At 43.3% G+C, this 137,383-nt stretch overlaps 2 protein-coding genes across 8 annotated transcripts; both read left to right on the plus strand.

The window, feature by feature from the left end:
- Window positions 1-16,786: 16,786 nt before the first annotated feature.
- Window positions 16,787-83,898, plus strand: LOC112061733 (ATP-dependent translocase ABCB1-like). Of its 7 annotated transcripts, XM_065583278.1 has the most exons (29): window positions 16,787-16,985; window positions 28,966-29,072; window positions 30,563-30,650; window positions 30,741-30,789; window positions 31,663-31,816; window positions 32,941-33,019; window positions 33,215-33,406; window positions 34,491-34,659; window positions 35,395-35,519; window positions 44,406-44,587; window positions 46,513-46,622; window positions 48,149-48,259; window positions 50,724-50,849; window positions 51,358-51,561; window positions 52,416-52,586; window positions 55,651-55,812; window positions 56,654-56,893; window positions 58,284-58,430; window positions 59,569-59,673; window positions 60,336-60,413; window positions 61,745-61,828; window positions 64,652-64,855; window positions 72,124-72,224; window positions 74,185-74,325; window positions 74,832-74,988; window positions 77,220-77,417; window positions 78,300-78,506; window positions 79,476-79,622; window positions 81,055-83,898. In XM_065583278.1, the coding sequence occupies exons 2-29, from the start codon at window positions 29,024-29,026 to the stop codon at window positions 81,250-81,252; spliced, it is 3,978 nt and encodes a 1,325-aa protein (XP_065439350.1). In that variant the 5' UTR covers window positions 16,787-16,985; window positions 28,966-29,023; the 3' UTR covers window positions 81,253-83,898. The 7 variants fall into 7 exon arrangements, 5 of the variants coding, with proteins under 5 accessions (XP_065439350.1, XP_065439346.1, XP_065439347.1 ...); XM_065583274.1 differs by lacking the exons at window positions 16,787-16,985; window positions 28,966-29,072; window positions 30,563-30,650; ... (3 more) ...; window positions 33,215-33,406; window positions 34,491-34,659 and having other exon boundaries at window positions 34,710-35,519; window positions 44,406-44,583; window positions 46,509-46,622; XM_065583275.1 differs by lacking the exons at window positions 16,787-16,985; window positions 28,966-29,072; window positions 30,563-30,650; ... (5 more) ...; window positions 79,476-79,622; window positions 81,055-83,898 and having other exon boundaries at window positions 34,710-35,519; window positions 44,406-44,583; window positions 46,509-46,622; window positions 78,395-78,506.
- Window positions 83,898-86,576, plus strand: LOC135981318 (myb/SANT-like DNA-binding domain-containing protein 2). The gene is made up of 2 exons (XM_065583281.1): window positions 83,898-84,835; window positions 85,956-86,576. Exons 1-2 carry the CDS (start codon window positions 84,286-84,288, stop codon window positions 86,468-86,470), a joined length of 1,065 nt encoding a protein of 354 aa, XP_065439353.1. The 5' UTR covers window positions 83,898-84,285; the 3' UTR covers window positions 86,471-86,576.
- Window positions 86,577-137,383: the final 50,807 nt, after the last annotated feature.

The following is a 137,383-nucleotide window of genomic DNA, read 5'->3' on the forward strand; positions in this document are numbered from 1 at the left end:
TCTTCTGAAGCACTGTTCAAAATTTGAAGATCTATTCCTTTTTGCTGAGGTTCTTAATTTTTCAAAAATTATTCAGTCTCTGCAGGAGGTCCTTAGCAGTGCATTTTCTGAAGTGGAAGTCTTGCACCATTTATATCCTAAAACAAAAACAAAAACATATCACTTTCAACTGACCGACTGTAGTGAGGCGGATTGGCCGCCCACAGACCCGGAGGGGGAGGGGCCGCTCACTGAACCCTGGTGGGCAGAGCCACGCAATGCTCAACCCTCCAGCTGGAAGTCAGTGGGCGGGACAGGAAATACAAAAGTCGGGCCGGAAAACTCAATTGGGGCCCACCTGCCGGAGGCGCCAGTGGCTTCCTGCAAGCTCCCGAGCTGGGAGGCTGCCACAGACCCTGAGGAATCTGAGGAGTGGCCAGGGCCATTTAGAGACTCAAACACGGAGGAGCTGCAAGCCCTGACAGAGGCCCTCTTCCCCGACAACATGGACAACCCTCTACAGAGCCAGGTACGCCTTGAGGGAGAGTTAAGAAGTGGCCCAGAGGTAGCCAACCCCTGTCTGGCTGCAACACTGTCAGCAAGTGAGTCAGTGTGGTGCACTCAGGATCCCCGCTGACCCATTGGCAGACTGCTCTGGCACTGCTAGGGCCCTGCTGGAAAGCAGGGGATTGGATGGGCCTGCGTCCCCCCTGCCACCCTAATCCATGGGTGGCAGTCTCCCCCTCTCTTAGGGAAGAAGCCTGCACTTGTTGGCCCTCTGCTACAGTTAGGAGGCTCCACTGTTTTGCTGCACAGCCTGAGTGCAGGCCTGAGCCAGAGACTCTTTGCTGCCCCGCCCTCACCAGGGACTAGGGTGACCAGACGTCCCGATTTTATCGGGACTGTCCCGATATTTGCTTCTTTGTCCCGCGTCCCGACCAATGTTTGGTTGGGACACTGGACAAAAAAGAAATTTTGCCCTCCGCTCTGGCGCTCGCACCCCCCCACCCTGGCTCCGCCCCCTTCTTCCCCCATTGGCTCCCTCCCCAAATCCCCGCCCTGGCCCCGCCTCTTCCCCAACCACGCAACATTCCTCCTCCCTCCCAGGCTTGCAGCATGGCGGCGCAAGTCTGGAGGGAGAGGGTGACGGCGGTGCCTGGATTTTGGAGCTGATGAGTCAGCTCCAGCACCCGGACACTGGGCGGGCGGGCAAAGGGGAGCTGGCAAGGGAGCCTGCCGCGCCAGAGGGCTTCTGCCCGGGCTCCTGCACCCGGGGCCGGGAGCACAGCCTGGAGGCTGCTCCAGCCCTGCAGCCCGCGGGGCAGCACAGTGGGTCCGGTCGGGAGCAGCGCGGAGCGGACAGGGGCCAGGTGGGCGGTGCGGGGGTGTGGGCCGAATCCCTGCTGCTGGCAGGGAGCCCCGCGCCTCTCCCTCCCGCTCGCGGCTGCGGCTCCTTCCCGGGACGTGCCCCCGGCCTGCCCCGCGCACATGTGGCACGCGTCCAGCTGCTCCTTCCCAGTGGGAGGGAGACTAGGCATGGGGGACGTGCGCTGCATGTGGGCGGGGCAGCAGGAGGCCTGTCCCACCGGGAAGAAGACACAGCCACGAGCGGGAGGGAGTGGCGCGCGGCTCCCTGGCAGCAGCGAGGATTCGGCCCCTGCCGCCCACCCGGCTCCTGCCCGCTCTGCACTGCCCCCGCTCGGACCCACCGCACCCTGCATATGCCCGTGGCGGGCCGGGTGGCGGGAGGCTCCGCGGGGAGGGCAGCGTGCTGGGCCGGGGCCTGCTGATGCCCCAGGCCTCTTTAAAACTCTTTTTTTTTTTTTTTGCTCCGCCCCCCCCTTTTTTTTAGCTCCGCCCCATCCTTTTTTTTGCTCCGTCCCCGTCCCGATATTTTATACTGCTAATGTGGTCACCCTACCAGGGACTGGGCTCTGTAATTTTGTTTGTCTTTCGGCCTTGATCACAGACCCGTGCTCTCATCTCCCGTCGCCCTGCAGATTCCCCACGCCAGGCGACCTCCCAGGCATTTGTCCTCCAAAGAGAATAACACAGCCAGTAAGTACCCATAAGGATTACCAAATAGTGAACTTATTTTTACATTTCCTTTGTGTTTCTTAGGTATGTTTGAGTTAAATTTACCACTCCTGTATTTGAACAGTATGAAAGCCTCTGATGAAAGGTGTTCTGTAAATGCCAAGTACTATTATTTTTAGCCTCTTATTCTGCCATTCCCCTACCTAGATTAAATATTAGACATTGACTGAAAGTCAATGCCCGTGGACATCCTCACAGAAAATAGAAATCCATTCCATTTTTGCCACTTTCGGCAAGGCAGCAATTTGATTCAGTGGCATGATTGTGAGATTCATGGTGCACAGAAGGACATCTTAAACACGCTTGGATTTTATACTGGGATCCCCCTGGATGAAAGGGTCTTGAAGCTAGTGTAACCAGATAACAAGTGTGAAAAATTGGAACACTTTTTTCTCTGGGGTGGGGATATAGGTGCTGTGATGGACGGCTAGAAGTGGTTAAGTATCCTGCAAAATAAATAACCCTCAAAAGACATGTGGGGAGATAATGTTTGTGTTTTTGAGTATCAGGGGGTAGCCGTGTTAGTCTGTATCTACAAAAACAACAAGGAGTCTGGTGGCATCTTAAAGACTAACAGATTTATTTGGGCATAAGCTTTCGTGAGTAAAAACCTCACTTCTTCGGATGCATAGAGTGAAAGTTACAAATGCAGGCATTATATACTGACACATGGAGAGCAGGGAGTTACTTCGCAAGTGGAGAACCAGTGTTGACAGGGCCAATTCAATCAGGGTGGATGTAGTCCACTCCCAATAATAGATGAGGAGGTGTCAATTCCAGGAGAGGAAAAGCTGCTTCTGTAATGAGCCAGCCACTCCCAGTCCCTATTCAAGCCCAGATTAATGGTGTTGAATTTGCAAATGAATTTTAGTTCTGCTGTTTCTCTTTGAAGTCTGTTTCTGAAGTTGTTTTGTTCAATGATAGTGACTTTTAAATCTGTAATAGAATGACCAGGGAGATTGAAGTGTTCACTTACTGGCTTATGTATGTTACCATTCCTGATGTCCGATTTGTGTCCATTTATTCTTTTGCGGAGGGACTGTCCGGTTTGGCCAATGTACATGGCAGAGGGGCATTGCTGGCACATGATGGCATATATAACATTAGTGGATGTGCAGGTGAATGAGCCCTTGATGGTGTGGCTGATGTGGTTGGGTCCTCTGATGCTGTTGCCAGAGTAGATATGGGGACAGAGTAGGCAACGAGGTTTGCTACAGGGATAGGTTCCTGGGTTGGTGTTTCTGTGGTGTGGTGTGTAGTTGCTGGTGAGTATTTGCTTCAGGTTGGGGGGTTGTCTGTAAGCGAGGACTGGCTTACAGACAACCCCAAGGTCTGTGAGAGTGAGGGATCATTTTCCAGGATAGGTTGTAGATCGTGGATAATGCGCTGGAGAGGTTTTAGCTGGGGGCTGTATGTGATGGCCAGTGGTGTTCTGTTATTGTCCTTGTTGGGCCTGTCCTGTAGTAGGTGATTTCTGGGTACCCGTCTTGCTCTGTCAATCTGTTTCTTCACTTCCCCAGGTGGGTATTGTAGTTTTACGAATGCTTGATAAAGATCTTGTAAGTGTTTATCTCTGTCTGAGGGGTTGGAGCAAATTCGGTTGTATCTTAGGGCTTGGCTGTAGACAATGGATCGTGAGATGTGTCTTGGATGGAAGCTGGAGGCATGTAGGTACGTATAGCGGTCAGTAGGTTTCCGGTATAGGGTGGTGTTTATGTGACCATCACTTATTTGTACTGTAGTGTCCAGGAAGTGGATCTCTTGTGTGGACTGGTCCAGGCTGAGGTTGATGGTGGGGTGAAAATTGTTGAAGTCCAGGTGGAATTCTTCAAGGGCCTCCTTTCCGTGGGTCCATATGATGAAGATGTCATCAATGTAGCGCAAGTAGAGGAGGGGCACTAGGGGACGAGAGCTGAGGAAGCGTTGTTCTAAGTCAGCCATAAAAATGTTGGCATACTGTGGGGCCATGCGGGTACCCATAGCAGTGCCACTGACTTGAAGGTATAAGTTGTCCCCAAATCTGAAGTGGTTGTGGGTGAGGACAAAGTCACAAAGCTCAGCCACCAGGCTTGCTGTGGCCTTATCAGGGAATCTGTTCCTGACAGCTTGTAGTCCATCCTCATGTGGAATATTGGTATAAAGTGATTCTACATCCATGGTGGCCAGGATGGTGTTTTCAGGAAGAACATCAATGCATTGTAGTTTCCTCAGGAAGTCAGTGGTGTCTCGAAGATAGCTGGGAGTGCTGGTAGCTGGTCTGAGGAGAGAGTCCAAATAGCCAGATAATCCTGCTGTCAGAGTGCCAATGCCTGAGATGATGGGGCGTCCAGGGTTTCCGGGTTTATGGATCTTGGGTAGCAGATAGAATACCCCTGGTCGGGGTTCTGGGGGTGTGTCCATGTAGATTTGTTCCCGTACTGTAGCTGGGAGTTTCTTGAGCAGATGGTGTAGTTTCTTTTGGTATTCCTCAGTGGGATCAGAGGATAGTGGCCTGTAGAATGTGGTCTTGGAGAGTTGCCTGGCAGCCTCCTGTTCATAATCTGACCTGTTCATTATGACTACAGCACCTCCTTTGTCAGCCCCTTTGATGATAATGTCAGAGTTGTTTCTGAGGCTGTGGATGGCATTGCGTTCTGTATGGCTGAGGTTATGGGACAAGTGATGTTGTTTGTCCACAATTTCAGCCTGTGCACGTCTGCGGAAACACTCTATGTAGAGGTCCAGTCTGTCATTTCGACCGTCAGGAGGAGTCCACGCAGAGTTCTTCTTCTTGTAGTGTTGGTAGGAGGGTTCCTGTGGGTCAGTGCACTGTTCAGTGGTGCGTTGAAAATATTCCTTGAGTCGGAGACGACGAAAGTAGGCTTCCAGATCACCGCAGAACTGTATCATGTTCGTGGGGATGGTGGGACAGAAAGAGAGTCCCCGAGAGAGGACAGACTCTTCTGCTGGGCTAAGTGTGTGGTGGAAAGATTGACAATGTTGTTAGATGAGTTGAGGGTACCATTGTTATAGCCCCCAGTGGCAGGTATTAGTTTAGATAGCTTACTGTCCTTTTTCCTCTGTAGAGAAGTGAAGTGTGCATTGTAAATGGCTTGTCTCATTTTTGTAAAGTCCAGCCACGTGGAAGTTTGAGTGGAAGGTTGGTATTGTATGAGAGTCTCCAGTTCTGAGAGCTCATTCTTGATCTTCTCCTGTCTCCTGTCTGCTGTTTCTCTTTGAAGTCTGTTTCTGAAGTTGTTTTGTTCAATGATAGTGACTTTTAAATCTGTAATAGAATGACCAGGGAGATTGAAGTGTTCACTTACTGGCTTATGTATGTTACCATTCCTGATGTCCGATTTGTGTCCATATGTGTTTTTGAGTGTTTACATACGTATGAGTAGGGTTGACAATGTAATCAACAGTCCCTGTCTATGCTGTATTCTGATAATTCAGAGGTCAAAAGAACATCCTATCATTTAAATGAATTGTAAACATGGGATATCTTGGTATTCATCTCTCTTTGACATGTACTGTGAATGGAGGAGGAACAAGCAAATGGCCTTATGTTAATTTGTATAGCTAATTACCAGTGATGGACCGCCTTCAAAGTCATTCTAATTACCTTTTGTTCCCTGAGGAACTCCAACTTGTCAAAAGACATGAAATTGTATAAAAGATCTTTGGGTCTTGATTCTGTCATTTCAGATCTACTTGGACTTCATCAGGAGGATTTTGAGTCGCAAGACCTAGATCCCAGTTATGCTGGTATGCCCTGAATATGATATTTGGACATCGGACTATAACCTATGAACTATTTCTGAAAGAACTCTTTGCAACTACAAAGCTCACCATCTCTGCTATGAATCTGCACCTCAATGAATTGAATTCATGCCTGTATGTATATTGATCTTTTAACCATACTTTCTCTTTCATTTTTTAATAAATTTTAGTTTAGTTAATAAGAATTGGCTGTGTTGGGGCCTTGAGGTGCTACATCCAGACTATAAATGTCATAATAAATGTTTCAGAGTAGCAGCCGTGTTAGTCTGTATCTGCAAAAAGAACAGGAGTACTTGTGGCACCTTAGAGACTAACAAATTTATTATAGCATAAGCTTTCGTGGGCTACAGCCCACTTCTTCGGATGCATATAGAATGGAACAAATATTGAGGAGATATATATACACACACAGAGAGAGCATGAACAGGTGGGAGTTGTCTTACCAACTCTGAGAGGCCAATTGAGTAAGTGAAAAAAAACTTTTGAAGTGATAATCAAGATAACCCAGTACAGACAGTTTGATAAGAAGTGTGAGAATACTTACAAGGGGAGATAAATTCAATGTTTGTAATGGCTCAGCCATTCCCAGTCCTTATTCAAACCTAAGTTGATTGTATCTAGTTTGCATATCAATTCCAGCTCAGAAGTCTCTCATTGGAGTCATAATAAACGTTGTGTTTTATGTTTCACAATAATGCCCTAGAACTAGGGAAGGTGCGTGTGACAGTGGGGAATGCTGGGATTGTGGAGGTGACTTACGAAACTTCAGAGTGTTGTGCCCTCAGTTTCCACCCCAGCTCCTGATTTTTAAAAAATATTGGAGCAGAAGGATTTTTTGTTGGTTGTGGTGGTGATGGAGTACTAATTATGTCTCTATTTAAAATGTAGTAGCTTACACTATCAACTAGAATTGGTACAATGGGCTAAATTCTGCCCTCAGTTACACAACTCTAACCCCACACGGGTTGCCTGGTTGTAACTGAAGGAAGGATTTAGCTCTGTACTTAACTCTGTAACAGTTGTCCAACACCAACCAAGTCTGGGTACTGCTGGGAGAGGCACCTAAGAAAGGAATTCTATCTTCCTGGTATTTGCCTACTATATCAGGGGTGGGGGTGGTAAGCCGAAAACGGTATTTATTATTTTACCATTGCCACATGCAAATATTTTAATGTGAGAGTTGCCACACATTGAGGTATTTTCAGCTCAATCACTTTAGGAAAACAAAGTGTAGCTTGTTTGTTATGAATGCTATAGTGGGTATAGTCCAGCTGTAACCAGTATTTCCTTTAAGCAGATACCACTCTCCAGTCTAGCCAGTTAGGGCTGATGCTAGTTAACTCAACTTGATTGATGCTGCACTGTCGTGATTAGGCCTTTCCCATTAGCAGCTACCTCTCGGAAGGGCAATCAAAAACAGTGAAGTTCTGGAACAGCCTCACAATAGGAGTTTCTGGGACAAGCAACTTAATTTTAAGAGAGAGCTGGACAAATTTATGAGTGGGATTGTATGATGTGGTTGGTTAGGGGAGCTGGCTTCACAGCCCTGAGTGTCCCTTCTGGTTCATGTTTTATGTTCCTAAAATATCATGCTTAAAGACCTCAGCTGGTCACCTGCAGGGATTTTCTCCAGCCCCGCATTGTATTCTGGTGTTTATCTCCTTCCTCTAAAGCATCAGAGATGGCCATGGCTGGAGATGGGACACTGGATGAGATGGGCCCGGCTCTCAGTTGTTACTGAAAATTTTCTTATGTGCTTAGCCAGCTGGCTCTTGCTCACATGCTCAGGGTCTAACTGACCACCATATGTGGAGTTGGGGAAGGCATCTTCCCCAGGTCAGATTGGCAGTTAGCTGGGGGTGGGACGGGGTTGCCTTCCTCTGCAGCATGTGGTGCAGTTCTTGTGTTAGAATCATCAGGGTATATCTTATTAATTCAATTCCTTGCCATGCCTGGTGCACCTTCATGCCTCCTATTCTCTGCCTGTGACAGTTTAATCTCCTGAGGGATTTAATATTTTGGTCTAATTTCAGTTGTTGGGCTTAATGCCTGGGTGTTGGTGGCCTGTGATATACAGCAGGTCAGACTAGATGATCCGGTTGTCGCTTTTGGCCTCAAAGTCTGACATTTGGGCCTGAAGATTTTCTATTTCTAACCAAAGATGATTTTTAAAATTAATTGAGTGGTTTGATAAAATAGAACACCTACAAAGGGAAACGGCATTCTTCCTTCCAAAGCGCACACCTTCCTTAAATCATAAACAGAACAATCTACAGTATTCTACAGTAATGGCCCAAAATACTGCGGAGACACTATTGTAAACTATAGTGTTGTGGATCATGACAGTGTAAAAGCAAAAAAAGTTTAAGTTGCCATTTAAGTATCAAAAACAAAGCATCTGTTAAGCTAAGTCTTAGCCTAATATTGCGGAGCCTGTAAAAGCAGGGCTCACATCAAAAGCAAATAAAAACAGCAAAATAGTCAGTGTGACCCAGCCTTAAAATAGCAATAATTAAAAACAAAAATTAAAAAAAAGCAAAACATAACATAAACAAACTGCAAATGTGTTAAATTAATACATGCCACTAAAATGTATAAATGCTTGTGTAATATTGTTTGTACTTTAAAAAAACTAAGGCAAAGATGCTCTCTGTCAGCTGTGTTCTTCCCTTGCAATTGCATGTCCTAAATAAAGCTCTCTCTAATTTTATTGCTTCCAACCTAAAAGTAAAGTTTGTTTCTTCCACAATATTTGGTGCCGTGTGACTCGGATGGCTATGTCCAGCTGATGCAGTGACCACTACTACAGAACGGTCTGATACTACAGACCGTTCTCCTTCGAACCCCAGGCGTCAAGAGACCTTTTGAAATCTCTGCTGGGGTGTCGGAGGAGGACTGACTGTGGGGCCGTCTGTCCCTTTGGGCTCACGCCATGCGAACTTTTGCTTATAGATTCATAGATTCATAGATTATAGGACTGGAAGGGACCTCGAGAGGTCATCGAGTCCAGTCCCCTGCCCGCATGGCAGGACCAAATACTGTCTAGACCATCCCTGATAGACATTTATCTAACCTACTCTTAAATATCTCCAGAGACGGAGATTCCACAACCTCCCTAGGCAATTTGTTCCAGTGTTTAACCACCCTGACAGTTAGGAACTTTTTCCTAATGTCCAACCTAGACCTCCCTTGCTGCAGTTTAAACCCATTGTTTCTGGTTCTATCCTTAGAGGCTAAGGTGAACAAGTTCTCTCCCTCCTCCTTATGACACCCTTTTAGATACCTGAAAACTGCTATCATGTCCCCTCTCAGTCTTCTCTTTTCCAAACTAAACAAACCCAGTTCTTTCAGCCTTCCTTCATAGGTCATGTTCTCAAGACCTTTAATCATTCTTGTTGCTCTTCTTTGGACCCTTTCCAATTTCTCCACATCTTTTTTAAAATGCGGCGCCCAGAACTGGACACAATACTCCAGCTGAGGCCTAACCAGAGCAGAGTAGAGCGGAAGAATGACTTCTCGTGTCTTGCTCACAACACACCTGTTAATGCATCCCAGAATCATGTTTGCTTTTTTTGCAACAGCATCACACTGTTGACTCATATTTAGCTTGTGGTCCACTATAACCCCTAGATCCCTTTCTGCTGTACTCCTTCCTAGACAGTCTTTTCCGATTCTGTATGTGTGAAATTGATTTTTCCTTCCTAAGTGGAGCACTTTGCATTTGTCTTTGTTAAACTTCATCCTGCTTAACTCAGACCATTTCTCCAATTTGTCCAGATCATTTTGAATTATGACCCTGTCCTCCAAAGTAGTTGCAATCCCTCCCAGTTTGGTATCATCCGCAAACTTAATAAGCGTACTTTCTATGCCAATATCTAAGTCGTTGATGAAGATATTGAACAGAGCCGGTCCCAAAACAGACCCCTGCGGAACCCCACTCGTTACGCCTTTCCAGCAGGATTGGGAACCATTAATAACAACTCTCTGAGTACGGTTATCCAGCCAGTTATGCACCCACCTTGTAGTAGCCCCATCTAATTTGTATTTGCCTAGTTTATTGATAAGAATATCATGCGAGACCGTATCTAATGCCTTACTAAAGTCTAGGTATACCACATCCACCGCTTCACCCTTATCCACAAGGCTCGTTATCCTATCAAAGAAAGCTATCAGATTGGTTTGACATGATTTGTTCTTCACAAATCCATGCTGGCTGTTCCCTATCACCTTACCACCTTCCAAGTGTTTGCAGATGATTTCCTTAATTACTTGCTCCATTATCTTCCCTGGCACAGAAGTTAAACTAACTGGTCTGTAGTTACCTGGGTTGTTTTTATTTCCCTTTTTATAGATGGGCACTATATTTGCCCTTTTCCAGTCTTCTGGAATCTCTCCCGTCTCCCATGACTTTCCAAAGATAATAGCTAGAGGCTCAGATACCTCCTCTATTAGCTCCTTGAGTATTCTAGGATGCATTTCATCAGGCCCGGGTGACTTGCAGGCATCTAACTTTTCTAAGTGATTTTTAACTTGTTCTTTTTTTATTTTATCCGCTAAACCTACCCCCTTCCCATTAGCATTCACTATGTTAGGCATTCCTTCAGACTTCTCGGTGAAGACCGAAACAAAGAAGTCATTAAGCATCTCTGCCATTTCCAAGTTTCCTGTTACTGTTTCTCCCTCTTCACTAAGCAGTGGGCCTACCCTGTCTTTGGTCTTCCTCTTGCTTCTAATGTATTGATAAAAAGTCTTCTTGTTTCCTTTTATTCCCGTAGCTTGAGCGCATTTTGTGCCTTTGCCTTTCTAATCTTGCCCCTGCATTCCTGTGTTGTTTGCCTATATTCATCCTTTGTAATCTGTCCCAGTTTCCATTTTTTATATGACTCCTTTTTATTTTTTAGATCATGCAAGATCTCGTGGTTAAGCCAAGGTGGTCTTTTGCCACATTTTCTATCTTTCCTAACCAGCGGAATAGCTTGCTTTTGGGCCCTTAATAGTGTCCCTTTGAAAAACTGCCAACTCTCCTCAGTTGTTTTTCCCCTCAGTCTTGATTCCCATGGGACCTTACCTATCAGCTCTCTGAGCTTCCCAAAATCTGCCTTCCTGAAATCCATTGTCTCTATTTTGCTGTTCTCCCTTCTACCCTTCCTTAGAATTGCAAACTCTATGATTTCATGATCACTTTCACCCAGGCTGCCTTCTACTTTCACATTCTCAACGAGTTCCTCCCTATTTGTTAAAATCAAGTCTAGAACAGCTTCCCCCCTAGTAGCTTTTTCAACCTTCTGAAATAAAAAGTTGTCTCCAATGCAGTCCAAGAATTTGTTGGATAGTCTGTGCCCCGCTGTGTTATTTTCCCAACATATATCCGGATAGTTGAAGTCCCCCATCAGGATAGTTGAAGTCCCCCATCAACAAGATCAGACGCAGAACAATGTTGGGGAATTGGTTGCCCCATGTAAGGTCAGTAATATGCGTATGCGGGACTGGGAAATGTGTTGTTGCCCCAGGGTAAGCCAAAGTGTGAGGTCAGCCTATTGAGTTGAGGGGTTGTGGTAACGCCCTCAAAAAAGCACACAAGTGTGTTCAGTCCGGATTAAGGGGTTGTGATGATGCCCTCAGGTTAAAAAAAAAAAGGGAGAGAAAAAAACCCGATGCACCATAATAAAAATTTCTTATAAATCAAAAAAAGCCAACCCCCCCAACAAACAAACAAAAAGTTTCCCCCCCAAAACCAACCAACCAAAAAAAAAAAACCCAAAAAGCCATAGCTAGCAAGCTTAGTCCGAAAATAAAATGCTGGCCCTATTCAAAGACGCTGCTCACAGCTAAAAATTGGCTAACAAAAAAAAAAAGGGCGGGGGGACTTAAATATGCCCAAGCAGCTGTAAAATCTGCAAAACACTGCCAAGCATTAATAAAATGTGTTAGGTTTCTTTTCTCAGAAATAAAAAAAGTGCTACCCAAAAACCCTAGCAGCCCTGCCACTCCTTAAAACCAAAAAATTGGATCTATGTAAAGGTCCACCAACAAAAAACTGCTTTGGCTCCACGCTAAAAAGGCCCTTACCAAGTCCTGCTAACTACCAAAACCACTTTAAAGTGCCAAAAACTAACTGCCTGGACCCATGTTTCTCACTGCAAAAAAAAAACCCCTCCGCTTCAAAATAATTCCACTCCTACTATTAATCAGCCTGTCTCTCCTTCTAATATTTCTTTTCCTTCTAAACAGCAAAAGAGAAAAACAAGGTAATGTGCTAGTAACCTTTCCCTTGTCCACTGACAAAGCTAACCTGAATTCAGTATTTGCTACAAAAACCAAAGCACTACAGGGTAATGTGCTGGTGACCTCTCCTCTTTATAATGCTAAGCCACAACTGCTTTAAAAAACAAAAAACAAAAAAAACCTCACTCCGCTAAAATTGCCAAAGTCCAAAAATTCCTAACTACAAAAAATATTATTAACTAACCCTAATAAAAAAAAAAACAAAAAATTATACACTGGCAAAAAAAAAACCTTGTAAAACCCGTGCTTAGGAATGTGGTATTAATTAAATTTTGGGGTTTATTCTACAGGCTGCGGCCTGTGTTTTTAAATAAGTACCTTCAGCATGTATTGCCCTCCCTAATTAAATTTTAAATAACAAATACCAAAGGCACCTTGTTGCCACTACTCCCGCCATCTCCTCCATTACACTATTACCCCTGTAGTACATCCAAATACAAACAATGCCATATATCTAATAAAACCCAATGGCCAAAGCCTTCACACATTGATAATTTATTTAAATATTGTTTATAAAAATATCCCATATAAGCAAACAATTAAATAGAAAAAAAACTAATCAAAACAAATAAAAATATATAACATCACTACAAATAAGCTTCAAAAATTTAAAATTAAAGTTTTATAATGGGGTTAATAGAATGGCCAAACAAAAAGTCTATAGTATATAAAAAAAAGTCCTTATTGTTTTGGTTACCCAATTAATAAATAATCAAACTCATACTCAAAGAGTATGTTCTGCTACTAAATATTTTACATGTACTAAAATAATCCCAGTAACTAATAATTTAACCTGTACCATATTACAAAATACCCCTTCCTATGCTATTAATGTTAATGCCTCTCAAAAGTACCTAAAAATATTTAAACAATAAATATAATATAATGCTATCCCCCCCAAAATATACTAAAATATCAAATAACAATAATTAATGCCACATTAAAAACTGTAAAATTTACCCTGCCCCTACACATCTTTCAAATGACTTTCATGTATCTAAATTACTCAAAGGGGCTGCTATTTGGCTAGCACAGCAAAAAGCCCAGGTCTCCTCTAAAAAAAAAAAAAAAAGCTTAGCTAACCACGTATAAAATGGTGCAAATAGTGCAGCAGCAATTTGAAATATTCTTAAGGGCCAACAAGATAATACAAAATTAAAGCAACTAAAAAAAGCCACTGGTCTTATTACTAAAGGACAGCTAACCCAAGTGCAAGCTACAGTTTGTAAATTACATGTTATTTCTGCCCTTAGTTTAATAACCCAAAAGCTGTTAACAAAAATAATATTAAAAATCACTAAGGCAAAAAAAATTGCAATAAAATCTAGCATGTTCAAAAATTCAAAATTTCCTAAATGACCAACTAATGGCCATTCAAAATAATCTCAAGCAGCAAGCGTGGCCCACTGCCCTGACTAGTACTTCAAAAATGCCATCTAATTTGTGGCCATAAAAACATACTTAAAAATTTTCAAAATAAATGTGCAAGTACTCGCAGTGCTCCTTCCAAGCATATGGGCCGATAGGAGAGGTGTAGGCTCCCACATACCAAATCCTGCCAAGCCCTTAAAAAAAATGCATGTAAAATTAAATAATTCACCATAATATCTAAAAAATTTCACCATAACTGCGAAAAATCACATTATTTATTGGCCTGCAAACAAGTCCTAAAATCAAACCGTAGGTATCAAAATCTTTTAATTGAACTACTTTAATATCTAACCAGTTACAAAATTTGCGCTTACTCTTACCAAAGGTTCAAAAAATTTCTAACTTGCAGGGTCAAATCCATGTGCTTCAAAATATATATTAAATAAAAAAACATGCTTTCCATACAGCCCATAAAGTGTTTACTTTATGTACTAATTATAATGTACATTATATATGTATAATGTGCTATATAACTAAGGCAGTAAAACAACCCCAGCATATTATTACAATAAAAACACTAATGGGTGTATTGCTTTTATTTAGTCTAAAAATATGTCATTGTTGTTGTAATAAATGTAATAACAAAAATGCCTTTCATGTTCATACTAATCATGCATTATTGTTATATCCAGTTAAAACTTATAAGGCTAATTCTAATCCTCCTAAACTAAAAACAAAAATACAAAGCAAAATACAAAGCAATTAAAATTTTAAAAATGTTAGTTATGCTAAAAAAAGCACAAAAGGGGGAGTGCAAAAGCAAAAAAAAAAAGGGGGGGGGTTATGTTGCCATTTAAGTATCAAAAACAAAGCAAATATTAAGCTAAGTCTTAGCCTAATATCGCAGAACCTATAAAAGCAAAGCTCACGTCAAAAGAAAATAAAAACAGCAAAATAATCAATGTAACCCAGCCTTAAAATAGCAATATTTAAAAACAAAAATAAAAAATACAAAAATAAGCAAAACATAACATTAGCAAACTACGAATGTTTTTAATTAATACATGTCACTAAAATATATAAATGCTTGTGTAATATTGCTTGTACTTTAAAAAAACTAAAACAAAAATGCTCTCTGTCAGCTACGTTCTTCCTTTACAATTGCATGTCCTAAATAAAGCTCTCTCTAATTTTATTGCTTCCAACCTAAAAATAAAGTTTGTTTCTTCCACAACAGTTAAATACTGAAGCTGTATTTAAAAGCTTATGTCCGTTCTAGTTACCAATGCATTTATTTCAGTCCACTACTATCAGTTCTGTTCAACTTTTAAATAATTGTGGTCATCTTTTACTTATAAAGGAGGTTTAAAAAAATAATGCAATTTGCTTTGACTTTCCCTGGTCTTCTACCAAGTGATAAGTGTGGCCCTTATATCTCATTGGGTTACTGCAGGAATTATTTGCCAACTCTTCCCTTTCTCCTTCTCTCACTTTCCCTTTGCTTCCCTGTTCTTTATTTTTTAAAATTGCTTATTAACAGCTGGTCAAAAATTTTCAGGTAGAACATTTTCCCATCATAAAATGCCATTTCATCAAAATCTAAACTTTCTGTGGGACTGTGTCAACCTTGACAACATTTTATTTTGCGGGGAAAAGCATTTTGATAATGTTGAACAACGTATATTTACAATGCTTAGCACAATGTGGCTCCAGTCTTGGCTGGGGCGTCCACACACAAAAAGAGCAGAACCTCTGTTTGACAAACTAATTGGGGACTGAGGAATTCATAACATTGAAAAGTTCATAAAATTGAATATCTCGAACTGACAGTAGGTACAGTGTGAGTTGCAGCATGGTGCACTGCATCACTTTCTTCTTGTCCTTCAAACCACAGCAAAACATTTTCCAACACACTGAAGAAGGCCTCAAAATGTGAAGGGATGTCAACTTGTTCTTCATCGGATCACATTCATGCTGTGATTTTCTACTTCCTCCCCCAGTCGGGGGGGGGGGGGGGGGGGAGAAATGATTCCTGTAACTGGTTGTTCGTCAGATTGGTGGTCATAAAATCATGGTTCTACTATAATAGTAAAATGGCCTAATTTTCTGATGTGCTAAGCACCCAACAACTCCTCGAGATTTCAAATAAGAGTTGTGGGTGCTCAGCATATTCAAACTTTTGATCAAGACTTTCCCATTTAATTCTGCTTATATTGTTATATGGCATTCATTGCTATGGTATCTGACTTCAACCATGAGCACAACTAAACCTATGGCCAGGTCTACTCTTGAAAAGTCTTTGCCAGTAAAGCTATACCAGTATACTACACCTGCAAAACGCTCCTAGTGCGGATGCAGGAGTTGTTCCTGTTCCCACTGAAATGACAAAAATTCCATTGACTCCATGGGATTAACACAGTTTGGGGCTTGGGACAATCATGTATTTGTGCTTCTCACCTTTGCCCCCTGCTAATCTATAGACACAGACATCTGAGCTATGGAAGCCAAGGAGTTAATAAACTCTTAGGAAGAATCAGTCCCTGTCACAATGTGTATTGTACAATGCCTAGCTTAAAAAAATAATGTAATTGTAATGAGAGCGCGGGGCCCTAGAAATAAACAGACATGAGGTGTAGGGTTTTGAGCAATATTGAAGTCAAAGGTAATGGTGTGGGGGGGGGGTGAAGAAAGCGATGGGAAACGTTGCCTTTTCTTTCAAAGGGAATTGTATCATTTTACCCTGAACCTTGGGGGGGGGGGGGGGGGGGAAGGAAATGAAAAGAGGAATCATCACCCAGGGCCCAGGCCTGAACACCTTAATCAGGCAAAACTACCACTGGTTTCCCTGACTTTCCAAAAACCTTGGGCACTCAGATTCCAGCATGATGAGGATGATATCAGCACCCAGATGGATGGGAAGATAATTATCGGATTTTGTTTTTGCACAGTGGAAAGGGGTGGGGAGTCCCAGGGTACTGTAAGATCTGCATAAGTTTTCCTATAGTAACTGATAGACGTCCCTACAAGTGTGGTGAAGAATCTGAGCTTTGAGATGTTTTTCTGAATCAACTCTCTGAACTTCTTAGGAGACATTTAAACTCATTTAAGCAGGAAAGAACCACAATTGGAGGCTTTAGTCCTTTTACCCATTTCTGGTCCCCAGAGCGGCTTGTCTTCACCAGACATGGTTTTCTTCTTTTGGGCGGGGGGTAACTGTGGGGAAGGAATCACTGATAGGAGATGTGGAAAGGGGGCCCCAGAGCATTACTTTGAAACCTGATCCTTCGGTATGTGGAGGAAGGGAAACAAGGTAGCTGAAAACTGGGCGGCGGGAAGCAGCCTGCTGTTTATAAAGGGCAGGGTAACGCGGGCACTGAGGTTTCGGAAGAGCAGCGTCTGGGACACACCACACCGGGGACTCTGCCTTGGTTAGGGAGTGAAGGCAGGTGTGGGCACTCCGCAGTCACACCCGCTCTGGGAGCAGCGGGCAGGTGAGGCTCAGAACCGCTGGGACGGGGCCAGTCTCCTGCTGCGGAATCTCTCCCATCCCCCGAGACAGGCTTTACCGAGCTGCCCCCACAGTCACACCCCCCGCCCCGGGCAGGAGCCGCCTGGGGTCGGCCCAGGGCTGAGCGATGGGGAAGCTCCAGCCGCTCTGGCGCCAGCGGCGTGTCCGAGCAAAGCCCCCGCCCAGCCCCTCCGCGCTCCTCGCTCTCCTCCCACGGGGGCTCAGCGGCGCTCCCCGGCCGCCGCACGCGGGCAGCGGGGCACCTTCCCCGGCAGGAGCGGGGCCGCGTCTCTGGGGGCTGCGCGCTCCATGGCCAATGGCAGCTCGGAGGGACACGCACCAAGGGAGCCCTGGCCGCTGGGACTGAAAGCAAAGGGATCGTGGCCACTGCGGGGGGCGGAGGTGAAAGTAACGGGATCCGAGCCTATCCGGGACGAGACCGGTGTAGTGTATTAAACTGCTCTGGGTAGGACTGTGCTACTGGTAGCAGTTACCGATAGGAAATGGATTATAAGAAACTGCTATTGGCTTTTTGGCCGCCCCAAGCAAAAAAAAAAAAAAAAAAAAAACCTGCGGCGCGGCAGGAGCCAGGTGCAGGGAGACTCCCTGCGCTGCAGACGTGCCCGGCTAGCTGGGGCGGGGACGAGAAAAGGGGGGCGGCCAGGGCTTCAGCGGGGCGCTACCACGCGGCCCCGACCGGTGTGCTGCCTGCCGGGAGGCTCCGCGCCGCTCCGGTAGTCTGGGAGGGAAGGACGCGGACTGCCGGGCTTGCTGCAGGGCGCTCCCGTCCTCCCCGCCGCCGCCCCCTACAGGGCCGCCAGAGGCGCAACAAACAAACACACAAGCAAGAAGCGGCCCTGCTGCCCTAGGATTGGGCGGAATGCCGCCTCCAACAATCTGCCGCCCCAAGCACCAGCTTGCTCGGCTGGTGCCTGGAGCCGGACCTGGGTAATGGATTATAAGAAACTGCTATTGTAGTAAACTGCTACCTGATGTAGCAAATGCCTACGGGTAGCAGTTTCTTGCACTAGAATGTATGTGAAATTGCTACGTGTAGAAATGTGCTATCTGTAGCAGTTATTTATATGTATAGGTTGTAAGAAACAGCTTTTGTATAGGGTTACCATATTTCAGTAAGCAAAAAAGAGGACGGTGGAGCCCTGCCCCCATCCTGCCCTAGCCCCGCCCTGCCCCTTCCCTTCCCCCCCTCAGAACCATTAACCCTCCCCCTGCTCCTTGTCCCCTGACTGCCCCCTCCTGGGACCTGTGCCCCAACTGTCCCCCAGGACTCCACCCCCTACCTAAGCCTCCCTGCTTCTTGTCCCCTGACTGCCCCCTCCTGAGATCCTCCCCGCATCTTAACTGGCCCCCTAGGACTCTACCCCCTACCTGTACCCTGACTGCCCCAACCCTTATCCACCCCCCCACCCCCAGACAGACCCCTGGGACTCCCACGCCCCATCCAACCACTCTCCACCCCCTGACAGCCCCCCCCGAACTCCCGACCCATTTAAACCCCTCTTCTTCCTGTCCCCTGACTGCTCCGATCCCTCTCCCCACTCCTGCCCCCTGACAGCCCCGCTCCCAGAACTCCCAACCCCCCTCCCACTCCTTGTCCCCTGACTGCCCCCTCCTAAGACCCCCCCCCAACTGCCCCCCAGGACCCTACCCCCTACCTGTACCCTGACTGCCCAAAACCTTATCCAAGCCCCCCTCGAACTTCCGACCCCTGGTCTCTTGACTGCCCCATCCAAAACCTCCCTGCCCCTTCTCCGACCCCCTAGCCTCCTTATTGTTGGCCTTCGTCTAACGTCTCTGTAAGCTTGCTCAGGAAGGTCCTGGCAGGCTGGGCAGCAGTGGAGGAGGAGCGGGGGAGGAGTTCCAGACTGCCGGAGGCGATCTCTGAATGCAGGGAGGGAGGAAGGGAGTGCTCTCAGCTGCAGGGGAGAGGAGGGGGAAGTGGAGGAGGGGCTCTCTCTGGCTGTCGGAGCCCCATGTAAGTGGCACCATCCGGCCGGCTGCCCTGTTAGCCCCGCACGCTCTGCGGGGGTTGGGGCGAAGTCTGGACATTTACAGATTCCCCCCGGACACTATTTTTAGCTCAAAAAGCCGGACATGTCTGGGGGGATCCGGACGAATGGTAACCCTATTTTGTAAAAAGATGCTACTTCCCTCATAGGTCATGTTTTCTAGACCTTAGTTTTTTCCCCCTTCTCTGGACTCTCTCCAATTTTTACTACAGTTGAGACCTAATCAGCGCAGAGTAGAGTGGATATCCCAGAGTGATGTTCTGTTTTTTTGGAATACATCCCTTTCCACAGTACTCGTATCCAGCTTGTGGTCCACTATGACCCCCAGACCTCTTTCCGCAGTCGTCCTTCCTAGGAAGTCATTTCCCATTTACTATGTGTGCAGCTTGTTATCATTCATGAACTTTATACTTGTACTCTCTATGCCATTATCTCAATCACTGATTCAGATTTTGACTAGAAACTTATCTAGAACTGATCCTTAGAGAGACCCATGTGTTATGCCCTTTCAGCCTGACTCAGCCCTTTCAGCCTGTGAATCACTGATAACTACTGTCGGAACTGTTTTCCAACTAGTTTTGCACCCATCTTATTTTAGCTCCATCTAGGTTGCATTTCCATCATTTGTTTATGAGAAGGTCATGGGAGACCTGTAACACTGCAATCTGATGAAGCTAATTCCTACGGATAGCAGTTTCTCACAGCGTAGGTACGTGAGACTGCTCTCTGTAGCAGTTAGCTACATCCGATGGCCTTTGTATAGCACTATCATTCAGAGGTTCCTATTGCACACAGTTCCTGGGGTAATCTTTATGTGTTTGTGCATTCCTTCAATAAGCCATTAACATTGTCTGGCCTCATCTAACAGAGCATAAGAACATAAGAATGGCTGTACTGGGTCAGACCAAAGGTCCATCCAGCCCAGTATCCTGTCTACTGACAATGGCCAATGTCAGGTGCCCCAGAGGGAGTGAACCTAACAGGTAATGATCAAGTGATATCTCTCATGACGTCCATCACCACCCTCTGACAAACAGAGGCTAGGGACACCATTCCTTACCCATCCTGGCTAATAGCCATTAATGGACTTAACCTCCATGAATTTATCCAGTTCTCTTTTAAACCCTGTTACAGTCCTAGCCTTCACAACCTCCTCAGGCAAGGAGTTCCACAAGTTGACTGTGCACTGTGTGAAGAAGAACTTCCTTTTATTTGTTTTAAACCTGCTGCCCATTAATTTCATTTGGTGGCCCCTAGTTCTTATATTATGGGAACAATTAAATAACTTTTCCTTATTCACTTTCTCCACATCATTCATGATTTTATATACCTCTATTATATCCCCCCTTAGTCTCCTCTTTTCCAAGCTGAAAAGTCCTAGCCTCTTTAATCTCTCCTCATATGGGACCCGTTCCAAACCCCTAATCATTTTAGTTGCCCTTCTCTGAACCTTTTCTAATGTCAGTATATCTTTTTTGAGATGAGGAGACCACATCTGTACGCAGTATTCAAGATGTGGGCGTACCATGGATTTATACAAGGGCAATAAGATATTCTCCATCTTATGCTCTATCCTCTTTTTAATGATTCCTAACATCCTGTTTGCTTTTTTGACTGCTGCTGTACACTCCGTGGCCGTCTTCAGAGAACTATCCACAATGACTCCAAGACCTTTTCCTGATTAGTTGTAGCTAAATTAGCCCCCTCCATATTGTATGTATAGTTGGGATTATTTTTCCCAGTGTGCATTACTTTACATTTATCCACATTAAATTTCATTTGCCATTTTGTTGCCCAATCACTTAATTTTGTGAGATCTTTTTGAAGTTCTTCAGTCTGCTTTGGTCTTAACTATCTTGAGCAGTTTAGTATCATCTGCAAACTTTGCCACCTCACTTTTTACCCCTCTCTCCAGATCATTTATGACTAAGTTTAATAGGATTGGTCCTAGGACTGACCCTTGGGGAACACCATTAGTTAACCCTCTCCATTCTGAAAATTTATAATTTATTCCTACCCTTTGTTCCCTGTCTTTTAACCAGTTCTCAATCCTTGAAAGGATCTTCCTTCTTATCCCATGACAACTTAATTTACGTAAGAGCCTTTGGTGAGGGACCTTGTCAAAGGCTTTCTGGAAATCTAAGTACACTATGTCCACTGGATCCCCCTTGTCCACATGTTTGCTGACCCCTTCAAAGAACTCTAATAGATTAGTAAGTCACAATTTCCCTTTACAGAAACCATGTTGACTTTTGCCCAACAATTTATGCTCTTCTATGTGTCTGATAATTTTATTCTTTACGATTGTTTCAACTAATTTGCCCGGTACTGATGTTAGACTTACCGGTCTGTAATTGCCAGGATCACCTCTTTTTAAATATTGGCATTACATTAGCTATCTTCCAGTCATTGGGGACAGAAGCTGATTTAAAGGACAGGTTACAAACCATAGTTAGTAGTTCTGCAATTTCACATTTGAGTTCTTTCAGAACTCTTGGGTCAATGTCATCTGGTCCTAGTGACTTGTTATTGTTAAATTTATCAATTAATTCCCAAACCTCCTGTAGTGACATGTCAATCTGTGACAATTCCTCAGATCTGTCACCTACAAAAGCCGGCTCAGGTTTGGGAATCTCTCTAACATCCTCAGCTGTGAAGACTGAAACAAAGAATACATTTAGTTTCTCTGCAATGACTTCATTGTCTTTAAGTGCTCCTTTTGTAACTCGATCGTCCAGGGGCCCCACTGATGGTTTAGCAGTCTTACTGCTTCTGATGTACTTAAAACATTTTGTTATTACCTTTTGAGTTTTTGGCTAGCTGTTCTTCAAACTCCTTTTTGGCTTTTCTTATTACATTTTTACACTTAATTTGGCAGTGTTTATGCTCCTTTCTATTTACCAGACTAGAACTGACTTCCACTTTTAAAAAGATACTTTTTTATCTCACTGCTTCTTTTACGTGGTTGTTAAGCCACAGTGGCTCTTTTTTAGTTCTTTTACTGTGTTTTTTAATTTGGGGTATACATTTCAGTTGGGCCTCTATTATGGTGTCTTTTGAAAAGTGTCCATGCAGCTTGCAGGGATTTCACTCTAGTCACTGTACCTTTTAATTTCTGTTTAACTAACCCCCTCATTTTTGCATAGTTCCCCTTTATGAAATTAAATGCCACAGTGGTGGGCTGTTGAGGTGTTCTTCCCACCACAGCAATGTTAAAAGTTATTATATTATGGTCACTATTTCCAAGCGGTCCTGTTATAGTTATGTCTTGGACCATATCCTACGCTCCACTCAGGACTAAATCGAGAATTGCCTCTTCCCTTGTGCGTTCCTGTACCACCTACTCCAAGAAGCAGTCCTTTAAAGTATCGAGAAATGTTGTTTCTGCATTTCGTCCTGAGGTGACATGTTCCCAGTCAATATGGGAATAATTGAACCCCCCCCCCCAATTATTATTGAGTTCTTAATTTTGATCACCTCTCTAATCTCCCTCAGCATTTCATCGTCACTATCACTGTTCTGGTCAGGTGGTCGATAATAGATCCCTCATGTTATGTTCTTATTAGAGCATGAAATTACTATCCATAGAGATTCTATGGAACATGCTGATTCACTTAAGATTTTTACTTCATTTGAAATACAGAGACACATTTGAAATACAGAGGCATGCTCAATATTTCAAGCCTCAGATAAAAATGTTACATGCATACAGGTTGGATAAACACAGTCAATAGGTCTTGAATTTTGCAATGATACCCTACATCAGCCATCTTGCATAAAGTATATATTAGCTATGTCATATCCATATCATAAGCATATTTTCATAAAGAATGTAGAGTATAATGTCACACCCCACATGTATGTTTGTTGATCTGCAAACAGTAAAGGAGCATGCACCTTTGGGTGCAAACGCTCATGACAATAGTGCAGAGCCATGCAAGTTCCATGATTCTGTGTGAGATGGCAGACAGTGAGGAGGGCCAGGCAGGTTAGTGGGTTTATAAAAAAAGGTGTAAACATTATGTATACATTTATGTATGGGATACATATAAAACTAGTGAATGGTTAACAATGCATTATAAGAAGTTGGATCCCATGGCCACAACCACCCCATCTCACCTGTTTGGTACCCAGCATACATTGCCAAAACAAAGCTTCTCAAAATACAGTGGGATAGCTATTTCTGGTGCACCTCACTCTAACTTTATACAAGTGCTTCTGGTGAGTACCCTGACTGCTGAGACAAGGAGTCCAGGAGGCATGCACACAAGTGACGTAGTGACTCTATGCTGACATCAGTTGAGTTAACCCACACTTAAAGTGTAGATATGGCCTTGTGTATATTAAATGTTTGGGAGAGGTAACAGGAACTGTATGAGGGTAGACTAAGATTCATTCAGGTGCTTAGGCTCAAGGCATTGGAACTGGCCTTACTGCACCCTACAGGCTCAAGAACAAAGAGGCACATAAAAAGATATCATTTATTTATTAAAATTTCTTGACTCGAGGGTGTATAACTCATGCTGGGCAGGAGCGCCGCTGGCTTTTCTGCCGCCCTAGGGGGTGGAAGGTCCCGCCCTGAATTGCCGCCGCCCCCCCACAGAGGTGGTGGAAGGTCCCGCCACCAAAATACCACCGCGGTCGCCGCCCCCCAAATTGTAGTGCCCTAGGCGACCGCCTAGGTCGCTTAATGGGTTGCTCTGGCTCTGATTCTGGGAGTGGACAATGGGATGGTTCAGTGAGTCATTGCCTGGACTGATCATTCCCAAATTAGCACCTGGCATTGGTCACTGTCACAAGACAGGATACTTGATTAGATGGACTATTGGTCTGACCCATGATGGCAGTAATTACAATAGATTTTTTTCCAGGGAAAAAGACGTTATAGGAGATAATATACTGCCTTTATTGAATATTTGAGAATTAAGTTGTACACAATGGCATGCGGAAAAACACTAAGGGCTAGACTGAGAGGCAAAATAACGGTTCCAAAAATGCAATCCCCATTGGTGGATTGACTCAAAACAAAGTTTTGACACTAGGCTAGAAATTCAGTCAGCTCTAAAATGAGAAGAAAAAATTAAATTTAAAAATTCAGGGAATCCCAGCAACAGCTGCACCGGTCACACTTAAGGGACCCAGGGAAATTGGGCATGGAGGCGGAGGAGAATGAAGTGGAGAGCAGCAGCGATGCGGCCCCTCATCTGGCACAGGAAGAACCTTCGGAGAGCGGGCTTGGTGTTGAGACCTCAGAGGCCATGTCTGCGGACAGCAGCGATGCTGCTTCAGTGCCCATTCTCTCAGAAGCAGATGAGGCTGGTGTGGGGCAGAGCTCAGACAGCAGTGGGGTCTCTCTGGTATGGAGTGGGTCTGGAAACCCCTTTGGGATGGAAGTGAGGAGGTGGCTGTGATTTTGTAGATGTATGTAAGTTGTCAGACTCAGAGAATACTGATAGTATCCTTCAGGGAGTTGGATCTTTGACCCACCCTAGGTGGGAGCCAGCCCTACACAGCACAGGACAGAGTGGACCACAGGGCCAGGTTTGTTTGAGAGGTCTTCTACAATACGGATATACACACCAGGTTTGTGCTTGCCAAGCCAAGGGGAAGAGCCCTGCCTACCTGGCTGGATTAGCAGGGAGGGGAGTGCATCTTGTGTCTCTGAGGGCATCTTCTAGCTATACCCCAGGGCTGAAGGGTCGTCGGCTTTTCCGGCTTCTGCCATCACTTGTCATAAGGAGGAGGGAGAAAACTTGTTCACCTTAGCCTCTAAGGATAGAACCAGAAGCAATGGGTTTAAACTGCAGCAAGGGAGGTCTAGGTTGGACATTAGGAAAAAGTTCCTAACTGTCAGGGTGATTAAACACTGGAATGAATTGCCTAGGGAGGTTGTGGAATCTCCATCTCTGGAGATATTTAAGAGTAGGTTAGATAAATGTCTATCAGGGATGGTCTAGACGGTATTTGGTCCTGCCATGCGGGCAGGGGACTGGACTCGATGACCTCTTGAGGTCCCCTCCAGTCCTAGAATCTATGAATCTATGAAACAGATAAGACAACTGCTAGGAGACTCTATGCAATCAGATACTATGCTGGCAGTTAAAGCGCTCTAACTTGCTGGCTCAGGGGTGTGAAAAATCACACACACACCAAGCGCAGCAAGTTTGAGCACTTTAAAGCACTAGTGTGGACAGGCTCGGCTCCCAGTGCTCAGAGCTAATCCCGTCATCGAGGTGGATTACCAGGAGCATTGGCACCCGCGACAATGTAGTGTAGACATAGTCTCAGTAGATTAGATCAGACAAAGAGGAGTTGCATTGGTATGCCTGTGTCTGTAAGAACCCAACCCTGGGAAGCCGATGCTGAGAGGTGCTGTCTGTGAGAGGGGAAATAAAAAAAGCCCCTTTACCCCCCCACCATTTTTGCAAACACGGGTGTCGCAATGTCACTGGGGTAACTGCTACCCCTCTGCCCCTGCCTGTGCCGGGTTTTGCCCTGTGACACCCTCTGCCAGAGCCTCACTCCTGTGCTTAACTTCGCCTTCCTCCCCATCCCTGATTTTCCCTTTAGCCCCTCTCCTAATGCTGCCTCCAGCTGCTTGACCCCCATGACCAGTACATTTCCACCCCCTGCTCACACCCTGGCCACCCCCCTCCTCCAATTCGCCCTCTTTGCCATTTTTTAACCCCTGTCAAAAGCAGACCGCAGAATCTTACAGCTAAAAAGGGCAGGATGAAGGGCAGTGGCTTCAGCAGATGTACCCCAGGGCTCCGGCAGCGGGGCTCTGGCGGTGATTTAAAGGGCCCAGGGCGGTAGCGGGGCGGCCGGGAGCTCCTGGCCCTTTAAATAGGGTTACCATATCTCATAAATAAAAAAAGAGGACCCTCCTCGGTCCCTGGCCCTGCCCATTTCCCCACCCCTAGCCCCGCCCCAACTCCGCCCCTCCTCCCTCCCACTCCCAGCCAGGCGGAAAGGGCTGCCCCAGTGCTACTGGCTTCAGGGTTTGCCGGGCAGCCCCCAGACCCTGCGCCCCCAGCTGGCGCTTCCCCAGCGCAGCTGGAGCCCGGGAGGGGAAGCGCCCAGCCGGGGCGCAGGTTCTGGAGGCTGCCCGGCAAACCGTGAAGCCGGTAGCGCTCGGGCTTTGGGCAGCCCCTATGCCTCCGGACCCTGCGCCCCCAGCCGGGCACTTCCCCTCCCGGGCTCCAGCGGCACAGGGTCCGGAGGCACGGGGGCCGCCCGAAGCCGGTAGCGCTCGGGCAGCTCGGCTCTTAAACAGAGCCGAGCTGCCCGAGCGCTACCGGCTTCAGGCAGCCCCTATGCCTCCGGACCCTGCGCCCCCAGCTGGGCACTTTCTCTTAAACAGAGCCGAAGAGTCGGGGAGGAGCAGAGCGGCCATTTTCCCGGACATGTTCGGCTTTTTGGCAATTCCCGCCGGACCGGGGTTTGACTGCCGAAAAGCTGGACATGTCCGGGAAAAAGAGGACGTATGGTAACCCTACTTTAAATCCCCCTGGGAGTCCTGGAGGCCTGGGAAAGCAGGAGGAAGGCTATGAATAGCTTTGCTTTCCCGCCATGTGGGAGAGACCAATTGGGAAGCAGAGGGGAGAGCAGGTCTGCCTGCAGTCTGCCAGCACAGCACTTCCAGGCCCAGCAACTGGCCTAACTTGTAACCCCAGCCTGCAGAAAAGCCCCAGGAGGGGACAATCCGCCTGTCGCCGCCTGCCAGCGACCCGAGGAGACAGCCTGTCTCTCCTGCCATTCACTGCTTCCAGCCTGCCTGTCCTGCAGCCAGCCCACACCAGATCCGGGATTTTAGAACCCATGGGTTCCAAGCTTTAAAGACTGTGAGCACTGTCAGAAGGGAGTGGGCGGTTAATCCATATCCAGTGATCCCTAGGCAGGACCTGCTTTCCTGAATCAGTCTCCTCACCACTCAGCCAGAAATGGAACCGGAGGAGGTATCCTGTATTAGATCATGGTACACTTGCAAATGTAGAGTGCTTTGAGTTAAACCAGCCTTCGGAGAGCGCAGTAGGGAAAGCGCTGCAGTCTGTCCACACGGACAGCTTCAAGCACACTGGCGTGGCCACATTTGCAGCAGCATTGGGAGCGGTGCATTATGGGCAGCTATCCCAGCATGCACGTGACTGCAACGTGCTTTTCAAATGGGGGCAGGATGGAGTGTGACAGGGAGTGTGTTGTATGTATGTGGGGGGAGAGAGTGGGTTTTTGGGGCATGCTGTCTTGTAAATTCAGACAGCAGCAGACACCATCCCTTCCCCCCCACCCCCAGCATTCCACAGTAATGGTTGCTTTGTCTCAGAACAGGTAAGCATACCGGCTGTCAGAAACAGAGCTTTGAAAGGGCATATACGCATTTCTGTAGAGATTCCAAAACAATGAGAAGAGTGGCCACTTGACTTAAGGGAATTATGGGATGTTTCCGGAGGCCGATCAGAGCGCAGTAATGCAACATCCCATTCACACTGGCGCCGCAGCGCTCCAGTGGGGGTGCATCAAACGTTATTCCACTCACCGAGGTGGAGTACCAGGAGTGCTCTAGCTGCTGAGTCAGAGCGCTCTACGTGCCTTGCCAGTGTGGACAGGTAGTGAGCGAGGGCACCCGTGGCTGCTTTCATGCGCTCTAATTCGCAAGTGTAGCCAAGCCCTTAGAGTTATATGGGCAGTTAGGTTGTAATTTTGCACCATGAAGGCACATTGCATCTGCGGAAGGATTTTCATCTACCTGGATCATCAAGACCTGCACTGCCAATTCCCAGTATAATAAGGTGTGTTTCTAACAGCATCTCCTTACTGGCCTGCAACATGTCTCCACATGCACCACCTGAGATGTGGGGGAGAGACAGAACTGGGTGTGGGTGTGGGAAGAGACACTTTTGTTTAGGAACATTGAGAGAGTGTGTGGTCACGTGACCTACCATGCCTCTTGGCAGAGCCTATAGTAATTACAAAGCATTATTGATCTCTAATCATTTTAATAATTTAATATTTTCACTGATTGTCTATTTCTATTTGGTCACGTCCTTACATAAAGTTTATAGTTATTGTTTTTAATGTGTTTGCTTGTGTGAGTTTGAATTATTTGTGAGTTCAAGTGCTGTAGCCACAGCCTTAGTGTGGTTATCCCTTGTCTCACTGGAAGCAAGGCCAAGTAGTTAGATCCTTTAGCATATGAGTAGGGGGAGTCAGGAACCTACCAGCAGCTCAGTAAAATGAGCCCAGGGTGACCGAAACTTTGGAACTGTCCAAAAACTGTGAGGTACCCCTCTCCTGTTTGCACTGCATTCAGGTTCTAAACCAACATTGAAAGGGGGGATTACATCTCTACTTCGTTAAATAAACTTTTGCTCGTTTTCACTATAAATGTATCTAAGTGTCATGTGTTAAGCAAAGAGGTGATCTGAGCTGGAACTGGTAAGCTGGGGTGTTTTGTTCCTTTCCAAACAGCAAATCTGTAAATACTGTGAGTTTGCAGTGGAGCAGGGGCTTCACATTGCAGGGAGATGGTCGGAGAGCTCAGGGGTTGGAATGTGCCTATCGCTAACCTGTAAAGAGACAGCAGGGCCTGCCTAGGCCTAGAGGGGAGTGCTTGTATTGCCTGTGGCCACTGGAGTTGGGGAGCTGACCCCCATCAGGCACAGACAAGGCTTTCTGGTGCTAAGGGCAGGTGGCCACAGCCCTGAGTACCCCCAGGAAGCAGGCCGCATTGTTGTCCTAATTTTTAAAAATGAACATAGTTCTTTAGAAAAGTAATTTACCCTGATGTAAAAGTAGTATGTAATGATAAATATTTTTTCTTCCCTAGGAAAAGTTGTTGAAAGGAAACAATAAAGAAACATAAACATATCTTAATGTGAACTCTTTGAATGGCTATTGTCTCTGAAAGGTTGTGCTGTTTCCTTGTGTATGCAGATTTTACCCAAAGTGATTTACTTCTGCAAGTCTAATAACCATACAACAGAATAACACAATGAAGGATGATTTCATAAATTACACAGAAAAGGAACCACCTAATCCTAGTAAGTTTTTCGGTTAGTTGTTTCTTCTTTTGAATGTTAGGCTAGTTGTTGGAAGGATGTACTCCATTGCCACAAAACTAAGCCACATTTTGAATCTTGTCTAGTAGCCATGAGGGATTTCTATGGAAAACAGATCAGCCCTCCCATCGTCCTCCATAAATCATGCTACTCTGGCTATTAAGCTTTATTCTGTGGTGTGTTTAGCCAGCGAGTATGGACGCTTCTTGGGGAATCTATGTGGAGGAAACAGCATTCAGAAAATATTCTTAGCTAGCACTGAATACATGTATTCTCTTTTAACTTAGTCACAGAACTGGCTGGGCGTAGCTCTGTGTGGCATTACTACCAACTTAAGTGACCTTGGTGTGCCTAGTGAGGCACTCTAACTTAACAATAACTAAGGCTCCCATCCTGCGAGCATTTATGCACATGAAAAGTCCCATTGAGTTTCAATGTGGCTGCTCACATGCCTAAAGTTATTTACATGCATCAGCAATGGGGCCTAAGTGTGCAAATCCTCCACTATGTGAGTCAGGAACCAGTTAACTGCATTTGAATTGTTCTATAATCAAAACAAACATAATAGTGTCCTGTAAGTCTCTACAAAGGTGTTCTAAAAACTAGTGATGGAAAACACAGTAGTTGTAGTTCAGGTTGAGATAGGATAGACAGCTGGTGTGTTGTGACCATCTTATCCTATAGTTCACAGTCACCTCACTATTCTGTTCTGATTCCTCTGCCTGTTTCTTTCATCCACTTGTTATTTCTCATCTTATTCCTTGATTATAAACTCTTTTGGGCAGAGATCCTCTTTTTTTGCTTATGTTTGTATAGTCATAGCACAGTAGGGTTGAGGGCTGTAGGTACTACTGAAATACCGACAAATAATAAGATGTCTGTTCTACTCTAAGGCCCCAATCCTGCAAAGACAAAGGCCTGGTCTACACCTAAAAGTTAGGTCCACCTAACTACGTTTCTCAGAGGTGTGAAAAGTTCATGCTCTTGCGAGACCTAGATCAGCCGACCTAAGCCCCAATGTAGACACCATTAGGTTGACAGAAGAACTCTTCCATCAACGTAGCAGGTGGATTCACTAATCCCTTCCATCATTGTAGTAAGTGTATATGCTACAGAGAGCATAGCTGCAGCTGTGCCACTGTAGCACTTCTAGTGTAGACATACACTTAGGCATACCCTCAGTTTTTGCAAGACTGAGGCCCAAGGTAGTCTTTAATGACTTCCCTTAAAATTAGTTTTTTGGGGCTTAAAATGATGTTTGTTCTCTGCTTGGGTGTTATCTTTTGGGAGCAAAAAATTGAAAGTTACTGAGCTGTTTCAAGAGCATGAGAAAAAATGTAGTTTTCCTGCTTTAAAAAAATCAACTGTTTTCGTGCTCCGATAATTCAGAAAGGGATTTAAGGTGCTTCATAAGAAGCTGATTTAAAAGTCCTTACTATTTGTGAAAGCAAAACCTACTTTCCCCTCCACAGAATCTGCAAGGAATGGCTATGGCAATCCTACTTTCCAGCATGATGAAAAACCTGAGCAAAATGACCAATTACAGAAGAACAAGAAAAAGTAGGGGTTCCTTGATCTTAATACATTGTTAAATGTCTTGCCCTGCCTTTCAAGAAAAGGCCTGGATTAATTTTGCATTAATCTCTTTAGAAAGAAAAATGAGAAGTCAAAGGAAAAGATGGTTGGCATTTTGAAATTGGTTAGTGCATAGTTTATTGGTTTGATTTATATTTCTCATTGTTCCTTTTCTTTGCCTGTTGTACATTATGGTGACAGACTAATGCGCAACCACAATACTGCATTTCGAAAGGGAGGAAAGAGGTCTGTGCAAAACTTAGTATTGCCGCACAGCCATTCTTGTGCGTTGATCTCAGGCTTCCCTCTTTAAAAATATGGCCTGTTGTGCAAAGTTCCCCCACAGCTAACTGCCAGTGCTTGACGATGTTTCAGCACTAGCACCATGACAGAGTGAAATTCACCCATGTTAAGGACTGAAGTGAAGCATATGCGGTAAGTAGGGCCTTGCCCTGGCCTCTCAACTGGAGATAATTTTATAATATCTCATGAATTATCCAGGGAAACAAGTGCAGTGTTTTCCTTAAATGTGATAACTGCTACATACCCGTTTCTATTGGTAGGCAGCAGCCAAATGTTTGTCAACTACCTGTTCTTGTTTACATTTTAAATGCACTGAGTAAATATGGGATGTAGTAGAATGCACACAGAGAGGCAGTGAGTTGCACAGGTGATGTTATCACTTTGTGAAAAATATAAGACATATTCTTTTTTCTGCAGATTAGGGGATTCATCCTGCCATTCTGCCAACATGTCCTAACTCCCTCAATCAAAACTGGCCTAAAACTGTGTGTAAGCTTTTTCAAAGTGCATCCGAAATGTTGTGTTTGCCTTCACATTATCTAATTCATTGCTTCATAATGCGTTTTGGGATACCCAAATCACGAATGGTGCTATGTAAAAACAAATCCTATTCTATGTGTCTTAGGAGGGTATTGTCAAAATTATGTGAATTTTTCAACCTTCAATTAATACGTTTTCCTTTATATTTGTGTAGTTTGGGTATGCCGATTGGCTGGATATCATTTTGATGATAATAGGTTTGATTGCAGCTGTTGCAAATGGAACAGGGCTGCCACTTTTAATCATTGTCTTTGGAGAGATGACAAACAGATTTGTGATGATTGGCCAAGCAGTAAATATGTCTTCAGGTAAACAAAGTTTGTTCAACTTCTGAAAATATTTGTTAGTCTCTTATTTACTGGATTGGCAGAGGTTCAGGATGGAGTGCTGCTGTGGTATTAAAAGCCATGAAAAGCATAGTGAATTAAATAATATAATATATGGAGATATACCTATCTCATAGAACTGGAAGGGACCCTGAAAGGTTATCGAGTCCAGCCCCTGCCTTCACTAGCAGGACCAAGTACTGATTTTGCCCCAGATCCTTGTCCCCTCAAGGAGTGAATTTACCACCCTGGGTTTAACCACTGAGCTATCCCTCCCCCAAATTCTGAGCAGTCCTTCCTTTTTACCTTGCTGTATAGTACAGTAGCAATATAGACACTTGATAAATTACAGAGCAGTACATTTGGTAACTGTAAAACAATTTACTACTTTCTATAGCTTATAGTTAATCCATGGAATTCACTGTCCCAGGAGGTCACCAAATCAAGTTATGTGATTGGATTTTTAAAACAACAAAATAGGACAATTAATACTATTTTGCCTCCATATGAGCTAAGCTTATGATAAAGGCAATCATAACTTACCCTAAAATATATGTGCTGACACCTGGAAGGGGTCTCCCATTTCTCTCTGGTCTGAACAGCTTTGCACCTTTGGTTAGGTGCATTATTAGTGAAATTTACCTTTTTGCAGACAGCCAGCAAAAGGCTGAGCCACCACTTGGACCCAACTTGGGCCCCGTTTTGAGTGGAACCTAAGTGGTGCATAAAAGTCAGACTTATGGTGTCTGTATGGATGAATTTTGCCTTGTGTGAAGTAGAAGGGGGAGTTATCAACTTCTGAAAAATCAGATATTGGCCACTGTTGGAATCAGACGGTCAGATCAGATGAAGCTATGATCTGACCAGTGCCCATTGATGTAGTGAGCTAAATCCGTGACATCACTCTAGTGATCTGAGCTGACTCAGAAGTTGGCCCTGTTTGATCCTCCACTGGAAGGATGATGGCCACCATGAAAGTCCTAAATCTACAGAGTGGTGGCAGGGAGTGTAGTGTCATGCAAAACACTGATAAGATTATGGCCTTATACCGCCATAATTTGTGTTATGCCTGTTCTAATAAAACTGAATATTTTTCTTTGTTACAGTTAATCTTTCAGCTGTGATGAATTGTAGCTCTACTTGTCCAGCAATTCCAGGTTTGGATATAGAAGCTGAAATGACCAGGTAAGAACCTCTGCAATTATTTCCATAAGAATAGCATAGTGTAGTTTCTATATTTTTTTTGTCCATTAGGCTGTAAGCCAAATTTGGCCCTCAATTACATCCCATTGGCTTCAGCAGGGTTGAACGTGACCTGATGTGTCCAAGTTGTCTTGCAAGATGCAATTGACCTTATGGACTTTTACTGTTTTACTACAGGTTTGCCTACTACTATGCGGGTATTGGCTTTGCTGTAGTGATACTGAGCACCGTCCAAGTCTGGACATTTTTGACCTCAGCTGCAAGACAGACAGCAAGAATCCGACAAAAGTTTTTTTTCGCAATACTTCACCAGGAGATGGCTTGGTTTGATACCAGCCAGAATGGAACGTTGAACACCCGACTGACGGAGTGAGAAGGCTCTATTTATCTATGCATCAGGACATGAGCCAAAAAGAAGTCTGATGTTTACCTTTATAGAATTAGCTACAGGGATTTTCCAGGAAACCTTTTTAACTAAGTCCCAAAATATTACTGCTGTCTGAGGGAGGAATTCATTATCATTTTTCACTTCATTTTCAGAGTTTCAGTGACATTTCCATTGCGAGGACTTATCCTGTGAAATGCAGTATCTTACTCCTCTGACATTGGCTTTGTAGTATCTATGAGCTATTTTGCAAACTACTGTAGATAAACAGCTCTGCTGTCTCCAGCTAGTTTACAAACACTGAAACCCCTGACACTGTATGAAATGAAACTGCACTCATAGTTATGGGCACTATGTTATCATTTTGAACCTGATCCAAAACCAATTAAAATCATTAGGAATATTTGGATCAGGTCCCTTGTGCAGGGATTCAGAGGAAGGTATGATCAGGGTATGAAGAGTTTCTCCAGATTTAATTTTTGCAGGGAGGGATATGCCCAATTTTCGTAAGATGTGAATCCTGAAGGGAATGAGAGAGGCTTGAATTTCACCAATTCTAGCTCCCACATATGTAACTAGCAAGAGAAAATTAGTGTGACACACAATGGTTTTCCAAATAATAATTTACTAACACTGTGCTTGTCACTGTATAGAATGCAAAATGGAGATATTCCTTGCCTCAAAGATCTTAAAATCTAATAACAAAATTGAAAAAGATAGGATACATAGGGGAACTTTGAGGAAAAAGTAATGTAAAGGTTTTGGGGGGTGAATTTTTGTTTTTGTATGGATTATTCCTTTTGGATATTGCATAAATTAATTGGGTCACGTGTGAATGAGCAGGGGTAGCAATGGCAGAGGTCTATCTGGAAGTTACATCACAGAAAATGAGTTGTGATCTGCTAGTTCCTAGCCCCACAAAGAGCTGTTCAGTACCCATGTCCAAAATTCCTACTGCCCAATGATTTGAACACTTAAACTTCTGACAAGCTTCTCTCCAGCAAAACAGAAAAATGTGTGAGGAGGAGGCATTCATCAAAGTTAACAAATCTCTTTTTTAATTAACAGGGACATTAACACCATCCAGGAAGGCATCGGGGACAAGTTCTGTATATTTGTACAATTCTTTGCCACGTTTCTGACAGGGATTGTTATAGGATTTGTCTACGGGTGGAAACTGACTTTGGTGATGTTGTCAGTTACCCCTCTCCTTTCTGCAGCAGCAGCAGTTGGATCAGTCATAAGTGCTGGGGAAAAACAAATAAGAATTCTACCTCTAAAAACAGATTGAGAGGGAGTGAACCCCAAAGCAACATGACCCCAAAGTTTGGAGACCATGGAGAACAGCCTTTCTCCTACTCCACTGGCTCCTGCCCCAAAATTTGCAGAGCTCTGTCTACACTGAGCATCAGCAGGCAGGCATTGGCATGCCATGGAGGCCTGGACTGCTTCCAGTCACCACCACTCACCACATGGGAAGCGGATGATCAGCATTCATCAACTGTGACCCCATTAGTAGATATTGCTTGTAATGCATAGAAAAATTTACCAAGTGTTTCCATTTATAGGTTGTATTTTGTTTTCTCTCCCCTTTTTCCCCACCCAAGCACTGAAAATGGTGGAGGAAGAAACAGGATTGTGACCTATAATTAAGATAGCTAAGTTATTTACCTGGCCTCCATTACTATAGTTTCTGAGTGCCACACAAGCTTCACTGTATTTAGCCTCACAACACCATGCAAGATAGGGGATTCCCATGTTACACATGGAGAAGTGAAACACGGAGAGAAGTTACTTACCCAAAGGTGCACAGGCAAACTGTGTTGGAGTGGGGACTTGAACCCAAGTCTCCTAAATTCCAGGCTCTTTCCCTAACTGCTTGATCACCCCTTGTATCAGTACATAATTTACACCACTTAAATAGATTGCAATAAAATACTTTCCCATTTCCCCCAACCTCCAAATTTTCCAGTTCCTGGCATCCTTCACTACAAAAGAGCTGACTGCTTATGCTAGAGCAGGAGCTGTGGCAGAAGAAATTTTGACTGCTATCAGAACAGTTGTTACTTTCAATGGACAGATGAAGGCATTAGCAAAGTGAGTGATTTTTAACTAATTATTGATTGTACATAAAATTTGGGAAAGTGATGTGATTATTTTAAAAAAATCAAAGATGATCTCTCAGTTTATCCCCCCCAGACAGCTGAGCAGTTCAGATGAAGATAAATATGAGCATATGGAGGGAGATGTTTTCTGTCACCCATGAATATTTGCAATCACTCAATTTACCTACATAATGGAGGGGCATTGTAAGGCCCAATTTCCCTCTGACACTAACCTGAAGCTGAATTTGGAAGCTGAAGCTATAGAAAATGCCATCTTATCTAAGGCTTCAGTCCAACAAAGCACTTCTGCAAATACTTTAAGCACATGCACACTCCCACTGAAATCATTGATTAAAGTGTTTACAATTAAGCTCATGCTTTACTGGATCATGGCATTAAGTAAAATTGCCTATCACTTTCCTATGTCATCGACTTCAAGGCGGCTACCCACATGTTTAATGTTAAGTGCATGCTTAGTGCTTTGCAAATAATCCTCTTCTTGATCTAATCTGAACAGCACCAATGATATCTGAGCGGTTTATGTGGAAGAAATTAATTGCACATCATTATGGGCCTTCCCACTTTTGGTCAGGGCATTTTTGTACATATGTGTCGAGAGGTTTGTACAAAGCTTCTGAGCATGTCATTGAACAATAAAATGATATGTATGTCCTCCTGAAAAGTTCTGAGAACATTGCTGGGCTGAGCAGTGCTTTCTGTAATGCCCTTGAGAAGCTAAAGGGGATTAGCTAGCTTCTGAGTGAACAGAAGCTGTTATTGATTGATGGAAAACCATAAGCTTGTAAAGGAATCGCAAGCAAAAAGTGTTTTTTTTTCATTAACTAACTGTTAATCTTTGTCCTTGTCTCACAAGGGTTAACTAGCATAATATGGTGCTTAATTTATATTTGATTGCTTGCTATTGGCATATATCTTGGTAACTTAGCTTATGAGAATAGTTCCTGGCTTCCAACAGCGTTCAGCAAGAGAGAACTACTGCCAGGTTGTGGAGTAAACGGGGATTCTGGCTTCTGTTTACTTGTTTACTTTTGTCTAAAGCACTTTTTCTTCAACAAATGAGTGAGCACTAATTCTTACCTTTGCGAGCTGATATTCATAGAATCCTAGAAATGTAGAGCTGGAAGGGACCTTGAGAGATCATCAGTTCCAGCCCCCTGCACTGAGGCAGGGGCAAGTATACCTAGGCCATCTCTGATAGATGTTTGTCTAACCAGTTCTTAAAAATCTCCAATAATGGGGATTCCACAACCTTCCTTGGTAACACATTCCAGTACTTAACTATCCTAATATTTAGACAGTTTTTCCTAATATCTAACCTAAACCTCCCTTGCTGCAAATTATCCTGATTATTTCTTGTCCTGTCTTCTGTGGATATGGAGAACAACTGATCACCATCCTCTTTGTAACGCTCCTTAGCATATTTGAAGACTGTTAGCCAGGTCCCCGCTTAGTCTTCAATTTTCAAGACCAACTTGCCCTGTTCTTTTAACCTTCTTCTTCAAGTGTTTGCTCATATCGATTCCAATTAGGTGCGCACGTGCTGCGTGCACAATCGTCGGAAGATTTTTACCCTAGCAACACTCGGTGGCTCGGCTGAGGCACCCCCTCGAGTGGCGCGCTTATGGCACCAGATATATGCCCCTGCCGACCCAGCGCACCCTCAGTTCCTTCTTACCGCCTGTGACGGTCGTTGGAACTGTGGAGCGCAGCTAGCTGTTCTCCACTCTCCCTAGCATGTGTTTTTCCTTCTTGTTAATAGTTCTCATTAGTGATAAGTAGTTGTTAATAGTTGTTTTAACAGTTGTAGTAGTTAGATTAGATTCGTTTCTTTCTGAGAGGGAGCGGGGACTCGGCACTGTCCCGTACGGCACCGTCTTGGCCATCCCGCTCAGCTTCTGCATCGTCACGCTCTCAAGGTGGCTTCCATGCCCTGTACTAGGGCAAGGGCGATGCAGGCCCGTGGCTGGAAGAAGGCCAGGACCCAGGCCAGGAACCCCCACAGTGGTCCTTTTGGACCCTTGGGCATACCATCAAGCCCAAGGGTCTCCTTCGAGGGCTTCTCGTTCCGCTCCTTCGGAGCCACGAGTACTGGAGGCCACAGTATCTTGCCCCTCCCCCCCCAGGGGATGCTGAGGCAACTGCTCCAGTGCCATTGCAGGCCCACCCTGCTAATGTCACGGACCTTGAGCACCCTCCAGAAGAGGACCTCACCCAGGATCCCTTAGCCCTGGGGGTATGTGACGTTATTGACATAAACTGGGACCATATAGATCATTGTTGCAACCAAGGTCCTGTAGTGGCACCCAAATCTTGTATAAAGGGGGTCAAATCGGGTGTCTAGGACAAGGTTATGGTTTACTGGTTATGATTATGCTGTCTATATGTATGTATCACTTTTGTAGTCGAAGTTATGAATATTGGCTCTATACTGTCTGTATGGCAAACTTATGCTATGCTTCTGGGTGACATCCCAGACAAGCTGAGATTAGCTCTGCCTAGCCTGCTTGATGGCCCATTAAGGACCATCAGCTATACAATGGACCCATTGAGAGAAGGCAGATACGCCTTGTACCTCAGCAAAGTATGCAGGGACTGGCCCATGTGACTCCAGACTCCATTTTGCTGTAATTTTCCACAGTAAGAACAAAGAGGTGTTCTTACACCTGGAAAAGACTATATAAGGCTGATGCCTGATCTCCATCTGGTCTTCAATCCTGCTTCTTACCTCTGGAGGGACTTTGCTACAAACTGAAGCTCTGAACAAAGGACTGAATGACCCATCCCAGCTGGGGATGTATTCCAGAGACTTGATTTGAACCTGCAGTTTATTCCATCGCTGCTGCAAGCCTGAACCAAGAACTTTGCCATTACTGTATGTAATTGATTCCATTTAACCAATTCTAACTCTCATCTCTATCTTTTTCCTTTTATGAATAAACCTTTAGATTTTAGATTCTAAAGGATTGGCAGTAGCGTGATTTGTGGGTAAGGTCTGACTTGTATATTGACCTGGGTCTGGGGCTTGGTCCTTTGGGATCAGGAGAACCTTTTTCTTTTACTGGGGTATTGGTTTTTATAACCAGTTGTCCCCATAACGTGTGGCACTGGTGGTAATACTGGGAAACTGGAGTGTCTAAGGAGATTGCTTGTGAGACTTGCGGTTAGCCAGTGGGGTGAGACCGAAGTCTTAGTCTGGCTGGTTTGGTTTGCCTTAGAGGTGGAAAAACCCCGGCCTTGGGCTGTAACTGCCCTATTTTAGCAATTTGTCCTGAGTTGGCACTCTCAGTTGGGTTCCGCCAGAACCGCATTGTCACAGGGTATCTTCCTCGTCCTCACCGGATGAGGCGGTGGCGGGCACTACAGTTACTGGTCCTCCCCCTATGGACCTCCGCGCCCACCAGGAACTGCTCCGCAGAGTAGCGCGCAATATGAACCTCCAAGTGGAGAAAGTGGTGGAGGTAGAGGACCCTGTGTTGGACATTCTGTCGGTGGAGACACCGTCCTGAGTGGCCCTCCCCATCATACGGACTATACAGGCCACCGCCAGAACAATCTGGCAGTTGCCACCGACGGCCAAAGGCGTGGAAAGGAAGTACTTTGTTCCCTCTCAGGAATATGGGTTCCTTTACACACACCCCCAACCGTGCTCCCTTGTCATGGCTTCAGTCAATGAGCAGGAATGCCACGGCCAACAGGCCCCTGCGCCTAAGTCGAAGGATGCTAGGCGCCTAGAATTGTTTGGGCGCAAGGTTTACTCGGCGGGAGGCTTGCAGCTCAGGGTGGCCAACCAACAGGCACTCCTGAGACGTTATGACTATAATTCGTGGGTGTCTATGTCCAAATTCAAAGAGTTGGTCCCACAGGAGTCCAGAGAAGAGTTTGGAGCTCTAGTAGAGGAGGGCAAGAAGGTGGCCAGAACCTTCTTACAAGCCTCTCTGGACGCGGCGCACTCGGCGGCTAGGACCCTGGCCTCGGGCATAGCCATACGCTGCATCTCATGGCTGCAGGTCTCTGGATTACCACCAGAGTTGCAACAGATGCTCCAGGACCTACCCTTCGAGGGCCAGGGTCTGTTCCCTGAAAAGACAGACTCCAGGCTGCAGAGTCTGAAGGACAACCGGGCCATCATGCGTTCACTGGGCATGCATAAGCCGGTAACGCAGAGAAGGCCCTTCAGGCCGCAGCCCCAGAGATTCTACCCTCCCCTTCGGCCAAGGCAGGACTCCTCGAGAAGACATGGCCGGGGTGGTAGGGGGAGACAATCTGGCCCTCAGACGGGTCAGAAGCAAGGCCCCCCCCAAACCTTCGGCGGGGCCCAAGCAAAACTTTTGAAGGTGCGCCCGAGGGTGGAGCACCAGTCTCCTTTCAGGATCCTTTTCCACCCTTCTCTAACCGGCTCTCCTATTTCCTCCCTGTGAGGTCCCACATAACATCAGACCGCTGGGTCCTACGCATGGTGGAAAGTGGATACTGTCTCCAATTTGTTTTGTTCCCCCCTTCCCGTCCTCCCTCCCCGTCCTCCTTCAGGGACACCTCTCACAAGCAACTCCTCCTACAGAAGGTGCAGTTGCTCCTGGCTATCGGGGCGATAGAAGAGGTTCCAAGAGAACTGCGGGGCAGGGGCTTTTACTCCCGTTACTTCCTAATCCCCAAGGCAAAAGGGGGGCTACGGCCCATTCTGGACCTGCGCGGACTCAACAAATTCATGGTCAAGTTGAAGTTCCGCATGGTTTCCCTGAGGACCATTATTCCCTCCCTTGATCCTGGAGACTGGTACGCCGCCCTCAACATGAAGGACACGTATTTCCACATAGCGATTTACCCACCCCACAGGCGTTTCCTCCACTTTGTGGTCAACCAACAGCACTTCCAATTCACTGTCCTCCCTTTCGGTCTCTCCATGGCCCCCAAGGTGTTTACAAAGTGCATGGCTGTTGTAGCTGCTTCCCTTCGTTGACAACGGATCCAAGTGTTCCCGTATCGCGACGACTGGCTCATTCGAGGTCGCTCCAGAGATCAGGTGCAGTCTCATGTTCAGACCACCATGGCCATGTTCAATCAACTAAGCCTACTGTTCAACCTCGCGAACTCTACTCTGGTACCAACCCAGAGGATAGAATTCATAGGAGCAGTCTTAGATTCTGGCCTAGCCCGGGCACTTCTGCCAGATGTGAGCTTCCAGTCCATAGCGAACTTCATCCGCAGCCTGCAGACTTTCTCGACCTCAACCGTGAAAATATGCCTATCCCTCCTGGGACACATGGCATCTTGCACGTATGTGACCAGACACGCCAGGCTACGACTACGCCCGCTGCAGGCCTGGCTATCAACAATTTACCGACCAAGTCAGGACAGCTTGCACACGTTAGTTGCCATTCCGCCAGGAATATTAGCCTCTTTAGACTGGTAGTTGGACCACAAGGTAGTGTGCAAAGGGGTGCCATTTCATGCCCCACAGCCCTCCGTGTCCCTGGTCACGGACGTGTCATCCCTGGGATGGGGGGCCCACCTCAGGAATCTCCGTACACAGGGACTATGGTCGGCAGCAGAGTTATCCCTACACATCAACGTACAGGAGCTCAGAGCAGTGTGCCTGGCATGTCAAGCATTCTGACAACACATTCAAGGCCGTTGCGTTGCAGTCCTCACACACAACATAACGGCCATGTTTTATATCAACAAGCAAGGGGGATCCCGGTCGTCTCCCCTCTGTCAGGAGGCCACTCGTCTGTGGGAATTCTGCATAGCCCTCTTGATCCATCTGGTGGCATCGTTTCTTCCGGGAGTCCAGAACACCTTAGCGGACTGCCTCAGCAGATCATTCCTGGCTCACGAGTGGTCGGTTCGCCCGGATGTTATCCATTCTGTCTTCCGGAGGTGGGGATTTCCCCTGATAGACCTATTCGCCTCCCGCGACAATCGGAAATGCCAGGTGTTCTGCTCTCTCCAAGGTCGCTCCCTGGGCTCTCTCTCGGACACCTTCCTAATACAGTGGAAGCCTCACCTGTGCTGTGCCTTTCCTCCATTCCCACTAGTCCACAGGGTCCTGCTCAAACTCTGCAGGGACAGAGCCTGGCTGATTTTGATCGCCCTGGCGTGGCCCAGGCAGCACTGGTATACCACTCTCCTCGAACTGTCAGTGGACACTCCGATTCTACTCCCACTGTGGCCAGACCTAATCACTCAAGATCGATGACCACTCCGTCATCCCGACCTGCAATCTCTCCACCTCACAGCGTGTATGCTGCATGGCTAAACCAATCTGAACTGTGCTGCTCTCACTTGGTTCAGCAGGTACTTTTGGGTAGCAGAAAGCCCTCGACCAGATCCACATACTTAGCCAAGTGGAAACGTTTTTCTTACTGGTGCACCCGGAATCATAAGACTCCCCTACGGGCGCCAGTTCCTGTCATCTTGGACTATCTCTTCTCCTTAAAACAGCAGGGCTTGGCTATATCATCCATCAGAGTGCACCTGGCAGCTATTTCAGCGTTCCGCCCGGGTGAGGACAGGCATTCTATCTTCTCCAATCCTATGGTCACTAGATTGCTCAAGGGATCTTAACCTGGTCCTCTCCAGGCTCATGGGTGCTCCCTTTGAGCCCATGGTGACCTGTTCACTCCTGTACCTTTCCTGGAAGACAGCCTTCCTCGGAGCTATAACCTCGGCGAGACGTGTATCGGAGCTTAGAGCTCTCACATCGGAACCACCGTATACAGTGTTTCATAAGGACAAGGTACAGCTGTGACCACACCCCACCTTCCTTCCTAAGGTGGTGTCTGCCTTCCATGTCAACCAAGACATCTTCCTTCCAGTCTTTTATCCGAAGCCGCACGCCTCTTGATGGGAGCAACAGCTGCACTCCCTAGATGTTTGCAGGGCCCTCGCCTTTTACATCAAGCGAACGAAACCTTTTTAGAAAGACGACCCAGCTGTTCGTAGTGGTGGCAGACCGGATGAAGGGCCTCCCGGTCTCCACCCAGCACATCTCGTCCTCGATTACATCATGTATCCATGAGTGCTATGACTTAGCTGATGTCCCAGCTACACACCTGACCGCCCACTCCACTCGGGCTCAAGCTTCGTCCTCCGCCTTCCTGGCTCATGTGCCCATACAGGAGATCTGTAGGGCAGCAACTTCGTCATCCGTGCATACCTTCACTTCCCACTATGACATAGTGCAGCATTCCAGGGGTGATGGGGCATTTGGTTCAGCGGTCCTTTACTCCGCGACATCTCACTCTGACCCCACCTCCTAGGTAAGGCTTGGGAGTCATCTAATTGGAATGGATATGAGCAAGCACTCGAAGAAGAAAAGACGGTTGCTCACCTTTGTAACTGTTGTTCTTCGAGATGTGTTGCTCATATCCATTCCAAACCCACCCTCCTTCCCCTCTGTCGGAGTAGCCGGCAAGAAGGAACTGAGGGGGCGCTGGGTCGGCAGGGGCATATATCTGGTGCCACAAGTGCGCCACTCCAGGGGGCACCTCAGCCAACCCACCGAGTGTTGCTAGGGTAAAAATCTTCCGACGATCGTGCCTGCGGCGCGCGCACCTGGAATCGATATGAGCAACACATCTGAAAGAACAACAGTTACAAAGATGTGTAACCATCTTTTTCCTCAGGTTTTCTAAACTTTTTATCATTTTTGTTGCTCTCTTCTAGACTTCCTCTAGTTTGTCCACACCTTTCCTAAATCGATACAGTACTCTGGCAGAGGCCTCACCAGAGACAAGTAGAGTGGAACAGTTGCCTCCCATGTCTTAAATATGATACTCCCCTGAGTGCACCCCAGAATATTATCTTTTTTCACAACTATATCACATTGTTGGTTCATATTCAATTTGTGAAGTACTTGAATTCCAAGATCCTTTTCTGCAGTACTACTGCCAAGCCAGTTATTCCCCATTTTGTATTTGTGCATTTGATTTTTCCTTCCTAAGTGTAGTACTTTGCAGTTGATTTTATTGAATTTCATATTGTTGATTTCATGCCAATTTTTCCAATATTACATAAGAATGGCCATCAGACCAATGGTCCATCTAGTCCAGAATCCTGTTTTCTGACAGTGTCCAGTGCCAGATACTTCAGAGTAAATGAACTGAACAGGGCAATTTTTGAGTGACCCATCCCGTCATCCAGTCCCTGATTCTGGCACTCAGACATTTAGGGACATCCACAGCATAGGGTTCCACCCCTGACCATCTTGGCTAATAGCCATTGATGGACCTAGCCTCCATGACCTTATCTTATTCTTTCTTGAACCCAGTTATACTTTTAGCCTGGCAATGAGTTGTTGACTGCATTATGTGAAGAAGTACTTCATTTTGTAAGTTTTAAAACTACTACCTATTAATTTCATTGGGTGACCCCTGGTTCTTATGTTACATGAAAGGTTTCCTATTACTCTTATCCCAGGTCTTTGCTTAAGAGCCTTTGGTGTGGGACCTTGTCAAAGGCTTTCTGAAAGTCCAAGTACACTGCATCAACTGGATCACCCTTGTCCACAGCCTTGCTGAAACTCTCAAAGAATTTTAATAGATCAGTGAGGCACAATTTCCATTTACAAAAGCCATCTTGACTGTTCCCCAACATATCATGTTTATCTGTGTGCCTGATAATTCACTCAGAGCAGCCACATTCAGTGAAATAACACCAGAAGGCAGACCTACTGTTGACAATTATTGGGCCAGATCCTCTCTTGATGTAAAATCAATGAAGCTGTGTTGATTCACACCATCTAAGAATCTAGATAATTGATTTTTATGGCAGAAAACCCTGGAAGCATGAAAGGAAGCTAGGGAACTGAATGTCATCTGGGTACATACCAAATTTAACATTTATCATCTCTTTTCAGATACGATGTTAGCCTAGAGAATGCTAGGAAAGTTGGTGTAAAAAAATCCATTATCACCTACACATCTTTGGGTTTCACAGAGTTTATTTCCTTTGGAGCCTTTGCTCTTGCATTTTGGTACGGAACCAAACTCACTGTGGAGGAGAAAGAGAATTATGATATCAGATGTGTGTTAATTGTAAGTATAGCACAGTATAGTCCGATTAGCTGAGACAAACTTTTTAAAAATGGTCTATACACTAGAGAAAATGCTTTGTTGTTTAAGTACTGAGTAAAAAGCTCTCTAATTTCTACTCGGGCACAAAGTACCCATAGGACTAAATGTTAAAATATGTTTAATATAAATCAACAGAGATGTTGAATCTACATATTTAAGACCTCAAAGTTCCATAACAAATATCTCATTTGGTCAGTGTCTGGAGTGGTTCACGACCATGAATGCCTACCTCCGAGCAGGCTGTCAGAAAACAGGGCAGACACCCCGAACGGGTGGTGTGTTCTATAATTAGATTTCACCAAGCCAGTAACAAATGTGAATTCCGGGATCATTATACCAGTCTTACCATGGACTCACAGACAGACTCTCAAGTCTATCTTGCCACCCAAACAAACTTGACTTCGTGATAAAAGGTCATTTACACCAAAAATCACACCACATTCAGGTTGCTTCCAGTCCCAGAGACTAATCACTTACCCCAGATCAATTGTTATCCTAATTTTTATACCAAAGACAACGCTAGTAGACAATTCTATAGTAAACTAACTAAAGGTTTATTAGCTAAGAAAAGGTAATAAGAGTTATTGAGAGCTTAAAGCAGATAAAATATATGTACAGATGAGTCAGTCTATAATTCCAAATGGTAGCAGAGATGTAGTGTTCTGCCAGTTTCCTAAAAGTCTTTCAGGGCTACCCAGAATAACTCGGGGAGTCTCCATCTCCATGTTCATTTATTCTGCCCTGTTAGAATCCAAACAGTGCAGAGATGAAGGATTTTTCCCTGGATCCATACTCATAGTTTTCTTCCCACAGAAAACAAGCTGATGGGGTCAATACCCATGTGGGCTTTTCCTTTGATGGTAGAGAGTGAGGAATACATTTGGAGTCTTTGACCTTCAATCATCACACATAATGACCACTTGCTTTGAAATTAACACTTTTCTGTCAAAGTTCTTCATTTGCATTCCACAAGGTTTCTTTCTCATTTGATGGGTTATTTATTGACAAGGGCATACACTATGTGAATGTTTGCTACAGCATTATAACAGGATCCAGATAGTGAAAACAATGCATTAGTTAAAACAATGTATTAACATCCCATTAGTTTTCATGAAGTTTAAACGCCAAATACATTCTGATACATTTAACAATCACTTTGATCTATACTAATACACAAGTGAATGGACCTGGCTTCCAGCTATGTGATCTGTAAGCATTCAGTGAAGTCTGGGGCTTTGGCATGAGCTGGCACCTGGTCTGCCAGTGTCACAGCCATGTGACCATCTTTCTTTTTTTTTTTAAATCCCTGCAAGGGATTATTGTACTTTATCAATACGTTTAGATTATTTTTCCTTTGGAAAGGAATAAGGCCCTGATCCTGCAAAGACTTAGGTACGTGCTTTATGCACTGTGAGTAGCCCCATTGACTTCTGATGAGAACTTGACTTCAATGGAACTAGTTACAGTGTATAATGCTAAGTGTGCACTTTGAAGGATTGGGGCCTCAGGAAACTGGATTAACTCTCTTTGAGGACGCTGAGGTTTTTAATATTGCAAAGAGATGGAGAGATGTCTAATTTCACTATTTATTCTCTTAATGGGAGTTAGTGAAAGCAGCAGCAACAAAAAAAGCTAATCCAACTGTTAAAAGGCCTGTGGCTGCACCCAATAGCTACATTCACCACTTCCTGTGTCAAAGCCAGCGAAAGAATAAAAACTGGGGGAGCTGGAAAAATGCAGCCTGAAAACTTAGTTTTGATTTTCTTTTTTTATATTTTTTCTGGAAAAGCTCTTACAGAACCACCAGGATTACCATGACATTTAGCACTAAGGAAACTGCTGGTCTTGAACCACTGTACGCTAGCTCCTGTTTTTGTTCCCTGTAGGTAGTATTCTCTCTGCTCCGTGGCACATTTTTTCTCGGACAGAGCTCCCCATACTTGGAAAGTGTTGCCAATGCTCGAGGTGCTGCCTATGAAGTGTACAAGGTTATCAATAAGGTACTTAATGTCACTTTTCTAGCAGTCTGAAATTTCTGATTTATTTCTCAAAAAATTCAAAAAGTGGATGAACTCTATAGACTCATACCATTGAAAACAGAAATAAGATGACATTTCTATTCATATTAAGAAGACACAAGCCTTAACCAAAGCCCTAAATGTGCTTATTGCAAACTTGGGGGAAATTCAGATCTATAGCTCAACTTTACAGATTGGGGCCCTCTTTCCTGTTAGGTTTGTCATTCCCTTATTTATTTAATTATTTTATTTATTTGAGTAAGTGGTGAAGAGCTAAGTGAAATGACATTGCTCTTTAAAACACAAGTATATGGAGTAGACATGATTTCAGTTCAACTGCTTTTGATTTGGAGATTAACAGTGCTGTTGAAAGCTATGGCAATACTGTTGCTGGGGAAGAGGGATGCCACACTTTCAGTAACTAACTCTTAGAATTTTGTACAGCAGTTTGTTATATAGCTGCAGTCTCAGGTTCATATTAGGTTAGAACAAAGGGCTGAGTTTTGTCTTCTGTTATGGCCATAAATGCCTATTGGTTTCAGTGAGCTTGTGTGGATATAACAAAGGGCGGAATTTTGCCCAGAGAAACTAAATTAAGGGTGATCAAACTCTGTGTAACCACCTCTGGAGTTGGTTGTTCCTGACCTATTACACTAAGCACGTCTTTAGGGGACTTGCCCTGGACTACAGCAACAATGGCTACAGAGGCTCAGGACTCTGTTTTCCAGATTGCCTAGAGTCCTGGATGGAGATGGAACAAGCTGGAAGCTACTACCAGAACCAATCAGAACTCAGAGACAAAGGGTTTGGTTTTATTTTTGGTTGTGCTGGTCTTGGAGTGGAGCATAGAGGGCCTAGGAGGTCCCCTTTAAACTACCCATTCCTACTCAAAGAGAAGATTTGAACTCTGCCGGTGGTTACTGGGTCATTGAAAAGTGTCAGTCCAACAGAGAGCAGCAACCTGGGAAGTGGAGAAGCAATTCCAGGTCAGGCTATTCAGTGCCGGGCTAATTTTCCATTGGACTTCAGACCAGGGAGCCTCAGGATGATGGCATCTTCTTAGGGATGAAGACTTTGTAATAAATCCCCAGTTTATTTATTTTGCTTGTGCATTTTAAGCCAACCAACAATTACAGGCTGCATCACTCCTCCAAGAACTGATTCTCAACCCACATTCTGCCTAGGCAGATACTGGGAGGGAGCTATGGGATTTGGGCCCATGGTAAATGTTGGGAGATGGATGATTTAAGGTATAGTTGATTTTTTATTATTCTATTTCCTCCTGTTCTTTCCTTGTCCCCTATCCCAAAATGCTTTGCAAGGTATACAGAAGGATTGCATTTCACTGATATGCAGAATCCTCTGGGGTGAAATAAGCAACCAGTGATCAGTTAAACTGCTATGTAGTGTTGCAGTGTTTCTTTTATTGTCCTAAACAACTTATCCTTCTAAAGCCACAACTGTAAAATCACAGAAATGTGTAATATCTTTTCAAAATCTCTCTCCAGCACCGTCTTCTAGATAGCAGTGCCAAGGAAGGATACAGACCTGACAAGCTCAAAGGAGACATTGAATTCAAAAACATCCATTTCAGTTACCCATCTAGACCTGATGTTAAGGTAAGTGATAATTTAAAATTCATCTTTGCAGTGAAAAGCTGCTGCCATTATCTGTGTGACCAAAAAGAAAACTGATATTTTATCAATTTAATGTGTTTATTTTAATTCAGTTTTTTTAGTGTCCATCCTGTACTCTGGGTATTTATGCACCACAGTGTGGTTTAGTTGAAAGAACATTGGGTGAGGATTCAGGAGACCAGGATTCTATTCTCAGCTCTGCCACTGGCTTGCAAAGTAACACTTGGCAAGTCACTTCACCTCTTCTTCCTCAGTTTCCCCATCTGTAAAATGGGGATAGTAATACTGACCTCCTCTTTAAAGTCCTTTGAGATATATGGATGAAATGTACTATGTAAGAGCTAAATGTTGTTATCATAGTTATAAAAATACAACAATAAAGCAGGATGAATGTACTTCCAAAACTAAAGCTCTGTCTTCACCACCATCATCCACCTTTTCTTCATTTTTACCTGCTGGAAAAAGCAAAGGAGAACAAATGGGGCTTACAGCATAACCTGAAGGTGGTAAATTTGGCCTCTGGTGAATTGAATCAGAAGCAAATTCTTCTTTCAAGCTCCTAACCAAGAATGCCTCACCTCCAGCCCTCATGTGGTTAAACCCAGAAAGCTGTTTATGTCAGTGCTTCAGAAGACCTCAGCTGCTGTGATATCCCATGTGGGGAGAGGTAATCTTAGAGATAGCCAGGACTCAACCTATTTTAAGGTTAAAGCCATTATTCTAAATCACTCCTGACAACGAAATGGAAGCCAGTGTAGATCACAGAGCATGGAGGTAAGATTCTCCCTACAGAAAATGCCCTCTAAGAAACAGACTGCCATACTCTCCACCAGCTGAAGTTTGTGAGGAGAGTCATCTTATTCTGGAGTCCCATGTATGGTACTTTGCAGTAATCCCAATACTTCTCTCTGGATTGACATCTGTACCAGAATTGAAAGTTCAGAATCTTCTGGCCAAGTGTAAAAGTCAAGCAAAATGCTATTAGCCACTACTGCTTCCTGCGTGCAAAAGCAGCTCTGGATCCAACAGGTTACAAACTCACTTGAGTGTGCTGCTGTTAGCTGTGCCAGTTCTTCGGATGGGTTCCTCCAACCTACAAGTATAAATTCAGTCATCTCTGAGGTGAGTCATAGCTGACTTGCCTGCATCAAACCCACCCTGTAACTTGCTGGCTAAGCCTGTCAATTTCTCCCAGCTGGGTCTGATGAAACAGAGACCTAGAGCTATGTTATCTGAATACTGAAGACAATGTAGTCTGTACTGTCTCACTGTCTTCCCCTAATGGTCTTGCATACAAACTGAGCAGGAGGGTGACAAGACAGAATCCCACATCACTGTACACCAGAGAAGTCCTGGGCCGGATGAGCCACAGTTTGGGTCTGTGGCTGGAATGGGATGGAGCCATTCAAGAATGATTCCATCCATCCCTTCCAGAGTTCACCCTGTGTCAGCAGCGGCTCATTATCAATGGTATCAGAGGTAGCTGGCAAAGCTAAAAGAATCATCCTGGATACCTGGTTCTCATCAGTCACCAACCAAAGATGATCAACATACAAGATCAAGGCAATCTCCATTTCGTACCTAAATTTGGAATGAACCGGGTCACAGAGAGCTGAAGATTCTAGTTATTGTCAGCGTTAACTTGACATGCCCTTTCCTGCCTTACCTAAAAAGGCAGAAAGAAGAACAGGAGTACTTGTGGCACCTTGTGCCTAAAAAGGCAGGTTAGAGATGGGATGGTCGTGATGAGAAATGATGTTAAAGGGGTGGAGAATGATGTTATTGCTTGATCAAGCAAACACCAAAGCTCATCTGCTATTAGCTTACTGGAAAACTGGAGCTCTTCTGGTATAATATAAGGAGAAAAGAACAATATTACTGTTGTTTTGATCTTCTATTGCAAAAATTGTGTAGTCCTAAATCAGCCTAAATATCAATATACATAAGAGTTCCCATAGGAGACAAATATTTTGGCCACTAATAATATTAGACATTTATAAGATGGGATAAACGGACTGAGGTAAAATGTTTCTAAATGTGAACATTGCAACAAAAGTGTCATTACTCCATAACTAATCCCTCCCTAGTAAATTCTAGAGATTGTCGAACCCTGACTCTTCATTCCATTGGGGATATTAAAACACCCACTTTGTTTTCAGAGCCAAAGTTTTTTTTCTTAGGTCAGTCTTTATAGAATAAGAAGAGAACAAAGCAAGATTGTTATTAGCAATATAAAAAGTGCCTTGTCATCTTCGAAGTGCTTTCCAACCAGGATTGGAACAAAGGACTAAAAGCAGGCCTGGGAGTTCAGTACACTGTTAGACCAGACCTCTCATTATTGGCTTGATCATGATGCCAAGCATCTTAATGGACCTTTTTCTAAACAAACCATTTATTTAAGTAGCTCTATATTTATTGGACTAACATATAAATATTATATTTCCAGATTCTCAAGAGCCTGAACCTGAAAGTTCAATCGGGGAAGACCATCGCTCTGGTTGGCTCCAGTGGCTGTGGCAAAAGTACTGCTATTCAGCTGCTACAGAGATTCTATGATCCAGTCCAAGGAGAGGTTAGTTTGGATGAACTGTTGATATTCCTGGTTACTAGGATGAAGATTAGTTTCCTGACTAGATTAAACCTACGCTTTAAAATGACATTACAAAAAATTGGATTCTTGAAAGAACAAAAGATACATAGCATCCAACGAAATTCTGAAACTGATTTTTCATTACTTGTATGCCATGATGATGAGAATATTGTAAAAACCTAGATAGGACTTTACTGATATTAAGGGAAGTCAAAATTTGGATTTAAATATTTGGGGATATTCTTTTTGTTTATCCTGCTCCTTCCATTCTTCTAGTCTGAGGTGATTGTGAAGATATATTTTTAATTCCTCCTGGTCATTTTGTTTAAATTTTATTGCTTTATTCCACGTGAGAATAACTATTTGCTAAACAAATACTTGTCAATTATTATATTATTATTATTATTATTATTATTATACCATTATAACAACTAATTATTTTAAACATAATACATTTCCCCAAACTCTTCATTTATGCCTTTCCACTCAGGTTACCTTAGATGGACGAGATATTCGGACACTTAATATAAAGTGGCTAAGAGAACGTATTGGCCTTGTAAGCCAGGAGCCTATTTTGTTTGCTGCAACAATAGCTGAGAACATTCGCTGTGGCAGAGAGGGTATTACTGATTCTGAAATTGAGAAAGCAGCTAAAGAAGCCAATGCTTTTGATTTTATATCCAGACTGCCTGAGGTGAGTTGATGTACTTTTGAGCACCTTATAATTATGACGAATACTTTGGTTTCTCTCTCTCTCTCGGTTCTTCTGAATTTTTGGGGCCCAAATTCTCTGCTGGTACAAATAAATGGTGCTTCACTAGCTTTTCACTGCTGTTTTGTCATTTATTCCAGTTGACAATTTGGTCCACAATGGTCTTAATTTACAATACTAATTATATGTCATGTGGCAACATTTTTTAATAGGGTGGATACAGAATTTCTATGGACAATGAGAGTTTTTTCAATTTACCAGATTGTTTTTATTCTGTTTTCTTCTGCTAGCTACTATCTATCTTTTCCCACTTCCAATATTCCCATCTTTTGTTATTTGTTTTTTAAACTGGGTTGAGATTGGCAAACAAAATTGCTTTGATGTGGTCCTTAGTAGTCACTGGTTAGTATTCTTAGCCAATCAAATGGCTGGATTCCTTCCTTCTAGTTTTGTCTGTTTTTTCACTTCAGTTGCTTCTTTTTTATAATAATTGAAAAATCTAATTGTAGAGTACATTCTTTAAGCTAATAGAAAACCATCACACCACATACTAATTCCTGGCCAACTAGAAGGTGAGACAGAGCCAAAAAGTGTAAACTGATCATTAAGAATTTTAAACTGTCCTCTGCCTCAAAGGGAAAAAACACTGAACGTAATTGGCCAAGACAGTTCTTTTAGAAATCATTATTCTTAAAGCGTTTATTGGAGCATCTATCGTAAAACTTTTAAAAGAGGGAATTTCTGTTTGTGATAGTAACAATATGATGGGAGTGGGGGGCTTAAAGGGATTTCAACTGACCCCTTCTGCAATCTCTATGCTCCTCTGGTTTTCTCAGAAATTTAACACCATGGTGGGGGAAAGGGGAGCTCAGCTGAGCAGAGGGCAGAAACAGCGAATTGCTATTGCCCGTGCCCTAGCAAGGAATCCCAGGATTCTGCTGCTGGATGAAGCCACGTCTGCTCTGGACACCCAGAGTGAATCTATTGTGCAAGCAGCTCTTGATAAGGTAGGAATCCTATTGCTAGAGTTATCAATCAGTATTAAGAAGCACAATAACCGTATGGCAAGCATGACATTAAAGGCTATAGCATGTCATCCGTTTTTAAGCACAGCTCTCCGCTGGTTTCAAGGAGGGCATTGGAATCAGTAGGGATGCATGCTCAAATTTTGGTGTCAGGATATGACCCTGTCATATTTAATCAAAACTCCATTAAGCAATCTCGGGTTGCCACCCCTGAAACCCCTCCCCCGTTCCACCTCTTCCCCTGAGGCCCAGCCTCCATCACACGTTCCTCTTCCCACACCTCCCATTGCTTGCTGGAGCATCTCAAGGAGCTTGCCTGCAGGTAGGAGGCGGCCTTGCTGAGCAGAGGCTGGTGTGCGTTAATGACCCAGCACTTCTCCCCGCCCTGCAGTAACTGAGCTTTTGGTCACCAAAAACTAGGCACCTGGAAACCCTAAATGGCACCTGGACAAAGAAGCCAAAAACCAGACTGTCTGGATAAAACCCAGACAGGTGGCAACCCTAAAGCAATCACAGGCTCTGTTTCCTGATTGCCAGGATATTTGCATGTAGACAGAAGTTGTCTTCTTTAATGCTGGTCTCCACCACATCCTGCCTCACATCACAATTGCTTGCCTGGTGATAAACTGTGAATGTGGCATCAGGAATTTTACTCCTACATTATCAAAGCAAGGTGCCAGCATTGTAAGGATTTCTACAGGGCAATAAAAAAATACATTGTGCTTATCCAGCACTGTATCTTCTCCAATCACTAAAGAGGTGTTTTAATAATCTTCATAACACTGCTGGGGCTTAGGGATTATTTTCTCCATTTTGCTAATGACGAAACTGAGGCACGGACAGGTTAAGTGGACACACGGTGAGTCAGCGACAGAATCTGGAACTACGCCTGAGTGAGGCCTACAGGACTGGGCTGCAGCACTGCTGACATGTATTTGTATATAACCAGTGGTGTATCATAAAAACAAGCTCTATAAAAGAGCCAGCCTCCCATTAGTACTCAGTAATAGTAAACACAGAATAGCATAAGTTCTGTGCGTGGCTCCAGGGCACTATATGACCCACAGCATTTATCTGCAATACATTTTAAGTCTGTGGGCCTAAATTCTGCCTTCACTTATACCCATCTGACCACACTGATATCAGTTAGGGTAGCCAACCCTCCCGGATTGGCTTGGAGTCTCCCAGAATCGGCATCGATCTCCCAATGACCATTGGAAGCAATCCAGGAGATTTTAATAGGATTTTTTCAGAAAATGATATTGTCGTGTTGGGGGAAAAAAAAATCTCCTGGAATAGCTTCAGTCAGAGTTGGCAACCCTAATATCAGTGGTAGCTCACGGTGTAATTGAGGGTAGTATAGGTCATATCATTATTTATACTGAATTACTCACACACACTACATGAAAAGAACATTAAGGTTCCAAAGTCAAGCACTCAAAATGTAGGGAATGACAGAATTAAAGTTGCCTGGTACCAACATTAATTTGGTCCCCTTGTGCGTCTGCATTAGGGGACAGTCTTCGGTTACATGATCACATACTATTTTTTCCACAAGACCCGTGCTTCATTCAGTGCACAGGATGGTGCTAGTCAACATTCAGTGCTAGTCAATATTTCTTTTTATCCTCAGCATTCAATGTGTGCCCCCATGCCATTCAAACCCTGCTCTGAAAACAAAATTATTAACTTCCTCATGGGCTTTTCTATACCTCTCATCACTCTAGTATCTGAATGCTTCGTAAACACTAATGAATTTATCTTCACAACACCCCCGACAGGTAGTGTGGTAGTATTACTCCCATATTTCAGACTGGGAACTGAAGCACAGAGATGTTAATGTTAAAAGTGCATACTACTTTTGGGTGCATGATCTGCGATGCCCAGGACTCAATATTTCAGAGAATTTTGCATTATACAGTGCTATACATGTTAAAAACACATCTCCCATTGACTTCAGTTGCAGCCGTGAATGCTCAGCACAGAGACAGGGATAGAATCCAATTCTCTAGGGCAATACTCAGCTGCTACAGCAATAATGAGACCATCCTTTCTTTTCCTGCAATCCCCTTCCTCATTCACTACACACCTTACAACTTCTGCAACAAATAAGACGGGTTTCCTGCAGACAAGAGCATCCTTTACTCCATAACTTTGATTCCTTCCATAATCACTGTTCTTTCTGCTCTCCCTACTCTTGTTTCCTGTGTCTGGGGCCACAACTCCCCCTGACTATGGCGAGGAGAAATTGCAGGCAAAGTCCTGCTCAGCCCCCACAATCGTGGGCTGGAACATGCTTAGTCACTCTGTGGGGATGGTGCATGTGCACTCCTGTCCTACAATGCAGCGAGCTCAGACAGCTTCTTTGGGGAATTTAGCTGCTGAACTCTAATAAGTCTCTACTGAGCACATGCAAATTGAGATTTTCAGAGCCTCATAACTCGGCCAAATTTGGGCAGATTTTCCTGGGAATGGTAAAAGGCACGTCCCTGATACCAGTGAGACATGCCCATCTCCTCCAAATTTCAAGTCCCTGCTCTCAAGCATTTAGGTGATAACGCTTCTCAATTAAACAGTTATAAGAATTTTTTAATCTGGGCAAAACAACATTATTTTTCTCTAACCTCATTCTGAGAAATCATTGAACCATTTTTGCTGAAATTAAAAACCGTCTGAGGCAGATACCAGCATGGAAAGTTTCGGCCCAAATAATTAAATCTTGGCAAAGTTATAAGCATCTGACAACAGGTCTTACAATTGGAACAATCGGGCAATCTTAGCTATAGGCATTGGTACCTGCACAGTCTATACAATTAATCCATGTTTCCCTGTCATTATTATAAATGTGGATTTTGTAATCAGAAGTGTCCTTTGGCTGTTAAATCAAACAGCATGCATGGAAATAATGATCATCTATAAAGGGTCAGCAGGGCTTTTACACTTGTATTTTCCACACTATTGCTGTGCTCTTAGGTAGGAATTTTCTTTTTTTTTTTTTTTCCAACACATTTTAAAGAAAATCTCTCGTTTTTCCCCCCTTGGTAAGGCTAGGGCTGGACGTACCACCATTGTGATAGCTCACCGTCTCTCCACAATCCGGACAGCTGACATTATTGCTGGATTACACAACGGTGTTGTTGTTGAACAGGGAACACACAATGAACTCATGACACAGAAGGGTGTCTACTATTCTCTTGTGATGCAACAGGTAATGAGATGTGATAGAGCACTCCTGACTAAATGCTTCAGATTTACTGGCCGTCTCTCTACTCCAGAAAATTATCTGTATATCTCACTCAACAGGTGCTGATTTATGTATTTGCTGGTGGGTGCTCCTCTCCGTCCCCTTCCCCTCCCAAGTGACCTGTGGGCAGTGCCTCGGGGGCGGGAGGGAGGCTGAGCAGGGGTGTCACCTCTGGGTAGAGCACAGGCGGGCCTCAGGGGGAGGAGGGTGAGCAAGAGCGGGGCCTCTGGGTCGAATGCGGGTGGGGCCTTGGGGAGGAAGAGGCCAATTGCGGGAGGGACATTGGGGTGGGGCCACAGTCCAGGTGCTGGGGCCCACAAAAGATTATCCAGCCCTGTGAGTGCTGAACACCCCTTATTTTTTTTGGTGTCTGCTTGAGCCACAGAGCACCCACAGTGTCGGCGCCCATGATCTCACTGATACTGTTGCTGACACATGCAGGTTCTGCACTCAAACGGCTGGGCCATTTTCGCTTTGCGGTTTCTGCATGTTTTCTAGTTGAGTGAAAGTTGATCAGTCAATCTTGTTTATGACTTGGAAGTGGTTGTTTTTCACCGGTAGCAGTGCTTCACATTTACCCAATGTAATGAGTCAAAAACATAACTGAGCAAAAGAGGTGGATGACATCATCACAGAACAATATAGATAGTGGGGGGGTGGGGGGGACATATAAATTACTGTGTGAAAGTGACCATGTAACCGAAGTGGTGTTGTTTTTGTTTGTTTCCATGCCAAGTATACTGTTCCTTCCCCTCGCTGCAAACTGTCCTGTGACTGTGTATCACTGTTCTTTGCTTGTCACTAGGGTCATGGTGGAAATACTCAAAGTGAGACATCAGAAAGTGATGAAGAGACAGAAGATAAAGACTATGAAGAAGAGGATCTAGATGATCTCAAGATGGAGGACCTGACTGATCTTGGTGGTTTTGAAGAATCAGGAATCATTGAGATGGGAAGCATTCCTAAGAGATTCAGAAGGCATAAAAGCAGAAAGACCTCTTCTAAGAAAAGGTCATCTGAAAAGAAGAAAACAAAGGAGAAAGAGGTTAGTGTTAAAATTCAGTTTAATCCTAAAGTTTAATGATAGCTTGTGAGAATAGTAACAAAGGTCATTCTATTTTCTTTTTTAAAAAGGTCTTAAGCCATGTCACCTTTGCTATGATTCTGTCATATGCAGCATTGATCTGAATACTTGAATTGGGAATCTTCAGGGAACACACAGGTGTAAACAAATCAGTCTCGCCTCTTGAGACAGACCCTAGCTCCTGTTCCGCAGGCTAGCTGGGCTTGGCTCCCTACTCCGGGTGTTGCAACCTCAGAGGTTGCAGCACTGCTCAGGTTTGGCCCAGAGTGGGGAGCTGAGCCCAGCCAGCCCTGTGATCCTTAAACACATTTAGATGACCTAATTTTCTTCACCCACCAGAGAAGAAACCCTGCTCTAGGAGCTCTTTTTTATTGTAGTACAGTCTACTGGTAGAACACGATGCAAACAATAAGCAGCAACTGAATGTATTTTTACAATGTATCGCCCAGAAGTCCAGAACACACTTTTTATCTATTCATAACCGTTGCATTTGTGCCTTGTCAGAGGAAATAGATGGCAAGATACATGGCTTCAGAATTCAAACTGTTTGCAGTAAAGTGAAGAAATCTGATGGGAAGACATGAAATTATTTATGTCACGAAGTTCAGCATGCTTGTATGGTTGCAGTGTGGGCAGGCTTTTCCATTCTCTGAAACACAGGCAAAGATAACCAGGCAAGGTCATCGCAACTGGCTCAGAACCTCATCTAATAATTTGTACCAGTTTCTATCTTTTCATTTCATTTTCTACAACTTCCTCAATAAATGTATGGACATTTTTGAATAGTTCAGTGAAGCTGAACTGAGCTGCCATGTATTTTTTCAAGCGAGATGAAGCCTAAATCACTGTTTCATATGCCTTTTCCATCCATCTGGTAATGGTTCAAGGTCTGTATTTTGTAAAAGCCAAAACAGACTAACTGACATAAGTAGACCCAATTTTATTACTGCCAACCCACTAGCATTTAGCAGAGGCTGAACTAGACTAATCTGAGCACAAAAAGAACAGTGAGACTTTTAGGTTGTTATAATGATTTATGTGTTGCAATCCATGGTCACTGACCCTATTTGACATTTCACTCAACTATATAGACCCCATCCCACCCACCCCCCAGTTAGCCTTTTGTTAAATTTATGCCTGCAGATTTTTTTGACTTGCAATTGCAGTTTTAAAACCTTAAATTACAGAGTGGCAAATCTTCAATACGTTTGCTCATTCAGTGTGCACATTGGAGGCTGGGGCAAATTATCTGTGAACAGTTGCTAGGATAGTTTACTGATTTACCCCCAGCTGAGGAAATTGTCATGTTCCACAACTTTCAGTGAATAGTTGAATTTTCTCTCTTATATAGGAGGAAAATCTCCCGGCTGTGCCTTATTCCAGAATTCTGGCTCTGAACAAACCTGAGTGGCTGCATATATTCTTTGGCGTGATTGCTGCTGCCTTCTCTGGTGGTATCCACCCTGCATTTTCTGTTATATATGGAAAAATCATTGGGGTAAGTTCAGAACTGTATGGTAAACTAATGAACCAGGCACAAATGCAGAACTTTAAATCCTGCCTGACCCTCCAGCTAGTTGTCTCTAGTGATGCCTTAGAGCCTCCTTCTACTCCCGCTGTCACTGGACTCTACAAGTCTTTCCATTGACTTCAGTAGGAACTTGAAAAAGCCCTTGATCTCCTCTCCCCACTTGTTGCCTATTTTCTAGCCCCGTATTTGGAATGACTTCACCTTTCCAGTGAAGCAAATCACCTTCCCTTATCAAACTCAGTATTCCTTTACCACTCTCCACTGTTGTGCAGACTCCCTGCCTTGTACCTGACCCTACTCATTGCATTGTACCCATTCTCTTCGGACAGTAAGCTCCTTCAAGGTACCTTGAATTCCAACATGTTTCTAAGTACCAGGGACATCTATGGGACTGTCTGAATAATTAATCCCTTGATTCCTGAATCATTGCACGAAAGAAATGGAGACTTCCTTTGGATTCTAGCATATGATTGTTGGGGCGGGGGGGAGTGATAGCTCAGTGGTTTGAGCGTTGGCCTGCTAAAACCAGGGTTGTGAGTTCAATCCTTCAGGGGGCCATTTAGGGAACTGGAGTAAAGATCTGCCTGGGGATTGGTCCTGCTTTGAGCAGGGGGTTGGACTAAATCATCTCCTGAGGTCCCTTCCAACCCTGGTATTCTATGATTCTAAGTTACTAGGAGTTGGAGCAGCAGGCAGGGAGAATGGTTCAAACAAGATGTTATTGTTTAGGGAATCTTTTATCTTCAGGCAAGAGAAGAGGGGTGTTGTAGTCAGCTGGAGGGGAGGTGGATGGTCTGAGGGAGTGACAGCATTCAGTGGAAGGCAGATAAAAGCTGGTGAAGTGGCAGCCTGGAGGCAGGATTTAGTGGCACTGCAGCTCCCAGGCAAATGAGGAGAGGGTCTGGTGGAGGATTGGAGAAGGAGCAGCTGATGAGTGGCAGGTCAGCTGGGAGAGGTGGAGTGACCTCCTGGCCAGCAGCAGAAAGCTGAGAGGTGGCAGAGTTTAGGTGCCGGGGAAGAGCTGAGAGGAGGTGAAGTTCAATAGTTTCTACAGTGTTTCCTGAGCTATTGTAACTGGTGATCACTTTGTGCTTTTCTTACATAGGCTTTTCAAGAAACAGATCCTGAAAAAAGGAGCACAAACACTACATTGCTTTTTCTAATGTTTCTTGCACTAGCAGTGATCAGCTTAGTAACACACATAATCCAGGTAAACTTCACTACATTGAAAAGTCAAAGCTGAGTATCTGGTCACATACATTATGGTCAAGATTTTCAGATCTCCTTGAGAGGTATGTTGGGGACATAATGCAACTTTGTATTCACTGTGTTTCTTAAAAACTGTTCCAGAGCCAAGCCACTGAGTGACTCAAGTGGCTGGTATGGAATACAGAGCCTTACCCTTCCCGATTGCCAGTTACAAAGCAGCCAAGGGCAGCAATGCCTGAAAGGTGCTGCCGACTGTTCTGTGTCCTAGGGGGAATGCGTTTGGGCACAGCCCAGTTCCACTACATTGGTGTGTACGTTACAAAAACCACCGGCCCAGTCGGCACTGTTAGATAGCAGAGTGAGTAGTGAGGCTGAGGAATGAGTAAGCAGGGAAGGTGACTCCACTGCTGACCTCTGCAGCTGGCTGCAGAAGCGTGTCGGGGGGCAGTACGAGGAAACTTCAGTTTCCAGGAATTTGTGTGGTACCTTTCACCTGCTTTAAACTAACATCTGAAACCATGTACTAAAACACTGTGTTGGTTCTGTAAACTGTGTGGCTGAACGGTTGAAATATCATCACATTTACAGCAGGTTGTTCTAAATATGACTGTACAGCCCAGCACATACAATTCAACTGTTTTATTTCCCATTCTCCCTTTTCAGGGATTCATGTTTGGAAAGTCTGGGGAAGTTCTGACCAAGAGATTGCGATCTTTGTCATTCAAAGCATTGCTTCAGCAGGTATGGGTCACGTTTCTGGGTCAGAGCGATAGACAGCAAATATGCAGCACTCCTGCCATATGAGCCAGATGGCTTTTGTGGGCTGATGTTTGTATAACACCATGAAAATTCCTGGTTCCCTGCAGCCTGTGTAGAGCCTCCCTCCAATACAGCTTCGAGACAACCCATCCTTTTAGTGAAACTTTAGCAATGCACAAGCGGCAAGTCTCTGAGCACATGTGCGAAACAAAATAAAGCAAAAGCATGTACAGATTAACTCAGTGCTGCTAGGAGACCTGTCTAATTTTGATGCCATCTCTTTCAATATCGACCATACTGAAGAGTGTATAAAACATGCATGTATCTGAGTGCATTGGTATATTTGCAAAGATTAACAAAACAGAAGTTAAATCTCTATCTCACCCTGATGGTCATGATATAAATGTTTAGATAAATAGGTTTAGGTCTGTTTGCATCAAACTCCATAGCAAACGGACCATATCATAACAGGTATAGGGTCTCAAAGCATTATCTTTGCTCACTAGAGTGGTTTCTCTAGTCAAGATGACCAGCTGGAACAGGACTGATTTACAATAATACTATTGGAACATGACTGTCCTTGGATACTCCCTGCTGATGGATCCCTGGGAAAGGACACACCTCTATTTGTTCCTTGCAGAGGATTCTCTGTGTGTGAATGATTAGGCACCCTGCACACCCATTGGTAGTGCTTGGTATCACAGGGTTGTGCATATGTAAAGGAGCATTCTAAGGGGATAGGGGAGGAGAGGGAAAATTACAAAAAAAAAAAAAAAAGCTCTCCTTCTTTTCCACTACCTTTTAAAGATAATAAAGTTGATTCTCCTCCCACATGCACCCATATTGATCAGGAATAGCTCTACAGAAGTCAGTGTAATATAAAAGGTGTAGGAGAGGAGCACTGTGCCTATCAGATGTTGGTATGGGTGTGGAAGGCACTCTCATTATGGTGCAATGAAACAGACACACAGCTAGCCCTTTGAAACCTGTCATTATGGTGCATGACACGTACTTGACTCTAAATTCTAAAATCTTTGCAGTTGTTAGCACCTGGATTGTTAAGAGTTTAATGTTCTGAGGGTAAGAATAGTTTATTTTAAGATAGTTTTCAGTTTATCTGACAAATGTTATTCATCACAAAAGAAGAGTGAGTATCTTAGTGCTTATGTTGGCTCGCTCTCTTCCCCACACACACATGCTAGTCGAGCTTTAAATGTCCATACATTGTACTAATGACCCTGACAAGTCTGAGTTACGATAAGAACATTTCATTTGCAAAAGCAAAAATAACTGAACCATCTATTCCCTTGCAGGAGATTGGGTGGTATGACGATCATAAAAATGCCGTAGGGGTTTTGTTAACCAGACTAGCTACAGATGCTTCACAAATAAAAGGGGTATGTTTGTTTTTGTTTTACATTTTGCTTACAAATATGAATTACAGTGTTGGCAAGGGACAATTAAGTTATTTTGGAAAACGAATTGGTAAATCTACTCTAGAGGCTGTCTGACACATTTAAATAGTCTTGGAAACAGTTTCACTGTTCCCAAATCATGACATTTATTGAAGCTTCGACCGATGTTCACACACCTTCCATTTCCTTGCTGTAAGCGTCTAAGTAAAAAAACTTCGGTTGCTTGGAGGAGCTGTAGTTGTGGGAGAATTGCATTGCAGACAATGCCCTGGCCTCATGTTGACATGGGTACATTTCTTCTTCCCAGCTCTGTCCACTGCATTTCATACACAAGAGTGTGTATGGGGCTTTATGGGGTGAAGTGAGTTGTCATTAATACAGAGTATCAGTGATGGCAGGAGCACGAGGGACTGTGTGACTTCAGGGAGTGGTGTAGAATAGGAGCCACTGACAATCCTGCAGGTAAGTGGCAAATTCTGCAGAATTTGCCAATCTCCCCTTTCCTTCCCACCACACGACCCCATCCAAAAAATTCTGACGCATCAGCCATACTTTTTAAAATAAATTCACTCATGAGCAAAGAGTAATAAATGTACTGATTTATTCAATAGTTTAAAATAACATTACATTTCTACTTCACTTGTTTAAAAAAAAAAAAAATCCTTCCTTAACTCCCAGATTCACTAGACTCACTAGATCCTCAGACTCACTAGATTTCATACTCCTTCCCATCTCCTCTTTACTGGCCAGCACAGAGGGGGAATCAATCAAATATTTGATGGAACGTACAATTACTTGAATCTTTAAAAACTGCAACTTAATTCTTGAGGATAAGGTCCATCATCCCAGCTGTCAAGGTAAACAAGAAGAAGGTGATGTATGGGATCCAAACTATAAAAAAGCTTAATAGATCAAAATGAACATCAGAACATTGCATTCTCCGGAGCAGTGGTTCTCAACTGGCTGCGAGCAGGTTTTCGGGGAGTCTGCCAAACAGGGCCAGGATTAAACTGGGACCAAGGGCAGAAAGCCAAAGCCTCCACCTCATGAGGCAGAAGCCCAAGGCCCTGAGCCCCACCACATGGGGATGAAGCCAAAGCCTGAACAATGTAGCTTCACGGGGGGCCCTGTGACATGGGGCCCCAGGTAATTGCCCTGCTTGCTACCCCATAATGCTGGCCCTGGCTTTTATATGCAGAAAACCAGTTATTGTGGCACAGATGGGCCATTAAGTTTTTATAGCATGTTGGGGGGACGGGGGAACTCAGTCAGAAAGAAAGAGGGTGAGAACCTGTGCTCTGGAGAACAAAGAAATATCAGTGAGTGAGAGACAAGGTGGGTGAGGTAATATCATGTATTGGACCAACTTCTGTTGGTGAGAGGCAAGCGTTCGAGCTTACACAGAACTCTTCATTAGGTTTTCTTAACCAACAGAAGTTGGTCCAATAAAAGATATTACCTCACCTACCTTGTCTCTCTAATCACCTGGAACCAACACAGCTACTGCTAAGTAAATGGGCAGCCATATGTTGTGCTAGCTGAAGTCTCAAAGTGATCTTTATGTATAAGCCCCTAGAGTACATGGCAATAATTCATCTTGCCATTGGTTTGGTTTTATAATTTTATTGAACACAAGTCTCTTGAGGGCAGGAAAGCCTCTGGCTAGCAAAGAAAGACTCATACTTCCCACCCAAGGTTTTCTTGGTTTGTCCACAGTACGATATTTGAAAGATGGATTGTTTCCACAAAACTTTCCATTTCATCTGCAGGCATGAGTAGAGCTGGCCAACGTGTTTTCAGTGAATGGTATTTTTGCTTAAATATGTATTTTTAGGGACCCCAAATCTCTTCATGAATTAAGGCAAAATTTGACAAATAGTCAAAAGAGATAGGAAGGGAGATTTGTTTTAAGTCTAAATGTTTCATTTTGACCATTTAAACATATGCCATTTCTACTTTTGTTTTGAAATGGCATTTCATTTTCAAATTTGTCCAAATAAAAAAGAGGAGAGAGACTGCAAAATGGCCAAATCAATACCAAAAAAAATTTGTGTGTGTGGGAGTAAGGGGAGTTTTTAGTCAACCAAAATGTTTTGGTCAATTTGAAATTATTTTTTATTCGACAAAAATTTTTTTTTTAAATTGTTTCAAATCTAATCGAATCAATTTTTTCCCCGATTTTTCCAGTTTGGCCCCCAGCTGTAAAATCCACTATTTGCTCAGCTGAGCCATGAGTATTGTCACAGTTTACACAGATCCGATGTGCCAATTATCACTTCTGCATTTCTTGATGACATGGATGTGCAGATCCTCAGGAAGAGAAGAGCTCTTTGGTGTGAACGCTCATTTCCTGCTGCTAACACAGCTGGAAACAAAGTGCCTAATTAAAGGAACCTGCAGCTTCCATTATCTCCAGCTGATGTACAGCACCTATGAAAATCAGGCCCTAGGTGCCTTAAACTGGGCATCCAATAGCTGACATGCCCCACATTAGAGGCTGTTGGCTCTTCTTGATTTCTGTGCCTTGTTGTGGCACAGGAGGACCCTGATATTTTTTGTTGAATTGAGCCCATGTGGCCACATCTTCATCAGGCTTCCTGAACCTCACCCACAGCTAGGGGTATTTGCATATGTAATTGTCCATATGGGTTTTTGTATATATTATTGTCGATTTTAAATGCACAACATTTATGATTTTTCTCCCTCTGAATATTTGATCCTGAGTGAACAATGATTTCATACATTTGATCTCTGTTTTGTGTGTCAGGAATTAACTCTAACTTTGGACTCTTTTGCTTTTCATAGGCTACTGGAAGCCGACTTGGCTTGTTCGCTAAAACTGCCTCTACCCTTCTGACCGCCGTCATTATTGCTTTTGTATATGACTGGCGATTAACTTTGCTTATCCTGGCCTGCATTCCTTTCGTTATTGCTGCAAGTGCTATTCGACTGAGCTCTGTGGCTGGTCAGGCATCAAAAGATCCAAAAACTTTGGAAGAGGCCGGAAGAGTAAGATCTCCAGTATAAACTAAATGGGTATAATGTTATATCGTTCTAAGGACAACATTGTCAGTGATGATTGTCTACAGAAATTACTCTGAAATATATTAAATAAAACAGTGCTAAAGAGAGAGATTCTATTATAGTGGGATACTAGCTCCACTCTAGTTAAGATTGAGGACATTTCTTATTGCTTTAAAATCCATGCAGTTACTCATATTTCCTTGAAATTCAATGGTAAAACAATTATGTTAACACAAAGTTAAGGTTGCTTGATGACATGTCGTCCCCTTGGAGAACCTTGAGTTGAGCAAAACTCAAACTTCTGAACATCAGGAATTGCAGAGTTAAATTTGCCGATGATGCCTTAACTCTGCCCTCTTTCAGTAATTCCCCAGTGCTCCCTGTTAACACACATACCTTTACTCTACCGACCCCACAGTTGCTGAAACGTTCAAGGTGTTCACTTTCTTCTCCAGTCCATTCAATGTCACCCACAGGATTCCATCTAACACTATGAAAGGACAAAAACGGGTAGGGGAAGGTTGACCATGCTAGCTTCCCTCTAGCCTCTTTCAGCTATGCCTCACTGTGCACGTACTCTCACTGGCCCTGGGCACTATAAAGATTCAGAAAGTTCCAGATTGTGGCGTACACTGTTACACTGAGCCAACTCCCCAGAAAGAATATCATACATGTACAATGTGAGAACCACTTTACAGCCTTTTACAGCTCCCGGGCCCTGATGGTACATCTCAGCTGGGAGGTGTGATTCCCAGGTCTCATAGACATACCCATGCTAGCTCTGCTTGAGCTAGTGCACTAAAGGAGAACAGTGTAGCCAGGACGGTGGCTTGGGCGAGCCTCACAAGTAGTATGTGCCCAGGGGGTCTGGGTGGGTTTGTACTCATGCGGGTAGCTCAAGCCACTGCTCATGCCACCCTAGCTATGCACAGTGGGTACATCTATGTGAGCTGGGACTCGCACCTCCCACCTTAAGTGTAGGGCTACTGTTACATACAGGATACCATCTCAACCTACACTATCACTTAGCCATCCTGAAAGCATTAGAATCCTTTCAAATTCCACCTCACAGCTGACTATATCCTTTATAATTAAAGCCCCGTGCCCTGTTACTGACATAACCTACACAATTCCACATAGAACTGAGACATACTTCATCCTGAAGGTACACATGCACTTCCTGCCTTTCCACACACACACATAGATCTCCTCATATCTCAGTCACTGCTCTGTCACACATCTCCAAGTCATCCACAGATCTCGCTAACACACCTATCAAGCAGAGCTAACTACTTCCTCCGCTCTTCAGTACAGCTCCATCTGCCACTGAGCACACTCACTTTGCCTGGAGTGTGCATAGATAATAAATGCTTAGATTGCTCATATGCCAGCTCGCTACTGAAAATACCCTTTCTAATACAGCCCCTGTGCCCTGCAATGATATACACAATTCTGCACTGTACTGATGCACACAGGATCCTGAAGGTACATACCTAGCTCCTCCCTTTGTTCAGACATTGGAGGGTGGCAAACACAGAGTTCCTCCTGTCCTAAGCTCTGCTCTGCTCTCTCACATACCTCAGAATGATCCCCACGTCCTCACATCACCAACACACTTAAGAAGCAGGCCCAACTACTGTCTCCACCCTTTAGTGTAGGTACATGTAGCATCCTGATTGCATCTGGAGTATATGCAAACAATTCTCATTGGCTACTGCCAGCTCTATGGAACAGATGGAACATGGGGTGGGCAGCCTTTTTTTATTTTTTTCTTGTCCTGTAATATTGTTAGATGGAATCCTGTGGGTGACAGTGAATGGGCTGTAAAAGGAGGTGAAGAGCTTGTACATGTCAGCAGCTGCAGGGTTGGCAGAGCAAAGGTGTGTGTTAACTTGGCACTGTGGAAAGATGGCAGAAATAATCTTACATGCACACGCTTACTTGTGCATCTCCTCGTTTTCAGTAGTTTGAGTTTTGTTCCACACAGCATTCTGCAGGGGTACGACATACCCACAAGCAACCTTAACTCTGCATTTAACGTTGTTCTTTGCCATGGAATTTCCAAGTTTTTTTTTTTAAACAGGAAAAGCTCTGGTGGCGTTAGGAGGTAGTGGCCATAGAGGCAGTTGTACATCTAGTGTTCCACAATTAGCATTCTGAGCCAGCTGCACCACCTGACACACACATTCATTAGCTGTGCCTCACCAGCCCTGCTTCAGCACACCTCCCCCGCCATACCTCTGACCCAGTCACTGCATTCCCTGTCACCACTACCATACAGAGGCTCCCTATTGCAAGCAGGGAACACCTCTCCCTGAAGTTTTCACTCCCTGAGTACTAACTTTTCTATTGCTGTCACTCCCTACCTCCTCTAATCTGACTCACATGCAGTGCCTGGGGTGAAGGACAGCTGTGTTCCAGTGGCATAGCGTTCCTGGTCATGTTTCAGAACGGCTAGAGGGTGAGGTTTGTAGCAGGCTGGTGGGAGAAATCACAGATAGGGTTTGTGTTCCAAAACACTGACAATTTTATGTTTGAGAGAAAAATCCTCTGACCCTTTTCTCAGAGATGTGCCCCATCTCCAAGAACAGTGTAGTGTCAGAGCTTGTAATGGTTTCTGGTCAGCCATGAACCCTCCAATTTCCCCATCAATGTGTGTCCAGTAGCTTTCCTGTAGTGTTGGGGTGCACTGACAGAGCTGGGAGGTGCAACGTGTCAGGTGCACTGGTAGAGCTGGGGTATAGGAAGGTTGGGGTACACTGGAAGGGCTCAGGCTGCAGGAAAGTTGGGGTGCATGGGGGATTGGGGTGCAAAGACAGCTGTGGGATGCAGGGGATTAGGATGTCAAGACCAAGCTCGGGTTTGGGGTGCAGGAAGGTTGAGGTGCAGGATGGCTTGAGTTTATTGACAGAGGGGGCACAGGGGGTTGCAGTGCAGGGCTGGGGTGCACTGGCAGAGGTGGGGGGTCACATGCCTCCATCACCTGAACCTCCAACCTCTTACCTCCCCTACCACCTATTCCTATTTACCCCAATGCCCCCTCCCAGCCGGGTTGCCAATTTTGGTTGAACCTATTCCTGGAGGTTTCCTCGAATGACACAATCTTTAAATATTAATCTTTAATTCCTGAAAAACAACGTGGAGCCTGGTGGCTCTGTGGATACAGACTAACACGGCTACTCCTCTGATATTTAATTCCTGGAAACTCCAGGACAATCCTGGAGGTTTGTCAACCCTCATTCCAAGAAAGTTTACACATCCAATTTTCCACCCAAACGGTTTGATTGCATTTCTCCCAAAATGAAATTACCACCTATGACTCTCACATTGTAGCAAACTCCAGCCACTCAGTTCAAAATTCCTTTTGTCTTAGGTGGGTGTTGTAATCAACTTATCTTTAGTAGTGTTAATTGAAGGGTGTGGTCACGGCCATCCAGTGGTCTGTGATTCATCTTCCAGTTCTTAGTATCTACCTATGAACTCTAGATCTAGAGTTCTAGCTCTATGTTTTTGTTTTTTTTAAAACACCCACCACCTAGAATTTTTTTTTTAAATGGCTGTTTTTAGGGCTTCTATCTCCAGAACGTCTGGCTCAACAGATGTCAAGTTTGGGTCACTAACCCTACCCTGCCATCTCCTGAGGTGCACCACTATAAATTGGTGAACCTTATCGGAGTGCAAGATACGTGTAGTGATCCAAACTTGGGGTCATTTGATGTTGGGGTTCATGAGATGTTGTTTCCCATCCAATAAACAGTTTTTCTAAAGGTTATTCTAGAAATGTTTTTTTGCCCACATCTAGAGATCAGACCACGGGTCTGATCCCGGCACAAGGGTCTCACTCACTTGAGGGTGACCCCAGAGAATGCATGGCATCCACTAGCCCTTTGGGGGAAACAAGATTCGGAACATTATCAGCAAAAGAGTTCGGCCATCCATGTAGGCTCTTGAGTAAAGGTCAAGCACTCCACAAGTTACACTGAGCACGTATGTAAAGCGAACCCCAAAGGATTTGCAGGTAGACTATGGTCAAAGCAGCTGGATAGACTGAAGAGATGCACAGTAAGTGTTTGTTCCTGAACTCCCCCAGCTAGTGACAGTTCACGGCCCCCCTTTGCTGAAAACCTGGGAAAGCTTGGCTGGCATGTTGCTAAAATCTGGTACTCTCAGGCTTTTTTTTTGGAGCGGGGTGTAATGTCATCAAAGTATTTTTGTTTTAAAAAAATAGGCATGCAAATGCTTGCTGGCAAGAGAGGAGCATTTTAAGGGATGGAGGAGTTAGGGGAATAGGGTGAGAGGGGTTTGGGGCTGCACGGAGAAGAGCGGGGATTATGGGGAGGGAGATAAATGGGAACGGGTGGTGGAGGAGGTTGGGTTTGGGGAATGGATACTGGGAAGCAGACATGAGGGTTTGTTGCAGAAGGTCGGGGGAGAATAGGGGCAGCTCCGCATTATCCCGTCTGTCCCTTTTGTTTGTGTGCTTGAATCTGGGGGACCCACTAGCTCTCTAGGGGAGTCTTAGCCCCTCTCCCCACCCCCTGCATGTGAGGTGGAATTTGGGGGAGCATTGCCTCTCTGGGGGTGTCTGAGCTCTGCACCTGACCCCGCCCTCCCCGCCCTTTGCCAGGCTCTGAAGCTGCCTTGTCCAGCCATGGAGATCTATCTGCCTTCCATGCCCCCTCTCATGTGAGCCAGGGTCTGCAGTAGGCATTGCTTTCTGGGGATATGTAAGCCCCTCTCTCTACCTCCTCACATGAATTGGAATCTGGGGTGCTTTGTCCCTCTTAGGGAGTCTGGCCCCCTCTCTCTACCTCTCCCCATGTGAGCTTGGCTCAGGGAAGTCCGGGTGCTCTGAGTGGGAAGCTTAGAACAGGCATGCTCAGAGCATGCCCCGAGAACACACTGCTGAAAGAGAGGGGTGAGGAGCTGAGAAAGGGCATGTCAGAAATTCTACAGTCCTGGGGAGGGGGAATGGGAAAATCCACTGGCATGAATGGAACAGTTCATATGTCTCAAAGCGAGGTGACCAGGTGTCTCAATTTTATAGGGATCGTCCCGCTATTCAGGGCTTTGTCTTATATAGGTGCTTATTACTCCCCATCCCCGTCCCGATTTTTCACACTTGCTGTCTGGTCACCCTACTCAGAGCTAGATTCTGGCTGAATTCAGACTGGGTGTTCACTTTCAGCTGCAAACATCTCATTGAGATGAATGGGCCACTCCACAGCTCTCTGAGACTATTATGATGCTGATGGATGTGTGGAGCACCTCTGCTCCACTGGCCTTCTAATTTTATACAGCATTACAACTGAGCACCAGCTCTGCTCTAGCTAAGGTGGGGAAGCCCTTCCTGTTTAAAGGATGACTACTAAGGCCTGGGCTACACTGGCGCTGTACAGCGCTGCAACTTGCTGCGCTCAGGGGTGTGAAAACGCCCCCCCCGAGCACAGCGCTGTAAAGCGCCACACTCGCTTGCAGCGCTGCAAGCTATTCCCCTCGGAGAGGTGGAGTACATACAGCGCTGCGAGAGCTCTCTCGCAGCGCTGGTGGCGCGACTACACTTGTGCTTCACAGCGCTGCCGCGTGTAGCCAAGGCCTCAGTATGCTAAAATCTGTGTGTTTACACAGATTGTCTTGAAATTTGCTATGTGTCATGAAAGCGTAGGGTAGGGTGAGTGATCCAAAGATGGGGTCATTTGAGTATGGGGTTCCCCACAGCCTCCAGGGGGAAAAAATTAAGTTCACAGATTCTAGCAGCTTTGAAGTTCTAAGCCCACTCTGAGCAGAAATCTGAAAATGAAATGTCAACTTTTGTTTTAATTTGGAGAAATGGAATCTGAGCACAGCCGATAATTAAGAAGGCTCTCAAACTGTGTTTGAAAAAAAAATTAATTACAAGGGGTGATTACCATGTAAGAGTAAGTGGGAAGAAGGGGCTGTTTTGGGTCTAGAGCAAGGGATGGGGGCACAGGTGCTAACTCTGTGGGTGGAAAAAAATTGATGGATGCTTAGCACCCACTGGCAGCCAGCTCCCTCCCTCCCCCCCCCAGCGCCTCTCACCCACCAGTGGCCCTGCTGATCAACTCCTTCCCTCTCCCTCCCAGCGCTTCCTGCCCACCACAATCTGCTGTTCCTCGGTGTGCAGGAGGTGCTGGGGGGAAAGGGGAAGCAATGGGGATGAGGTGTGCTCGGGGGAGGGGGAGGAACTGGGCAGGAAGAAGTGGGGTGGGAAGAGGCAGGACAGGGGTGGGGCTTTGGGGGGAGGGGTGAACTGGGGGCGGGGCCTGGAGCTGAGCGGGGGTTTGAGCACCCCTGGGGAAAGGAGGAAGCCGGCACATGAGGAGGGGGATAAATGAGGATGGGTAGGAAGAAGGGTTAGGGGCTCAAATAATGGGGAGGGGAGGGATTGGGGGAGCGTGAGAGGAGAGGATGGGGAATGTGAGGGGTAGCAAAGGAAGTTGAGGATTTGGGGGTGGGCTGTCAGCCCTGAATTCTCCCCTTCTGTGTGGGTGCTTGGATCTGGGAAGAGCCCTGCTCCTCCATGTGGGCTGGGATCTAGGGACCCTGCTCTTCTTGGAGTGTCTGAGCCTCTCACCTTGCTCTCCAATGAACCCAGGATTGGGGGGCTAAAGATCATGCAAATTTAAATATCAGAAATCCAGAAAATGAAAAGTTACGATACACGTCACCCCTGTGGGAATGTTGGCCAAAGGGTGTGGGGGAAGGGCCTGGTTTGGAGGAGGGGTGGACTGGGTGGGCCTGGCACATGGCTGGGGAAGCCTGGCAGGAGCAGGAGCAGGAGTCCCCACTGGGGGTGGGTAGTAGGAGTGTGGGGCTCACCCAGCTCAATGTGCCGCTCAGGTTGCATAACCAAGGTAGCATGCAGCCCTCCAGTGAGCTGCTGCCTGGGATGTGTGTACTCAGAGTAAGGAGCAACTTCTTACCTTTTAATGGCTTCTATAGTGCCAGCTAATGCTGCTGTGCAACAAAATGGACAGGTGGGGGGAGGAGTACTTAGGAATCACATAGCAGCCACGTTGGCTTAGTAGAAAGACCACTGTGTGACCTTAGGTAAATAATTGAATTGTTGTGCCTCAGTTTCCCTGATAATGATACTTAATCTCATTTTTTTAAAAAGAAAAACACTTGGAGAGCTAAAGATGAAAAGTGCTATAGATGTGCTAACTACGTAGTGGTAGGAGCAGACTCAAGCATAAGAGAATACTTTATATCCGTCTTGTCTCCCGATTTAGATTTCAATGGAAGCTGTTGAAAATATAAGAACTGTGGCTTCATTAACTAGTGAAGATGCATTCTATGAGAGATATAATGCAAGTTTGAATGGTCCATACAGGTAGGATTTGCTCTCAAATAATTCTGTTTTTTAAAACAATGAATACATATTTTCTTAATTTAAAACTACTCAAGATTTATTCATATTACATTCATTTGCAGACTGAAAATATTAAACACATAAATGATTTGAAAAGATTTTGGCAGAGTAAAATGTATTTACTCAGTTTCTTTAAAATATGTTCTTAGATGCTATTGTATGTGATGTAATATTTGTGTGTGAGAGAGAATGTAATGACCTGGTATAAAGTTTTTATTAACATGAATATGGGATGTTTATTTGCTTCACAAGTACTGGAGCAGAATGAGTTTCATAGGTCAAGTGGCAAAGGCTTTATACTACATAGCATTACCATGTATTATGACTTCTACTACAAGTAAGGACTTTCCGGTCTTGAAATAAGGTGCATTTCTTTTTCCCCTTTGGCCTTTTCAGTCACACTTGACAGGCTAACCACTGCAGGGGCTAATTTCTAATATCCAAATATGTCAGGCATTTTCCTAGTCTCCATTTGATTTAAATGAAATGATCTACCATCCATTTTGTTTCTTTCCCCTTAAATATGCTTTAAGTAAAAGCAGGGATTGAAAATGATAGTCCTCTGTCAATGACAGTTTTATGACTCAGTATTCTATAAACCATCATTATGAGAAAAAAAATCTATATTTAGTTGGAGAAATGGGATTCTCAGCCTTAGCACTTGTCTCTAGTCCTGGCAGGTCATTGTATCACAATATTATGATTTATAGAGAAACTATTTTGGAAAACATTTAAAAAATATATGAGCACTAGAGATGAGTGAAAATCTGAATTTCTGTCCTGTGGGAAATTCTAATATTTCAACCTCTGTTTTGCTCTGTAGTGGGACAAAATGTGAAAATATATCACATTTTTTCGTGGAAAAAAGTTTTTTTTTACAAAAAATTCAATTTAGAAATGGCAAATCATTCCATTTTTGCATTTTTTCTCCAAACAAAATATTTTTATATTCCCAAATAACTGAAATATTTATTTTTTCTTCTGTTTAACTGATCTGACAGTTTTTGTTTCTATCTAGTTCAACATCAAACTGCATTTCCCTGTTTTGGAACATTGCCTATCTTATGGGCCAGGCTCCCTGGTTGGACTACATCTCCCATGATGCAGTGTGGTCTCCCCTCTGCCTGAGTGGCATAATGCATTATCGGAGTCACATGGCTATGGGTGCAAAGCAGAAATATTTCAATTCAGGTCAAACCAACCCCGAATAAAATATTTTTTTACTTTTTTCCCAATGGAAAATTTCAAATAGGCAGACATTTCATTTTCTGTTGAAAAATCATTTTGTCAGAACTAGAACCAGTTTCTTTGTCACAGCAATGTCTGCACATAATTGAGGTGATCCAGTTTACCATCCCACACAACAACATTGGTCACCATTTAAAAGTCACCACTCTACAGTGCGGTCTGAGTTGCTACTTTTCCCCCTCCTGTACACAGAACAGGCAATATCCGTAGTGCTTCAGTTTTGCTGTGTTGTAGACATTGACTTTTCTATGGTGACCACTACATTTATCCAAATTGTCCAAAAATTCAAGCATTCAAAGATCATAAGAGACTTATCGAAATTATTAATTTGCTTTGTGTCAGATTGCTTTGGCCATCCATAAACATTTATTCTGGAAACCAGCATTCAAGTGTTAAAATGTTTTGACTACTAAAGGTAATTTTATCATAAGGTCCTATCCAATAAACAGCTAGTTGGGATGAAGAGATCTCATTTGCCATAAGTTCTCTCCAGAGGCACCTTCATGGAGCCCCTAGCGTGCAGCTTTATTAATTATTATTATTTATTATTTGAGTGAGTGAGGTATAGGGTTTGCCACCCCTAATCCAAAGGTCTGACCTTCTCCCGGCGAGTCTCTGCTCTTGGCATTTCATGACAATTTTTTCCTTTAACATAAATCTTTTCTTTTATCAGGGACTCTCTAACAAAAGCCCCCCTATATGGACTTAACTATGGAACAGTCCAATGTGCAATCTACTTTCTTGAGGCAGCAATCTTCAGACTCGGGGCATGGCTCATTGCTAATTGTTATACAAACTTTGAAAACGTATTTATGTGAGTACACATCAGTCCAAAGGCAGTGATTTCAACACATGATAATTGTGTATCAGTCTAGTTACTGGGGCAATAGTGCAAGAGGTCCAACAGTTTAGAATCTGGTCAGGAGTTCAATTCAGGCAGAAGGGTTATTTCTGGGAGAGGAAGTTTGAAACAGTTGTATTGGCATGTATAGAGCCTGGCTCAGTTTATTTACTATGGAGAAACTTTTATTGTTGACACTTCATTGCAGACAACAGGCTTTGTGAAATGCTTCTGCATGGAGAAATTATGTACCATTAGTCACCCATAAAAATATTTGTAGCTGTAAACCTCTGTTTCTAATCTTTTGTGTGTAATTTTTCTATACCATAAAGTTCTAAAAATGTCACAATTCTCAGATTTATAGATAGAGTTAAGTCTGTTTGTTTTAAATAAGGAAAACAATGTTTGTAATTTATGAACAATAATAAAAAAGTCTCTCTTTAGATGAACTGAAAGATTTTTTTGTGTTTGGTTTTCAGAGCCTTTTTTTCAGTTCTATATGGTCTTATAAATGTTGGTCTGTCCTCTTCTTTGGCACCAGATTTTGGCAAAGCTAAAGTTTCCGCCCAACGAATCTTTCAGCTTTTGGATCGGAAACCCTTAATTGACAGCTATAGTGAAGAGGGTACAAAACTGGTAAGGCCATTCAGAAAGTTCTTGAAACTAACAAACCTGGTGGTATTGTATTGTCCTTAATTGTATTAATCTTGTTAAATTGCCTTTTTCAATGTCACAGAAGACAGGACCACAGAAGTAGGGTAAAATTTAACAGCAATAACTTAATAATTTTATATTTGCCCAGTGCCATTTAATACCTTTTCGCTTGAGAAATTAATAAAATACTTTTAAGTGCGGTTCTGTTCTGAAAAATGACTGGAAGAATGACATTTCATTCACCTGTTCTGTCCGTTGGGTGTATTCTGAGGCCTGGTCTACGCTAGCGGGGTAAGTCAACTTAAGTTACGCTACTCCAGCTACGTGAATAATGTAACTGGGTTCGATGTAGCTTTGGTCGACTTACCGCGGTTTCTTCACTGTGCTGCGTTGACGGGAGATGCTCTCCCATCGACTTACCTTGCTCTTCCCGTTCCGGTGGGGTACCAGAGTCGATCAGAGAGCACTCTGCTATCGACACCTGCTGAATTAATTGCAGTTGTGTCAATCTCCCTGGTAGTGAAGATAAGCCCAGAGTTATAACTGCTTTCTTTAGCAATACAAGTATGTTTTCGCTGCTTTTTACTCCTGTAAACTATGCAGCTGTGGGGGAGAGCGAGTTAGATTCTATTCCTTCTTGTGCATCATCAGCAGACTTATTTGCTAAGTTCCAGTCAGTTACATCTGTGTAACAGAGAGTCAAGGTGGGTGAGTTAATATCTTTCATTGGACCAAATTCTGTAGGTGCGAGAGACAAGCTGTCGAGCTTACACAGAGCTCTTCTTCAGCTCTGTATAAGCTCGAAAGCTTGTCTTTCTCACCAACAGAAGTTGGTCCAATAAAAGATATTACTTCACCCACCTTGACTCTCTAATATTCTGGGACCAGCACGGCTATAACAACACTGCATACAACATTTGAGTAACCTCATTCAAGTCAGAGGGGTTGCACAGGTATTAATGAGGATGTAACTTGGCCTGCAGAACCTTTTCTTCCTGGTGATTATACGTGAGATGGAAAGAACCCAGATTGTCTCTCATAGTCCAGTGTTGACTGTTAGAAACTCATCTTTGTATTTGTAAACTGAACACATTTCATATTGTCTCTCAGTGTTTTCCATAAATGCTTTTACAAGCAGAACCAGCCTTTCAGAAACTTGAAATTGCTTTAGAATTCTAGCTTTTGGATAGTGGCCTCGATTCAGAAAAGGACTCAGGCACATACTGTAAGCATGTCAGTAATTCATGTGCATAATTTTAAGTCACACATGTGCTTCACCACTTTCCTGAATCAGCTCCACATGCCCAGACTACTGATGCTCCAGGGCAAATATCTTCTTGTGGATAAAGACGTTAATTGAAAGTGAAACCACTCTGGGCCAAATCCTGATGCCAGTGAAGCAGCTGCCTTTGACTTCAGTGAAGTTAAGATTTGGCCCAAAGAGTTTAAACCTTGAAAGTCCAGTTCTCTAGGTGCTGTAAGAGCCCATTGTACTCGCAGTGCTGGTATTGTGGTCCTGGAGCTGTCCCATCCCCCAGGCATCAGAGGAGGCTTCCACAGTCTCTCCTAACATCTCCTTCACTCACCCTTGTCTTCAAGTCTTCTTCCTTGCTACCTCTTATACTCAGAGCTCCCTTCCTACATAAAAGAGCCAATAAGCTACCCTTTCCTTATTCAAACCTACACTTAAAACATAGTTGTCCTTGAAAACTATGAATAATCCACCAAAGTAAAAATGTTTAACCCAATCTGAGATCTGATGTTCACCTTATACCATGTTCATCCTGTGCATTGAAATTACACTATTTAGAGAGTGAATTCCCAGGAGCAGGAGCTATGTTTTCCACACACAATGATAGTGTCTGGATTATATGTATTGATGACATAAAAGAGAGGTATTAGGGTTGTTTACTTACCTAAAGTAATGATAGTCCTTGCGAGCCAGGCTGAAAAGGAATGATATAAATGAGAGAGAGATGCAGAAAAGTACCACTCAAGAAGGAGGTCCTGTACCCAGAAGATAACAATCCAATGTCACTGCATATTTAAGCAACAATAAACTGACAAAAATGCTCTGGGTTTGACAATGCCATACCATTTCCAACTGACTTGTCAACGCCTTCATTTAAATGACCATACTGAGTTGTGTTTGATGCTTCTGTACAAGATAGACAGGTCTTCTTTCATACATTAATATTTTCTACCATTTTCAGAGTCAGTTTGATGGTAACATTGAATTCAGGGACATCCATTTTGTATATCCTACAAGACCAGAAGTTCAAGTTTTGCAAGGACTCAGCGTGAAGGTTAATAAAGGACAGACACTAGCCTTGGTGGGGAGCAGTGGTTGTGGCAAAAGCACATCCATTCAGCTGCTGGAGAGATTTTATGACCCTATGGCAGGACAAGTGGTAAGAAAAGATTTGTGAAGCTGTTAATGCTTAGAGCTTATAGAACTGTTCTTCAAAGTATTTTACAAACATTAAATCATCCACCCAACACCCCTTTGAGGTGGATAAGTGTTGTTACAGGTCTGGGTACTGCAGAGAAGACTTGGGACTTCCTTAAGGTAGAGCCAGGAGTAGAACTTTGGATCTTCTGACTCCCCGTCCTGGCTTTAGATCACTGGATTGCATCTCTTTGTTGAATTTATTTAATATATTGGAGGGGGCATTAGAATACTTCCCATAATGTAACCCTTGCCACTAGTCCTGTAGTCATGATAACATGACACAATTTGAGGTCTAATTCATCACTTGATGAGACTTTTGATGCAAGTCCTATTAATGATGATGAGAGCTCCAAGAAGAATAGCCTAGAGATGGTGAGTCAAAGGATGTTTGAATAAATGCCCAAAGATGTGGATTCTTATTGGAGCTCTTCAACCGTCCAGGACTAAGAAGCTGATGAACAGACTTTCTCATGAGATCTCTGGTCCCTGCCATCATCAGTAAAGATTGAAATTCTGTGAGTACATCTCGTTATAGATTGGCAATTCCACATCTATTACAGAAGCTAGCAGAGCAGACATGCACAAAAAAGTACTTCTGAGAGGAAAAGATTATCTGAGCTTCTTTTGAATTTTCAAAGAGTTTTGGTTCAGTTTAATTTTGAATGAAAGATTTGGTCATCTATTCTTTGACCAGAAGTGGTTCACTGACCACTTTACTTTTACTGTAACTCTAACACAGCTCAGAGGATTTGTACAGATTGGTGTTTCACATTTACATTGTACGCCTGAGGAGGAGTATTGCATTCTGCAGGGATTGATTTTTCCCTTTTTCTGTTTCTAGTTTGCAGACGGGTTCGATACCAAGTCTTTGCATTTGCAATGGTTAAGGTCCAAATTGGGTATTGTGTCACAGGAGCCTATTTTGTTTGACTGCAGCATTGCTGAAAATATCCAGTACGGAGACAACAGTAGGGTTGTCAGTCAGGAGGAAGTTGAAGAGGCAGCTAAAGCAGCAAATATTCACACCTTCATAGAAAATCTCCCAGAGGTAAATGAAAATGTCTTTCCAGTCTCAGTGTGGGGTAAATACTCACTGTGACTTATCTAAGCAACTCCCATTAATGCAAAACAATATGCTTTTTAAAAAAGGTTATTTTCTTGTGGATACAATTCTCAAAGAGGAAAATAGAAAGCTGATATTTAAAAATGTAACTTGCAATATGTATTAACACATACGCAGTTATAATTAGCTAATTCAAATGCAAAATCTGCGCTCCAGTTTTCTTGTTTTCCTCCAGCACAGAGATGTTCTATAACAACTATAAAAGAGACATTTGATTCTAGACCTTTATTTTCATTTCCTCATAAACTTTGCCAATTCCTTTTCCTTTTTTGGCTGAACCTTTCTCTAATTTTAGTCTTATCTGAAAGGTAAAATGTTTCAAGTACATCTTAACCTTCATGTTTGCCATGGACTTAGTTCTCAAAGTGGAGAAAGACCTTGGAAAAGCCCAGAGAAATCGGGCTTCCTGTAGAGTTGCATGGAATTGGAAATGACAATTGAAAATTGAAAAAAAAACAATATTTCTTTTTCATTACCACCTAGTTTGTGAAAATGTACTGAGAAGAAAGTTTTGGATGTGTAAGAAATAAAGGATCACCTCCTGAGCGTGGGTCTCTAGGGCCTTGAAATTATAAAAGTCTCTTGAGATCTATATGTTTAAATACAGGTGTCTTTGACTAGACACATCAGTGTTTGCACCACTTGGGAGTTAGTCTTTTTCTAATGCTGAAATAAATTTTCATTACAGAGCAGTTATCAATACGTGTAGCTGTAGATATGCATTTTGATTCAAACAGTTAATAAAATCTTATAAAATTTTATTTTTTATTAAAAACCATTACATTATTCTTTTTTCTTTCACTGTGGAAATGCTTAAGACAGTACATTATCTGCTATTAAAAATATAACTTTCTGTTTCTAACTTTCCTTTACAATGAATATTTACTTATACAGAAGTATAACACCCGAGTGGGTGACAAAGGAGCACAACTTTCTGGAGGTCAGAAACAAAGAATAGCAATTGCTCGTGCTCTAGTTCGTAAGCCAGCAGTTCTGCTTCTGGATGAAGCCACATCTGCTCTTGACACGGAAAGTGAAAAGGTTAGTAATATGCATTCTACCATTTGTAATATACACAAAATTACGGGGTTCGAACGCTTCACTTCAAGCACACAGGCGCTCCATCTACAATACAATTTTGAAAGTTCCACAGAACAATCCTTAGCTCACTCTGTCTACGGCCTGCTTTGCAAGGTGTAGAGCGCCTTCAACTCCTGGTGTCTAAATTGGGAGCTGATGGTAGTCAGCAACACTTGGGGCTGGAGACAAAGTGGGATTTTCAGAACTCCTCAGTTTTGGCCTGCCTCAGTTCCTTCAAAGTCAGTTATGAAGTCAATGGGACTTTTAATGGGTTCACAGTTAGGCCAATGCTGAGCACTTTGGAAAATCCCATTCATAATTAGCAGCTTTGAGTTTGAGACAGGTGTCCTCAAACAGGAGACTGTGATCTACTAGAGGAGGCCTTGTAAGGCAAGTCAGCAGCTCCTTTCTCTTCCCTTCAGCCAGCAGCACTAGCAGCAAAGTGGGTCTCTTTCTGCACTATTTCCTGCTCTGTCTGGGTGAGCAGGTGTTGCTACAGAGACCCAGAGGGATCCACTCTGCCAGTAGAACTGCTGGCTGTCAGGACAGAATGGAGCAATGAAGAAGTTTAATGTTGTCCTGCCTCTGTCCGCTTCCCAGTCCTTTGGTCCACCTGCGTTCAGAGGGTTAGAGGGGACAGGCAGGAGCAGCTGGCTTGGAAAAAAGGCTTCAGCAACACCTGCCACCTCTCGGGAGATGTTGTGCAGTGAAGAGAGAGTAATTAAGCTGTCCCCTGCTGCTCAGCTGGCTGAGCTTCCTCACCGCATCCCCCATCTCTAGGAGAGGGGGAGACTCCATAGGGACCAATAAACTGTTCATTTGGGTGGGGACGCAGTAGAAGTGAAAAATGCCACCGTGCAAACCACCATCCAGTTGTGAGCCGGATGTCAGGATCCTGAATTTTGGATTTTTATGGACAACAAGAAGTGTCTGGCATTGCTGGTACTATCAATGAATGTGCAAGTTTTAGTTTCTCTAAATTTGGCATGTAGTTGGAAACAGACATATTTGACATTGCATCCTAACACACACATTTGGTAACAGCCAATATAACAGACAATTTTTTTTTTTAATTCATTACACCTCTGCAGATTAGTTGTGTTTCATGGTAAATCTAAGTTTTATGTTGGTCCAAACTAGATCCTTATGGAGCTCGTTCTGCTAGCCTGTGTTCATGAGAGTAGTGTCAATGACTTCAGTGGAATTACTCACACAAATAAAGGTTGTAATATCAGGCCCGTGTGTTTGAGGCCTCCTTCATGCATGGGAAGTATTGACTCCTAAACCCCAGTGAGGAACACCCAAGTGATAATGTGAACTATAAAGGCAAAGATGTTACCTATGAAAGGGAAGATTCTCCAACTAATAAGTTTTTCACTGCATCTGTCTACAGATTGTCCAGAAAGCCTTGGACGATGCCAGGAAGGGTCGAACCTGCATTATTATTGCTCACCGCTTGATGACTGTCCAGAACGCTGATGTCATAGCAGTGATTCATAATGGAAAAGTAGTGGAACAAGGGACTCACAGCCAGCTGCTGGCAAAGGAAGGACATTACTATGCACTTGTAAATGCACAAATTTCTCATTAACATTAATGTTACAAACTAATCTATTTGTATAAATACACACGCAACCCACAGCTAAGTAATATTAAGGATGCACCTCATTACTGAGATGTCTGCAGGTTCAATACACAGGCATGTAGTAAAAAATAGAGAGGAGACATTTATTTTTTCCTTGTGTCACAGCTCTAGTGTTACTTAATCCTATTGGTAAAATCCTTTGGGGCGTGTTGGTTAATTTTAATCTGCTTTTATATTAATGATTACAAGCCTTTCATGGAAATATATACACCTCTACCCCGATATAATGCGACCAGATATAACACGCATTCGAATATAACGCGGTAAAGCAGTGCTCTGGGAAGGCGGGGCTGCACACTCCAGCAAATCAAAGCAAGTTCGATATAACACGGTTTCACCTATAATGCGGTAAGATTTTTTGGCCGCCGAGGTAGAAGTGAGGTTCTTACCCACGAAAGCTTATGCTCCCAATACTTCTGTTAGTCTCAAAGGTGCCACAGGACCCTCTGTTGCTTTTTACAGATTCAGACTAACACGGCTACCCCTCTGATACTTTTTATTTAGTAATTTACTCAGAATATGTATTAATACCTGGGGGAGCAAACAGCTGTGCATATCTCTCTATCAGTGTTATAGAGGGCGAACAATTTATGAGTTTGCTCTGCATAAGCTTTATGCAGGGTAAAATGGATTTATTTGGGTTTAGACCCCATTGGGAGTTGGGCATCTGAGTGCTAAAGACAAGCACACCTCTGGGAGCTGTTTTCAAGTAGACTTGCAGCTTTGGGACACGTGATTCAGACCCTGGGTCCGTGTTGGAGCAGACGGGAGTGCAGTTTCAATCCTGACTGGAGCCGTTAGACACTTGCACAACACAAACTATTATTAATTATTATTATTAGTAATGATAAAGTATCTAGGTTAACCAAGTCCTGCAGCTAAAATCGATTGACAAAGTTCTACCCGGCATTTCCACATGCAGTGAATAATGACCTTTGGGAAAAGTTTTATGGGGAAAGATTGAAAAAAAGAGAGAAAATCTCTGATGGGAATTGTTGGTCACCCAATGACTAGGAAGAGAGATGTCAGAGGCTGCATATTAGTAAGAAGCCTTGTTCTCTTTGGATCGCGCGGCTGGGAGTTTCTCCATTCAGTGACAGCTGAGGTGAGCAATGGGTTAGTTCGGTTCCAGCTTTTAGAAGCATGAGAGTGCGTCAGCCTTTTTCATAAAGCTCCCCTTGACCTTCATGTGGTCTCTACAGGAAATTGTAAAAATGCCATTAACAAGTGAGTCTAGGGGAACAACAGGGAGATTGACATAGGTTGAAGAACTGGTTATTTTGTTAGATCCTGCAGGATCAGTACTAGACTGTGTGTCAGAAGCTGCAGATCCACTGGTGACAGGCTGCACCTGGGGTGGGAAGGACCCCTCACTGGGAGGCAGTGAGAAAGAGTGTTCTGCTCCTGCTCCTCATTTCCCCCCCCTGTACTGCATGCAAAGGGACAGTGTGAGCAAGCTGAGCTGAACCTCTCCCTGTATCTCGAAGACTCAAAACCCTTCTGGCTAGATATTGCCACTCCCCAGCACTGGGGCTTCAGCCCAGCCACACGCACACAACTGGTGGGATATAAATGAAAAGGAAGATTTAAGAGGGAAAAAAGGGGGTCAAGGAGAAAGGAAGAGGCTGTGGCTCCTGCCTCCCAGGTGCCTTGCCTGATGCTCCTATTGTAGCCCGTGGCTGAGGAGTTTTTCCACCCCCTCCTGCTGGCTGTTCCTGCCTAATCAGAGCCTTTTACCAGACCCTTTCTGACAGGGGTCTGCAGCCTCTGGCTGGGCTCGATGTAGGGCTCCTCCTCCCTTGAGGATACTGCTCTGCTCCTTCACAGCAGGTTATTCCCCTGAGCTGGTCTCATCTTTTTCATGGAGCTGCTTTCCTGTCCCCAAATGGGGCTTCCTCTGGCCCCTTTGCAAGGCTGATCCACTACCGCTGACCAGAGCTTCCTTTGCACTTCCCCCCACCTGCTGCCCATCTTCTGCCTCCACTGGGGTTTTCTGTGACCCACATCTCCTCCTCCTCAACCTTCCTGTCACCTGCTGACCTCAAGAACTTCGTGATTTGAGCCAACCTCTGTCCATGTGGCTCCTGCTGCTCAGGTGAGAAGATTCCATCTGGGTCCCCTGTCACTTTTGCCCTCTCCACCTGATGGCAACTGTTGCTTTATTGTGGCAGGTCCCCTCCCTCAATTCTGGCACTGCCCTGCCACTTAGAGCTGCCTGCTGCTTTGTGCTCCTGCTGCTTCCTCCCTTCTCTCAACAACGTTTCTCTGCACCTTCAAACCCACAGCTTGCTCAATGCTGCGCTTTTGTACGTTTCCCTCGACTGTCCTTCTCTCAGCCTCCCCGCCAGCCCATTTCCACACCCAAAATAGTAGCTTTTTATTTCAGCCAACATACAGTTTTTATTATAATCCCAGAGGCAGGAGGAAAAATTTATTACATCAGAAGGAGGGGATAAACCTGAGGTGATTCTCAGGGGGCCATGGATGTGCTTGAATCAGCCTTGCACTAACGTATATAAATCAGGAAGCAAAGCTGGTGTTCTAGCAAGAACCAGAGTTAGTGATGCTGGATTGCATCCCCTCCCAGAGGTTGTCTAAGGCCTGGTCTACACTACGACTTTAATTCGGATTTATCAGCTTTAATTCGAATTAACCCTGTAACCGTCCACACAACGACGCTAGTTAATTCGATGTAAAGGGCCCTTTAAATCGATTTCTGTACTCCACCCCAACGAGCGGAGTAGTGCCAAAATCGATTTTAACAATTCGAATTAGGGTTAGTGTGGCCGCAATTCGATGGTATTGGCCTCCGGGAGCTATCCCACAGTGCATCATTGTGACCGCTCTGGACAGCAATCTAAACTCGGATGCACTGGCCAGGTAGACAGGAAAAGCCCCGCGAACATTTGAATTCCATTTCCTGTTTGCACAGCGTGGAGAGCACAGGTGACCACAGATACCTCATCAGCACAGGTAACCATGCAGGCTGATAATCGAAAAAGAGCACCAGCATGGACCGTGAGGGAGGTACTGGATCTGATCGCTGTATGGGGAGAGGATTCAGTGCTTGCAGAACTTCGTTCTAAAAGACGAAATGCAAAAATTTTTGAAAAAATCTCCAAGGGCATGATGGAGAGAGGCCACAATAGGGACTCAGATCAGTGCCGCGTGAAAGTCAAGGAACTCAGACAAGCCTATCAGAAAACAAAGGAGGCAAACGGTCGCTCCGGGTCAGAGCCGCGGACATGCCGCTACTACGCCGAGCTGCATGCAATTCTAGGGGGGGCTGCCACCACTAACCCACCTGTGTTCGTGGATTCTGGGTCGGGGATAGTCTCGACGCCTGAGGATTCTGCCGATGGGGTAGAGGAGGAGGAGGAGGAGGAGGATGAGCTTGCAGAGAGCACACAGCACTCCATTCTCCCCAACAGCCAGGATCTTTTTATCACCCTGACTGAAGTACCCTCCCAAGCCTCCCAAGCCTCCCAAGCCAGTACCCAAGACTCTGACCCCATGGAAGGCACCTCAGGTGAGTTTACCTTTTAAAATATAAAACTTGTTTTAAAAGCAAACGGTTTTTAATGATTACTTTGCCTGACTTTGCATTCGCGGTCAGTTCAGCTACTGGAAAAGTCTGTAGCTATTGGAAAAGTCTGTTAACGTGTCTGGGGATGGAGCGGAAATCCTCCAGGGACATCTCAATGAAGCTCTCCTGGAGGTACTCCGAAAGCCTTGCCAGAAGGTTTCTGGGCAGTGCATCTTTATTCCCTCCTCCATGGTAGGACACTTGACCACGCCATGCTTGCAGCAAGTAATCTGGTATCATTGCCTGACAAAGCCTGGCAGCGTATGGTCCCGGTGTTTGCTGGCATTCAAGCAACATCCGTTCTTTATCTTCTTGTGTAATCCTCAGGAGAGTGATATCACTCCTGGTAACCTGGTTGAAATACGGGAACTTAATTAAGGGGACAGAGGTGGCCGTTCCTACTGGGCTGTTTGCCTGTGGCGGAAAATAAATCCTTCCCTGCAGTTAGCCAAGCGCAGATGGGAAATTGGCCCTGAGTTTTTCGCGTTTGGCTAGCAGGGATCTTCCCTGTTACCAGCCACGCGGTGGGGGGAGGGGTACTGTGATCATCCCAGAGAATTCATGGCGAGGGGGGGGGGCGGCGGTGGGGGGGGGATTAGTTTGGTGCCTGTAGGGATCTTCCCTGATACCAGCCACGCGGTGGGGGGGAGGGGTACCGTGGTTAGTTTGTTTTCTGGTGCTGCTGAATGTTAACAGAAAAACCGCAGCACTCTACTTGCCCAGACAAGCCCCACCACACTCCCCCCCCCCCCCCAACTGGCTGAGATTGGCCAGGCTTCTGCAGCACTCTACAAGCTATGCTTGGTATGTGGGAAAGTAGGGCGCAGAAGCTGTAAGAGAATGGCTTACCATGGCCGCATGCAAGCAGAATTCTGTTGCCCAGACCTGTGATCTCTAGCAGCAAAGCCACAGGCACTCAGCATTAAGAGGCAAAATGCGACCTTGCACAGAAATCACATGTGCTATGTAATGTGAACAGTGTTGGTCACCGTGAAAGAGTATAAGCATTGTTCTGCAAAATGTAGCTTTTAAAACAATTCTCTCTTTTTTCCCCTCCCTACAGCAGCTGCAAATTCCTCAAGCCTCCCTCCTCCATCCCGAAGGTTATCACAGATAAGGCGTCGTAAAAAAAAGACGCGAGAAGAGATGTTTTCTGAAATTATGCAATCCAGCAGGAGTGACAGAGCTCATCTGAATGAGTGGAAGGAAACAGTTTCAAAGTATAGGAAAGAAGTCAGTGAACGTGAGGAGAGGAGGGACCAACGTGAGGACATGAGGGACCAACGTGAGGAGAGGAGAGACCAACGTGAGGAGAGGAGAGACGCTCGAGATGAGAGGTGGCGTCAGGAAGACCAGAGGATGAAGGAAGCAACGCTGGGGCTGCTCCAGCGTCTGGTGGAGGTTCAGGAACGGCTGCTGGAAAACAGACTGCCGCTTCAGCCCCTGTTCCACCCTCCCCCCTCCCCATGTTCCGTATCCTCCTCACCCAGACGTGTAAGAACGCGGGGGGGGAGGCTCCGTACACCTTCCCATTCCACCCCAGTAGACAGCCCAAGCAAAAGGCTGTCATTTTTTTAACCTTTTCTTTGTGGCTTTTTCCTTCCCAGTAATCCTCCTCCCAAATACCACCCGGGTTCCCTCCCTCTTTTTCTAATCTATTAATAAAGAATAAATGATTTTTAAATGATAGTGACTTTATTTGGTTTGAAAGAAAGCTGGGGGAAGGGGGAGGGTGGGTTCCTTACAGAAAATCAGTCAATAAAGGGGGCGGGTTTTCATGAAGGAGAAACAAACAGATATTTCACACTGTAGCCTGGCCAGCCATGAAACTGGTTTTTAAAGCTTCTCTGATGCACACCGCTTCATGGTGTGCTCTTCTAATCGCCCTGGTGTCTGGCTGCGCGTAATCAGCAGCCAGGCGATTTGCCTCAGCCTCCCACCCTGCCATAAAGGTCTCCCCCTTACTTTCACAGAGATTGTGGAGCACACAGCAAGCAGAAATAACAATGGGGAGATTTCTTTGGCTGAGGTCAGAGCGAGTCAATAATGATCTCCAGCGGCCTTTTAAACGGCCAAATGCACATTCTACCACCATTCTGCACTTGCTTAGCCTGTAGTTAAACAGCTCCTGACTCCTGTCCAGGCTGCCTGTGTATGGCTTCATGAGCCATGGCATTAAGGGGTAGGCTGGGTCCCCAAGAATAACTATGGGCATTTCAACATCCCCAACGGTTATTTTCTGGTCCGGAAAGTAAGTCCCTTGCTGCAGCCCTTTAAACAGAGTTGTGTTCCTGAAGACGCGAGCGTCATGAACCCTTCCCGCCCAGCCCGCATTGATGTTGGTGAAACGTCCCTTGTGATCCACAAGTGCTTGCAGCACCATTGAAAAGTACCCCTTGCGGTTTATGTACTCGGTGGCTTGGTGCTCCGGTGCCAAGATAGGGATATGGGTTCCGTCTATCGCCCCACCACAGTTAGGGAATCCCATTGCAGCAAAGCCATCCACTATGGCCTGCACATTTCCCAGAGTCACAAACTTTCGTAGCAGCACCTGAGTGATTGCTTTGGCTACTTGCATCACAGCAGCCCCCACAGTAGATTTTCCCACTCCAAATTGATTCCCGACTGACCGGTAGCTGTCTGGCGTTGCAAGCTTCCACAGGGCTATCGCCACGCGCTTCTCAACTGTGAGGGCTGCTCTCATCTTGGTATTCTGGCGTTTCAAGGCAGGGGACAGCAAGTCACAAAGTTCCATGAAAGTGCCCTTACGCATGCGAAAGTTCCGCAGCCACTGGGAATCGTCCCAGACCTGCAACACTATGCGGTCCCACCAGTCTGTGCTTGTTTCCCTTGCCCAGAATCGGCGTTCCATGTTTAGAATCTGCCCCATTAACAACATGATCTCCAAAGCACCGGGGCCTGTGGTTTCACTGAATTCTGTATCCGTGTCCGTGTCCATGTCCTCATCATGCTTGTCGCTGCGCTGCCGCTGCCGCTGCCTCCTCTCCTCGTTTTTCTGGTCCTGGCTCAGCATAAACTCCACGAGAACGCGCGAGGTGTTTACAATATTCATGAGTGCTGTCTTGACCTCAGCGGGCTCCATGCTTGCCGTGGTATGGAGTCTGCAGTGTTCACCCACCCAGGAAAAAAGGCGCGAAAATGGTTGTCTGCCGTCCGTTGCTTTCATGCAGGGAGGGAGGGAGGGAGGGAGGAAGTGAGGCTGTACCCAGAACCACCTGCGACGATGTTTTTTGTCCCATCAGGCACTGGGATCTTAACCCACAATCCCAATGGGCGCGGGAGACTGCGGGAACTATGGGATAGCTATGGAATTGCTACCCACAGTGCAACGGTGCAGAAATCGACGCTAGCCCCAGTACTTGGACGCACACCACCGAATTAATGTGCTAGTGTGGCCGCATTCATTTCGACTTTATACAACCTGTTTCTCAAATCCGAATTATCTAAATTCGGATTAATCCCGTAGTGTAGACATACCCTAAATCCCATTTTCATCATTTAATAAAAAGCAGCAAGAGATTAGCAGCTAGTATTAAATAAAACTCCACTCTGACCCACCTCCTAAAGAAAACCCACAAACTTCTCACTGCCTTTTAATTCTTCAGCAGACAGTGAAAATATTTTAAAGTTGCCATAAATCAAGGAGACGTTTTTAGTCTAAATAAATGAGAGTGGTGCTTTCCTGAGAACTCCCCAGGCATCCACAATCCAGGAAATGTCCGAGATTCCTGAGGAAAGAGAAGAACTACAGTGGATGATATTCTGCAGTTTTGTAACTCCACATTTTGTTATTGTGAGGAAACCAATTATCAACTCAGAGTTCAATCTAAAAGTATTAATTCATTTAGGACACTTTAATGCTGGCTCCTCCAGCCTGAGACATTCTGACTTTTGAAATATATTTAACTATTCACTTGTTTATTGTTCTAATTAGTAACTGGCAAATGGATTAAAAAACATCTTAACCCTGAATCAGATCATTAACTTTGTTACCAAAAAAAAACCCAAAAAACAAAACAACATCACAAATATTTTGACATTATTTTTACTCAATAATAAAATTGCAGGGGGAGTTACAAGACAGAATTAATCACCGGTTGTTCTTTTATGGCTAAATTAAATTGTGATTTCCTCATGTCAGTGACCTCTCTATACAGATTTTCTTCTCCAGTCTTCAGAGAAAAGAAAGACTCTTTAGGGACACAGAGGCTAATGCACCCTCCAGGCTTAGCATCTCCAGAGAAACTTCATCATCTGGTGAGAAAGAGTCCACCTCCCTCGAACCCCCATGGAAATACCCAGCATGCAAACCAGTATTTGGGTTGTGTAGAGAATGGGAGGTTTTAAGATGAAATGATTTGGCAGGCATGATGAGGAGTTTTTTAATGAGTCAATGTGATGGGAAGGAGTTATTAGTCATATCTATTACACCTGTGCCATAATTAATTAATAGACAAGGTGGGTGAGGTAATATCTTTTATTGGACCAACTTCTGTTGGTGAAAGAGACAAACTTATGAGATACACAGGGTTATTCTTCAATACTGCAAACAATAGTTAGCTAATTGCTTCTCAGGCAGAAGAAAAGAACTAAGGGTAGGTCTACACTAGCCGCCTGAATAGGCGGGTAGAAATCGACCTCTCGGAGATCGATTTATCGCGTCCAATCGATCCCCGAATCGACGCTCTTACTCCACCAGCGGAGGTGGGAGTAAGCGCCATCGACGGGAAGCCGCAGAGGTCGATTTTGCCGCCGTCCCACAGCATGGTAAGTCGGCTGCGATACGTCGAATTCAGCTACGCTATTCATGTAGCTGAATTTGTTTATCTTAAATCGACACACACACACCCCGCCCTGTAGTGAAGACCTGCCCTAAGAGGCAGTAAGTGATGCTTAATGGACACCTGGCCCTCATAAAAGAGGGAGAAAGTTCACTGTGAAGGGAAGAACCACAGAGAAAAGAGGGACTCCTGTAAAGGAATTGGGTGTGTAGGAAAGCCACAAATCTCAGAAAGTCTCCTCTGGTATTGGAGGAAGGCGACTGAAGACAGAGTCCAGAAAAGGGTAGATTTGTTGAGAAACTTTGGATGCTGGTCTGAGTTTGTGTTGCCCTGAAAGGAATTGGACTTAGACGCTTCTCAGTGGGAGGCTGAATTGTGTACAGACAGAAGACCTGCAGGAGGCTCTAGAGGCTAATATTCCTGAAACATCCCACCCTGACACAAGGGGGTACCCTAATGGTGTGCCATAAGTTTGCTTCTGACAGTCTTGGCTCCAGATTGTTACAGCTGTGGAATGGACAATAATCTAATGAGATGCAGGGAATTCAGGGACACCCCAAAAATCTCTGGGATCTTACATCCTGTGATGCAAATATTGGGTGCACTGGTGGGATCAAAATCTGCCTTGTGTTATACCTATCTGCCTTCCTGGGAGCATGTTTGGCATAAATAAAAAGAAAAACGTTTGAACAAAAGCATTAAAGCATTTTCATTCCAGTAATAAAAAGTGGATGACTCATTAGAAAATAATGAGAGAACAAGGAGGACAGGACTAGTAGCAAGAAGTTAATGGTAGTAGCATTTTCTATTTCTGCAAGCCCCCTGCCCTGTACCCCAGGACAGAGGAAAGTGTGCGTTTTGAAATGAGCTGGTCAGAGCAATTCAGCCAGAAATTAAAGTAGCTATCAATCTTTTGTTAGAAATATCAGCTCCCTCTATTGAAGGATATGCTGTTTCTCCACACAATTAGATGAATTTCCCATCTGATTACTGACACAGCTGTGACAGAGGGTATTGCTAATAGCTTTGTTCAGTGGCCTTGCCAAATTCTCTGTGCTAAATGTGGCTCTCAGTTACATACATGTAACCTTATTGGCCTCAGTGGGTGCAAGTAGAAATCTGCCCAGTATGCCCCAGTGAAGGCTACCTTGGCTCATTTATAATTGAGGTATTGGAGTGTGCCCATACTATGATAAGTGACTCTAACATTGACAATGTGGGGACTATTGTTTTTCAGGAATATCAAATCACAAGTTTACAATTAAGGTGTTTTTTCTAGCTACCAGCTTCACAAATTTATTTTTGGCACCATCTGAAATATGGGACTCAGTTAACAATTCTGTAGGTTGTGAATAACCCTGAAGACAGTCCAGCTCACATTCCTAATGTTGTATTGGGTAGCTCTGTTACAGTAAGAGTAGCTATTTCTATAGGGGCCAGATCTGTAGAGTAAAAATGGGGCCGTTTATATAGTCACTTTTCTGAGCACAACCCTGCTGTAGTGTTTGCAAGAAATGTGTAAGCAACTTGGCATTACATACACAACAGTGAACTCTAATGGTTCAAGTAGGTATCCTGCACTTGTTTTTTCTATTTAAAATGTCTAGAGTAATAGGTGTATTATCAATAACATGAATGTGTTTAGCAGTCTGTCTTTAACTAGCAGTCTGTCAAATAATAGTATTTAACAACTTAAAGTAGAATATAGCCCTGGAAATAATCCCTGCAGACCAGCAAGATCCAGACATAAGTGCAAGCTGTCTGAAAACTTCTATAGGAAGGAGCTGAACTTATGGTCTTAAAGATGCAGGCTCTATTTTCACTATAGATTCACTGATTCCAAGGTCAGAGGGAACCACTGTGATCATTTATTGTGACATCCTGTATAAAACAGTCTATAGACCCCCCGAAAATTATTTCTGTTGAGCTAGAATCTATCTTTTTAGGTGAAACTAATATACCACAAGCAGTTTATATTCTTGCAATTCATCTGTTTTGGAGAAAGTTGGCTAGAATCTCCCCCTTTCCTCCCCCCATCTTTGTTGGTTGGTTTAAACACTTAATGAAATCAGCTAATCCAAGAAGAGGAGTAAGGACAAACCATTACATCCTTTTTTTCCTATCTCTCTGGGAATCTCTGGTATTCCAAGGCCATATAGAGTGAGAAGGCTAATGTGATAGGGTAGCTCATCCTCGTAAGACTGATAGGACGTGGGGTCAGTCTACCTCTGTTCTAAGATTTTTGGAGGTCTTATGGATGCAAGGACTTAGGAAACAGGAGCTACTGGTGAAGGGATGCAGTTCCAGGAATAAGTTTTATTTTGGGATAAACTCAGGCTCTGCTCCATGCTGATGATGGGTTCTGCTCAATAATGATCCAATGCAGTGCGGACCGACACATGTTCATTTCCATCATCTGAGTCAGATGCCACCAGCAGAAAGTTGATTTTCTTTTTTGATGGTTCAGGTTCTATAGTTTCCACATCAGAGTGTTGCTCTTTTAAGATTTCTGAAGGCACGGTCCACACCTCATCCCTCAGATTTTGGAAGGCACTTCAGATTCTTAAACATTTGGGTCGAGTGCTGGAGCTATTTTTAGAAATCTTACATTGGTACCTTCTTTGTGTTTTGTCAAATCTGCAGTGAAAGTGTTCTTAAAATCAACAACATGTGTTGGGTCATCATCTGAGACTGCTATAACATGAAATATAGGCAGAATATGGGTAAAACAGAGCAGGGGACATACAATTCCTCCCCAAGGAGTTCAGTCATAAATTTAATTAACATGTTTTTGTAACGTGTCGCCAGCATGGAAGCATGTCCTCTGGATCGGTGGCCGAAGCATGAAGGGACATATGAATGTTTAGAATATCTGGTATGTAAATACCTTGCAATGGTGGCTACAAAAGTGCTGTGAAAATTCCTGTTCTCACTTTCAGGTGACATTGTAAACAAGAAGTAGGCAGCATTATCTCCTGCAAATGTAAACAGACTTGTTTGTCTGAGCGATTGGCTGAACAAGAAGTAGGACTGAGTGGACTTGGAGGCTCTAAAGTTTTACATTGTTTTGTTTTTTAATGAATTTATTTTTTGTACATAATTCTATTTTTATAAGGTCAACTTTCATGACAAAGAGATTGCACTACAGTACTTGTATAAGGTGAAATGAAAAATACCATTTATTTTGTTTTTTTAACCATGCAAATATTTGTCATCAAGAATATAAAGTGAGCACTGTACACTTTGTATTCTGTGTTGCAATTGAAATGAATACATTTGAAAATGTAGAAAACATCCAAAAATATTTAAGTAAATAGTATTCTATTGTTTAACAGCACGATTAATGATGATTAATTTTTAATTGCTTGACAGCCCTAATAAAAATGAGAGAGAAAAAGAGATAATATACATATTATTCTAAACTATCTTCAGCTGAAAAAATTGCTTCCCCTCCCCCCCGAGACATTAATTAATCAATGATGGCATTGGAGACAAATTCACTCAGCTATTTCAAAACATGTCAATGTTCGCAGTAGGCACAGTGATTGGCTTTGTGAAGGGATGGATATTTACACTTGTGATCCTATCCACAAACCCACTCTTAGTACTATCAGCAGCATTTTGTTCTAAGGTAGGCAAGATTTTAAAGATTAATATGTAACAAAAGGCAATTTCATGGAAAATGTTTATGCTAAATACTTGCCAAAATTACAGTTACCGAAAAGCTCAGATTTCCACTAGTGAAATCCTGTATCTTATTCTTATTTGTGAATAAATGTACATTTTGATCTCTAAATTACCAAATTACATTTTAAGTATTAACTTTCCTTTAGTAGGAGTTTAAGAGCTGTTCACAATTGCTAAGAGCATGGTTCATGAAAAGAAAATAAACTAAAAGAAAAATGCCTGATTTAAAAAAAATAGTTTCTTTGCACAGATAGACAGGTACATAGATATATTTAGGCCAATTCAAATTGTTTTATCTTTAAAAATGGAGAAACTTTCTAATATTAATTAATATTAGACAATCTCTTCATTTTAACAAGTAAATTATCCAGATAAACATTGTGTTGTCTTTATTAATAACAAAAAAGCTGCCACTAGGCTCATCAGAAGATGATAGGAAAGAGAACTATTCTCCTAGCAAATCTAGTAGGTTTTATTCATATGTTAGAGTGGTAAATGAAAACTCTGATACAATAAGCAGCTAACACATGTTCAGTGCCATTTGTTTACTCTAAATACATGTCATACTTTGGATGGCTTTGAATCACATACAATATGGGTAACAATGTCAGATTTCAATGATTAACATGACTACAGAAGTTTAGACAAGAGATTCAAACACAGGATAGCTATTGATCACATGTACAGAGCACATCATGTATGAAACGCACATTCTGATAATGCTACAGCGGGTTTAATGTGCTTAAACCCAGTTAAATTTCAGAGTAAAAAAAAAGAGAGTCTCAAATCCATCCAATCGGGTCCTTATTGAAGGCAGTGCTGGAATCTAGATGCATAAAGACATAACAAAATGGCTTGAGATGATGGAATTGTTAGCAGTAGCACAGAAATAAATAAAGATGGGTCTTAAGACCACATGATTTACTGTTGAGTCAATCACTCAGGCCTGATCCTGCATTAGGATATGAACCCATATCCTCTTTGAAGGGTGTAACCTATGGCAGGATAGATCCCTAAAAAAGCTCAGGAAATCAATAGGTCTGACTCCCAATAGTTAATGTCTTTTTTAATTTATGACTTTGTCTGCAGCCACAATGACTAACCTATATTTCAGAGTAGCAGCCGTGTTAGTCTGTATCCGCAAAAAGAAGAACAGGAGTACTTGTGGCACCTTAGAGACAAATTCGAAGAGATGCATCCGAAGAAGTGGGCTGTAGTCCACGAAAGCTTATGCTCTAATAAATTTGTTAGTCTCTAAGGTGCCACAAGTACTCCTGTTCTTCTTTTAACCTATATTTGTCTTTCTAACAGATATACAAGTAAACTAGGAGAAGCAAAAAACCTTGGTATAAAAAAGGCTATTGCTTCTAAGCTGTATCTTGGTTTTTTGTACCTAATTATTAATGGATGCTACGGGCTTGGGTTTTAGTATGGAACTACCTTAATTCTTGATGAGAATACTGGCTATTCAGTTGGGACTGTCCTGGCTGTAAGTGTCATATTTTTACATCAATGTCTTTCTACAAACTAACTTCATTGTGAAGGTGATGTTGAGTATATGATATGTTGGCTATAGGCAGGGACAAGAGATATCATATCTATGGAGAATCCACAACTGCTCAGGCGCTGGGTTCTTTCTATAACTTCCTGCAGAGTTGGTTGTGTTCTGTAAAATATAAGTTAAAATTAAGTTCCTTGCCCTTTTGGTTGTGAAGTTGTGTTTGGATACCAGGGTAGTGGGCACTAATATAAGAATTTAGATAGGCAGAAGAGAATCTTCACTACATAACTGGTTTGCTGTTGTCTTTTTAATGTAACAATAAAGCAGATGTAAAATTTTCATTCTTCTCATGAAGTGTTCACTCTGAGATCAAATAAAGATGACTTAAATCCACCTGGTTTTTCACTTCACAGCCATAGCTGTTTCAGCTAACGTGCTTATCTAATAGAGTGAGGCAAATAGTGATTTCTTTCATGATATTAATTTGAATTTATATAAAAATTTGTCTCCACCATATTTGCGTCTCTTCTGTGTTTGTTTTCCATGAACATTCATGCAGTTTGTTTTACCAGCACAAATGTGCATAGAAGATTAATGTTAAATTTACTTTCCAAAAGCATTCACACCAGACACAAGGATTATTATAATTGCACTCAGAGAACAGCAACAATACCATGCGACAATATGACCAATCACAACTAAATAGCAGTAAATGAAGTTAATTGAAAACGTAATCAGATAATTTAAAATAACTAACAAATTAGAGAAAATCATAATCTGCTCATGGATTTTCCACAACCAGAAGAGGAGGTGAAATTTACCTAATAGATTCTTCCTCACAAATGACTGGTAGGTAGAGTGGCTGTATGTACTACTCACATCTTGTGTTTCTATTCATTTGAAGGATATTCTATAGAATAAAGTTAAAAGTTTGACTATGTGGAGTCTTTAATTGTTTGGAAAATTGGAACTCTATTTACTGCTTGCCTTAAAACTCAGAGTAATAGTGAGGTTTATGGTGTAGTCAGCTAAAGATATGTTGGACTTTCACAGTGGGTTTGCAGGTTTTCTGTAAAACTTTATCTAGCAGTGGTAAAGGCCATTCACTTTAATGAGCCAATAAATATTTTTGAATGACCTTTTTTTTAAATAATATTTGGTGTTAAAATATACTACAATAGAGGCAAGTAGAATAGAAAACAAAAATAGTCATTTTCTTTCTGTCTTATGTAGAGATTCCATAGAATTTTGCCAAAAATCCTTCTCAGTTTCTGTTGTTCCAGACTATAAGGTATTGTGCTGGCATTCCAAGTTTTAAACTTAATTCTTTTGATTCTTAAGGAATGTCTTGTGAATGACACAGCAATCATGGGGCTGATCCTGCGGTCTTTTCTGAGGCATAGCTCCAATGGTCATAAATGGGAGTGTTGCCTAAATCAAGGCTATAGGACCAGTCTTTAATTTTGGATTTGTTTTCAGTGTGGGTTTCATCTTCTTCCTCCTCTAGGTTTTCTTCTGTGTAACTTTTAGTAGTTATTGCCTGGGCACAGCAGCACCACACTTTGAAACTTTCTCTATTGCTAGAGGAGCTGCCTTTAAACTTTTCAAGATAATTGATCAGGTACGGATCCTTCTACCCTGCCCTCATAACTGGGCTATTATCTTGTATGAGAGCACTAACGATGCCAATAGAACAATAAAGTAGTAATAAGCAAAAAGTCATGGTAATTTCCATTGAAAAATAAAGGAGGAAAAAATTAGTGTTTGCCAAATGGAAAAAGACCAAACTGGCTTAGAAAGAACCATTATGTTCAGGCTCTTAAAAGGAAATTACAAACAATAGAATGCAGTGACCAAAGCAAAGTAACTATGGCAGCTAGCCTTAGACTGCAAACTACCCAATGCTAAAACGGGTGTGGTGTGGAAGATGTTTTAAACTGTAGAATAAAAATATGAAATATTCAGGCTATAATGATATCTCCCTCTCTCAACTGTGCATTTGTAAATTATTTGCTTAAATTTTACTTTTTTTCCACTCCCCAGAAATCCACTATAGATAGTTTTTCTTCAGATGGACACAAACTCGATCACATAAAGAGAACACTTGACTTTAATAATGTACAGTTCAGTTATCCTTCAAAACCAGGAGAAACACCTATTCTGTGCTGTGTTGTAGTCACTGTGACTACAACTTGAAACATGGCATGTTACTTGTGTATTATTTTAAAAGAATTGTGTGCTTTAGAGGACAGGATGGAAGCATGGCAGATTGGAGTCAGGTGGTTGATTTGAATTCCATGTGTAGAGAGGAAACATAAAAGAAAGCAAGGGAGGTCTAGGTTGTTAGAAACCTATGTTAGAAAGCATGGAGAAGAGTGTTGGAGAAGAATGTAAAAAGGGGTTGTCAGCCAATGGAATGTTTGAGCTGAGTGAGGCAAGAAAGGTGTGGCCTCTAAAAAAGACAAGAGAAGAGAGATTGGAAGGAGCAAAGTTATGCAGGGTCCTGAAGGTGAGCCCAAGGGCTTGACTGTGATGCAGGAGGTGTGCAGGAGCCAATGGCAGGACTTCAAGAGGGACTGAATGTGGTCAGAATCATGAGAGTAGATGACTTTTTGCTGCAGAACACTGGACAAATTAGAGTATGTGAGGTGTCAGGAAGGGCAGGTTCCAGTGGTTGAGGTATGAGACAAGATCAGAGCCAGAATTTGCAATGGGAATGAGTGGGTTTTGAAATGTAGCAGGGATAAATCTGGCAGGATTTAGTGACAGTAGGGTGACCAGATGTCCCGATTTTATAGGGACAGTCCCGATTTTGGAGGCTTTTTCTTATATAGGCACCTATTACCCACCACCCCCATCCCAATTTTTCACACTTGCCCTCTGGTCACCCTAAGTGACAGAATCTCGTTAATTTGAGATTGTTCTACATTTTATTTTTTTAACTACCACAAGGTTTTGAAAGGTCTCACTCTGAAAATTGACTGTGGACAAACGGTGGCATTGGTTGGAAGCAGTGGATGTGGTAAGAGCACAATGGTCCAGCTGCTTCAGAGGTTTTATGATCCACAGAAGAAGTGGTGAGTACAGTCATTCTAGAGCATAGGACTGTTTACATAGGTATTAAAATAGTAATATACAAAGAATTATAGCTATACAAGTTCTCAAGGAGAAAGGAGACAAGTGAAGAAAAAGTTGGGGATATTGCTGTTCCAGGTGGTGTTTGCTTTATCACTTGGTTTTTGTAGGTAAATTCTCATAATCAATAAACCAGTTGGTCGGAACAGCAGTTTGCATTCTAGTAACTACTTTAATCAGCTATGTGTAAGCGGGGGAATGGTCCTGCTATTGTGGGGAACTTTCCTGGATTCTGCACTACCCTGGTGAAATGGGCTAGCAGAAGGATCTGATTTCTCGCTTCCACTTCCTTTGCCCAGAGGCCTCCCTGCCCTCGAGGATTCCCCTTCCACTCTCCTGTCTGGCAGAGTCCTCGTAATCCCAACAAGGCTGGGCCCAAGATTCCTGGGGGACTCGACCCCCAACCTTGCTGTGGTCACCTAGGTCAGGGGCTAGGGTGTCCCACTCCGGGGTGCTCTCTCTGCACTGGATGCTTTCCTGACCCACTGAATATTACATAAGATTTAAGGCAATACAGTTTATTTAATTAGCAATTAGTTTTAAAAGGAATAAGGAAAAATGGGAGAGGTTAAAGGAAACACATCACCCCGCTCTGTGGGAGGGAACATCACAAACAGTGTCTCTGGAATGTCAGGGCAGTTCACAGTCTGTTCCTTGTAGGTCCCAGGCTCCTTCTCAGGCCCTGGCCGTACTGCAGCGATACTGTGGGTTGGACACTTGCTCTGGCGTTGGACACACACTCTCAGTGGCAGGACCCGTCTTCCCAGCATTGCCTCCGCCCTGTCAGGGTTACGATCCCCATCCAAGTCTGGCCTGTAGAGCCTCTTGGCTGACGTATCTCCCTGTGCTGGGCCCACTGCCCAGGGTCCCCCTCGCTCTCCTCAGCTGCTCAACATACCTGGCTCTGGACTGCTCCACTCTGCCTCAGCACGGCTGCTGCTGCTGCTCTGCCTCCAGCTCCCTGGCCTGTTTCTCCAGCCCCTCTGGCTCTGATTGCTGCAGCTCTGCTCCCAGGGCAGGTCTGCTCTCTCTGGGCTGTGCTCTGGCTTTGGGGCTGCAGCTCTGCTCCCAGCAGCTTAACTTGGGCTCCTGCTCTCTCCTTAGCTCGGCCCCACTCTGTCTGACCCAGGCAATTCCAGCTCACACGGAGGAGGGGACCCTCCTGACTCCTTGATTAGCCTGTCCGTCCTGTCAATCAGGCTGACCTAGAGCATTGGCCTCTCCCCATTGCCCCTGGGAACTGTCAGTCTCAGTGTCCTGATTTCTCATCGACCCTTCCCCTTTTGGTGCTGAGAGCTAACCAACCAAAACACCCCCCACTGAATGTTAGTAGGGGGGCAACAGTCCCCTTACATTCCCCCTTGCTAAAATTCTGCCACGACCACAATATTCACACCAGTACATCCGGGCCCCCATATTAACAGCATATACCCACATCGTATCATATCATATCAAAAACCCATTAACAATTATGAAAAGAACATTTAACGTATTAAACATTCCACATCTACTTCATACCATACATGACAATATTCATTAAAATACTACATAGAACCAATAACATAATCATCTCTAAATCTAACAGGCAGTGCACCCTTGTTAGCCCTGTGGGACCTTCTTAAGACTGGTGGTTCATTACCCATATTGTCTATTTCCTTGTCATCGGGTAATACTGGCTAGTATTACAGGGGGAGAGCTAGTTCAGTGATTTAAGCATTGGCCTGTTAAACCCACAGTTGTGAGTTTAATCCTTGAGGGGGCCACTTAGGGATCTGGGGCAAAAATCTGTCTGGGGATGGGTACTGCTTTGAGCAGGGGGTTGGACTAGATGACTTCCTGAGGTCACTTCCAACCCTGATATTCTATGAGTTTGAGGGATCTGGCCATTCTTGTTTGGGTTTATCCCCATTGGTTTCAGTATCTAGGGGAAATGCTGCTCTATGCCTCCTATGAGCCCTGGTCAGACTAAAAGTCCAATGCTTTAGCTGGTCCCTATTCTTACCTGCTACGCATGTCCATCCGTCCTCTCCAGACAGACCACAACTGTGGTTGGCTTCTTCATCTGCAGCTCTGGAAACTCCATCTGACGGTGTGGTTCCTTCATGGTTTCAATCCCATGAATTAGCCTGTTCAGAACAAGTCCAACACGTCCTCCTGCACAGTAGAAGGGACTCCACTTCTTACACTTACCTGCAAAAGTGGAAATACTTCTCCATCTGGTGCTTCCACAGATGCCTAATACCCCAGACTGCAACCCTCACTGACTATGTTTTCAAACTAAAACAGGACGGGCTTTCACTCACATCTATCAGAGTACACCTCGCGGCCCTTATCATCTTCCATGACACTCTGGACAGCTATTCACTTTTGCCCACCCCACCATCAAACGCTTCTTCACGGGCCTGCAAAATCTCTACGCTGAGAATTATTCACCAATAGCCTCCTGGAGTCTCTACCTAGTTCTCCGCACTCTTATGAAACCCCCTTTCAAGCCCCTGGCCACCTCATCCCTGCTCCACATGTCCATGAAAGTGGCTTTCTTGGTTGCCATAATGTCAACAAGAAGGGTTGGTGAAATAAGCGCCCTGATGGTCTACCCTCCTACACCATTTTCTCTAAACACAAGCTTACTATACGAACCCGCTCCAAATTCCTCCCCAAGGTGGTGTCTACCTTCCACCTTAACCAGTCAATACACTTATCTGTATTCCATCCCAAGCCTCACACGACTCCACAGGAGGCTGCATTACATACCCTCGACGTCTGACGGGCTCTTGCATTCTATCTTGACAGAACTAAACCATGTCATGAATCCCCTAGGCTATTTGTTTCTATTACCAAGAGATCAAAGAGTGACGCTCTCTCTAAGCAAACACTCTCCAAGTGGATCTCAGTCTGCACCAGATCCTGCTATCAGACCCAGAATGTTCAACCACCAGCTGGTGTTAGGACTCATTTTACTAAAGCAATGTCAACATCCATTGCCTTCCTCCACAACGTACCTGTTACAGACATATGCAAGGCGGCCACATGGCCATCTGACCACACATTTGCCAAACATTATACTATCACTGGATACCACAGAAGACACCATATGGTACTGTCTACCGTGGTCCCTCACACAACTCCAAAATCCCACTAGCCATAGTGGGTTCTGCTTCACATTCGCCTAGAGTGGAGCACCCACAGGGACAGCACTCGAAGAAGAAGAGAAAGTTACTCACCTTGCAGTAACTGAGATTCTTCGAGATGTGTGTCCCTCTGGGTGCTCCACTCCCCACCCTCCACCCCTCTACTTTGGAATACTAATATGATTTCTCCACAGTAGAGAAGGAACTGAGGAGAGTGCGGGACTCACGTGCTCAGGAAGATTCCAATGAAACGGGAGATACCAACTGAGCGCGTGTGTCCAGAGCAGGCACTGCTACCGAAGATCTCCGATCAACGGCGCCGGGACACACCATCACCTAGAGTGGCGCACCAAAAGGGACACACATCTCGAAGAACCTCAGTTGCTGCAAGGTGACTAACTTTCTCTTTCTAACTTGAATTTGTCTGCACTTTTTTAGTGGTGTAATGCCATCAGCACTAGATGGGGAGGTTGTACCATATCAGCATGGTTAAAGCACCAAAACTTTCTAGTGTAGACAAGGCCTAAAAAAGTCTATTTTCTCCTCTATCTGTGCTTAAATCTGCATATACCAATGGGAGAATTTAAAACGCAAACTTTACAATCAGAATGACATTATTTTAACTATTTTTATTTGATTTGTCTATGTCTTGCTCAATTTTTAGGCAAGCAAAGTCATGTGGGTGTGTTACATTAAAAGATCATGTTTTAACATTTTGATGCGGGGAGGAATAGCTCAGTGGTTTGAGCATTGGCTTGCTAAACCCAGGATTTTGAGTTCAATCCTTGAGGGGGTCATTTAGATAACTGGGGCAATCTATCTGGAGATGGGTCCTGCTTTGAGCAGGGGGTTGGACTAGGTGACCTCCTGAGGTCCCCCCCTGGTATTCTATGGTTTTATATATCTATATATATATAACTAGCAAGTTCTCAGCCCAAAGAAACCCAAAGCACTTTTACAAATGATAAGCCAAATTCTGCTCTCTGTGACACTGTTAATTTATAGCAGTGGTTTACAACCTTTTTTTCATTTGCAGATCTCTAAACAATTTCAAATGGAGGTGTAGACCCCTTTGGAAATTTTAGACATAGTCTTCGGACCCACAGGGGTCTGCAGGCAACAGATTGGAAACCACTGATCTATAGTAACACTGTTGTCTTCAGATGAGTTATGCCTGGATATAACACCTGTGTCAGGGTTTTTTTGTTTGGGATTTTTTTGTTTGTTTTCTTTTTTTGGTTTATTTTAACAGAAATTATTTCACCCCCTATTCAAATGCAGATGTTTATATATTGGACTGCAACAGCTGTTTATGCATAGTAACACTACACAATACTTCAGGACAGGATGATATGAAGAATGGCTTATCCAGTTGAAACTGCAGATGGAATTTAAGTAGCTAGAATGTAATTACACATAGTGAAATGTAGGGAGTACACTGGGCTTAACAACTCTGATGTTAAGAAAACTGATATTGACTCTTTAATGAGCACAAGTGGTAAGGGCCATAGCTTTTCATCTCATCAGCACAGTGTCCCCTCCTGCTCTGCTAGTGGGACATTTTGTGCAATAGTACTGACTCAAAGGAAAGAATGCCACCTACACTGACATTACTTCCTACAGAATGATGGGTTTTCTTGGTGGCTTTTCATTGAGGTGTTAAACAGGACCCCCCCCCCCATTAAGATCTGGAGAGGTCACTATCCAGGATAGTATGGCTACAGGCCATCACTAACATGGACTGAGCAGACTTGGAAAAAAACAGTTTAGTTTTTCCACGTAGAAACCTTGGCCAGACACAATAGAAACCAGAACTGCGTATGTGTTGCCCAAGGTCCTAGAAAAGTGATTTCCCCCCCCGCAGGGCTTCTGCAACATTGCTTGAACTATTGTAGTGTAGAAGTAACATCTTGCTTATTGAAATGGAATTGTAAGGGGCAAACCCTTCTCTCATAAAATTCAGAGGTGAAAGCAACTGCACCTGTGTAATTGGGAGGAAGTGATGGGCCTTTAGTTGCTGACTGATGGTTTATTAAAAAAAAAATCCATTCTGGCAGAGAAAAGTACAAGTACAAGAAAATTTAATCCATTGTACAACATTTTACTCTATTTAATCATCAAATTACAGGGTAAAATGTACCTTTACTATTAAACATAAGACTCCAACACAGGAGTTCTATAAAGTGTAAAACACAGCACCGCTTACAGTAGTGTTAAACAAAGAGACACTCAGATATAACAGCAATGCCGGTGGTATAATTCCCTCAACAGACAAACAGAACATGAAGTGGATATATTTTACAAAATTAATATAGTTTGTTTTAAAGTGAGCGGCTGATGGACAATTTAAAGTGAAACTGGACTAATTTTAATTCCATATTTTGAAAAAAGTAAAGAACTCAGTGAATGACATATGTCAATGCAGCACAGTGGAGGAGTCCTCAGTTTACTGTTTATTTCATAATGTATAATACTAACACTGGGTACGGTGAGATGGGAAAAGATTTTTAATTGTATTTCATTTCTCGCTGACTGTGTTTTACTTAGGGATTTATTTATGCATTTAAACTACGTTTGACAAATAGGGAGAGGAAATTTTATGATTTATGATTGAACCTTCCTCTTTGTATTTTAAAATGAATTTGACCAAATTTCCAAACATCGATGCAATGGCCACACCTGCCAAAAATTGCTCTTGCATGTACTCCTGGGTAGCTAGAGGAGGTGTGTGATCCCATAGACTGCATGTGCAAATGTGGGATTTGGGCAGGTGTCAAGTGTATTTCCTTTTCATGGCCACATTTTAAAGGGTGAGGCCCACACTCCATCTTTGGATATTTGATTCACTAAAAGAAACCATCAGACCATGGCATTTGCTTTTATTGAATTACTTGATATGGGGACATGATAGAATTCAAGATCGCAGGTGAAATTTCTGGTCTTGTGATGAAAGCAGGGCTGACGAGAGGGGGGGAAGCCAGTACAAATTACTGGGGCCTGGTGGTCCAGAAGGGGTCCCGGGGCCCGGCTTCCATGGCTTCCCCCCCTCTGGTCGGCCCTGTTTAGCCGGTCTGCCCTTGCTGGGAGGCCCGAAAAAAAATTTCACCGGGGCCCGAACCCACTCTCGGTGGCCCTGGATGAAAGTTCTCAGAAATAGACTCCTTTTCACAAACTGATTGCTGAAAAAAGTGTTTCTCCTTTTAAAGCCCCAATCCTGCAATTGGGTGCAGAGGTGTGCCCAGTCCGTGCCATCAGTTGTTGAATCCAGGCCTAATTTTTGTCTTTGGGAACGCAACATTCTTTGTATTGATGAGGTGCATGTCCTAAAGTCATTTAACACTTTGTATTATGAATAAAGACGGAGAGTGTTATCCCAACTCCCATTAAAGTCAATGGCATATCTCTCATTGACTTCCAACGAATTTAGGATTTCTCCCAAGATTTATAATGGGCTTAATTCAGCACAGGTACCTGAATGGTGTAGCCATATTAGGGGGAAGCTCATATAAGGGGTAACTGTGGACACTAAGTTCATTTGCTGGATAATGAGAATGTTCACTTGCTGTACTGGCACATTGAGAGAGATGATAAGCCCCAAATATATTGCTGAATATTTGTGTTTTTAAAATATGCCAGGAAGTTTACTTCTTAGCCAACTGTAGGAAAAAGAAAATCTGCAATTCATTTCCCCTGGCAACGTAGAGAGTAGAGTCAGTGAAAACCTTAACTCCTTGAGTAGTTAATAATTGTGACTGTTTAAAAAGATAAACACTTAAAGATTAAAGTTAACAGGCAGAATCATAACAGCATTACTCCAGTGTTATATCAGTGTGAATTCCGTTGATAAATAGGGGTCTACTTAAATTTCAGAGAAATCCCACATTTTTCATCGGTTCGGGTCACAGCATAAATAGCAAATTTTGTGGCTGTGAAACACGTCCATGAAATTTGCTATTTATGCCAGGACCAAGCCACAAAAAGTGTGATTTCTCAGCTGCATTTCTCAAACTGGGGGCCCCGACCCAAAAGGGGGTCACAAGCCTATTAGGGGGTATAAAATAAATGAATAAATGGAGATATACCTATCTCATAGATCTGGAAGGGACCCTGAAAAGTCATCAAGTCTAGCCCCTTGCCTTCACTAGCATAACCAATTATTGATTTCTGCCCCAGACTCTTAAGTGGTCCTCTCAAGAATTGAACTCACAAGCTTGGGTTTATCAGGCCAATGCTCAAACCACTGAGCTATCCCTCTCCCACAATGGGGGGGGGGGGGGGGGGTGGTACTGCCACCCTTATTTCTATGCTGCTGCTGGCAGCGGTTCTCCCTTCAGAGCTAGGTGCCTGCCCATCAGCCACTGATCTCCACTTTGCCTTCAGAGCTGGCAGCCAAAGGCCAGATTTCATGGGGGAGACCAAATTTCACGGTCTGTGACATGCTTTTCACGGCTGCAAATTTGATTGACCCCTATTTATAAAGCTGGAGTAATGCCGTGGTGAATCAGGCCCAAATTATATGCATTGTAAAGAGCTGTCTGTAAGAAACCATTTGCTTTAATTCACGCTAAGGAATCAGTTGCAGATTGTGGCATCAGTGAAGCCCTGAGACTAAATTAGTATATTGATTCTGTATCAACTATTATCTTCTCAATTGTTGTACAAGTACTGTAAATCAACACATTGATTTATACAGTGACCCAGTGACACTGCAAAGTTGCAACATCATCCTCTACAATGCATTGGATCTATGCCACCTGAGGAGCCTCCTACTTTAGAGTAATCATCCACTAGCCAGCACCACCAGCTTCAGGTTCAATTTGTGCCAGTGGAGCAGGGAAATTGCAAGAAATTGATTTTTTTTTGAGCGCGAGAGAGAGAAATGTGTTTTTTTTTAAATTGATTCTATGCCTTTAAAGATGAGCATTGTTTTATGAACTGAATATAGAATCTGATTGTAAATTGTAAACTCTGAGGAAAAATTCATAATGAAGTATGGTCAATACGCTCTTTTTAACAGCATCAACTAGTGCAGCAATTGTTTTATTCTAATAATATCAGTATTTCTATTAAAAAGGACTGTTTTCACAATGACAAGCTATTACTTAACAGTGGTGTCTTGGATTTGTGAAGGCGTATTTGGTAGTATTTAACATGGGCTTTTTCCCTTCTATCCAGTGGTTTCAAATCTCAAGGGAACACTCCTTTCCTCATCAAGGAATTCCCTCCTTCACACTTGAATTGGTAAGATATTCATATAACTACTGTTTATTCATCTGTTTCTGAATTAAGCCTATTAAAAATCCTCTTTGTTACAGCTTGGGAGACTCTGGGATTCTAAACTGGCCATGTGCCATTATTTCCACAAATAAACTCCGAGTTATTCCCAATCTCCATAGTTGCTTTGTGTTTTTACAACTTCAGGGTTATATTTATTTCTGTTCCTTTTTTCTGGGATTCTAGATGCCTTACAAATTTTAAAACCAATCAATTTAAAGTCATAAACACTTAGACTCTAATTCTGTGCCTTATTTTGTGTGAGGAGACCCCTGTTCTCATGCACCTTACTGAAGTCAGCAATACACCCATTAAATACTGCTTCCAACAGCAGGGCCTGACGGCGAAATTCACCCTTGTGCGGAGGTTCAACATAAGGACTGTGCCCCTCTTTAGTTACACTTAAACCCGAGATCTTATGTGAGATTTGTGGTACATAGGCATTGTGCTACACATGGATGAATTGTCACCCCTATAGAATTTTCCATTCCCAATAACACAATAGCCCACCAGATTGTAGTAGCCTATAAATCTAAACCCTCCATACCACTGCGTATGTAAAATTGATTTCATGGCTTTCTTACTTTTTTTAAAAAAGGAACCACAGTAAGGCGGGGCGCTGGAACAATTTGTACAGTGGGGATGCTGAAAGCCACTGAACCAAACTGTAATCCCTGTGTCTGATAGAAATTACTTCAAGCCAGGAGGCTATGGTAGCACCCCCAGGACTTCTTGTTCCAGCACCTATGCAGCTAGATTAAATAGTTTGTGTTGTGTATTGCATAATAAATAATGTCCTGGAAACATGAGGAGCCAAATCATAGTCCCAGTAAACTCAAGTGTGAAATTCCCATTGACTTCAATGAGAGCAGAATTAGGTCCTATGAATTTTAATATATTTTTTTTATAATAAACAGGCCAAATTTCATTCTGTTAAAGTTCTGTATTGCCACTGAAGACTTACCTGCCTTTGTTTCTGCCTTTGTTCACTCCCTTGAAGTTAATGAAGTTGCACGGGTGTAAATGAAAGCAGAGCTCTGCCATTTGTCTATTGCTCAAATAATTGATTTTTTGTATTTGTTAAAATTAGTAGTTTTGGCAGAATGTTATATACTTATGGATTCAAACATTGTGCTTCTTCCTTGCTGTACCTTGTTGGATTTGCACTTACATTTATTACATTGTTTTTAAGAGAAGTAGTTCAAATTGAAACTGTTCATGTTATTTGTTCAAGTTATGAATTTCAGTAAAAGAAAAACTGGGTTAGCATTATTTAAGTAGAGCAATTGTTCCATCCATTGGCTGGCTAGATGAACTCATATGAACTGTTTTAGTGTAGGTAGTTTTCTTGTTTAAGGATAGATTTAATTAATACGGATTTTTTTAAAGTAAATGACTACAATGTGACAAGAGTAACAGACTGGATGCTGTGGATGTGCAAGAATCCACGCAATGCATTTTCTAAAAATAGATATTTGAGACAGAAAAATGTGAATAAGATGAATATTCCTATGGACTGTGCTGGTGCTGTCACATGGTTGAGAAATTTGAGGCTTTAGAAATTCAATGTAATAGCCACCCTCTTCTGTATATAGACATTAATGACACGGTACACAGTAAGAGGCACCACTCCATGAGTCAATGTTTGGAGAAAGAGTCCATCATTACAAGGATGTTAGATTGCTAAATTGTGGATCATGTATTACTCAACACCAAAAGTGCCCAAACCAACCCTGTTTCATAGTGCAATACACTGTGTAAGATCGGAAATATGCAAAGTTACAATACAAGTAAAGGGTTATATTGTTGCTGGCCCTGCAAGAGAGTTTGCAGGATAGAGAAGGATGCAAGGAGCCTTTTCCCATCTTTCTGCACTTCTACTTGGGCTTGTCACAGGCCTTGTGCTCCCCAGGTTCAAGTACAAAGACTACCTAAAGGGACTGGAAAGGCGTGGAAGCAAGGGAGAGCAGAGCTCCCATCGTAAGGCATATGTTGCACTCTGTATTGCAGCTCTCACTCTGATGTGTGCTCCCCCAGAGGAATTCTGACTGAATCAGCCATATCAACTCTTAGAACCACCACTATCAGGGAGTCACGGTTCTCTTTCTCCACACAGCCCTAACATGGACCATGGCTTAATGAATCATGACATTGTCCGTAAAGAATTAAATGTTTCCCTGGGAATTGAATATGTATTTTCTGTATGACAAGGGATAATAACTGCACAGTCAGCAGCTGGTAACATTGTAGTGTGATAATGCCCCTGAAAGGCTTGACCTTCTGTGGGTTCTCACTATATGGGTTAATTTGCAGTTTGATAGGAAAGAATAATTGACCCAGGTGTAACATACTTTTTATGGAAGCAGTATATGTCTCTTGAGAGGGAAGTGCTTTGAGCTACTCAAAATTATATCTTGGCCTACATTTTTTTAAATGGCTAGTTAGTTGGGGTGTTTGGGATTTTTGATGTCCAATTTAAGACACCTTAAAATGGCTTTGTTTTCAGATGCAGATGGTTGGAGCTCAGTCCTTTTTCAAAATCAGGGCTCTCCAAGACATGTGACTTTGGACACACAAAAAATAAGGCATCCAAAATCACTAGTCATTTATTAGAATGTAGTCTGAGATGCCCGGGTCCCCCTACAAATATCCACAACTGTAAAACAGCTTTGGTATGTGTCATTATATTGTAGCACTGAGGCTGAAAAAGGCACTTTTATTATTAACCTTTGTTTTCGGACAATGCCAATTTTCATGAAAAAAACACATTGCCCTGAAATCTCATATTTGGTCTCAAGCTGAGGGTGAAATTTTTGGTAAATTTAGTAACCTTACATTGGTTTTGAGTTATTTTTGAGTTTTTCTTTCAAGGAAAGTCCGATTATTCATGCTTAAAAAATCAGATACTTATTTGTCCTTAGATAATTCAAAACTTGCACAATAGTTTTTTTTTTGTTTGTATTTCATTCAATTCACATTTTTCTCAATTCTTATTGTTTTCCTTATTGTTGAAGACCTGGGCTTGTTAAAAACACGTAAGCTTGACCTGGACCTAGTTCCCATTGATAAAATGTAATGAGGAGAAGTTAAGGTTGACTGGAGCCACCTGTTCTTGGTCCCCAAGGGAAATCAAGTCCTGGTAAGCTGACAAGAGCTTCTCAATCAAGGTTCCACTTAACTCCTCATTGATGCAATTCCGTTTGGGAAAAGGTACATGACAACTTTAAGGTCAATGATAAAACTTTTATTGACTTCACTAGGAGAAGGACCCAGGGCCTCTGTGATATCAGGCAAGCTGTTTAGAACTGGATCTTGGATTAACCTTTGTGAGGTCCTTTGAAGCAGGAAAGTGCTAATAGGTATTCTTACACTGCACTCCAACCACATTATTATCTGCAGTGCAAGTCTCTGTTGGGTATATATATATATATATATATATATATATATATATATAAGTGTACAACAGATAGAACCCACAAGTGAAGTCAATGAGACTTCTGCAAGCAGATGCGTAACAGAGATGAGATCTTTGGTCTGAATCTGTAAGGGCTATCTTTTCAAAGGCAGGCATCTAAGCTGTTCTAACAAATGTGTGTAAATGTGAAATATTGGGCCTGCATCAATGCTTGCATAATTTTTTCATGGTGCAACTTAAGTAATAATAAGCATACCTCACTCTTTCTTTATGTTGTGTACCCATACCTCCACCCACATATTTAATTTGTCATCCCATCATGAGTTTTTTGCCTTATTTCGACTGCATACGACGCACAGAGCTTTCCACTTGGCAGCAAAACTCCACGCATAGCTATGGTGCTATACACATAATTTAAAAATATAAGTTTGATCTTCTACACAAAATGGGGAAAATGAGGGACATTTAATCAAATCAATGAGCAGCTTGTTGTTCATGGTATTTCCAGTTGAAACCTGGTTTTAGGCATAGGAAAACACACACAGAAAAAAAAAGGTTGGTTTGCACCAGACACAGTTAGGATTCTTGGCAATGAGGGTGGTATCGGTTCTATTTAGAGGGCTTTGAAATTATTAGCAAACTTTCTCTGTTTGGTGCTGTATCTGACATAGGCTATGGGGCCAATTGGAACAGAGGTAGGAGATGTAGGTGGCATTCCAGGCTTCCTTCCAGAAGACCTCAACATGAGGGAGTGGAAAGACTCTGCTCTAGTTCTGTAAATATTTTTTTTTACTTTTGCCTTATTTTAACACAGTGAAGATACATGGGTTGGAGTGTATCCAGGACTGCTGGCAGCTGTGCTCTTCTAATAATTCATTAGATTCTGACTAGAACTGGAAGGTGGGGGGGCAAGAGAGTATCACTTGGTCCTGTCATCTGCTCTTAAAAGGCTCTATGCGATCTCTAGAGCAAATACACCTCAATCCCCCCCATTCCAAATTTCCTTCGGAGGATAAATTCATTAGTGTTTGGAAGGCAGTCAGGCCCAGATACACAAAGGTATTTAGGTGCCTAATTCCCATTGAAATCAGCAGCAAAATATATTTGAGAATCTGGGCTTCAGTAACAACACTAATGAGACCATATAAGTGCTAAACTAGCTAGCTGTCATAGTAGCACGTTGTTAGATAGTAATAAAAATAAAATCCTTAGATAGTAAAGATTGAAAACCACGTACCAGGGTACATAAAAGTATACATGACAGAGATGTGGTGTCACTCATTTTCAGGTAGGTAGAGTATAATCACCTTAGTATTCGGCAAGAAAAGACATCACTGTTAGTAAAACCTCTATGCTTGAAAGAAATATCGTGGATATTAAAGGAAAGCAAGTTCTCCTTTATTTGCGTGAGTATAAAAAGTCCTAGTTTGTCTTAATTTTGTGCCCTGGCCAAGTAAATTTTAATACATATTTTGGGTATACTATAAAATATTAAACTTCACACTCTCACACCTGGGAAGTATTTGAAATAACTAATTGAATGTGAGGAACGTGTTGCTATTTAGACTAGTAAGCCTGGCTAATCCATATCCTACTTAAATGTCTCTAATTTATAATGTCCATTCTTACTTGTCCATAAATAATTTTCTTTGAACTGGCTTGCATGTAATTTGCACCCACATTCTCCCCATTTTTGTTTAATATTTATTTAATTATTTCATTGTGCCCCTGAAATTTGAAGACATGTTGTGAAACCTCGCAACAGAATTCTGTCACACCTACTGACAACACACCAGTCTTTCCTGAGATGTCATTTATTATGTTAGTGTCAAATATACTATGTGCTGTACAACACAGAGAGAAAGACATTGTCCCTTCTCTGAGGAGCATAAAATATAATATAAGAAAAGATACCATGTATAGGATAACAAACAGTAGAAGGTGAAGGGGCAAGGAAAGATGAGGATTACAACAATAAGATCACACAGGTACTCCATTTAGTTACATACACATCTTGGTGTTTGAATTCAAAGGTGGCTTTTAAAGACAATACTCAGTATTTGTTATAATTGACTCACGTATTGGGGGATCATTCTTTCATTGTTCATTTACAAAACCTTTTCAGTTCACCCTTAAAAGGCCCCGGGTGCTCCAACTGTGCTGACTCGGAAGGAAAGAGACATTGCCTAAAATTAAAATAAAATGCCCGTGTTTGAAAAAGGGACGGCCGTGAAGTCATCAGAATTGCATTCATCTCCAGTTGTCTAGAATAAACCCAAACCAAAGAGGCAAAGTATGAGAAACTGTATTGAGTATTATGTGAAGCATGCTTTATCTTAGAGAAATAATGGTTTAGATTTTAAAATAATATATATTGTTCTAACAACACATATTGAATCCTATGGATTTAGTTAACAGTTAATTAAGGGCCCTGATTTAATTCCCCTTTAAGTCTGGGCATCTTTCCATTGGTTTTGATGGGAGTTGGATTGTGTCCCAAAAGAAGGTGTGTTTTCATAGAGAGCTTTAAATGAAGGAAACTGGATTGCTTATGCTATGACTTATGACTTTTGGCCTAACATAATATTTCTCCAGTTAACACTCCTGCTCAGTAAATACCATGAGATAGATTTTCAAAAGCAGCTAAAGGATTTAGAAGCCCAGGTGCTTTTGAATATCTCCTTCACTGCTTTATTAACCAGGAGTAACTGTGTGGGACTTTCAATAGGACTTAGGCTCCTGCATTGCTTAGATTTGTTTGAAAATGTTACCAAGCTCCATCGAACTTGAGTTCCTAAATTTCCTATTTTTTGAAAATCTCCCCATGTAGTTTAGTGAGCACCTGGGTGAACAGGAACCCAGCTATCCCCAAGAGGTGGTGGGACTGGTTGCAGAGAGAAGGCAAGGCTGGGACAACCAGAGAATACTCAGCATCAGGACGTCTTCACTCATACCTTGGACAGTGTCTGGGTGGCCTTCTAACATCATCCCCATGAGTAACAATGGCTTTGTCTGATTTATGAGATGGCAAGGCCTACTAAGCTTAGTTTCTAACCATTGCAGCCTGGCTGCCCCAGGTACTGAATATGGCTGGGGGAAAAGATTACGTAGCTTGATGGAGTGATTTAGCTGAAAATCAGAGGCAAGTTTTATAGGGAGTGACGATATGAAAGAAGGACGGAACACCACATTGTGTGGTCAGCAATGACATCATAGATCTCGCAGATTCTCTACACTGATACGTTTATTAAGAATTATGTATTCAGAGAGACATGGTGCAGGGAGTATGCTCTGTTCCCTGGTAGGAAGTATGGTCTAGCAGTTAGGGCATTAGCCTGGACCTCTACAGACAGGGATTCAATTCTCTGCTCCACCACAAACTTCCTGTCTCACCTTGGGCAAATCACTTGGTCTCCCTGTGCTGCTGTTCCCCCTCTATAAAATATAGATGACAGGACTTCCCTACCTCACAGGTGTATTGTGAGGATAAATGAATTAGACTCATAGACTTTAAGGCTAGAAGGACACATCATGATCATCTAGTATGGCCTCCTGCACACTACAGGCCACAGAACCTCACCACCCATTCCTGTAATACACCCCGGACCTCTGCTCAGTTACTGAAGTGTTCAAATCCTAATTTAAAGACTTTGAGTTACAGAAAATTCACCATTTACACTAGTTTAAACCTGCAGACTTTTGCATAGTGCTGGGGAGGAGCTGGTGGTCGTCGTACATATAGGTACCAATGACATAGGGAGGGGTAGGAGAGATGTCCTGGAGGCCAAATTTAAGCTGCTAGGAAAGAGACTGAAATCCAGGACCTCTATGGTGGCATTCTCAGAATGCTCCCAGTTCCACGCGCAGGGCCAGGTAGGCAGGCAAAACTTCAGAGTCTCAATGCGTGGATGAGACGATGGTGTAGAGAGGAGAGGTTCACATTTATTAGGAACTAGGGAAACTTTTGGGATGGGGGGAGCCTATACAGGAGAGATGGGCTCCACCTACACCAAAGTGGAACCAGACTGCTGGCACTAAACATTAAAAAGGTTGTAGAGCAGTTTTTAAACTAGGAGATGGGGGAAAGCCGACTGCTGCAAAGGAGCGTGTGGATCGGACAGAGACTTCTCTTAGGGGAGAGTCAAATGATAGAGAATCTCCAGGTTATAGTCAGGAGCAAAGGATGGAAGAGGGTAATGTAAGGGCCAGATCAGATGATAAACATTCACATAAAAAAGAATTTGACACATCTAAAAGGGCAGACAAATAAACAGACGCACTTTTTTAAAGTGCTTGTACACAAATGCTAGAAGTCTAAATAATAAGATGGGTGAACTAGAGTGCCTTGTGATAAAGGAGGATATTGATATAATAGGCATCACAGAAACCTGGTGGACTGAGAGCAATCAGTGGGACACAATCATTCCGGGGTACAAAATATATCGGAAGGACAGAACAGGTCGCACGGGGTTGGGTGGGGGGAGTGGCACTATATGTGAAAGAAAATGTAGAATCAAATGAAGTAAAAATCATAAGTGAATCCACATGTTCCATAGAATCTCTATGGATAGAAATTTCATGCTCTAATAAGAATATAACATTGGGGATCTATTATCGACCACCTGACCAGGACAGTGATAGTGATGATGAAATGCTAAGGGAAATTAGAGAGGCTATCAAAATTAAGAACTCAATAATAGTGGGGGATTTCAATTATCCCGATATTGACTGGGAACATTTCACTTCAGAACGAAATGCAAAGATAAAATTTCTCAATACTTTAAATGACTGCTTCATGGAGCAACTGGTATGGGAACCCACAAGGGGAGAGGCAACTCTAGATTTAGTCCTGAGTGGAGCGCAGGAGCTGGTCCAAGAGGTAACTATAACAGGGCTGCTTGGAAATAGTGACCATAATACAATAACATTCAACATCCCTGTGGTAGGAAGAACATCTCAACAGCCCAACACTGTGGCATTTAATTTCAAAAAGGGGAACTATGCAAAAATGAGAGGGTTAGTTAAACTGAAGTTAAAAAGTACAGTGACTAAAGTGAAATCCCTGCAAGCTGCATGGGCGCTTTTTAAAGACACCATAATAGAGGCCCAACTTCAATGTATACCCCAAATTAAGAAACACAGTAAAAGAACTAAAATAGAGCCACCATGGCCTAACAACCATGTAAAAGAAGCAGTGAGAGATAAAAAGACTTCCTTTAAAAAGCGAAAGTCACATCTTAGTGAGGCAAATAGAAAGGATCATAAACACTGCCAAATTAAGTGCAAAAATGTAATAAGAAAAGCCAAAGAGGAGTTTGAAGAATGGCTAGCCAAAAATTCCAAAGGTAATAACAAAATGTTTTTAAGTACATCAGAAGCAGGAAGCCTGATCGAGATGACAAAAGGAGCGCTTAAAGACGCTAAAGTCATTGCGGAGAAACTAAATGGATTCTTTGCTTCAGATTTTTTTCCCAAATTCTTTTTAGTGTTTGTTTATCTAGAAATATTTCAGTCTCAATTACTGTACCTAATAGACTCCTCGTTTCTCATTACGATAACCAGGGAGGGAGGCAACGCTACTAGACAAACAAATTTACATTAAGGGTAGTCATGTAAAGTATTCATATTATTCACAACTGACCTGACATAACTCAGCCATAATCTCATGCTCGATGACCTACTTCAGGAAGTTTTATAACAGTATTTCTATGTATTTCTAAAACTGATTGATGATTCTCCTCCTCTTGTGTTGATAGCATATAGTTTGACAGAAAAGAAGAAAGGCTAAGCAAACAAACTACAGAGCATTAAAAACATGTGTATCTTAAAGTAAATAACCTTTCATACGCTATACAAAGTGTAACCTTTTGTTGGTTTGCTGGTATGATAAAGAGACAATAAAAATTGCCAACCGGCATCCCTTCTCTGATAACAATATTAGACCTCCTATGCTTTAGAAAGTGGATTGGAGGTCTTTTCATACAATGAAATATTGAGTGCACCAACTGTTCTGCCCTTGGTATTTCATGTTTGCTCTGCCCAGCACTGTTGGTATTTCATGTTAAGGATTTTATAATTAAAGGCATGCCCACCCTCAGTCGTTGCAGGGCTAAAAACCAAAAAGTGGTTTAGCATTCCTCTTCCACCCTCATCCACTCCAGGCGGTGGGGAACATGGTGGGTGTACCCCAGTCATGAAAGTGCCGGGAAATTAAAAAAAAACCTTAAAAATCCCCACTCCAAGCGAAAAAAAAATCCTCGATGCATACACTCTCAGCTGTAGCATAACTAAGCATAAAAGAAGAACTTCGGGTTTCTCGCTATGCCCGGGATGGGTTTTGTATTTGGTGTATGGACCCTCAGTGGTAGTAGGTTGAGTAATACAGGGGAAGGTTTAGCATTTCTCCCTCTGGCGCAGGCTGGGTTAACATTGTAAGCCCCGGTGCCGGCATGGGCAGTGTAAATGTCAGTAATTAAAAAAACTTAAAAGTTGTACTAATGAATTGTAACAACATGTTAAGGAAACAGAAGGGTACAACTGCGGACTCGAAAGTTCTGCAGTCATGGGTGATGGCATCAACAATGGGTTCAAGGCTGCACGGATGGGCATTAGGGAGCGCATACATGGGAGTCCCGCTGCATGGCCCGCTGGTGTCACGGGAGGCTGGTGGACTTGATGCCCATGCCATGGAAGGGGCGACAAGAAGGGACGGGATTCTGTTGTCTCTGTCAAAGTGGGGGTAAGAACCTCACCAAGGTGGGATACAATCCCTGGGGTTCCGTGGCAAAGCTTCGAAAAGGTGTGCATACTTGGCAAAATTTGTTAAACCAGTATGCCAAGTATGAAAAGCAGAAGGGTAAAAACTTAGGGGCAACAATGGGATTGATATAAACTGCAGTGGCTATGTGGTACCAAATGTTGTCAAAAAAAAAAAAGTTGGAGAAAAGAGCAGAAATGTGTACCCGGCAGCTAGTAAAAATTAAGCCACTAAAAGTCAGGGTCGTCCAGAGGATTCAGAGGGCCTGAGGCAAAGCAATTTTGGGGGCCCCTTCCATAAAAAAAAGTTGAAATACTATAGAATACTATATTCTCTTGGGGGCCTCTGCGGGGCCCAGGGCCTGGGGCAAATTGCTCCACTTCCTCCCGCTGAGCCGCCACTCCCCCCCCCCCCCCCGGGCAGCCCTGATAAAAGTGGAAGTTACTAACAAGGCAGCAACCCAATGTGCCCATGAAAAGGGACAGTTCAACAACAACAAAATGGCCCCAAACAAGCAGGCAGGCAACAAATTAAAAAAACAACAACAAAAAAAACAAAACAGGTTGGAAGCCATTAGGGCATAGTGGCAGAAGTAAGGAAAGGAGTAAGTGCGGACATGGGAAATTCAAATCCATAAAATAGTACTTCAAATGGTAAAATCTAAGTTAAGTAAGGTATCATTTTAAAAAATAAGCAAGTAATTATAAAAAAAGTAAAAAGTGAACTCTGCAAAGGCTAAAAAAAGATTAGCTGTTAAACTTAGTAAAAATATATTTTTTTAAAGTGTTATAAAAAAAATCTTGGTTTCTTTGCAGCCAGTCTGAAGAAAAATGGGCCCTTTTTTTTTTTTTTTTTTTTTGGAAAAAGTCTGTAAATAATCCAGGCAAAAAAACTTCCAACTAAAAGCATTTAACTATAAACAATGTAATCAAATTTGCTAAAAAAAAATATAAGAGGGTTCTATTAAAACTTAACTGCCCCAAATATATATATATATAAAATGTAATCTATATACATCTATATAAAAACAAAGCAGTGTAAAAAATGTGCATTTTCCCCAGAACATTTGCAGTGTCTATTGTAGAAGGGGTTAAAAAAATTGCAAACATGCCATGCTACTTAATTAAAATCCTATTAGGGCTCCAAAGAAAGCCACAATAGGTTGTGTTTTCTTTTTCAAATTTTTTGTAGGTTTTAAAAGCAAAAGTTAAAAGTAATCAAAACTCTGGTAAAAGTTAATTGTATCCCTTTTAAAAGGTCACAAGTACGGCTCTTACCTACCTTACAGTGGCCTCCTCCGCCCTCAAACATATTGTGAAATTGGCCCTCCATATGTGGGACACCTTGTGGGGACTGATTAGAACCACAATGGAGGCCGGGGACCAACTAGCGTGGGATTCGATGTGCTCCCAGCTCCAACAATAGTTAACCCAAGAAGTCTGTAGCAGCCATAAGGATGTTCTCCATGGAGCCTAGCCTGGGAAAATCCATTCCCACTCAGGGATTCCCTGAAGTAATGGCCTTTTTGCTATTCCTGGAGGCTCACTAACTGGAAGTGCGCAGGTATAGCCTGCTCCTGCCTGCCTTTGGCCCTATAAAAGGAATGTGGGCCCCCACTATAAAAATGCAACCGGGCCTTTGCGAAGGCTGCCTCTGGACTGGGTGGTCCATCACAACGTGTGGAAGGTGGCGCCCCCCCAATAACACGGCTAAGCGGTATGTGCTGACGACATCTTCTGACTACCAGCAGATATGAATTATAAAGGGCAACACCTGGCAGCTATGGTCTATAAAGCCCCCTCAAATAATGTGTAAAAAAAAGCAATGCAGGCCGATTTTATGAGGTGGGTCAACACATCTGCTGAAAAGGTGAGACATCAGGAAATGCCCCCACTAAGGCACATATGTTTACCAATACCTCTGCGTGTGTTTGAAGGACCACCTACCCCGGGGTGCCCCTTGATTTGCTGTTACACTCTCAGGTGCAAAATGTTTCGGTGCATTGGCCCGCAATTATGCCAAGTATGGTTAATATTTCTAACTATATTGTGTTTAATTTTTAATGGATTACGCCTTAAGTTTTTCTTTGGGTGTAATGCCTCTTCCTTTACAGTGTTGCAGCACACCTTCAATGTGGAGAAAGCTGCCTTTGCCACCGCCGTTCAGATGGGGCATCTATGTCAACAAGGGAATGTGTTATGCTATGTTACTAATAAAGCCAGAAGCCATTACTGGCTTGTGTATGCAATTGTTGCTGCCCTAATGATTTTGTTTGGGTTATATTGCTGCTTATGTAGGAGGCCAATGGTAACACTGGCAATGGTGTCGAAGGGAGGGTGCAAACCTAAGTGGTGACCCCTCAAAACAGAATGTTGATTCAGTGACAAGGGGGGAATGTCACAATAAAATTGCGCCCCCCCCCCCCAGGAGTTCCCCTGGATAAACACCAGCTTTGTATATTGCTAATGCTTTTATACACATTGGAAAGGATTTTGGGAAGGGTTGGAGGTGTGAGTGTGGAGTGAAAGATTCCTTTGCAGGTTGCGAGAGGCCTTAGGTGGAGGAAGGGAGAAAGGAACAGGTTAACTCGACGATTCAGCTAGGCTTGAAGATAAGGAGCGAAAGTGCTGTTCAACACCAATGCACACAAACAAGCTCCTTTCTGCCAAACAGCCAAAAGCCTGTGGGAAAAGGGAACTGAACCAAACAGACCTGTAAAACAAGAGGTATTGCGAAGGCCAGTGAGTTAAAAAACAACAGTCTTGCGACCCTGAAGCCAGTGTGTTTTGAAATACCTAAGGGAGCCACAGAAGGCTGGTTTGGACTGGTACAGAAAGCACGGGAGATGAGGATCCCTGGACGAAAATGCCCCCGGAAAAACCCAGAGCTTAAAAACCCTCCCAAGAGCTGAAGCAAGTCGGAGATCAACAGTGGACCCTGGATGGCCTGTGCACAGGACAGAACTCTTGTCCACCTTTCCCCCTCTTCTTCTTACATTACACCCAGGCTTGGCCAGACTTGGGTTGTGCATGTGTGAGTATGAAAGTGGGTGAGGGCTTGGGCACTAACGCTTTCTTCCTTCCTTTGAGTGATGTGGGAAAAATCCAGCACTCACCGCTCACTCATCGTTATTTAATTAATAAAGCTTTAAAATTAGTCACTTGGTGTGCTCCTTCATCTCCTCCCCTAACAATCCTATGGCCTCAGCCTAATCACCTATCGCCTCAGACAGATTGGTAACATAAATCCGTCACAATATGGGGAACACTTTAGAGTTCTCTACAATTTACACTCCCATAGACCGGACTGTGGTGCCATGTAGACAAGCACTGAGATTTCTTCCCTCTCATTTTTATGTGTTGTGGATGCAGGGCCATCCTTAGGATTTATGGAGCCCTATGCACTATTATTAAACCAGTGCCCCTATGCCTGATGGAAGCCTCGGCTCGCAGCCCCATGAGGGGGTGGATGAGGCAGCAAAGGATAGCGAGACGCCCAGCCCACCTCACGGTGGAGGGGAGTCACAGTTCCCCGCAGAGACCCCTGTACCCTCTCCCTCATGCAGAATGGACATGCAGAAAGCACTAAACTTGGGAATAAAAAATGTCAGTCACAGGTTTTTTGATATGCCCTGAAATTTGTCAGACATTTATCTGCAAAAACTTCGTAGTAAGGGCGAGTCAGCTGTCTTCCTGAATACAACATTAAATATCATGGAATAGATCAGGCCTGCACAACATGCGGCCCGGGGGCTGCATGTGGCCCGCATGGGCTCACTGTGCGGCCCGCGGGGGTTGAGTAGGTGGGCTCACTGTGCGGCCCGGAGGGGGGTGAGTAGGTAAGCGATGGGTGAAGGGGAGGGGCTGAGTAGGCAAGCAGGCGGGGACTGAGTCAGTGAGCCAGGGGAGGGGGGCTGAGGAGGCAAGCGGTGAATCGGTGGCTGACCTGTTCTACTGATCTGGTCTGGCTCCCATCCCCTCTCCCAGGGCCAGCTCCAGGCACCAGCAAAACAAGCAGGTGCAAGGGGCAGCATATTTCTAGGGGCAGCATTCTGGCGCTGGCCATCATAGGCGCCAACTCCGAGGCATGGGGAAAAAGTGCCCCCGCCGCCCCAGCTCGCCTCCACTTGCTCCCCTGAGCGCGCCGCCGCCACTCCGCTTCTCCCCCTTCCCTCCCAGGCTTGCCGCACGCGAAACAGCTGTTTCACTCAGCAAAGCTGGGAGGGAGGACAAGCTGAGCGGCGGGGCGCTCGGGGGAGGCAGCGGTGGTGGTGGAGCGGAGGTGAGCTGGAGCGGGGAGTGGTTCCTCTACCCCCCGTTACTTCCTGCGCCCCCCCACCCTAGCTCACCTCTGCTCCGCTTGCTCCTCTGAATGCGCCACTGCTCCGCTTCTCCGCCCTCCCTCGCCTGAGGGGGGGGGGGAGAAGCGGAGTGGCAGCACACCCGTGGGAGCAGGCGGAGCGGAGGTGAGCTAGGGCAGGAGGTCGCGGGGGGCCTGGAAGAAGCAATGGTGGGGGGGAAATGTGGTACGCCGGGGGAGGAGGCGGGACTGGGGATTTGGAGAAGGGGTGGAGTTGGGACGGGGGCAGAGGGGCACGAAAAAAAAGTGGGGGCAGCCAAAAATTTTTTTTGCTTGGGGTGGCAAAAATCCTAGAGCCGGCCCTGCCCTCTCCAAGAGTTGCAGCTGTCGGGAGGTGCCTGCCTTCCACGCCTTCCTCATTCACACCTCATTCATTCAACAGGGCAATTGATTACAAAGTGGGGGGAAGATCTTATTCTACTTCTAGCAAAAAGACATTTTTCTTTTACCTTAATTATACAACCTTAGGGGCCCGCTATAACAAATTACTGAGGTTCAATACTGCTGTTTCGGTGGGGTGGTGCTGGGGAAGGAGGGTTTGTTTCCGTAGGGCAGGTGGCGCTGGGGGGGTAGTGTTTTGGCAGCGCTGGGGGGTTGTTTCCGTGTGGTGTGTGGCGCCGGGGGGGTGTTGTGTTTTGCGGGGGCTGGGTGGTGCTGGGGAGGGGGGTTTGGTAGCGCCTGGGGGGTTTTGGCCCTCAGCTGTTTTCTTTGGAGTAATATGGCCCTCGCCACTTTACGAGTTGTGCAGGCCTGGAATAGATGATGCAGCTCTTCTCTGCTTTACATTTTCTTAATCAGTATTTCTAAGCTGATTTTATGTTTTAAATGTAGTCTTAAGCCTTCATAAAGTAATCATTCCAAATTATTATATATTCAACTCACTGAAACAAAGACATTATTTTAAATTAATCAGTCACAGAGGTTTAGTGTGCTCATAACAATGTTCACTGCTTTTAGAAAAAGGGAACACTAATTTACTCTGTGTGATCTCCCTAACAACAGACATGTTTATGAAATTTCACCAACTTTAAAAAGTATGTTTCCAAAGATTTTAGGCATAACAAAGGATTTTATATCTTACTAAGGTACTGATTTTGCTGGAGGGTTCTCTTAAAACTAGTTCATCAGATAGTCAGAAGTAAAGAAAGGGAAACTCTTTGTCCAGCTATCTGAAAGGAAAGAGGTGTTGTTCCTTTAAGGGCTCTCTTCAACTCTGTGTGTGTGTGTGTGTGTGTGTGTGGCAGGACGCGGAGGGCAGGGCGGGAGTAGGTGAAGGGAAAAAGGGATGGACAGAGAGGACTTTGGAAGCAAGTTTTTTTTTACTATAGTAATTAAAATTAAAAGTTGTATTTTAGATAAGGATGGTCTTTTGAAGGATTTATTTGAAAAACTATATGTCTGAAGATCCAAACATTTAAGGCTAAAGATGACTGTGCATCTAAAAATCTATGCAAGGATTTTTTAGAGATCTGATTTTATAATTTTCACCAACTCACTAATGAAATATTTTTAAATCAAATTTTAAACTAAGGTCCTGTTGACTGACATGTTGTGAGTAAATATCACAGTAATGCACAACTGGTTTTGTCAGTAAATTCAGAACCTGCAGTATATACCTGGGGGTTGGCAAATGCCTGTTAAATGGCTTCATTACCCCTTGAATGGCTCTTTAACAGTTTCAATGTTGTGCTAATAGGTCTGGCAGGCTGGAGGCTTCTTCACTATAAACTTACTAGATCCCTCCAGAGTAAGAGTGACCAGGCTGCAGCAGCCAGCTGTTGGAGCCTGCAGGAAGGGTCAGAATAGGGATAGGAAAGCTGGAGGAGGGGGAGGGGTGGACACTCAGACCCAGTGGTGCCCCAAATTTTCAGGTACCCTACGCAGCTACATATTTTGCGTGTGCCTAAGGACGGCCCTGTGTGGATGCTTTGATGGTAGGTCTGAAGTGGGGCCTGTTCTGTATCTAAAATCAGTTGGGAACATGATTCTCTCTCTGCCTGCATTTTTCTACTTTTTCTAGTCGTGTTCATAAACAGGTCTAGTGTTCATTGTGAGTTTTCTTTTAACATCAAGCAGACTCATTGTGCACCTCTGTGTCTGCAAAAGCCCCAAATGGTACATGCTGTCAGTATTTAAAGATTCTCTACATGATGAAACAAATAAGAAATACCCTTTTATAGACCCTATCCTGCAAATCTTCTGCATAAGGAAGTACCATTGAGTACAACAGGAGTTGAATACAAAGGTTTTGCAGAATCTCCATACATTTTAAAGATGGAGTTTACTTTGGTTTCTTTTTATGGTAAGAGGATAACTGAGAAAACTCTCTCACATTCCTAAATTAATCATAATGTCTCTTCTCACTCCAGGTGAAAGTTGAAGCATAGTCACAAAATGCTGACTGCTAAATTCAGATGACAGCACTTAAGCAATGAGTATATCAGCTGTATAGCTCCCTTTGCTCCAAGAATGTCCCCTACCAATAATAATGGACCTAACATGGGCAATACCTTGTTGAGAATTGGCCCTTCATTAATCCATGCTGTAGGAATCTAAAATTGATTGCAAGGGGTAGAAGGCCAATAGTTAATTATTTTCACATTCCTGAGTCACCTAAAATTGAAAAGGAAATATTAGTATACATTATTACATATTAGAAGCAAGAGGAAGACCAAGGATAGGATAGGCCCATTACTCAGTGAGGAGGGAAAAATGTGGAAATGGCAGAAATGCTAAATGACTTTTTTTGTTTCAGTTTTCACCAAAAAGGTTAGTAACGATGGGACATCTAATGTAGTGAGTGCCAGTGAAAATGAAGTAGGATCAGAAGCTAGAATAGGGAAAGAACAAGTAAAAAATTACTGAGACAAGTTAGATGTCATCAAGTCACAAGGCCCTGATGAAATACACCCTAGAATACTCAAGGAGCTGACTGAGGAGATATCAGACATTTGCGATTATCTTTGAAAAGTCATGGAAGATGGGAGAGATTCTAGAGGATTGGAAAAGGGCAAATATAGTGCCAATCTATAAAAAAAGAAATAAGGACAGCCCAGGGAATTACAGAGCAGTCCACTTAACTTCAGTACGCATAAAGATAATAGAGCAAATAATTAAGCAATCAGTTTGCAAACACCTAGAAGATAAAGAGTGATATGTACCAGTCAGCATGGATTTGTCAAGGACAAATTCTGTCAAACCAACCTAACAGATTTCTTTGACAGGGTAACAAGCCTTGTGGATAGCGGGGTAAGTGGTAGATGTGTTATATCTTGACTTTAGTAAGGGTTTTGATATTGTCTCGCATGACCTTCTCATAAACAAACTAGGGAAATACAACTCAGATGGAGCTACTATAAGGTGGGTGCATAACTGGTTGCAAAATCATTCCCAGAGAGTAGTTATCAGTGGGTCACAGTCAAGCTGGAAGGGCATAATGAGTGGGGTCCTGCAGGGATCAGTTCTGGATCCGGTTCTGTTCAATAGCTTTATCAATGATTTAGATAATGGCATAGAGAGTACACTTACAAAGTTTGCAGATGATACCAAGTTGGGAGGGGTTGCAAGTGCTTTGGAGGAGAGGATTATAATTCAAAATGATCTGGACAAACTGGAGAAATGGTCTGAAATAAATAGGATGAAATGCAATAAGGACAAATGCAAAGTACTCCACTTAGGAAGGAACAGTTACTTGCACTCATACAAAATGGGAAATGACTGCTTAGGAAGGAGTACTGCAGAAAGAGATATGGAGGTCATAGTGAATTGCAAGCTAAATAGGAGTCAACAGTGTAACACTGGTGCAAAAAAAGCAAACATAATTCTGGGTTGTACTAGTAGGAGTGTTGTAAGCAAGACACGAGAAGTAACTCTTCCTCTCTACTCCATGCTGATTAGGAACTGGAGTATTGTATCCAGGAAAGTATTCTTTTCAGGCAAGATGTGGACAAATTGGAGAAAGTCCAGAGAAGAGCAACAAAAATGATTAAAGGTCTATAAAACATGACCTATGAGGGAAGATTGAAAAAAACTGGGTTTGTTTAATCGGGAGAAGAGAAGAATGGGGTGGGGGGAGGGACATAACAATTTTCAAGTACCTAAAAGGTTGTTACAAGAAGGAAGGAAAATTGTTCTCCTTAACCTCAGGATAGGACAAGAAGAAATGGGCTTAAATTGCACAAGGGCAATTTAGGTTGGACATTAGGAAAAACTTCCTGTCGGGTAGTAAGCACTAGAATAAATTGTCTGGGGAGGTTGTGGAATCTCCCTCGTTGGAGATTTTTAAGAGCAGGTTAGACAAACACCTGTCAGGGATGGTCTAGATAATACTTAGTCCTGCCATGAGTGCAGGGGATTGGACTACATGAGCTCCCTTCCAGTCCTACGATTCTATGATTATTATGTACTGGGGGAATTGAGTTGTGTGTGGTGGCACTATGTTAAGGATGAAATTTATTGATAAGATATTGGATTGGATTGTAACTGCAGTGGATGAAGTGGAGTTCTTTAATTCAAGTCAGAAAACTTGTCAATTTTCTTTTTACCAATGAAATATATACTTTTTAAAAAATATATTGAATCTTGGTTGTCTGTGAAGAGAAAAATGTGTTGTCTGAAAAGGAATTCATGAAGTCTCTGTGCTTATCCAAAGTAATTTTTAAAATGAAGGAAACTAAATATATCAATCCTTGATCTTTCTGGTCTTGTTTAACTTAGCCAGCAGCATTTACTGTCTAGAAATCTCATCACTTTGGAGGTTTTGATAGTCCAGTGGTTAGACAGCTCTGTTAGGGTAGATCCTGGAAACTACAAGAAACACAGACAGAAGACACTTAACCCAGGTCTACACTTGCGGGTGGGTCAACCTAAAATACGCAACTTCAGCTATGCGAATAGCGTAGCTGAAGTCTGCGTAATTTAGGTCGACTTACCTGGCCGTGAGGACGATGGAGAGTTGACCACTGCCACTCCCCCGTCGACTCCGCTTCTGCCTCTCGCGAGCTGGAGTTCCAGAGTCAACGGGGCGCACAATCGGGGATCGATTTTATCATGTCTACACTAGATTCCCGATAGATCGATTACTAACCACCAATCCGGTGGGTAGTGAAGACCTGCCCTTTTGGGAAAGGAACTTAATGTCACTTGGAAAAAAAGTCTCACCGAAATATCACATCAATGGGAAAAAATTCCAAGTGCTGTACTTCCAAAGCAAATGGAAACTTTAGCAGATAGATTGGAGTGACAATAGGAAACAGCAAATTAGAAGAGTAGGAGACAAAGGTTCAGTGGAGGTATCCTGGATCCAGCATTTCTGGGCATCAGTGCTTCAGGGAGAGGAGTAGAGAGAGACTTTGATAAAGCAGATTTAAAAAGAGTAAACCTTGTCCTTCTAGCAACTAGATACTAAAAAAAGATACGAGGGTTCTTGTGTAAAATTTCATATTATTTTGTTCTAGGTCATTTTGTGAGACAGTAACTTAATTTTTTTTTCACAAAACTTCCACCAAATAGATATTTTAACAGGGAAATCTGAGAGGTTACAAATGTTCCAGTTTCCATGCCAAATGATTTTACAGTCTGAAATAAATTTTGCATGTCTAGAATTGTTCATGTTTTGCTTAAAAAATAGATTCTGGTTTTGATTAGGTGGAAAAGCCAGAATTCAGGTTATTTTGGAGGGTTTTTGTTTAAGAAATCCGACCATTTTCCAAAATTTGAAATAAAAAATCTTGATTCCCTCACCCCTTAAGGTTTCCACATTCCTCCACTGGAAATTGCCCAGATCAATTTCTCAGGCTAAATTTCTATAATGCCTGGCACATGGTGTTGGCATGGAATACTATTTCAATGCCCTTATCATGAAATTATAGAAATTGTTTGGATGAAATTACATCAGTTACTAAAAATGTTAGGACGCTGCCAGTGGGGAAGAGAAATATCCCGATTTGTAAATTAAATAATAACAAGAAGTTCAAAGTGCTGTAAGGAGGGCTCATGTTATATTTTCTATTAGTACATGTCCACACACAAATGATCTAATAGAATGTACAGATTCTCCAACTTTGTTACTTTACTCAGCAATGAGGATCAGCCTCTATCTTATATCTTATCCATATGGCCAAACCTCTGTTCTGTGGATGTTTATTCTGAGTACAGAGGCCAGCCACTTCTCCTTGCAATCTCTGTCCTCCTGCGTTATTGATAGGTATAGGTTTTTTACCTAATGAAAATATTTAACATGAGCCTATAAATATTCCAGGCAACATTTGAGAGAAATTCAGATAGTGCTTTTGATTTCTGGAAGTGGTTGGTAAGATAAGGTAGTTTTGAAAAAGCCGAGGACAGTATATCTGACACACCAAAAGGACACTGTAAAACTGTGCTGCATGTCGTATAAAGTCAATGTTAGGGAGACATTTAAAAAAAAAAAGTTGAGTGAAGGTGAGGAAGGGACCACTGCTATGTTGTGTAATGCTCACAAAATCCAAAAGCTAAGAACAATAAGAAAGTTTCTCTTTTCTTAGCATCTCCAATCGTCTCCATCTCAGTCTAGTAGGTCATTGAACTACTGGAGTCTATACATGGCATTTGATGGGGTGGAAAGCATGATGTGTCGCCTCCTTTCCGTTTCGTTCCACTGTGCCTGTGTTATGAACAGTTTCAACATCTGAATTTTAACGGTAGCTTTTTTGGGGGAAGTGTAACACTGACCAGAGATCTTGTGAGATTTAATAGCAAAGCTCATATTATACAGTGATCAAATTGTGCATCTTTATCATCCTAATACATTCCTGCATACCTCAAATTGCCATTGACTTTAATGGGAACATGTACAGGGCAGGACCTTATAATGGGAAGAGCCTCACACCCCAATCTCTCACTGTCTATTCCAGGCATAATATATCAAATTCTTACTGATATGAATGCCAGATAGTCTTGTGACTGCAGGACTGATAAACTTGAGATCTATGTTCAATTTCATTTTCCGCCACTGTCTTCCTTGGCAAGCCATTAACCTCTGTGCTTCACTTTCCCCATCTTTCTTAGCTTGCAAGAGCTCAGTTCTCCTGGTGTCTAGTGATGGATGCCAAAGATGGCTTCTGTCTATACTCATATCTTCCAAAGTTCAATGACCTGTGTTTCAAGAGGCAGGATGACCTCAGGTTGTTCTTTGCTGTCTTCCCAGCCCCCTATATGTAACTGGAGTTTCCATTATTTTGATTCCAGCATGCTTAATTTACACAGGAGACAGGTAAATAGTTGTCTCCTCTCTTTTATGGGAGGGAAACTGTTTCTCCCTGTTTGCCTGCAGAATTTAAAACATAACATCATTAAGTATCCATATGTTCTCAGATCGTGGTAATACATACATTTCGTAATGATATTATCACAAGTGTGCCATTAGCTTTCAGAAAAGACCTTAGTCTATACACTCTTATAATACAGTAATATTGTATACAAGCCATTGATTCAATTGCTTATTACTTGAGGTTCAACCGCCTATGTTTATACACCAGTAAACCTTTAAAATGGATTCTTCTGAAGGTTACTCCCCAAAGTGAAGTTTGTTCAAGTTCTGAGGAAGGCAACATGGAGGTACATGCTCTTTCTTCCCTCCATTGTGTTTGCTGAAATGCAAATTGTTCTGTTTCCTGCCATCGCCGCCCTCTGCTGTCTTGCTATAAACTCCCCTGACATACCTGGTTTACACACACCTTAATAATAATTCCAGCATATATTCATAACATACATCACACAAGAATGTTAATGATCAGGATTAATTAGTTTTCAAATGATATCTCACAAGACATACTTTGTTCAAAGGTTATTACATCAGTGTGTAAATACTGCAATGCTTAGGGTCACAACCTCTGTGAGGTAGGGAAGTGATATTATCTGCATTTTATAAGTGGGGAACTGTGACACAGAAAGGCCAAGTGCCTTGCCCAAGATCACACAGGAAGTCTGTAACAGAGCAGGGACTTGAACCCAGGTCTTCTAAGTTCCAGGTAGAGTTCCTAGTCACTAAACCATCCATAGTCTCTCGTAGTCACAGCCGGTCATAGGCACCGACTCTATGGGTGCTCGGGGGCTGGAGCACCTACAGGGATAAATTGGTGGGTCCTCTGCACCCACCAGCATCTCCCCGATCTGCCTCCACCCCTGCCAGCTCACCTCCGCCTCTGCTCCGCTTCCTCCCCTGAGGGGGCCTTGCAGCCTGCTTCTCCTACCTCCCTCCCAGCGCTTGCGCGGCGAAACAGATATTTCACGCAGCAAGCGTTGGGAGGGAGGGGGGAGGAGGAGGAACACGGTGTGCTCAGAGAAGAGGCAGGGCCGTGGTGGGGATTTGGGGAGGGGTCCAATAGGGGCAGGGAGGGGGAGGAGTCAGGGCAGGGCTAGGGGTGGGACCGGGGGCGCGAGCATCCTCCGGCGCCAAAGAAAGTTGGTGCCTGTTCAGCTGATCACCAACTACTGCTTCCAGTTATTACCTAAGATTTGAAACAGAGTAACAGGTCTATTGATATCTCCAAATCCCTGGAGCTCTTGGTCCTCAATTGGAAATCAATGGAGACTAGTTGAAAGCGTCTTCTGGGGTATACATTTTTTTTACTGAGCTGTAGAAATATACCTCTCTATATAGTGTACAGTTTTTACTTTTTCACCCTCTCTTCATTGCATTATTTTGGAAATAATTAGTCTTTCAAATTAAAATAAATTCTCATTGACTTCTGAGTTCCTGAAAGTCATACAGAGATCTTACAATGGGCAAATGTGGACACAGCAAACACAAACAGACCATTTCTTTCTCTATCATTTAATCAATCTTAACAAATTATTTTCTGAAGGCAGACCAATATTACTTTAAAGATTCAGAGTCAAGCTCCAGTAGATGTAAATTCAAGCCTAGAGGCTACACAGATACTGTAGCAAATGGCATACTTAAGGTTTCATATAGGGTGACCAGATGAGAGGAAGAAAAGATTAGGACACATGGGGGGGGAGGGTCACTGGCGGAGCAAAATAAAAAATAAAAAAATGCGGACTGCCGCCGGTGGAGAAAAAAAAAATGCGGACTGCCGCCGGTGGAGGAAAAAAAAAAATCGGAGTGCCACCAGCAGAGCAAAAAAAGGAGTACCTCGGGACAAATGCCTAGATATTGGGATGGTCCCGATTTTATCGGGACTTCTGGTCATCCTAGTTTCATATGGAGTTCCATTTTAATTTCCTGTTTACACTTTTCCATTGTAGGATTTGTGTCATATAGGATCACAGAAATATAGGGCTGGAAAGGACCTTGAGAGGTCATCTAGGCTGATCTCCTGTGCAAAGCCAGGGCCACGTATACCTAGACCAACCTGTTCTTCAAAACCTCCAATGGTAGGGATTCGACAACCTCCCTTGGTAACTTACTCCAATACTTAACTATCCTTATAGTTAGAAAATTTGTTCTAATATCTAACCTAAATCTCCCTTGCTGCAAATTAAGCCCGTTACGTCTTGTCCTACCTTCAGTTGATATGGAGAACAACTGATCACCATCCTCTTTATAACAGTCTTTAATATATCTGAAAACTGTTACCAGGTCCCACCTCAGTTTTCTTGAAAACTTCCTAAACTTTTTATTATTTTTGGTGGCCTCCTCTGGCAACAAAACTCTCTTTGATTTTTGCACATATTTCGTACAGTGTAATACTCATGCCTGGACACTGTACTCCAGCTGAGGTCTCACCAAAGTTACATAGAGTGGAAGTATGTCTTACATATGACACACCTGCTAATACACCCTAGAATGGGGTTAGCCTTTTTCCTAACTGCAAGACATTGTTGACTCATATTCAATTTGTGATCCACTATAACTCTCAGATCCTTTTCCGTAGTATGTCTGTCTTTACATTGTGGAGTTGTGTATTTGATTTTTCCTTCATAAGTGACTTTCCACTTGTCTATTGAATTTCATCTTGTTGATTTCAGACCTGTTCTCCAATTTGTCAAGGTCATTCTGAATTATTATCTTGTCCTTCAAAGTGCTTGCAACCCTTCTCAGCTTGGTGTCATTCACAAATGTTACAAATGTCTCCATTCCATTATCCATGTAGTTATCTAAAATGTTGAATTGTACTGACCCCAGTACAGATAAATCCTCTCATGTGTTAGATAAATCCTCTCAGTTTGACTGTGAACCATTGATAATTACTTGTTGAGTTTGGTTTTTCAATCAATTCTGCACCTGCCTTATAATAATGTCATATAGCCCACATTTCCCTAGTTTGCTTATGAGACTGTCATATGGGACAGTGTCAAAAGCCTTACTATAATCAAGATAAATTATATTTATTGCTTCATCCCTATTCAGTAGGCCAGTAATCTTGTCAAAAAAGAAAATTAGGTTGGCCTGATATGATTGTTCTCTTAGCAAATCCATGCAGACTATTACTTATCACCCTATTATCTTCCAGGTGCTTACAAAGTGATTGTTAAATACTTTGTTCCAGTATCTTTCTAGATATCAAAGTTAAGGTCACTGATCTGTAATTCTCCAGGTCCTCCTTATTCCCCTTTTAGAGATAGGTACTAGGTTTGCCCTCTCCAGCCCTCTGGGAACTCACCCATCGTCCATGAGTTCTTGAAGACATTGCTCAGGGTTCCTAGATTGCTTCAATTAGTCCCTTAAGTATATCCTAGGGTGAATTTCATCAGGCCCTGCTGACTTGAATACATCTAACCTCTCTAAATATTCTTTAACCTGTTTTTTCACGATTCTGACTTGTGTTCCTTCCCCCGGTTGTTAATATTAATTGTGTTAAGCCTCTGGTCACAGTTTCTCTTTTTAGTGAAGACTGAAGCAAAACAGGCATTAAACTCCTCAAGGCTTCTTGATGTCATCTCTTATTAACTCTCCTTCTCTGCTAAGCAGTGGATCTACACTTTCCTTTGTGTTCCTCTTACTCCTCATGTATTTATAGAATACTAAAGACATATTACATTAAACATTAACATTGTTCAAATTTGACTTGTCTCACACATGAACAGCCCTGGTTTCTGTAGGGAGGACTCAGTTTAGTTTAGTTGAATGTATGGACACGTGTCTGGTTGATATTAATGCTATATCACCATGTAGTCTGTAAGATCGTGTTCTATTCAAATCTGTATTAACGGGTTTAAATATTTCATGCTAGGAAGTTACTTTTATAACAAGTATATTGCAATTTTGGGGTAAATTTTGCAGTTAAAAATAAGTTCTAATTATTATTGAATGAATTTGTGGATTATGGTACATATTGCATTACACCTGGTTAAAATATTTTTGAAAATGTTATTGTACATTCGCTATGAAAAGGAAGTGTCATTTCAAATATATAGAAAAAATAATTTACCGACCAAAAAACCCACCACTTTTAAATACATTTTGAAACTTACCTGAAAACAATGTTCAAAGTAGAGTGATTTTCCCATTGAAATTAATGTTGAAGCAGACAACAATTTTGAACATTATTTTTTATTTTTATGGCTTTCTTTCTAAATATCTATATGGGATTTAATAGAAATTCCCTTTAACACTGTGATCCAAACCAAGAAAAAATTCAGGAAAATTCAGAGTTAAGGCTCTCTCTTCTCCACCTATATCCTTTTGTGGTTAGTTATTACAGGGCATCATAGGTACAATACATTAAAACATCTGTTGTTTGTAGACTCCAGCAATAAATGGTCATAGCAGGGTAAGTTAAGCTTTACCCATGAAACTAAAGGCCTGTCTACACCACAATCTTAAGCAGACCTGTTAGGTTGACTTACAGCCACTGCAGTAATTACTGTGGTGGCTGATGTCCACACTGCCTTCCTTCTGTCAAAGGTGCATGTCCTCACCAGGAGTGCTTCCACCGACTGAAGAGGGACACTGTGGTGGGCTGAGAGCCCGGGCTTCTCACCTCTGCCAGGGAGATCCACACCCAGAGTCTGGTTACCATGCTCCCAGCGGGGAACAGGCAGCCAGGACCTCAGGGGGCAGTAGGTCTCCAGTGGGGAGCCTGGGCAGCAGCCCAAGCTTGGACCCTGTGGCAGCCTGACTTGGAGCAGAGACCCAGCAGCCGCCCAGCTGGGGAGCAAGGAGCTGACTTTCATGGCTCCAGAGGAGCTATGAAATTGACAAGACTGACAGCCAACAGTTGACATAAGGAGCGGTGTCTACACAGACACTGCCTTGCCCTAACTACAACAACATAATACCTATGCCTCTCCTGGAGGTGGAGTTATTGTGTTGGTGTAGTAGGGAAGTTACATCAGCGGGAGCAAGGCTGTAGTGTAGACACTAACCCAGTTAGGTCGACATAAGTGGTTTTATAGACCAAGCCTAAAGGACTGATCTTTCAACAATGGAGTTTGAACATGGATTTCAATGGGAGCTTAGTCGGATTTTAATTATAGTTAAATTCCTTGTTCTTAAAATTAAGTTTATAACAAACCAACAAAACAAGAAAATTGACAAATGTTTAACAGGTTTGGGAATTTTTAATAATCTCTTTGAATTATGGAGCACTGACTGAATAAAGCAAGCCCTGGTCTACACTAAGAGATTAGGTCAGCGTTAGATCGATTTAGCCCTGCACCCGTCCACATGACGAAGCCATTTTTGTCAACTTAAAGGGTGCTTAAAATCGATTTCTGTACTCCTCCCCAACGAGGGGATTAGCGCTGAAATCGACATTGCTGGGTCAAATTTGGGGTAGTGTGGACGCAATTCGACAATATTGGCCTCCGGGAGCTATCCCAGAGTGCTCCATTGTGACCGCTATGGACAGCACTTTCAATTCAGATGCACTAGCCAGGTACACAGCAAAAGCCCCGGCAACTTTTGAATTTCATTTCCTGTTTGGCCAGCGTGGCGAGCTGATCAGCACAGGTGACCATGCAGTCCCAGAATCGCAAAAGAGCTCCAGCATGGACTGAACAGGAGGTACTGGATCTGATCGCTATTTGTGGAGACGAATCCATACTATCAGAACTCCGTTCCAAAAGACGAAATGCCAAAATATTTGAAAAAATCTCCAAGGGCATGAAGGACAGAGGTTATAACAGGGACCCACAGCAATGCCACGTGAATATTAAGGAGCTCAGGCAAGCCTACCAAAAAAAACAAAGAGGGAAACGGCTGCTCCTGGTCAGAGCCCCAGACATGCTACTTCTATGATGGGCTACATGCAATTCTAGGGTGGGCCCCTACCACTACCCCACCCCTGTCCATGGACACCTGCAAGGTGGGAGTCTCATGCAACAGCAATGAGGATTTGGGGGATGAGGAAGATGAGAAAGTGAAGGAGGATGAGGATAGCGCACAGCACGCAAGTGGAGAAACCATTCTCCCTGACAGCTAGGAACTGTTTATCACCCTGGAGCCAATATCCTCCCAACCCTCCCAAGGCAGGCTCATGGACCATGAAGCCGGAGAAGGCACCTCTGGTGAGTGTACCTTTGTACATATAATGCATGGTTTAAAAGCAAGTGTGTTTAATGATTAATTTGCCCTGAAGACTTGGGATGCATGTGCAGCCAGTACAGTCCCTCCCTTTAAATGGCCAACCCAACGGGTGCTTGTATGGGAAAGGAGGGCGCTGCTGTTTGAAACCATTCCCACATGTTATGAAGGTTGAAGAAGTCGAAATACTGTGGCTTACTGATAACAAGCTTTGAGATACTGTCTGTGAAGCACTTACTAAGAAATCAGCTAACCTTCTGTGACAAGCGTTGCCAGAGTAAAATAAATTGCCAATGACACACACAGTTTTTGATTTACCAGGAGGAGGGTGATGGAAAATACAGTGCCTGCAACTGTCAGTTGTTCAGCCTTGGTACTATCCTGAGGGAATGCTTTGGAAATTGGAGTGGGCAACCCTTTTCCTGATGCTAATAGTTTGGGTTGGTGGATTTGTGGGATTAGTAGGAACAGGCTGGGGAAATTGTAAACTAGAAACAGCAGGAAAACAAATTACATAGTTTAGTTATATGTATCAGTCATAAAAATAACAAGTGGTATGAAGCACTGTGTGGGGAGAGAGGCAACCCAAATGGTGCGCCTGCTCTGCTGCAATCTGCATAATTGCAGACTTCATGGAATGTTCATTTAACCCTAACAAACGAAAATGATTCTTGGCTTGTTAAAGTTTCTACTGAGAAAAGGAACTCATTTATACCAGCTGAGGATGTGTCCCAGGATGCTTATGGAAAATGCAGATAGGTTATCACCTGAGCAGGGAGTTCTTGATATTATCCTATCTCTGACCTCTTGCTATGTACTAATCAGATAGATCTCTCTTCCTCTTCTACTACATCCATCTGCCCATTAACGTTTCAGGATCTGAATCAGAACTGAGTTCTGTGGACTCTGAAGTGAGGATGAGCTATTATAAAAACTGCAGCCCACGGATGAAAATACATTTTGGGCATGAAACCATTGCAACTGTCTGCAGTACCCAGGCATTTGTCCTCCAAAGAGAATAAGCCAGCCAGTAAGTACCCATAAGGGTTACCAAGATAGCGAACTTATTTTTACATTTCCTTTGGGTTTCTTAGGTATGTCTGAGTTAAATTTACCACTCCTGTATTTGAACAGTATGAGCGCCTCTGATGAAAGGTGTTCTGGAAATACCAAGTACTATTATTTTTAGCCTCTTATTCTGCCTTTCCCCTACCTAGATTAAGTATTAGACATTGACTGAAAGTCAATGCCCATATACATCTTCACAGAAAATAGAAATCCATTCCATTCTTGCCACTTTTAGCAAGGCAGCAATTTGATTCAGTGACATGATTGTGAGATTCATGGCGCACATAAGGCCATCTTAAACACGCTTGGATTTTATACTGGGATCCCCCTGGATGAAAGGGATTTGAAGCTAGTGTAATCAGATAACAAGTGTGAAAAATTGGAACACTTTTTTTTTCTGGGGTGGGGATATAGGTGCTGTGACGCACGGCTAGAAAGGGTTAAATATCCTGCAAAATAAATAACCCTCAAAAGACATGTGGGGAGATAATGTTTGTGTTTTTGTGTGTTTACATATGTATAAGTAGGGTTGACAATGTAATCAACAGTCCCTGTCTATGCTGAATTCTGATAATTCAGAAGTGAAAAGAACATCCTATCATTTAAATGAATTGTAAACATGGGATATCTTGGTATTCATCTTTCTTTGAAATGTACTGTGAATGGTGGAGGAACAAGCAAATGGCCTTATGTTAATTCGTATAAGTAAGTACCGGTGATGGACCTCCTTTAAAGTCATCCTAATTACCTTTTGTTTGCTGAGGAACTCCAACTTGTCAAAAGACATGAAATTGTACAAAAGATCCTTGGGTCCTGATTCTGTCATCTCAGATCTACTTGGACTTCATCAGGAAAATTTTAGTCGCAAGACTGAGGTCCCAGTTATGCTGGTATGCCCTGAATATGTTATTTTGACATTGGACTATAACTTATGAACTATTTCTGAAAGAACTCTTTGCAACCACAAAGCTCACATCTCTGCTATGAATCTGCACGTCAATGAATTGATCTCATGTCTGTATGTATATTGATCTTTTAACCATACTCTCTCTTTTGTTTTTTAATAAATTTTAGTTTAGTTAATAAGAATTGGCTGTAGCATGTATTTGGGTAAGATATGAAACATTCATTAACCTGGGAGCTAATGTGTCTGATCCTTTGCGATTAGTACAACCTTTTCTTTTATATGATGAAATAAGATTTTACCCAAGGTGCGGTGCGGCTGCGATCGTGCAGATTTCACTCAGACCGTGGGGACAGGAACCCCTTGGTTGGCCGATCCCCGGATGGAGATGGCACCCAGACTCAAACACTCCACAGGAGGACAGATAGACACAGAGACAGGACAGTCCTCAGTCCGGACAAAACACAGAAATAATTACCTGACCAGATTCCTGATGTCAGATCCCGGGATCCCTACCAGAACAGAGTGGGAACCAACAGGTTCGATGGTGTAGACCTCACTGTGGTCATGCGCCCTTCCATTCAGGAGGAGGACCGCTTGGGCCAAATGCCCAGGTGCCGGCTGCCACGGTCATCCTACAAAAATCAGGAATCACACAGCCCCAGTGAAGACGGTTGCCATCTCGGTGGAACCTCCAAATTGTCAAAGTTAGACTCAGGACTCATAGTTTGTTAGACCACTCTGTTTTATTAGCACAGCGCTCTGCTAATACATTCAGATAATGTGAACCCCCATGCAAGATTCAAACAGTCTTATTTATACAGATAAAAGGGTGCGAACTAAACAAAGGGACAGAGACAGCAAAATTGTAAAATTTGCATAGGGCACAATATGCATATCCTGCTTCCTTATTAACTCTTATCGATTTAAGGCTAATGCTTCACCAATTGCCCTTAAGTGGGGCAATTCATTAAGCAGTTAATGTCT

Source organism: Chrysemys picta, chromosome 2 (assembly GCF_011386835.1).
Source record: "Chrysemys picta bellii isolate R12L10 chromosome 2, ASM1138683v2, whole genome shotgun sequence".
NCBI lineage: Eukaryota > Metazoa > Chordata > Testudines > Emydidae > Chrysemys > Chrysemys picta.

What these genes read in the sequence shown, in the direction of transcription:
- LOC135981318 (XM_065583281.1), top strand. Translation starts at nt 84,286, where the DNA reads ATGCAGGCTGATAATCGAAAAAGAGCACCAGCATGGACCGTGAGGGAG. An exon ending in CCCCATGGAAGGCACCTCAG is followed by an intron (nt 84,836 to 85,955) that starts GTGAGTTTACCT and finishes CCCTCCCTACAG; the next exon opens with CAGCTGCAAATTCCTCAAGC.
- LOC112061733 (XM_065583278.1), top strand. Translation starts at nt 29,024, where the DNA reads ATGAAGGATGATTTCATAAATTACACAGAAAAGGAACCACCTAATCCT. An exon ending in CAGATGTGTGTTAATTGTAA is followed by an intron (nt 44,588 to 46,512) that starts GTATAGCACAGT and finishes CCCTGTAGGTAG; the next exon opens with TATTCTCTCTGCTCCGTGGC. An exon ending in ATTCTCTTGTGATGCAACAG is followed by an intron (nt 55,813 to 56,653) that starts GTAATGAGATGT and finishes GCTTGTCACTAG; the next exon opens with GGTCATGGTGGAAATACTCA.